The sequence below is a fragment of the Miniopterus natalensis genome, chromosome 7 (assembly GCF_054644295.1).
Source record: "Miniopterus natalensis isolate mMinNat1 chromosome 7, mMinNat1.hap1, whole genome shotgun sequence".
Taxonomy (NCBI): Eukaryota; Metazoa; Chordata; class Mammalia; order Chiroptera; family Miniopteridae; genus Miniopterus; species Miniopterus natalensis.
Window position 1 is genome coordinate 52,222,706 of NC_142087.1, and position 144,179 is coordinate 52,366,884.

Consider the following 144,179-nt stretch of genomic DNA (forward strand, 5'->3'; position numbering starts at 1 on the left):
GTAGCATGGTGTGGATGAGAGAGAGCTGATACAGGAATTAGTCAGACTCAGAACCTAGCTGCGTGATGTTGGACAAACTGCTCCACTATTCTGAGCCTCAGTTCTTTTATTTGTAATAAGATGGCTTTGAGGATTAAATTAGATAAAATATGTAAAATGACTTGTGCAGGGATGTTCAATAAATGATCTCATTCTTCTCCAAACAGATCCATTGCAGCTGTTGGAAAATTAGCAACGGGTTGTTGTCAGAGAGCAGAAAAAGGCCAATTGTGTACAGCTAGTCCTGAATTTTCTAAGGGCTAATTATCTGGTTATAGATAAACTGTAGACCATATGCTCGTGCTTCCCAGCTTGGTGGCCAGTGCTTTAACTGGTACCCAGCAGCTATGGTACTAGGCAAAGAGGGCAAATGAAAATTTTATTCTGATTCAGTTAATATTTCTGGAAGATTGGAAAGCTTAGGAAAAGAAATTGGCATAGATGGGAACAGATTTTCTTTAAACCTGATTTTTTAGTTTAATTGACTTTCATTAAAGTATGAAAAAAATGTGAAATACTCATAAAATTAAATTCTGCTATAAATATAACACACAAATTCTACCTGTTCTATCTGAAGGAGAAAAATGTCAGGTTGCCAGAGTGTAGTTCTTAAAACCATTCATGTTAAAATTTTTTTAAAAAATATATCTTTATTGATTTCAGAGAGAGGAAAGAGGGAGAGAGAGAGAGAGAAACATCCATGATGGGAGAGTCATTGATCGAGTCCGCAACCCGGGCATGTGCCCTGACCGGGAATTGGACCCCGATCGCCTGGATCCCAGGTCAGCGTTCAGCCGCTGAGCCACGCCCGGCCGGGCATCATGTTAAATTTTTAAAGTAGCCAAATTTTACAAATTCCTTTTGAGCTCCCTTATCGACTAATGTAACACTGAAAATTCAGCTGTTGCCCTAGCCAGTTTAGCTCAGTGGTTAGAGCCTCGGACTGAAGGGTCCTGGGTTCGATTGCAGCCAACGGCGCGTACCTTGGTTGCTGCAGGCTTGATCCATGGCCCCAGTCAGGGCACGTGCAGGAGGCAACCGGTTGGTGTGTGTCTCTCACATTGGTGTTTCTCTCTCTCCCTTAAACTCTCTCTGAAAAGCAATGGGGAAAATATCCTCAGGTGAGGATTTTAAAAAAAAGAAAGAAAATGTAGCTATCACCTTTACTTTTACTCTCTCAGCACTTAGCACTTTATTTGCATTCTTTTACCATCTCCTCTTTCCCCATCAGAAAAGCATAAAATGCCTCCCTCCTCCGGTTCTTAAAATCCTTCTCCGAGCGACATCTCCAGAACTATGTCTGGAATTGATCACACTGTGTTGGATCTGGCACAACATTTATTGTTATACAGTTGATTTTAAACTAAGCACCCCTTTCTAAGGCCTTTCTGAAATGGCCAGATGTGAAAAGCACAGAAGAGCAATGGGCAAGGGAAGGGCTTGGTGGAAGGTGGAGCGGGCTCTTATCTAACTTGTTTCTTGGGGTGGTAGGAGGGCCACCAAGGATCATACATGTATGCATCTTAGGTCTTTTTTAGCAGCCTCTGCCTGAGTCCCCCCAGTTTTCACCCACCCCAACCCTAATACTGGACCCTCAACTTGGGCACACTTCTCAGCCTCTAGAATTGGATCTGCCCTTCATCAGTTTATTGTCTTATCCTTTAGCCACAGCATGTTGTAAAGAGAAATAGTTAATTCACACAAAGTAAATTATTACCTATGGGTGTATATATTTTGAAGTTTGATCCTGGCATTGTTTCTAATGCTTATCCTGTTTAAATTAAACACAAATCTTTTGACTAAAAGACTAAGCCTGTGTTGATAGTAGATATAAAACCTGCAAATTACCTAAGTTTGAGAAAGTCGATATTTTAATTGATGTTGACATGTGATACCCCATGGGAGGGACTGCTTCCTGGGGTTATCTGCTAACACATGATTCTCATCACATCAGACAGTGTGTGTGGGGGGGGGGGGGGCGTGTAAAAATTCTCTTCATAGACCTGATATTATACTAAATATTCACAAACTATAATAAATCGACCTAAGGATAGATCCAATAGCATAGGTTGAGAGCCCTGTTGTTTGGTTTAATCTCTCTTATGGTAAAATCAACTGAATTTGGATATTTTGTGTATGTGTTTTCTTTAATTTCCTTTTGTATTGTTGGCCACACCCAGTGAACTAAATTATAACTCTTTGCTCCTATGTCTTCATCATATTAAAAGCTTGTTCCTAATTTTTTTTTTTTTTTTCATTTTTACTATCCCAGCATCCCATCTCCCAGAGGAACAGTTCATCTCGACAGCCAGGGAGAGAGCCTGGATGCTCAAGGTAAGGTTTAAATATAAATTATGTTGTGTGACTTACAGATTAAATTGTTTACAGATTACACTGGCGTATTATTAATGCCTTTGTAACATATTTATTCTCAAAATTGCATTATGCAACTAAAGCAAATATTTGAGTAAACACGCTTTGTTAAAACATTATTTCTCAAACTATATTCCGTTTCCCACAGGTACTGAGGGCTAATTAACTGCTATCAGCAATTCCTCTAAAAATGGTCGAGCCAATTAAAGTTTACTCTTAGAGATCTAATTGATGATAAGTGGAGGAAAAGACTATCAAGATATAGTCAAATGACCTCATGACATTTCTAATCGTAAGGAATTATTTGATCTTGTTAAAAACAAGGCAACTGCTCTGTTGACTTTACAGTAGAGAGAGATGGGTACCTTGAAAAGGAGATGAAGACCTGCGATGCCTCATTTTTTCAGTTTGGGATTTGTGTTTAAGGCACAATCATTTGACCTTCAGTTATTTCCCACTGGCGCTGAGTCTCAAGGTTCATCTCAGGAGCTCCCTAGAACAAAGGAACAATTAACTAAAATTCCACCAGATGGCAATATTTGGAAAGCCATCCACAGAGGTTTCAAAGCTATGAGCCATTATTGTTCAGAGAATAGTCTCACGAAGTATAATGCCCCAGATTTCATCAAAGGTGTTCCAAACATCTTCTGTTTTACTTCTTTTTTTCCCCAGAGCAGCAAAACATTTTACTGGGCATAAAAATGGAGGGTGGGGTGTATGTGTTTTCTTTTAGTTTTCATTCTGGAATGATAAAGTTAAAACTCCACTCTGAGATAATTCTTCAAGATTTCCTTCTCTTTTAAGGCTGAATAATACTTCATTACATATATAAAATGAAGTATTGGTGAGTAGTAAAAGCTCAGATCAATGGATGACATACCATATTTGTTGGGGTTTTCTTATGATAAACACTATGGTTGATGGTCATTTTTAAATACATTATTTTAGAAGAGAAATCTAAAATTCTCCTAAAGAAGAGTAGAATGTTAAGGAGTTGCCTAGATATTAAACCAGGTGAAATAGGCAGGTACAAAATTATTTGTATTAAATTGAAATAATTTATTTAAATAGGACAAGTAAATTTTTCCCTTTCCGTTCTAATGAAAGTGGAAACACCGTCGCCCGACAGGTGTCCAAACAGCTGGACTCTTCAAGGACCTGAGCCGGCCCCAGGGCGGAGCTGGGACAGAGGGAAGTGGAGAGACGTGAGGGCAGTGAAGTAGGAGGAACCAAGAAGAGGAGTCTCCTAAGCTTTCTTTCACATAAAAACAGATGTTGAGTGCCCTTTGAAGCCTGCTCCGTGCCACCGGCCCTTCTAGTGGGGTCCCCTATGTCTGGTGTGTGGGACAGTCCTGGTTTTCTTCTGTTGTGCTGGAGTATGGTCTGTTTAGCACCCCCTCCACCCTCAAAAGTATCTTAGTTTGAAGGATACATTATATGACCGCCCTATCTTCCAGGTTGGCATGTTTGAAGAGAAAGTAGTAGGAAAAGGTGGCCCAATACTTAAATTGGATATGTGTTTATCAACATCTTTATGTATCTGGGGCTACAGGACAAATACTTTTTCTGTACAGAGCCACAGTAAATATTTTCTGCTCTGTGAGCCATGCAGTCTCTGGCACTACTGCTCAACTCCTTGTAGTGTGGAAACAGCCACAGACAATACGTAAGTCAGTGGGCTCGGCTGTGTTCCAATAAAACTTTATTTGCTAAAACAGGCCACAGTTTACAGACCCTTGTGAGATAACAGATGAAAGGGGAGAGGAAATGGTAGACAACCAAGATAGCCATTCTTAATTCCTCTCCTCTGCATTTCCCTTCTGGGTTGCCGCCTCTTTATTTAACCCTCTCAGGAATAAGTGTTAATGGTTCGAGCGAGTCATCTCACCCTCAGTTGTCTGGGGTCCTGAGGTTCCTTCGCTGGGCCTAGCTGCTTCCCATTCAAACCTGTGTCTGCACCGTGTACAACATGCCTCTGCTCTATGCTCATGGCACAGAACAGCATCCCCATTCAGGTACCCCCTGAATCCGAGAGTTAAGTACTGGAGTAAAAACTGTTTAGTAGATACCTTAATTTTATGCTTTGGTCCACACTAGATAACTGTCTGTAGGAAACAGAGCCACATTAAAGAAAGGTTAATGTTGACTGTACCAAAGTTTTTATATAAAAACAATACATTTAAAGGAAACTTTGGAAAAAAGATCACCTGTAACACCATCCCAAAGAACTGTTTTTCTATTTTTGCATGTTTGCTTTTTCCATAAGTATTCCTATTTTTCTACACTGGATATCATAATGCATGTGAACTTTGTATTTTACTTAGCAATACTAACAAGCATCTCCTGCGTCCTTGGAACTATCACTAGAATAGTGGAATGGCATTATATCAATGTGCCTAATACATCCCAATTTTTCACTTAACAATGCTATACTAATTTTTCTGTAGACATTGTTGTTGATTTGATTCCATTGGTTTGGTTCCGTTTACCTTTGGGGTTTTGTTTTGATTTTTTAGGTTTTGGTTTTGTTCATCTATTTCCTTAGGACAAAATCCCAGATATGGGATTATTATTAAAGGATATAATCATTTTTATGATCTTTAATCTAGTCACCGTATTTTTTCCCCAAAAGGTTTGGAGTACTTTACAAACACTTGCAGTTTGAGGGTACTGGTCTCACCACTACTTTATCAGCAACAGTATTTATTTCAGTAATACTTATTGAATGTCTTTATGTAAAGAACTGTGCTAATTGCTTTGGTGTATATATAAATGAATAATATGCTCATTCCACAAACATTGAGCGAGAGCCTACTATGAACTAGGTATCGTAGGGTTTCAATGGTGGGGTTTCAGTGGTGAGCAAGAGATAGCTCCTTGTCTCAGAGAATTTGACCTTATTGGGGAATGAAGATATACACAGAAATATCTAGAAAATCAGATGCACCACAGGAGAAATACAGGTAAAATATTGTTGGAGCTGGGGATGGGAGAGGGAGGTAGAGATGGCATCTGAGCTGAGTTTTGAAAGTAAATTGGATTGAGATACTCAGAGGTAACGAAGTTTTCCATTTATTCCATAAACATTTGTTAATTGCCAAATACTAAAAGCTAGGGATAGGAAGGTGAAGACGGAGTTCTTAGAACTTATTCTCTAGTGGAGAGAGCCTTTTAAAAAATCATCATAGGTGTGATAAGTAGGTTGGCCCGTCTGGCAGAGGATACATGGGGGTAGGATGAAACGGGGTGTCCTTTGATGAGAGCTTTTTCGTCACTCCTCTTTTGGCACAGTCGTCATCAATTATTGTCAGAATCTGCAGGAAATCTGCTTCTGGAAGATTGAAGGTCCTTCTAGTTGGACTGACCTGACCAACATTTCCATTAAAATTTTACAGTTAGTCCCCACAGTAAGTCATTTACTGAGGACGCACAGCAGAGCCTAGAGCCAGAATCAGCAAGGCCTCTCTCCTGCCCCTTGCCCACTGAAGACGAAAGCAAAGCACTAAGAATTACAGGGTTGCCTTTGTGTTTTGGTTTGGAAACAGCTGAAAGGAACCTGAATAATAATCTAATCCAACTCACTCATTTTATGGATGAACATTCTTGGGTGACTAGGGTTGAGTGACTAGCCTGTCATCAGACATTTGGTGACAAAGCCATGGCACCAGAGCCTGGCATCTGACTCTCACAGGCTTGGTCTATACTTACTGCGTCATCTTTACTAGAGGGGCAATAACTAAAAAGAGAATTAGCATAAGCATTGCTTGTGAATATAAAAATGATAATATGTATTTACCAGTCTTAGGCCACAGCAAAAAACTTTTAAATTAAAATTTTTTAATTAAAATTTTAAATAGTAATGAGTAGGTGAGTGGAAAGAGAGGGAAACTTGGAACATACTCCTACATCTGTCACCTACCTCCTTGAGGATCTGGGTACATTAACTTGACCTCACCGAGTGTTTCCCTCTTGAGTTTGTTGTCAGAATAATTTAAGGTTCATCATGGGCACTCAGCAAATATTTATTTGTTTCTCCTTCCCTCCTTGAGCTACTGGTGCTTCCCAGATTTCCTTTTGTTTATTAATGAGGTTACCTTCTAAGACTCATGAGAATTAAATGATGGAATGAGAGTACCTTTTTAAAAATATTTTTTATTGATTTCAGAGAGAGGAAGGGAGAGGGAGAGAGAAATCGAAACATTGATGAGAGAGAAACATGGATTGGCTGCCTCCTGCACGCCCCCTACTGGGGACCAAGCCGCAACCCCGGCCTGTGCCCTGACTGGGAATCACACCGTGACCTGGTTCATGGGCCGATGCTCAATCAACTGAGCCACGCTGGCGGGGCGGAGAGTACCTTTTTAAAAGTATCTGGTACAGAGCTTCATGTCCTTGTATCTGAATTTCACTTAACTATGCTTAAGTAGAGATTTAGAGGTTTTTATTCATGGTTCTTATTTTCTTCAGTAGCTTATTGTATATGATTTGTGGGCATGTTGGTAAGACTTAAGAATTCATTTACTTTTTTCTGTGACTTACTTTAAAATGATTTGTCAAATATAGAGAGATGATGAAAATATGACTAAGTGTTAACAATTACCGAATATAGCTGGTGGAATGAGTGTACATTATACTATTATAAGTTTTTTCCTACTTTTCTGGGTGTTTGAAGTGCCCTAGGATAAACTTTTTTTTTGTTAAGAATTATGTATTAAATATAAAGCCTCTACCATGGCCCCATCACTGTGCAAGGTGCAAGAAAGTCAAGGTCTCAGCCCAAGGTCTCCTACAGGAGATTTCTGCCTTTTACATAGAGTCCTAGAATCAGGTTAAGTATTTTCATTTCAGCTAGCAAACATGTCACTGAGGTTCACATATCTTATCAAAGTTTTCTCTCCAAGTGGGCTATGGTATGTGAAAAGAATGCTATTGATGTCTCATAGGCTGGTGCCTGGAATGCTTGTGTGTATTGAGGCTCCCTAATCAAGAAATGTGTTTCTACTCCCCTTTACTCTCTGAGTTTAGTTTTCCGGTCTAAAGGTCATTAAAAATAAAAGAATTAATGAACAAAGATGATGGGCACTAACCCTATGACATTTCTTATTCCCACTGATAGCCCCAGAACTTGAGAGCAGACTCCTAAATGTTTTGGATTGATGAGAATGTTCTGTATCTATGCCATCATATTTGGTAGCCACTAGCCCCATGTGCACATTGAGTATTTGAATTGTCTATGTGATTGAGGAACATTTTTTATGCATTTTAAATTTTACTTAATTTTAATTTTAATTAATTCAGTGTCCAGTGGCTACTGTATTGAAGACAGATTAGACAGAAGTGAAACTTTAAGTACAACTTACAAATAGAGCCACCCCAGGAAACTCACTCTGGTCTTTGATGTGCACACAAGTCTGGCCTGGCCTCAGGTCCCTGTGAGGATAATTATGGGGGAGGGAACAAGATCTGAAAACAGCCTGCAGCCAAGGTGGATTTGAGTTCATTTCTATATAAACTGTCTCCAGTACTGAGCACCAGAGTCCTCTTTACAAAGGGGGGAAAATGTGAGACAGAGAACAAACTTTACTTAATGCCTACTGGGTACAAGTACTCGGCAACTTCATATACATTGTCTCAATCTTTCTATGTCCTATCTGAAACTTGCTCATGCTTTTTGTGAAACTTGCTTATGCTTTTTGTAGATAAGGAAACTGAGTTTCAGAGGGATTACTAATTTGTTCAAGGCACATAGCTAGTAAGTGGTAGAGGCAAGATTAGAACCCAAGCAGGTGTGAATCCAAAGTTATTTCCACAAGCAGCACTCACACCCAGATACGCACGTTTGGAACTACCCATGAAGCAGGAAAGCTTCGGGTAGGATTGTAGGTAGAGTGGAGGTTATGGAAGGCAAATGACTTAAGAGAGAGAGAGAGAGAGAGAGAGAGAGAGAGTTTAATCCTGGTTATCTCAGAAGTTGTACCTGTATCCCTCCGCTCCTCCTTTGCCTTCCTGTCCTCCCTAGCCTCAAAGCACTTCAGTCATGTTGATTATAGATTACCCCTTCATGGAATTACAACTATTAGTGTCATAGATGTACAATTGCTCATTTGGATTAAAATTACTCAAGAAACAAAGACATATTTCAGCATCCTAGTTACCATTGAGGTAAAAGTCTCAAGCCACTTGGTACTTACCTATACTTATGTTGTATAAGAAATATATTAGATTACTTACAATTATTTAAGTAAACATCTCCCGGAGCCCAGCTGCTGCCTGCGTTCCTTCTCAAATGTCTCTCACGTGTATATTTTCTTCTACTTCTGTAGTAGTTCCAAAATTTCCATCATTGAAAATGATAGTGGAAATCATAAAAAGCAAATCACCTATAATCCTGCCCTAACAAATGATTTGGTTTTGTTCCCTTCTAGTCCTTTCTCACAGTTTTACATAGTTGTAACCTACCTTGCCGTATTTCACTAGGCTGCTTTTTAACTTTGTCCAGCAGTTTTCCACACTGCCACACGGTTCATGATTGTAGTGTTAAAGTCTGTAGAATAGCCTATAGAGTTGACATATTATTATTGCCATTGCTTGATGTATGGAGTCGTTTTCAAAGCTAACTTGGGTAGCTTTAAACTAATAGGTCATAACTGGTTAAACAATACCCCTGACTGGCAGTCTCACACCTGGGTTCCCACATCCCCTGTGAATACAGCTGTTACACTATGAAATGCCAGATTGGATATTACCTTAGGTTTAATTTTTTTCACATATATAATTTTTAACTTCCAAAACATAATATTTGATGATGCATTTTAACTGTCACCCTCCCCCACACTTCAGACACTCAATATGTGCTTCTGTACACATTCTGTATAAGTCTATTAAACTTGCTTGGCGTCAGGGTGCTCAGTGACGCGTGCTGCGTGTGACACAGATTTTCAGCATCCCTCACCTCAGACATCATTGTGCTAAAATGCATGCACTGACGTGTTTGTCTCTGTTCTAAAGTTAGTCATGTTTCAGGCTTCAAGAAAGCAGTTCAAATGAATCACAGATTATCAGGTTAATAGCAAACTGCCTTATGAAACACGAACGGTAAAGGTCAAGGTAAACTTCAGAGCCCCTCCCTAGGCGACTAGGTTCTAAGCCTCGCGGGTTTTGTATTTTCCAGCACTTCAGACCCCTGCTTTGGAGTGTGGCATCAAGCCTTCACGGCACCGTGGCATTTCAAAATGCTGATATGTTATAATTTTTGAAGGCAATGACTGGGCTATATGATATCCGCTTGGTAGAGTTTCTCTCATGGGACTCCTGTCTCTAACTTTATTTTTGCTCTTGGGGAGTGATACGTTTCAGGCCCGTGTGAGGTGATGCCACTCACGCAACATTACCTTGGCTCATAAGCTGGCCTGAACCATTAGTATCCTTTTCTGGTATCTGGCTGAGAGAAAAACTGCACTTGGTTTGTCAAAATATATGAATTGAGTGCTTGGAACATTGTGTAATGACGATATTGTCTCCCACTAGGAATAACAATTATAGGTGTCTTGAAATAATATCCAACCACTCTTGCCTCCTGCTCAAGGAAACATTACATAGTAATTGCCTAACTCAGGCACACAACTTTATTTTTTTTAAAACAGCATCTCAGCAAAAACTTTGATATTTTTTATTGTGTAGTAAGATATCAAAACATGAAGCAGTGCTTTGAAGGTTTCATTCCACTGAGGTAAAAGTATTTTGGATTTCAGGGCGAAAATGGTAGAATATATGGGTCAGGAAATTTGACATTGCTGGAGCAAAGAACAGAATCGTTGACCTAGATGAAATGTGAGTGTTGTTAAATAACAGAATTTTGGCTACCCCAAGATGGTCATGAAGGCTTCAGGAGGGGTAGAGGTTGAGCTGAGCCTATCTTTGTAAAACATGACTAGGTGGAAAGGAGAAAAAAGGACCTCTAGCCACCAGTCAAAAGGTACAAGGAACAGAGCATAAACCATCTCAGGAGGGTGAGGGATGACTGATTCTTTCACGTGAATACTGGAAAGAGAAAGATTAGCTGGAGTCAAACTGTGCAGAGTGCCAGATGCCACACTAAGCTATTGAACATGATACAAATACTCTCTAGAAAAGTCAGTGTTTCGTTTTAAGATAATAGTCCAAACACACAGTTTTGCTTCCCTTCTCTCCAGATCTTCAATTGAAATAACAGAATTTAAAAAGAACAAATCTGGTAGTTCTGGAAGCATTAATGGGGATCAGAAATTGACAACCTTCTAGAAGAAGGAAAAGGGATAGGATTATTTTGCTAGCTAAATTTTTAAAAGCAAAAGAGAAAAAATATTTTAAAAGGACAGTTAATTCACAGAATTATAATACCAATGAAAATAATACAGAGAACAGAAGAAAGCACACAAAAATAATATCCTTAGCACAAAAAGTATTGCATCCATTAAACACCATCCCTTCTGCCACCCCCAAAAGTGGCTGCGGATAAGAAGCAGTTGAAAACGGTGCTTGCAAATTAAAATTTTAATTATCAAGTTAAAAATCAGGAAAAGGGATCACTGAATGCGGCTAAAGTGTATTTCAGAATATAAAGTAAAAGGGGAGGAGATGGGAAACGTGAGAAAAGTATTAGAGAGATGGCAGGTGATCTAAATGGCCTAACAGAAGTACCTTTAAGGGGGAAAATGGAAGGCATTGGAGACAAAGAAATAAAAGCATAAAGATTCAGATTAAGAGGCTACTGAATGTTGAGTAGGATAAATTATAAAACCCAAACCTATCTAGGTTTGGGATAAAAGAGGTCTTAGAGATCCTGGGGTGGAAAGTCAGAAGATTGCCCACGGAAGGGATCAGCTGAATGGTATAAGTTTTGGGAAACAATGCTGGAGGCTGGAAAACAGTGCAGCCACATTTTCCAAGTTCTGAGGGAAGTGATTTTGCAGCTATAGTTCTAGTCTCAGCCCAGCTATCAAAGTATGAGAGCAAATAGGCATTTTTTGACATGAAAAGGCTTTAAAAACTTACCCCTCTTGCCTCTCAAAAAGTAACTTAAAGAGGTGCTCCAGGAAAATGTAAAAGAGAGGGAAAACATAGCATCTAAAAAACTATGGACCTAATGGAAGAGCCCCATTATAGGAAATAGGATGCCAGGAGTAATATCGAAGATATCAGTCCAAATTAGGTAGTGGGTTCTATGAAAAATATCTTGAAAAATGTCATATTCTATGATATAAATTTAGATCTAGGATCTATGTATTTTTATAATACCATGGTATGTTTCTTCTGTCAAAAAACGTAGTTAAGCCCTAGCCAGTTTGGCGCAGTGGTTAGAGCGTGGGCCCGTGGACTGGAGGGTCCCGGCTTAGATGCTGGCCAAGGGCATGTGCCCTGGTTGCAGGCTCCATCCCAGCCCTAGTCCCGGCGCGTGCGGGAGGCAACCAACCTATGTGTCTGTCGCTCACACAGATGCTTCTCTCTCTCCCTTCCTCTCTCTGAAAAGCAATGGAAAAAATATCCTTGTGTGAGGATTAAAGAAAAGTAATTAAAAGCACTAGAAAAAACTATCAATACAGATGTCAACTATAGAGATATGTTAACATTCAAGTTTAATCTTAAAATTAAGCAGGCTTTTGAACTAATGGCATGTGAACAGAGAATCCATTTGGCCTTGACGCTTTCATTAGAACATTATTCTGATTGCAAGATTTAATGAGAGTATTTCCTTCTCTATGGAAGGTAATACCACTTGGTTTTGGATAGAAGAAATTACATAATCATAAATACTGTTTACTAAACTTCAGCTTTAGTAGCAATCTATAGTCAAAATAGGGAAGACTTAACTATATTCATAGAACATAATGTAAATATAAGGAATAAAAGAGACATAATAGTAAAACCACGCTATTAAAGGCAGAAAACGTTGAAGAAGCATATAATGGACAGTCAGTATTCCTTGGAATGAGTCAAGAAATAGAATTTTAAGAATGTTAAAGTTGTAAAGATAACCACTAGAATAATTTTAAAATATTACCAATAATTGAGAGGGGAGGTAAGAAGTGATAGAAGCATGTTGAATTTCTTAGTAGAAAATGATACTACTTTTATCTATATTTTTATATTGTGTTGACAAATCAATAGAATATACCTGAACCTTTAGAGATACAATTGTATCCCCAGAAGAACTAAAAATAAATAGTTTAAAAAACATTAATTTTTGAAAATGGCACTGTGGTGAAGGAAAGTAGTAAGAGAGATGTTTGCTCTTAATATTATACATTTTGTAGTCCTCAAATTCTTAACATGTGCATATTCTATAAATTACAAACAATAAATTCACATATAGAATAATTGGAAGGAAAGGAGAGCAGAAAAGACAGACTCTTAAAGCTATTGCATTTGTCTTAATTTCTGATTATATGAATTTGGAAAGAAAAAGAAAAATCAAGAGGCAACTGGAAAAGAATTGATAGGATTTTGTGGTTGGGTAGGTATTTGAACAGATGGATGTAAAAAGGGGAAATAAAGATGTACAATATTTTCAGACTCATTGATTAGGTAATCTGAACTGAAGCTACTAAAAAAATGATACCCAGGATAATACACTTATTTTTAAATTTACTGATGCCTTGATGTTTCTTACCCAGTAGTATCTCTCCAGGCTGGGTGAAAAGTGAAAACATAGCCATTTTATTAGGTGATATTTGTAATATGACCAAATATTTGTCATCATAAGAATGTGATAATCCAAATGTTTTTATCTAATCACAAAAGCTGAGTACATCACAGTAAAGAACCACCGTAGGCCACAGTAAAGAATAAGTTAAGTTTTTTAATCGAAACCTTTATATAAAAAAAAGCTTTATTCTTATATATATATTAAAAAAAGAGTTGATGCTTCAGGCTGACAGTATGTGCTGGCTCTATCAGATATCTTTCAATGATATGACTTCTGGCAGGGGGTGAGTGCCCGGGTTTTATTGCATTGGAAGCACTCAGAGTTCCAGGGCTGTGAATATTTGTTGAGTTTTCAGTGAACTGCTAATCCTGCTCTGCTACCAAGAGCTGGGATTTTAACAACTTTCCCATCTTGATCCTATTTACCAGAAGTTTTTAAACTTCTAACTTGAGGCTGGGAAGAACAGAGATCTTCTCAAGCCCCCTTGCAAGTTATGAATTCTTCGGGCCCCTCTTCCTTTCATTCGCGCTCTGACACCGCCCCTCACTCATGGAGCATCCTTTGCAATTATTTGCCGAAAGCCTCTAGACTATAAATGGTACATTTTTCAGACTGTAGTAGAACAAAGCATTTTATACAAAAAAAAAATACTTGAAATCTACCGATAACTATAAAACATGCTTTTCTTTAGCGAATGGAACCAAGAATGCCAAATTTAATGAAATTTATCAAGATCTGTGGAACACGATCCAAAAGTTCACTTAACCCCCACTTCCCATGTTGAAGGGAATTATAATTGTGCCTAAAATCATGCAGAAAACTTGGCTCTCACATTTACCTGATTGATATTCAAGGGGAATCAGAAAAAGAGCTTTTCAGTAAATTTCGTATCTTCCTTTCTACCACAGACAATCCTACGGACAGCAGTGTCTCTCCTCGCACTAGGGCATTGCCTTTTGCCAGGTAAAACTGTGCAAAAGTTCTGAGAGGTTGGACAGACTTTTTGTGTTGGTCCGTGGCTGGATTTTTTCCTCCATGCTATGGATGGCTAGAGTGATGGATTTAAAGGATGGAAGTAAATGATTCTTTTGCTTGGAGGAGGGAGAGTGGAGAAAATAAAATAGGGAAAGTAATACGGGTTAATTACACATTTTAGAATTGCATCATTAGGCAACATTAGGGGGTTATTCTTACGTTTCTTTAATGAAATTAAGCCTCACACCTTGATTAGCGCCAGCAAAGCTGTACTGTCTCCTTCTGATCTGAATGTGGCCTTTGTATAGGATTTGTAGAATGCATGTCATAAGCATGGATTTGCAGCTGTTTCATAACCGCTGAGAAGCTTATTGGCTCCGCTCCACAGCACTGTGTCCAAACTTCAGGAACTCTTCTCAAGTCTGGTGAATGTGGGAGGAGACCACTTATGGAATGATTTACTTTACCCAGAGCCGAGTGTTTTGCGTGCAGAATGTGAGGGCTGCTGTTCAGCAGGTTGTGTTCAATTGTAAGCGACCAGCCAGAGAAACTTTATGGGGTCTTGTCATCCGGCCTCACCACTTACCCTCCGCGGAACTTTGTTCTAACCAGACAAGGGAAACCACAGCGACGCTATGATTCTTTATTTCTTTCGAGCAATAATCACCTATGAATTTTTTTAAGCTGATAATTTAATTGGCTGAAACATAGTGATTCTGACTCTAATGATGTAATCTGATTAGTCAGAGCAGTTGTGAAGATGCGATGGCAGGGGCTGAATGTTCCTGGCTCACTCCCCTGGTCCTGCATGGACAGGGACTCTAAGGAGAGAACAACTCAGATACTGTTATATTTACATCATAATTCATCTGACTGAGTTGCCATCCTCTCCTTAGCTTCACAGGGAAACTAGCATTCCAAGTTAAGGGGTAACCAAGTTAAACCATATCCTTACTGTATGTGGTGGGAGTATTTATTCAAGGGAAGTCAGATTGCATAAGGCTTTAAGCACCAAAAGGGAAACTTGGAATTTTTATACTGAACTTCATAGAGAACCACTGAAGACTTTTGAAAAAGGGAGGAAAGATCGATTTCATGACAGTATGTCAGAAGCATCGAGAAGTAAGAGAGGCGGGAAGCAAGGAAACCTCTCCAGAGAGCCCCATAAGCTAGGCCCAGGTGGTATTCTGCAGGAGTGTTGGGGTGGGAGAGGAAAGGAAGGGGCCTGTGTGCCCTTTTGTGAACAGGTACAGTGACCAAATTAGACTCGGGGGAGGGAGGGCAACGATTCTGAAGACTCAAAACTGAGTGCTGGCTCCGGGTCCACTTCAAGCAGGAGATGTGGAAGTGAGGGAGCCACAGGGGAGAGTCTTCCTCATTAAATGCACTGCGCGTTGTCCCAACCAATGGCGCCAACCTAATTTCTGCTTCTGCCTCTAATCTGCCTTTATTTCCTGAGAGAATGCAGTGATGACTAAAGACACCACACCACATTTTTACAAGGTGCTTCTGGAAACAATGGAGATTTTATTTTTTTTTTAAGTTGCTCTCATGGCAACTCCACCTCAGAAAAAATCGACCTTGTCAGCAGAAGAGGCCTATTTTCTGCTGATGTTGCTGTCGCTACCACATAGGGTCAGGTGTGTCCCGCCAGCCTCCCAGAAATATACGGCTGCTCTGCAGAAAACTTGGTGTCACACTAAACCCTTCACCTGCATCGGGCCCCTCCTACTCCTGTGCCAGGAGTGGTGAGCCACAAAACTCCATGTGGCTTTGCTGATAGAAAATGAAGGACGGATTCCTTCTCCTGTCAATGGAATGAAGCTGGAATTAGGAGAAAAGGCAGGGTCCCTTCTGGGGGGCCTTCGCCAGCTCCTACTTCAACAGGCTCCAACTAGTCGTGCGGTCTTACGGCCCACACCATGAACTTTAGGTTCTGAGTCATTCAAGGATTGTAAACTGATACTTGAAAATCAGAATTTCAAGGCACATACACTCTCCTAGGTTATTCTCTCTGCCATGAGCTTAAAAGTGTATTTTTGAAACAACGCTTGAGCACTGATTTCTTCTCTCAAATTCCTGCTTTAATAACCCCATGATGAGTAAATGGGGAGTAAGAAGGTGAAGCCAGGTGTGGGGGGCAGGATGTATTTTCTAAAGGTAGTTATCACACTAGCGTCCCATACGGGTGATACTGACAGTCTTCCCATTTAGCGTATCAGTGGAGTATATCCCTTCCTCTTGAATCCAGATGGAATTTTGTGGTTGCTTTGACCAGCAAAGAATGACAGGAGTTTATGGTCTATGACTTCTAAGACTAGATTTTGAAACTGCCATGCTCTTCTGCCTGCCCTTTAGGGGTGAAAGTGCTGGGAACCCCGCCACATGAGCAGGTCTGTGTAGGTGTTCCACCAGAGCCCCAGCTGAGGTCCCAACCAAGGCAAAGGCAACCACCAGTCGTGAGACTGAGGAAACCATTAAGATGACTTCAGTAATCAGCCACCTTCTATTACAACTGCGTGAGAGATAAGTGATGACCACCTAGTTTAGCCCATTCACCTTCCAGAATGAGAGATAATAAAATAGTTACTATTGTTGTAACCCACTGGTTTTGGAGTGACTCATTATAGAGAACCAACAAGGTATTGCTGATATCCATTACTGCATAACAGACTACCCCACTCATTAATGGACACTCAATAACCTAAAAAACTGTGGGTTTATGGATCAAGAATTCAGGAAGGTCTTGGCTAGGCAATTTGTCTCTGGTCCACATAGTGGTCACCTTCAGCTATGGTGGCTTCTGCAGTCATGTTTGGAGCCTTGGAACTTGGTGGTCCCAGGGTGATTGATCTTCTTACAGGGCAGCTGGCTTCCAGGTGACCAATACAGAAGCTCTCAGTCATCATAAGGTCAAGGCTAGGAACTGGTTGGCATCATTTTTACCAAAACCTATTGCTCAAAGCTCTCACAGTGCCTGCCCAGATTCAAGGGGAGAAGAAATAGATGTAACTTTTGGAAGGGAAGAGTGTCAAAAGCTATGGCCCCAGTGGATAAAGGGGGAATCTAGTTTTATATCTCAAAATGATGCCTTGTAAATCTTATTATGCCCATTTTCTGGATAAAGAAACCGAGGCTAAGAGAAGTAATTACCTGAGGTTACTCAACTTGTAAGTACCAGCATCTGGCTTCAAATTCTAGTCTATATTAATCCAGACCATGACCACTTTCTACTTCTACTATTCTGTTCAAATTATAGTAAATATATAATTCATACTACATTTTCTTTTTTAATTGACATATAATTGACATAGCATTATATTAGTTTCAGGTGTGCAACATAAAGATTAAATATTTGTATATGCAACATGATCACCACAATGAGTTTAACTAACATCCATCACCACACAGTTACAACTTTTTTCTTGTGATGAGAATTTTCAAGATTGTTTATCAACTTTCAAATTTACAATGCAGTATTATTAACTGTAGGCACCATGTTGTATGTTATATCCCCATGACTTATTCATTTTATAATTGGAAGTTTGTACCTTTTGACCCCACCCCCTTCACCCATTTCACCCACCTCTCACCCTTACCTCTGGCAGCCACCAATCTGTTCTCTGTATCTATGAGTTTGTCTGTCTTTATAGTCAACATAAGTGAGATCATGTGACATTTTTCTTTCTCTTTCTGATTTATTTCTCTTAGCATAATGCCCTCAAGGTTCATCCATTTTGCTGCAAATGGCAAGATTTCTTTCTTCTTTATGGTTGAATAATATTCCATTGTATATGCACCACATTTTCTTTATCCGTTTGTCTTTCGATGGACACTTAGGTTGTTTCCATGTCTTGGCTATTATAAATAATGCTGCAATCAACAGAGGAGTTCATATAACTTTTTGTTCATATATATGTTAGTGTTTTTGTTTCCTTCAGATAAAGTCCCAGAAGTGGAACTGATGGATAATAGGTAGACCTATTTTTAATTTTTTGAGGACCCTCCATACTGTTTTTCATAATAGCTGCACCAATTTACATTCCCATTAACAATATACAAGACTTCCCTTTTCTCCACATCCTTGCCAACACTTACTTCTTGTCTTTTTGATAACAGCTATTCTAACAGGTGGTATCTCATTCTGGTTTTGATTTGCATTTTCCTGATGATTAGTGATGTTGAGCACCTTTTTGAGTACCCATTGGCCATCTGTGTCTTTTTTAAAAATGTCTATTCAGGTGTTCTGCCCATTCCTTAATCAAATTGTTTGTTTCTTTGAGTTGTATGAGTTTTTTATATACTTTGAATACTTAAATATCAGATATATGATTTGCAAATATTTTCCCCCATTTGTTTTGTTGATTGTTTTCCTTTGTTATTCAGAAGCTTTGTAGTTTAATGCAACCTCACTTGTTTATTTGTGCTTTTGCTGCCTTTGCTTTTGGTGCCAGACCCCAAAAATCATTGCTAAGACCAATGTCGATTAGCTTACCTCCTATGTTGTTTTCTAGGACTTTTATGGTTCAAGTCTTATGTTCAAGTCTTCAATCCATTTTGAGTTAATTTTTATGTATGGTGTAAAATAGTGGTCCAGTTTCATTCTTTTGCATGTTGCCCTTCGGTTTTCCCAACATCATTTATTGAAGGCACTGTCCTTTCCCCATTGTGTATTCTTGGCTCCTTTGTTATAAATTAATTGACCATAAATGTGTGGGTTTATTTCTGGGCATTCTATTCTGTTCCATTTATCTATGAGTTTGTTTTTAATGGCAATGTCATACTGTTTTGATTACTATAGCTTTGTAATATAGTTTAAAATTTGGAAGATGCCTCTATTTTCTTTCTCAAGATTGCTTTAGTTATTTGGGGTCTTTTGTGGTTTTCCTTATAAGTTTTAGGATTATTTTATTTCTGTGAAAAAAGCCATTGGAATTTGATAGGGATCGTTTTGGGTAGTATGGACATTTTAACAGTATTAATTTTTCCAATCCATGAGCATGGAATATTTTTCCATTTATTTGCATCTTCAGTATTTTTTATCAGTGCCTTATAGTTTTCAATGTACATGTCTTTGGTTTATTCCTAGGTATTTTATTATTTTTTGATGCAATTGTAGTAGGATTGTTTTCTTAATTTATTTCTGATAGTTCACTTAGTGTATAGAAGTGTGACAGAATTTTGTATATTGATTCTGTATCCTTCAACTGTACTGAATTTATTATTTCTAACAGTTTTTGGTGCAGTCTTTAGGTTGTTTTTTTTTTATAGGTACAATATCATGTCATCTGCAAATAGTGACAGTTTTATTTCTTCTTTTCTGGATTAGATGCTTTTTCATTTCTTTTTCCTACCTAGCAATTTGTACTATATTTTCTTCATTCTAACATGCGATCTTAAAGGAAATACTGTCTCCCCCCTCCACACACGCACACATGTTGCAGCTCTAATTTTTAAAAATTCTAGAGAAATATTCTAAGTGGCCTGGCTTGGGCACAGGCCTAGCTCTGAACCACCCCTTAGTGTGAGGAGGGTGGAGTATTGCAGTTGTTGAGCTCCACCTGAATCACAGGGTTTGAGTGAATAGCTCCCGGGAGGAGAGAAAGACAAAATAATAAAAATTCATGCACATTGCATTACATGTCATTACTTCTCATTTATAATGATCCCATTGCATCCTTGACTACTGATAGCATCCTCCCTGAAGAGGCTGGAATTGGAGTTAGGGGAGGGTATGAAGAGCAGGTTGGGTAGGGGAGTTAATCCCAAGTATTAATCTAGCTTTATTAGCTGGCAGTTAACTCATTGTGGATGCCTATGTGTTGTTAAAACAGATCCCTTCGGATTTCCTAGGGGCCCGATTCCTTCATATAGAGATTAAATAGAAGCCACCTAAAGGTGACCCTTTATGTGTTTATATGTTACACTCCGCAGTTGGAGCCCTCATGTTCATGTCCTGTGGATATTTGGTGAATGTGAATTGAGATCATGAAGATACTTGACATTATTGGGTTATGAGTAAACAAAATATAAACACTAATTAAAAAGTTCCTAATGGAAACTTAGTCTTCATAATTTCCATTTGCATTCTTTTTTTAATGAAGTAAGCTTCTTTAATTTCTTTTTTAAAATTTTATTTAAGTGAGGTCAGAAATTGGTGAATTTCTCTTGCATTACTCACACTGCTTCCCAGCTGCTGGCCGCATGTTCCCCCGACACGCGGTTGAGGAGCCATCCGTGAGCCACGGCCCTGCTGCCATGCACGGCAGACTCAACCGGGAACCCCCAGGCTCAGGAGGCCCCTCCTCCCGGTGTCCCAGCTCCTGAGCCTTCTGGAAGATTACTTGTTAATGGTACCTAGAGTCTTTTCATTACCCTTTTCACCCAACTGCACCCGCGATGCCCTCTACCCTACTTTAGTTGTTACCTAGTCAGTTCAACAGCATGTCTTATTTGGACATGGAAGTAAGATAGGGGAATGAAAGAAAGGAATTTCACGAACTTGGGTATGGACACATTTCAGTGAGAGCATTCAAATAGGCATGTCCGTAGCTGGATGGTATAGTGAAAATGAAAGCACATTTCAGCTTTGAAAACAAATACCAAAAAAATGGCCTGTGGTCTCTTCCCCCTCTGGAAGATATCAAAGAAATGGACATTAATAGTCGAGGCTTACTCAGAAAAAAAAATCACTATAAATAAGGGTAAGAAAATTATTTTTCTTTGTTAATAACATATATTGCTAATGCCAAATCCTGGAATCTCTTCTTCCCTCCTCCTTCCTTTTCCCTAAGGGTAATATACAACCCCTGTCCTTCCAACCTCTGCGATTACTGCTCTCCTGCAGCCTCCCATCCCCTCATTTCCTCTGCCTGCTGCCTTTTTCTGGCTTCACCTCGGTGCTCCCTAGACTGAGTCGCCTTCAGGGCAGCAATCCACATTCTCTTGCTTCTGTGGCCTTCTGGCGTCTGGTCCCTGCTCCTCCCCAGCGGTGCATTATGCATTCTGCACTCTGCACTCTGCACTCTGCACTCTGCATTCTGCATTCTTGCACCCAGGTGTTAGCAGACCCCAGTGGAAGGCAGGCTGTTAGGAAGAATGACAGCTTTGACACTGGCCGGTGTGTTTCGCGCTGAGTTTGCTACTTCCTGGCTAGTGATCAGGTGAAGTTATTTCACTAGTTACCTCCTCTGACAAATGGGATTTAAAACCTCCCCTTCCTCATAAGTTTCTGTGAGGATTAAAATACTTACTCAATTAAAGCATAGCATTTGGCCCACTAAAAAGTACTCAGTGAACATTAGGTATTGCTATTGCCATTATTATTGTCATTATTACTAGAATTTCACATCTGTGCCAACAGACACTGCTAACACTACTACAAATTAATGGTTTCTAACTGGTTTTAAGCCAGAGTCTTTATAGTGGCTTTCAAAGCCCTGAACATTCTGGTCCCTCTGTGATCTTTCTGACCTCATATCCTAAGGCTACCCCCCCCCTTCCACCTCGCAACACACACTCATACACTCAAGTGTAAGTTTCGTGAAGGCAGGACATTTTATATTTTGTTAATTTCTATATTTTCAGTGCCTAGAATTATTCCTAGCACATAGTAGGTGCTCAATAAATATTTGTTGCATGAATGATTGAGCCCTAATACAAATAAATATCACTGCCTTGGTGAAGCTTTTTCTATTTCTCCAGACATGGTTACTTTCTTTTCTATATTCCTGTGATACTTAATACATTCTTCAATTATAACATTTATCACTTTGTATTTTTATGGAAAACATATTTAAAGCTCTTAAATTTAACCAGATGGTATAATTCAAAAGCACATTTTTAATAGAGTGAGACCTCACATTGCACAGATTTGATTGAATGATCACAGAAATCATAATGCTCTGTGTTTTCAAATTGCATCCCCATTATGTTCTATGAGTTTTTCCACAAAGTTAAGCCCAAGCTTGAGAAAATCCAAGAAAAATCAAAGTAGAAAATAAATTCCAACACTGGGAAATCTTAGGCAGTGGCATGTTCTGTGTTTTAACATTAAGGAAACCTTGCCGTTTTACCAGCACATCGGGAGGAGGCTTGCAAGATGCTGCCGTGTGCAGATATCAGCATTGCTGATAAATAATATGCAGAGACAAGTAACTCAAAAGTCAATCCTGGAGGAGCACGCCTGTTCAGGTTGGCTTTGAAGAGCATTCCTTCATCAAGGAGAAAATATATTCACCTGTTTTTCTTAAATAAAATGCTGTTACCAAAAGCCAGGAGACATATACATAATCATACCATTCTCAGTGGATCTGAAGAAAGAACTAATAAAATCTTCTATGGGGTTAAGGTGGTGAGCAAGAACCACTCTCAAATACATTTCTGTGTCACCAGTATGATTTCAGGGCCAGTGTCCCTGGCTGACCAATCATATATTTATGCCCTGCTATCATTTTGAGTGTGAAGCATATATTAAATCATTGATTGATAAGCAGTTCCTGTCATTCCCTACTGGGAAATGTCCTAGGACATACACATGGGAAAAATTACTTTTCCCAGGACAGCAATAGGAACAGCTAAGTGGAATCTTCTGTCTGCATTCGGAGGTGATAACAGTCAAGGAAGCCCCCATCTAAGGTGGTGCGGCAGCCGTGAATGCCTTTGACTGTAGTGTTTATCAACTGCAGCGAACACATTTTAACTTGGAAAAGGCATTCGTGATGAGTAGGTGCTTCTGGGGTGGAATCAGGATTAACATCCATCCTGGCTAATGATTTCATATATTCTCTGCTATTCTTTTTGGATATTTTTCAAATCCAAGGCGACGCAAAATGCCTGTTCTAGATGAACCTCACAGGCTAGAGAAGTAGAGAGACTACGATTTCTGCCAATACACAATTATCAGTGCTTTCTGGCCAGAGTCTCAAGAGAAATGGGATTGTGCTACAACCTAAGAACTCTGAAAATTAAAATCTGGGTTGGTTCCCAGTTCTATCTTCCTTGATCAGATCTTTGTTGGGACTGCTGCTGGCTTCCTTTTATGCCTGTTATTCTCATGGCTCTGGCTGTGTGTCCTCTGGGTCCACCTTAGTAACCCTGCTCTCCAAGCAAGAGTTTTAAATATTTGTTTGACCTTTTTGGGGGGGCGGAAAGTCTTGACCCCACTAGGATGGGGGCTCAGAGATAGAATCAGTTTATTTGGTGCCTAACTGGTGCTCATTAATGAATATATTGAGCCCTTAGATATTGCTAGGAGCTTTTTAATGCAAATACTTGTTGATTCTAGTTAGTTGCTGATACTATATATATATATGATCCTGGATTTAATATTTCTTCCTTCCTTGAATATCTGTGCTAGATTAGAATACCAGTAATTTTGCAAAGAATTGCAGCTTTCCTTACTTGCTAAAGCTATCTTTATTTTCTTCGTGTGTGGAATCCAACTTCTTAAAAGTACCTTTGAGGGCACCTTATCAAATTAGTGAACACTTCTCTGCCTTATTTGATTCAAACTTCTGTGACTTTTGGTCCCAGAGACTTCGCCCTCCTCTCTGCTTCTCCCCTGGGCCCAGTGAAACCACTCCCTCTTGTGATTTGCCTCACCATGCAAAATCCTTCCCAGAATCTTTTTGCAGACTTTTTTTCACTCAGCTTTTAAAGAATTTCATCCTAGGACTTCTCTTTCTTCCTGAATGAGGTGTCAACACCCACAGCTTCAATTATCACCTAATTGAATTATTTCCTCCAAATCTCCAAGTCAAACATATCTCAGAAGCTCAAAGACCCACATATTTCCTTATTCAACACTTAATGAGCACCCACTATGCATGAATCCCAGTGACTACTCATTGTCACCACTGGGATGTCCTATGGGTACTTCTCTGTGTCCAAAACATATTATGAGAAACTTTCTTCCAGAAGGGCAATTGAATCTGTATTTCCTAGCTTGATAAGTGGTCCCATAATCCACTTGGTCACCCAAGCCATAAACCGAGGATTTATTTGAAATGTCTCTTTCTACTTTACTATGCACCCTTAACCCCCATTCAACATCTGTGCCCACATCCAGTTAGTCAGAAAATCCTGAAAGTTATACCCTCTGAAAATCTCAGATCTGTGCTTTCTTTTTTAGCCCCTTGGCCTCTGTCTTAGTTTAGGCCTTCATCACCCTGACTCATTTTAATCTCCAATATATTCTCCATACCTGCCAACATCAGATAATCTTGATGCAAATTTCACCATTAATTTCCTTCCCTGGAGCACTTCTCAGTTCCAAAGCACCTTCGGAATTAAGGTCAACTCCTTAGCTTGGCCATAGTATCTTTCTGCACCTGGTCCTTGCCCTCTCTCCTACCACTGTGTACTCCATTCTGAGTCCATACTAAATAACTTGCTGTCTCCCAGAGACATCACACCCTTTCCTACCTCTGTACCTAAGCGTATCTACTTGAGGAGTCCTTTATCTTCCCTCTGCACCAGCATTCCTCTCTTAAATGGCAGGGCTGCCTACTGGATAAGCATGTGAACTTAGGGGCTGAGAAAACCTGATGTCCAGTCCTGAACAAGTTGCTTTTCCTTTTACAGCCTCAATTTTGTCATTAGAGTTGTTTTGAGAATCAAATCAGGTATTTGTTGACTAAATGGTTGGATTACATATTCACTTAGTGCCTACTACCTGCCAGGCCCTGTTCTAGGAACTGCAGATCTAGCAGTGAACAAAACAGTTGAAGTCCCTGCTCTAAGGAATCTTACATTCTGTCTGGCACGTAGGAGGTGAACAAAAAAGTTATAATTATTATTCACGAGGCTTAGGTAATAGCTCTTTGGGGTAACTGCCAGACCTACTTGCCAGTTTCCATTCTGAATTAGGTGCTCATCTTCTATGGTCCCATATCACCCTCTGTGGTACAATTATTACAGTATTATATTGTATCATAATTAGCAATATTTTTGTCTTAATCGACAACGAGCTCCTCAAGGACAGAGCCTGGGACTTTTCTCCTTCTTTGCCAGCTTCCAGTACACAAGAAATCCAGTTATAGGTGTAAAGTGAATGAATGAGCATTTTAGGATATACCTAACATTGTTAAAAAATAATATATACCAGTGAAGAGCATTTGCTATATGCCAGACACTGTGTTAACTGTTTAAATATATTATGTAACTTAACCTTCACGGCAACACTATAAAACCAGTATTATTACACTGACTTCATAGATGAGGAATCCAAATCTTAAAAATGCAAAATAACTTGCTAGAGTCAAGCAGGAGGTGAAACCTAGCCGGGCACTCAGGTCTGCCTGACTCCAGAGCCCCAACTTTACTCTTGGTGCTTGATGAAAGGAGCCATTTCTCCATGGGGCAGTGGGAGATGTAGCACAAGGTCTGCATATACTTTATTATAGGTATAGCTATATACACAAGGCAAAACTTGAATCCACAGTGGATGTACACAGGCATTTTAGCTTAGTTATATATTTTTTCTATACCAATATGTGCAATTCTGCTTACCCTGTTGAGGGGTGGGGAAACAGAAATGGTTTTAAAGTCACCAGTTCACAGTTTTAGTACCTCTTCCAGTTTAGACTATCTTTTAATAGCTCCATCTCTTGGGTGAATATTTAGCCTTTTGATACCCTTCCCTCTCCCTAGTTCCTCTGCCTAACTATACCAGGCCAGTGGTTTTAGACTTGACTGTTCTGGGGCTGCACCTGTTTGAGGAGGGAGGTGTTAGGGAGATGCTCCCTAAGGAGGGTCTTTTCCTGGAGTCGCAAATGGGAAATGAGACAAGAGAAAGTCCCTTAGGCTGAGAACAAAGCCGCTACCTCTCTAAAGGCTCCCTTTGGGAACCTGAAGATGGGAGATCCTGCTTTTTCCTACTTTCATCCCCTTCTTTCCACACTCAGTTGGGGCTGGAAAGGATAGACTCCTCCCTTTCTCCTCCTGCCTGTTCTCTCTCCCTGCATCCCAGCACCCTCCTTCCCAAAGTGCAATTTGCCCTCCCCTTCTCCCTAGGGCTCAACTGGGGGAATGGCAGCCAGATCACCTGACTTTTGAGAAGAGGAATGAAAATACAGCTGTTTAATATTTTCAAATGATTGCTCCTGTTACCCCTGCATCTTAGAGGGTAATCACAGGTCTCGAGCTCTCGGGGTCCCTTTATAGTAATGTGGCTCGGAGCAGTCCTAGAGGAAGATTTACAAGGGTTCTCAGATACCTCCTTCGATTGACTTACTACCCTTCCCCTTTTAGTCCATCAACTCAAATTCTTGGCCATAGTCTCCTCCTTCACAGGCAGCCTAGAAACAATGGGAGTATTTGCTCCATAAAATTAGTTGATATAATCAATGAGCCATGCATTCAAATTCTGACAAACTTAGTCCTTATAACACCAGTGATGTCTAATCTATTAGTTAAATATAGGACTATGGAAAAGTCAGCTATAATAAAGAACGCAAAATGAGAAGGTGTGCTCTGAAAACATTAAATACTTGATTTGTAGACTGTGCCTTTCAGCTTCAGACTGTCACTAAAGAAAGGGGAAGCTTTTGTGAAAGGGAACAAATTAGTAAGGAAATTGACAACCATGGGTCCAGTTACAGAAATAGTAAGGGGAAACTGATCTTTGTAGCAATGACAACACTCTCAAGCCCCTTATAGCTTATTGTGCTAGGTGAGGCTTGGTGTGTCTTTTACTTAGATATATCTGTGTACCTTGTAAGTCTTGGGTCAGAATTGGATCTTTATTATAAAAGAAAAAATTCTCATATAAGCTAAGATATGAAAAAATCAACATGTATACTGTTAATTCACTGGAGTCAAGCCAGAGGTGGAACCTAGTCAGGGACCCAAGTCAGCCTGACTCCAGAGCATAAAATAAAATTATTAAAATGTAGGCCAAAAAGAGAATGTAAAATGGGGGTGGTGATGTTGTAAACCATATGATTCTAATTCTAGTAGCTTGATGCCAGAAATAACTTATTACCAGGGAGATATGCTGGAGAATTGTCAGGAATGACAAAGTTTTTACTTTTTAAAAAATCTGTATCACAAAATGATAAAGCTGATGAACCATATGGTGACGTGAACAGGTGAGGCAAGTGCTAGTACTTTCTGCTACATATATTTATGCTCGTTTTTACACCCCAGTTCTTCTTTCCTTCCCACCCTAGAAAAGGTCAGAGACCACTTTTGATAACCAGAGAATCCTTCAAACTCTCTTCTCCCTGGAGCAAAGCACTGGACACATCTGGGGTCTGTTCAGAGTTTATCATCTAATCCATAGACTTTGCACAGTAATAGCAAATCTATTCACAGCTATCTTTTCACAGTGGTCATGTTGAGAGTGTACATAAAGTACTTGATTCTTTCCTTGATCTACCATATTCACAAGCTCACATTAAATATAGATCACTGCTGTCTAGTCACATTGATAAAAGCGTGTCATTTTGAAGTTCCAGTTCACTGCTTTGTAGCTGCGTGACCTTGAACTGGTTACTTAATCTCATTAGTTTATTTTATGTTTAAAATAGAGGTAACAATAATAGTACCTTTCTCATAGCCAGTGTATTTGAAAACTGCATTACAATGATGTAGAACAGCCTGAGCTGTTGAGAGCTTCCAGATACTAAATTGGCTGTTCACTTGTTTGATTCAAATGGAAATAAAATAAATGACAAGGAGTTAATGATCTGCATCAGGAGGCAGTGTAAGGATGTGAATTAGGGGGTCTTGGATAACTATGATGTTCTAAAATGGTGGTTATCTTTTTTACAAAAACCCTCTTTGGGGATTCTTTTGTGCAAAAAAATGCCTTACTGTGCTATCTTTAACCTTCGCATTGTTAATGTAAAGGCTGCATTGCCGAGAAGGAGATACAGCTGCTTCTCAGGGTTTCAGGTCTGGGGCTTATTTGGGGGAGGAGGTTGCGTCTGTTTGGAGAATGGGGGAGGAAGGCGCAAATTCTAAGCTTTAGTCTGATACATCTTCTAGAAGCAGGTCACCAGGTCTTAGGTTTTTCTGAAACCGGACCGAGTTTCATTTCAAGGGCTTAAGAAGTTGGTGTTGAAGGAGTTAAAGGGCCCCCCACACCCTCTGCCTGAATCGCTCTTTTGTGTACACAGCTGCAGTGGAGCGCGGGTCGGAAAGGAAATGGTTAGAGGAAGAGCGGGTCTGAGGCGCGGCGAGTGTGGAGGGGGCAGGCGGTGGCCCGGCGTTTACGCGCCAGATGTAGGCCTGCCCGGTGCCTGCCTGCAGCCGCCGGCGCGGTCACGCCACGGCCCTGTGCGAATTGAGGCGAGGTGATGAGTTAGCGGGTTGCTATGGTGACGGGCCGGGCCACGTGACCCGGGTGCTGCTGCCGGCGCTTTGACGTCAGCAGCCGGGAGGGCGGGACGCAGGAGGGCGGGGCGGGAGCCTGAGCGGGGCGAAGGGAGCTCGCGAGCGGACGGCAGGCAAGGTCTGCGCGAGGAGCAGGCGAGCGGGAAGGCACGGCAGCCACCTTCCTCACCAGCCAGCCCACGAGCGGTTTGTGCCCTTCCCCGGGAGTGCGCCAATGCCTGGTCCGACCCAAACCCTGTCCCCAAATGGCGAGAACAACAACGACATCATCCAGGATAACGGGACCATCATTCCTTTCCGGAAGCACACGGTGCGCGGGGAGCGTTCCTACAGGTAATGGGGCTGCCCCGCGGCGGAGCGGGTGGGGACCTCGGCGGGCGCGGAAATCCGGCCCGTTATATAATGAAGCCGCCGCTGCCCGGGACCGGGCTGCAGACGTGCGTTCGTGAGGGCGGTTGTGCTCCTCAGCTCTCCGTCACCATGTGTCATGTTGGATATGCATGGAGGCTTCACGACTGCAGATGGAAAGCATTTTGTGAATAGGTTTGCCGCCTGCGAGAGGTCTCCCTCCATCTCTTTGCTTCCACATTGATAAAAATGCAAGCAGCTTTTCGCCCGCTCTCCAAAGGGAGACAGGCTGTAGCACTTCCTCTCCTCCTTCCCCTTTAGATTTTAAAGGAACCATTAGGTAGGCTGTGCCCAAAGGCAGAGGACAGGGGGATGGCGAGGAAAATGTTTGCGCTCGCCCTGGTGTGTGTGCAGGAAAGATGGAATCCTCCAGATGAAGCTGCAGTCTGTGATGTTAAACCGCCAGATTGATGGAGCTTTGTAAGAATTCTGCTCGCTGATTGGTGCAAGGATTGACAGCAGAGGTCATGGTGTCAGGCATTCACCAAAATTTTCTTCATAGAACCCAAGGTTTATTAGAAAGAGACTGGCCTGCAAGGGACCTGAAAAAAACTGGGTGCCGTTATGCATTTTCTTAGGAGTTGAGGGCCTCCGCATGGGTGGAGGAGCCCGCCCTTTTTATTTACAGTAGGAAGGTAATTCCTGGTATTTTGCTGAGGTCTGATTTGAGCATGGGGCTGATCTTGGTCATTGTATTGTAAGTCTTTTGATTAATGAGTCGGCCCGTGTGGTTGGCATCATTTGTACATTAGCATATCTGGCAATATGTTCTAGTAGATAAGCTCATTAAAATTGTTTGCATTGTTTGATAAGGATAACAATGTAATGGAGAATGCAGCTAGAGCCTAATGCAGCTCAAGGCCAGACGTGAAGGGAGACTGATATCTTCACTCATATTTCCTCTGAAGTTCTTTTGTACTGGGGTAGTTATTTTTAAATGTTACCTTGATAACCACTAACAATGCTTTTGCTTTGAAGCTGAGCACACATACCTCTAAAGTGCATCCTCTCAGCTAGTGAGCAACAGGAAATAACTCTTTTTTTTTTTTTTTAATGCCTTCATCTAAACATTCAGATAGTATTATGGGAAGAATCTTATGTGTGTGTAAATGTTTATAAAATTATAAAATAGGACCCAAAGTACCCCACTTCCTCTGTCTTTGACCAAAGAAACACTATTTGCTGACTTTTTGCCCTGTCATCTCTGGTAGTTATATAAATACTTGGAGTTAAATTTGGCCGTGCCCAAGACACCAAAATCTCATGCCTTATGGTTCCAACTAATATGTTGTTGACATGGCATCCTTACAGATTCCAAGTGCTTGTCATTTTCTTCATGAAAACCAAAATTGGTCCACAACTTCTGGGATTCTCCTTTTGGTGACCCAAGCTTATGATTGGAAAGTTGGGTCCCTCTGTCCCTTCTCCACCTTTTTCTGTGAACGTTCCAAGGCCTAAAATAGAATTAAAAACAAGAACCCTGAGTCGCTTTTAATCCTCAGTTATTTAAAGTGTCCTTATAGGTAATACTTGAAGCCCTCACTTATTGAATGATTTCATCTCTGCCATTTAGGTAGCAGTTGCTTTTAAGACAGAGTTCGAATTTTACCATGCGGGCCAAAGGATATGGCCTAGTTGGGTTTTATTAGTCATATGAACTTGCTTGAAATGTCAGTGGAAAATTACTTGGTGGAAAGGTTAAATGCGAATTTTGGTGATAAATTATTGCTTTAAAATAAAATTTTATTTACCTTTTTAATCCCATCCAAGTTATTTCCATCTCCTGAATTATTCCCAGTTTGCTTTCTGAGTCTCTATAATGGTATCTGAAATTACGTGAAAAAACTGAATTGGAATGAAGATCTGCCTGAACAAATTCTTAAGTCACTATGGGCATCATTGCATTTTTATTTTACGTAATAGGATTATTGGGCACTATAGTGAGAGATGTCATAGGTTTAATGAAGAAGCCTCCCAAATTGCGTATGTACTGTATTATATAAAGGGTGCACACAGGGATAGACATGCTTGATGCTATCCTCGATCTGCTTTTCTTCCAAAGTGGATGACCAGTGTCTCATAACTACCACTTATTTTTCTGTAGGGATGTAGGGGAAGGAAAAATGCAACACATTTTTCTATCCAGGATCTGCTTTATAATTATTTTGGCATCCTGAGGCTGGAATAATATTGCCATTTAATTGCTGAGAAAACTTGAAAAGCAGTTTGAAAGCCAGAGTAGCGGTGTAACCAAAGAAGTTTTGCTTTGGCTATAGGTTCATTATAGCCCTCACCAATGGGAAATGCTGGAGAGTTCTGTTTGAGCCCCATGGAAGGCCCAGAGCCCTGGGATGTCAGAGAAAATTCCTTGTCCTTTTACTGACTTCTAGGTAGGGCCCCCAGCGGGTCCTTTATATTTTTGGAGATACCTATTTGTTCATTACCTATATCTCACTGCATTCTGGTTAAGTTTTTGTGAGGTTAACTACAAAACGTTTAAAACAAAGACTTTCTTAAAAGAAAAGAGCTATGTAAATATAAGAAGAATGTTGTGATTGCTGAAAGAACTCTTAGGAGCTCTAGGCCAAACAGCCCTTACCTGGCAGGTAGCACAGCTGAGAGGAGGAAACAGCTAGATAGACAGTGCTGAGGAAGCAGTCACTCTTCCCAGCAGGAGACGTGATTGCCATAACATTTGCACCAGATTGTTTATAAATAAGGGTCAAATATGGTTCATGACCCAGATATCTTAACCCAGGTATCTCTTAGTGTAAACAGAGCCCATTTTTCCAGCCTGGACTAGAGTGGGTAGTAAATCATTATTGAAACCTGTGTGCACTTTGGTTAGAAGAACAAGTTTCCTTTAGAAAATTACCCCTCCATTAATCATTTCAGTTGAAAAGAGCAAGTGCAAAAATGGCTCAGCAGAGCCATGTGGACATGATTCCACAGCTCATGTCCACTACCATGTGATGGCCTCCTCAGTCTCAGCTTCCTCATTGCATTTATGAGCACTAGAAATCCATATGTGTTAAGAGCCGCTTAAAATATAAATGCAGCGTGGGCCATTTGAGGTGACACTGTTTAATTCACAGAGTGAGTGAGTCCTGCTCTGGCTGTCCCTGGGGAGGCTACTCCCTATAGCTGTTTCATGCAGATGCTAGTAGGAAATGAGATTTATTAACTGGATCTCTGCCCACCGCATCTTTGTTTGCATACTCCAGGCTTTTAAGAATGAACGTATAAGTCCAGAGGACTATTTCCACATGGGTGTTTGAACATGCAACTACAGTAGTGTATGTTTCTGAATACTTTAAAAAAAAATTAGTTGGCTCCAGGAAGTGGACTGTAAAAAAAAAAAGAAAAGCAAAATAAAAACTTAAGCCTAAAACATTGGCTCTGACATCCAACTTTGCCAACTTTGAAAATGAACTCTTGTTAAGAAAAACAAAAAGAAAAATTATGCATGTGTGCATATGTATGTAAAAAAATAGTCATGAAAGCATGTTCCATTTAATAGAAGCTATTATAACATGGCTCACTTTAATCAGAATGTAGATTTCAGATCATACTCCCCAAAACAGCAGCTGCAGACATTAAAAATCTAGCCTCATGTGTTTCTGTTATGTATGCATCATCTGGGTTTACTACTGTCCTAGGACAGTAATAAAAAAATAGTGATTTTTGTCCTTAATATTTTTCTTAGTTTCTGTAAAATCAAAGGATTGCTTGATGCTTCGATTCTTAGGTGCCCAATATTTCAACTTCTTTTCAGGGTCCTTTTCAGAGCTTCCTTAAGGGTCCCCTTAGTGAGAGGCTCACCCCTCCTCACCAGCGCCTGTCACCAGTTGTATCTGTTTACAGTACATTATCTTAGTGGAACTGTGGTTTGAAATGGTCTTCTGAATTTAGATGGTTGTTTTCCATATGTGGTATTTTTTCTATATTTACAGGGACCTCTTGAAGCTACAATGAATAATCCCTTAGATTAATGGAGGGGGAAATATTGGGACTAATCTCAGTATTCTGTTTGGTTTGGAGAATTAATTTGACAAATATTTGAGAGTCTGCTCTGGGCAAGCTCTCTGCTGGATGCCCCTTCAAGGACCTTGAGTTCTAGCAAAGTCAGATGTGTGAGCAGCTCATTTTGTAACAGATATACCTTGTGAATATTTGACTTGGTCTGAAAGCAAAAGTGGTTTGCACTTCCTGAGCCCACAGTGACTCAAAGTAGAAAAAGATACTCTCAAGGCCAGTATACTATAAGAAGCTAAACAACACTGTGGGAGACCAAACATTTTGGTGAAAAGAGTGTAGGCTTTATAATCAGAATTTTGATTGGCCTGGCAAGGTGCACGTTGGGCAGTAGTGGAAAATAAGACAGGAGCATTGTAAGGCAGGCAGGGTGGTCAGAACTTGAAAATGGAAAGCCGTCGAAAGCTTACTAATCAAAAAACAGCATAATGTAAACAGAAGTGTGCAGGCCGAAATTGATGTCCTGTTTTGAAGTGAGAGTTAAAAGGAAACTAACAGTGTCCCACCCTGCAGGCTCCAGAAGTACTAGAGAATCCTTAATTCACCAGGAGAGAGCTCTCTGGAACCCACGTAGGGATCAGGACAAGGTAGATGTTCCCTGGCTCCAGGCATCTTTCCTGGAGTAGAAGCAATCACAGCTTCATCCCGTAACAGAACTGATACTTGGGTCAGACAGTGGCTTCAGAATTTGTAGAAGCCCATTTCATAGTTAGCAGCCTAACTTCAAGGGTAGCTAGTCTATACGCTCACACTATTCTAATCATCCCAAACTCAAAAGCAAGGTTTCTGGTACTTCATTGTGAAGGATCCTCCTGAGTCATTTAATACCATAAAATGTACAGACATGACTGATGAAACTGCTCAGGGCACTCCATGTGGCTCCAGTGCCAATTCCTCTGACAGCTGGAAGGTGATCACCTTGATGGCAGGCCCTGGAGTAGACTAAGAATTTAACTTGGATTGTATGGGTTTGTTTACTTTTGAATTTTGTCAGTTTCACTTTAAAGGAAAAATTGGTCTATTCCTCTCCTGTGAAAAGCATCTTTTCCCACAATGAAATATGTTAGAATATGCATATATATTAGAATAGTTTCCTTTTCCTGATGTTAGGTTATCTTTCAGCTACCAGCCACTGTAATACTAAATTGAATATGTCATGTTTATCTAGTATCTTAAGCCCTGTTCCAGCAGCCCTTTTTCTTATAACACTCCACACACATCCCATCGGTATCATATGAACCTTGTTTTTTGTTCTTTTAAAATTATGATTGTTTATCTTAGTGTTTTGGCCCTTGGAATTTATATTATGTTGAGAGAGTTCTTTCAAAATGGAAACCTACAGTTAACATAGGCAAAAACTAAAATTATACAACTTTCACCTTATAACATGAATCGAAAAAATTCCTCCCAAATATGTTTTTGTTATATGCATTCCCCAAATGCTCATTTATTTTAATGAAAATAGTCATTAGTGAGGTACGATTAAGCAGTTTTATAGGCCACCAAGAAATAATTTTTTAGTAGGTTACTAAAAAAAAAAAACTTGTGTATTTTCAGGGTCAGCTCTCCCCAGGCTAATTAGGATTTTACTCACTTAAACCAGGACGGACTTTTTTACTTAAAGCATTATTTTGTTTTTTCTAAATGTGGAAATATATACATAGGACGGTAAAGTTGATGGCTGCTTTTAGTGATGATGTCCTTTTGTGTCATTTGTCTGGAATTCAGTCTTCCTGTTATTTCTAGACCTCGTTTGGTTTGGGCAGGGTAAAAATGTGCCAAAAGAACCAGATCTGGGCCATGACTTGGAACAGAAGAGGAACAGGGCAAGGGATTTGAGAGAGAAGAACACATGTTATAAATAATACAGTGTGCTTGGTGGACGTCTATAAAACTTGTGATCCCACACAGAGAATTGGTCCTGAAGTTTATGTCCAGTGTTTGTCGTTGCATAATCCTAAAAGGACAGTGCTCTCCATGTGAGACACACCTTAGATTTCTGTGATCCTGTTTTACTTTCTCAGGAAGTAGTATTTGTTTTTGTTTTCTTTTAAAGACATTTATTTTTTGTTCTTTAGAGTCAGCCTACCTTGGCAAAACCCTGAGCAGTAGTTTGTCAAAAATGCCAGAGACCTTGACTTGACATCTCAGGGAGGCATTCTTATGTTCAGTTTTACTTTTGTTATAAACAGTAGTATCCTTTCGTTTAAGAGCGTGATTCCCTGCAAGGTTTGCATTTGGTGCTCGGCATATCAGGAGAAAGTGAAGCTACTAAAATGAGCTCCTCTTCCCCACCCCAACCTACTTCCTTTTTATCATTTTAGAAGACCAAAACATGTTTTCAGATTGCTAACAATAAAAAATTTTAATTCCGGTTCCCCTCCTTTCATCTTCCCTACATCGCTCCCCACCACCTGACCCCCTATGTAGAAAAAAAAATTTTAATTCCTATTCTTTAAATAATTACACAATTATTGTTATATTAAAATTTAAACCAAAATTCCGGCAGACTCTGTTCTTTTAGCAAAATTGAGTTTCTTCTCTATGCTAAACTCCATGCTGGGCACTTAGAACACAAAGATAAATAATGCACAGCCCCTCCTTGAAAAGCCTCTAGTATGTAGGACAACAGGCAAAGAGGGAGGAATCTGAGATGGGGAGATATTCACCTCTGAGCCCAATAAAGTAATTTTGTGATTATTGTCTGATACCTGGCGGAGGCAAAATTACCACTCCTGTAATTTTCAAAAGCTTTCAGAAATGGAGCATGAAAGTAAAAACTGCGTTTGAGTGTGGGAGTCCCCTACCATGAGCTCTGTGTATGAGTTTTAGTACAGCCCTAAGGCACAATTTTGAGCATTGTAGAGTGGCCTATGTGGTGGAAAGGTTACTTCTCCTTTGCAGAGAGTCACTTGAAGGCAAGTAAAAATGCTTATCTCTTTTGGTTCCCCCAATTTTTATGGTATTTGTATTGACCATCACTAGGTTAAAAATGATTACACTGTACTAATTTTTATGTAAAAAATGAGGAAAATGAGAGTATGTGCTCATCATATTTACTTGATATGCCTGGAAAAACTGCAGGGATATAAATTAATAATGGTGGGAACTGGACAGATGGGTCCCTGTGTATCTTTTTATAGAGTCTTATTTTAACAATGGGTTTTACCTGATGAAATATATTGGGAATTATCTCAAAATATTCATGGGCTTACTAAAGTCACATGGATGATATTAAACATTTGCTTAATGCAGTTACCACTCTTAATTAAAACAATATCACAAGTCACAGATGAAATGGGCTCCTATAGCATCTGCCCTTTGAGGTTTCATACATCTTAATCCATAGTCCATATTTTGTTTCACTTTCTCCAGCGTACATTTGGATCTGCCTCCTGTGGTTTTTTGTGATGTGTCCAGCCTGCTTAGTATGCTCCATGAATCTTGTACAAACTGCAAAATAATCCTCCGTGAGGGTTCTTTTTCCATATCCTCTTTGAGTTTTTGTTTTCTTCTCATTTTTTGAGCACCTGCTGTGTGTCAGGTACTGTGTGGGGATGTAAAACAGTGAGACTTCCGGTTACCGCCATATTTTAGCCACTCTGCTGCAGTCCTCTGCCCTCCCCCAACTCTTAGCCTAACCCCCACATTATGAACAATACTGAGTAGTACCTGGCCTTCATGTGACCCCTGCGATAGTGCTAGTGTGACAGTGGCAAGGAAACAAGCCATCTGCATTCGCCATACCCCTGCTCCCAGCCTGAGTGAATCCCCGTGGAGACTGACCAATTAAGAGTCCCCAAAAGAAGAGCTTTGAATGCCTTACCCCAGCGATAGAGACCTCACCATCAATAGCCCTGACATAGCCGGCTTGTGGGGCTCTGCTAACAAGGGAGGAAACGGAAGAGGGTGACTGGTGGGTGCAGCCTGGAGGGAAGTGGGCCCAGCACATGGTGAGGGCTTCTTGGGGTGGATGTGCCAGCCCCTCGCTCCTCCTCCTCCTTGCTCCCTCTTTCTGTTTCTGGGAGTAGAGTAAATCTGTCCCTGCAACACTCGCTCTCCAGAGGGAAGGAGAGAGATGAGTCATTAGCCACCTAGGCGGGGGACTAACCACAGGAGGGAATGGAGACCTGTAAGTCTTTCCAAAATCCCTTAGTGAGGCTAGCAACACACAATAAATTGAAAAGCAGATTTGGTGTTTGGGAAGCCAATTTTTCTCTCCCTAGAACTTCTGACAGGCATATAGCATTGTCATACCACTGGCTTTAAGGTGACGGTGTGAATAACAGCGAACATGTTTCCAGCCTGTGGGATGTGTGTCACTGCTACCTCAACTCCAGTTCAAAACTTGATCTTGACTGGAAAGTTGGCCTGGACTATCCAGCACCCCTCCTTCCTACCCCACGTTAAGACCAACTGGGGTCTCAAAGTCACAGATTGCTACTTGGAGAGGCAGTGTGATATAGTGGCAAAGCTTGGGCTTTCGCTTGAGACTTTTCCAGCTGCATCCCTTTCTAACTACGTGATCTAGGGCAAAAGTTTTAGCCTTTCCAAGCCTCATTTTCTTAGTGTGCAAATGGAAATAATAGCATAACATCATAGAGTTCTTAATGAGGATTTAAATCAGATATGGAATATAAAGTATACCAAGCAGTGACTGGTAGAGCTAAATGCTTTTAAAAATATTAGCTAGTATTGTTGCTTGTAGTTTTAATCTACCCTTTTACCCTGTCTTTATATTAATCTATGACCTTTGTGTCCTCAGTACCTGGTACAATACCTGGCACGTAGTAGATGTTCACTAAAGGTCCAAGTTGAATATGGAAAAAATTCAAACAAATTATACTATAGTCTTTTCCACTCTTATCAACTTTATTTAAGAATTAATTTACATAATTGCACCCATTTAGAGTATATGATTCAGTGAGTGTTGGCAGAATATATACCCTTGAAGCCATCACTCCCAAGATTCCTGATACCCTTTGGAGTTCATAGCTCCTCTGCCCCAGGCAACCACTGCTCTGCTTTCTGTCACCATAGTCTAAATTACATTTTATATAAATGGAATCCTACAGATTGTCCTCTGTAGTGTCTGACTTCTTTTACTCAGCAGAAGGATTTTGAGATTCGTCCAGATTGGGTTGAGTACTCTGTATTGCTGAGTAGTATTTCATTGTATGGCTATACAATATTTTGTTTATCGCTCACCAGTTGAGCATTTGGGTTGTTTCCAGTTCTTAGCAATTATAAATAAAGTCTATGAATTTTCATGTACATGTCTTTGTGGGAACATATGTTTTCATTTCTCTGGGGTAAATACCTAGTAGTAGAATGATTGTATCATATTAAGTGGTATTTAACATATAATATCGTACACCAGCTATTCTTAAATAAATAAATATTTTTAAAAATTAAAAAAGGAACTTAAGATACTGCAAATAATTGCCCAAAATGGTTGTACCATTTTACATTCCTACTGGCAGAATGTGAGAGTCCAGTTGTTTCACATCCTTGGCAACACTTGATATTGTCAGTCTTAAGTTTTGGCCATCCTTACAGATGTATAGTGATATCTCATTAAGATTTTAATTTATATTTTCCTGATGGTTAATATTTGCTATCTTTTCATGTGCTTATTGACCTTTTGGGTATCTTCTGTAGTGAAATGTCTGTCCAAATCTTTTGCCCATTTTTAAAAATTAGGTGGTTTATCTTATTGTTATAAAATATATTCTGAATACTATAATATAGTCTTGACTTAGATTTTAGTGGGTATGGGTCTGTTGTTCTTGACTGGAATATAAACCCCTCAAGAGAAAGAATAGTTGTTTCTCCCTGGTCTTTGTCCACAGTGCCTTTTCTAGCAATTTCGTCCAGCTCTCAGCAAGTATATATAAAATGGTTATATTAAAATAGACTGCAAACTAATAACAGGATCATTATTTTAGCTCAGAAATAAAACCCCACTAAGCCCACTTTAAACATTTGATATGAAAGAGTTAAATTTAGGAACTAGGTTTTCTATGGGTTCTTGTTAGATAAGAGAAGCTTTTTTAATTCTGTGGAGAAGAGCCCTGTAATTATGTAGATATTCTTTTCTTTGTATTGAGTGTCCCTGTAACACTAGATCATATTTTCCATTATTAAATTTTGAGGAAAATGAGTGTAGAAATTCTTTCTTTTTTAAAGCAGCAGGGACCCATTTTCATGCTTTCTAAATCTTGCTCTTGATAATTAAAGCATTAGATGCTCTCCTTTTTTTTTAAATTCTGAGGTAAACATCCCTCGATTCTTCTTGCTCCATTCTCATTCTGTGTGATTTCACAGTTTTGTTGTTGCCAGTTTGACTCCTGACTTCTCTAAACCCCTAAGGAGAAATTGCCTTAAGTAAAATTTGGAAACTGGGAAGCTAAAGCCCAGTAAGGTCTTGCACTTACCTGAAAGGATCTACTAAGAGACCATGTGATTTTGAGAGGGTGAGAACGCTTGGCTTCCAGAATCTTTCCAGCTAAAAGCCAAATTTCTTCGCTACATATGTTTCAAAATCCAAAGAGATTAAAAAATATACGATTTCACAAATGCCCTAGGCCTAAAAATACATTTTGTGAGTGTAACTTATTTCATCTGTCATTTATTTTATTGCAAATCTTCAGACCAAATTTCAGATGAGTTCCTGCTTCCAGGATGGCAGTAATCTCTTGCTATCCCGGTTATAGAGGATTATTTTCTGTGTCCTGGTTGGGACTGAGCAGGTCACAGGCACTCAAGTGTCAGTTGAGAGTGTTGTTTTTGCTTTAATTGAGGTTGTTCCACGAAAGGAAGCCAAATACTATTGGACAGGACATCCTGTGATTCCCTTAGTTTACGATGGCCAAGGACGTGACTTTTTTTTTTTAAGATGATTACTTGCTTCCTTTCCTGTTAACAAGGACCGATGATGTCCATTGGCTTTAAGTACTCTAACTAGAACACAACTAAACCTCCCCCCAAAATCACCTGAGAATTATAGGACATGGGAAAATATCCATGTCTTTTTATGTGAGCCAACAATGATTTGGCCATTGTTAGCATTGGTTAGCAAGTGACCACTGATTCTGTTGTTTTGAAATAATAATTAACTGAAAAAGAGGAGAAATTATCAAACTAGTAGTTCTTGGAAGCAAACATGTTAACATAAAATTCTGGAATCAGGTATATTGTGGTACACCTACACAATGAAATGTAGTACAAATATTACACATGAAGAAGATATAAAAGATATTCACAATATGTTAAGAGAAACAAGCTTAGTACAAAAGTGTATATGTACTGTATTGGTTTCCTAGGGCTGCCATAACAAATGACCACAAACTAGGTGACTTGAAATTTATTCTCAGGTGTGGAGGCTAGAAGTCTGAAATGAAGGTGTTGGCAGGGCCGTGCTCCCTCCAAGGGCTATTGGGGGGCCGGATGTCATTCTTGACTTCTTCCTACTTCTGTCGGCCCTATCCGTTCCTTGGCTTGTGGCTAGCCATACCACTCCAACCTCTGCATCTGTTATCTCATGGCCTTCTTCCTGTCTCCGTGTTTCTCTGTCTCTACTGTCCTTTTTATAAGGACACAAGTCACTGGGTTTGGGGGAAGGGGGAGAGAGAGAAAGAGAGATCCCTGACCAGGGCTGAGAATCGAACCTGCAAGGCAGGTATGTGCCCTTGGCCATGAATTGAACCAGTGACCCTTCGGTATGCAGGCTGACGCTCTAACCATTGAGACACATTGGCCAGGGCTATAAACCCACTTTTATATATAAGCATGTGTGTATAAAATTCATATACCTATACCCTCCCCCACACACACACATAAAAAAAGGTTTTTAATTTTATTTTTATCTTCTGCTTTTTGTATAATGGAAATGTACTGTTTTTATATAAAAATATTTTGAGAAATAAAAAGCAGTACTTAAACATTTTCCTTTTAAAAAAGTCTTTTTTTACTAACATCCTACCGTGAGTTTATTTTCTTTGCTCATTAAACAGTTCTGAGATATTTTATCCTTAATTTAAAATAAGAATACTTAGTAGCATAGAAATACACACATCAAAATAAATATGAGTTGCTTTTTATGGTTTTGTTTATTATGCTTATTAAATTAATTATAACAATAGCTAAATTTTAAATGAAGTAAAATAGGTCTTGAGACATCGGGTCAACCAGTAATAATATCAAGTCTTTGGTTTACGTCTGGGGAGCCAAAAAAAAAGTTACAATTGTACTCAGTTCGTCAAAAAAATCCAGTTTTAAAGTCTGTAAGTCAAATTAACTCTAGGAACTTAGAAACTAGGACAGGATGGTGCTGGGACAGGACGGTGAGGCACTTTACCAAATTTTATCAAATTGGTTCAAATACTTAGTCATTTTTAACACCCAAATTAGCTCTAGAGCTAACTTCATCCACTCACCCTTTGGAAGACTTTTCTGTCTATAGTAACAGCTCTAGTTATTTAGTCAAATAGTTTATAAGGTCTTCTCATAAGTAATTTCCTTTCCCTTAATTACCCTGTGAGTGCTCATTGGTCAGCTGTTATTTTTCTGTTTTTAAGTATCCCAAGTTTAACAAAACATTCTAAATTCAGTAGAGACCACAACCCCCCCCAACAGTTGTTAAACTACAGGAGTATATTACATTGTACTTTGCTCCTGCAAGTGCTCGTACCTAGCAACTGCAGAATCAAAGGAGGAGGCTTCACTTCAAGAAACTTCTGTGCTTCTTACTCTTCCCAAACCCAAGGGTCTTACCATGTATCTGCCCTTCTGTTATCTGGGTACCTGATTCAGTTTGCACATGGCTCAATTCTTACCCACTTTTTACTCAAATGCTCAGTTTTTGCACTTCCCTTTGAGAAGCACAGTGTTATTATACTGGTGCTAGGAATGTTTTAACTTTTGACCTATAACAAGGCAGTAGATAAGATAACAGAGAGGTACTGTGAGTGTGTGTGTGTGTGTGTGTGTGTGTGTGTGTGTGTGTGTGTGTGTGTGTGTAAATTGATTTTTGTCAGGGGCTGATGAGTCTTCCTGGTGCAAAAACCTATCAGTCCCTTTATTTTTCATTATAGTAAATAATGGTAGGTGAGCCTGTTGGTTTAAAAAACATACCAAAAAAAACCCTATTCTTCTAGTCCAGCGATTTTCAACTGGTGTGCCTCAAGAATTTTTAAAATATCCAATTCCTGACTGTTTAGCTAGGGGCACTGACCTCTTTTCTCTTAGATTGTCAAAAAATGACAACAGCCAACACAGCAATAGCTGTCCAGTGTGAATGAATCAAAATTATGTCTTTTTGTTGTCAGATGGCAAACATTTTTTTGGCATGTGGCAGAATTTCAGTAATTAGTTTATGTGTGCTATGAGATGAAAAAGGTTGAAAATCACTGTTCTAACCCAAAATACAAGGAAGGCAGGACTGGTATCTGGTTGCCCAAACAAGAGTAGCGGGAAACTAGGGAAGGGGAAAGAAGGATGAACTCCATTTGGGGTGAAATTATAGGAAAATAGGGAGAAACACCCATTCTGTAGCTGAAATGAATCATTTCAGCTGGGAAAGGAAGTTTTGGGGACAGTGGCTTGGGGAACTAGTGATGAAATAGTGCTCCTAGTTTGGATAGCATTTCCCCACTGCTACACCAATTTGGCTGAACATTACTAATCTGAGCTCAGTTTTAGCTACAACCAAAATTTCCATTTCCTGTTCTCATGTTATGTAGCCATCTTGTATGTAATTTGCAGGATGCTCTCTAGGGTTGGAGTGTGGGGTGTCTTTTGATGTAGAAGCTGATCAGTACCTTGTCAACTACAGCTGATATTTAAGAAGCTGAATTTTAAATTGTTACAATTTGAAATTGGCCATTTTGTTTTTGTGTCAGAGTCTGCTGTGGAAAGAATTGAGAGTAGATGGCACCAACAGGGCTGGGGCGTATGGATGTACATTGCCCATTTTGGAGTCCAATTCACTGGAATAAATTTTAACACTAGTCTGTACTTTCCTCATCCTTTTAGCTTAATTTTATTGGTACTTTCCATTTCCATTTCAAAATGTTCTCATGAGTTTAAAAATGAATTTTACAATAATGTTAAATACAGAACTTTGGATAGGCACCAATCTCTAGGGGTGAGATACCAGGAGACTTTTTTAAAAAAGAAATAGATTTTTCTAAACACATAGTCAAGATACCAATCTGAAGTCTTTTATTAGTGTCGAAAAAAATGATAAGCAGTAATGAACATTGTATCTGTCCATTTTGACTAGAGTACCACAATAAGCAAATCGAGAGGCTTAAGTCCAAAATATGCAGCAACTGGAAATGTAAAATGTGGTGATTCCTAAAATATTAGCATGGCTTATGTGTTACAGCTGGCAGGTTTTTGAGCCAAAAATTATTCCCAGCAATAAACTGAGTAACTAGTCACCGAAATCTCTACATTTCAGGCTCTTCTTCAGGGAAACTTGTTTTAAAAAATCATCTTGGTTAAAGTAAAAATATAAAATGAGGCCTTGGTAGAAACAGAAAAGGAAAATGGTTTTTTTGAAGACCACAATTGTGTCCTCATTTGGAGTTCTTTTTTCTTCCCACTTACTTTCATGGTGTAATAACTGAGAGCAGAAAGGGGCTTGCTTGAAAGCAAGAATCCTAGAATCAACCCTAGGTTCAAATGCCAGCTCTTCCACTTAATAATTGTGACTGGGCAAGTGTCTCTGTGTCCCTTCCTCCATAATGGCATAAAAGCAGTAGGTATCACATAGCATTGTTGTAAAGACCAAATGAGAAAATGCATGTTAACTCGTTATACCCATGAAGAAAAGGAGACGCCCAAGTTTACCCAGCCAGGTTGGTGCTAGGTCTGGTACTAGAAGCCAGTGCCCCTGACTCCTAGATCAGCGCTCTCATGAAGCTGGTGAATTTTGAGTATCCATGTTGGAGACATAAAGAATGGAACATTTCTCTACTTTTTTCCCTTCTTTTAGACACAGAAGACAAAGTCTTTTAATCCACGCAATCCTGCCTTAATCTCCTCCTCACCTCACATAGCACTGGAGTCATACATTGGCAATTGCTTACATGGCATGATTTCAGGAACTCTGTATTTCCCTTCCCCACAAAACTCTTCCACACCTGCATTCATTTGCCATTTATTTATTGTGCCCACTAATGGGCCAGGCACTGCTCTATACACAGAAGCAGCAGCAGTGAACAAATATGTTCTATAAAATACCTACCGTCATAGAGCTTACATAACGTAAGGTAGTGGACAATAAACAAGATAATTACAGATTGTGTTAGTATCGCTCACAGTGTGATGTGGAAGTAACTGCAGGAGACCACTTCAGAGGGTGGGCAGGGAGCACTTGCTGAGGAGTTGACGTGTGAGCCTGACCTGAAGCATGATATGCAATCCATGGTGCCAAGTGCTGGGAACAAAGTCTTCCTTCGCATAAGGCCTTGAGCCCCAATTACCCCTAAGGATTAGCCTTGAAGCTGTCATCCTTTGTTTGGTTTTTTATAATGAGAAGGTTTAGAAAAGGTAGGTAACTGAAGATGCTAAGCACCTGAGGAGGAACCAGCACTACCAAGAGCACAGAATAGCCCAGAACCAGGAGGTGGGGAGCACTCTCAATAAAATTTGCCCACCACACAACTTCGCCCAGTGGTGGCATGTTCATTCATTGGCCACACTTCTGCTCTATTTTATGCACGCAGTTTTGGGCCTGGTGGGCTGACAACTGAGTGTGAGCGCTCTTCATGGTGGCATCAATACTCATGCCCTGAAAGGTTGACCCGGGATCATAGTGGAGGTGGGGGGAAGTTCTCAGCCTGACTGGAAATGACTTGGGGTCATGAGAGAGAGCTAAGGTCAGGGTGAGAGGGAACAGGGCCAAGCAGGGCTGGGAAAGTAAACAGAAGGCATATGGTCAAGGAGTAGATGTACTGGGAGCCAAGTTGTGGGGGGAGCACTGAACAAAGTTGGTGCCTGAGGAGACCAGCCAAGCCCTGTGGCATGGGAATGAGCTCTGGGTCATTTAAATTATTTTCAGAGCATGGATACCAAGCCACCCACTGTTTGAAACAGATGGACATTTAGGCAAATATAATCAGCTATAATCTGCTGCATTTCTGACCATATGAAGAAACGTATGCCCATTTTGTGTGTATTTGTGTGTTTACTGCCTTAGCCTTTTACTCTTTACACACAACTGAGTTTTGTTCATATCAATGAACATTATGAATGCCACAAAGAACTTTTTTAGAATTCCAAAATTTCTTCATTCCTTGGATAAGAGCCAAGTTTCCAAGTCATTTCAGGGTCATAGCTATTGATTTGTTGATTCTGAGTTTAAAAAAGCCAAAACCTATATATGCTGTTTTGAAGGTTGCATTTATGTTACTCTTACTTACAGTATTGTCAGTGGTAAAGTTACAGAGCCACTTACTGACTGAATAGTCTCTGATGGGTTAGGACAGGTAATGTTAAAGCTATTAAAATGGAGGTAGATTTTCAAGGCTAGTTATAGAATCTCCTTTTATGGGCAGTTAGAGAAATCTGTGTGTTTTAATCGTACTCCATTTTTAAAAAACAGTACTTGGAATACTTGATAATATGGCAAGGAAGAGCTTCTCCTCTCTGTTTTAAAGAGTAACAGTTTGTGGCAAAAGAGATGGGCATCCTGAAGAAGAGTATTATTTCCTGTTCATTCTCTCTGGAGGTGGCAGTTATTTGCTGGAGTTAGGACTTCGGATCGTCAGACTTAAGTGGCACCTTGTGCCCTATTAAAAGCATTAACATTAAGCAGTGAATATTAATGAAGAGTACACTAATAATTGCAATGGTAGGCCACCTAGTAAAGCCTGGAATAATGAGCAGGCAACTCTGCCCTTTGATAAAAACTCATGTTACTCATGTTTTATCCAGTGTTTCTCAAAGCAGCTTAGTATTAAAGTTCTTTACGTTGGTTTTCTTCACTAGTCTAAATTGTGAATAGCCTACTTTTGAGTAAAAGATAGTATTATTTGCACATCTGTTTTAATGAAATATATGTGCTTTATAACCGCGGGCATGTAGTGATGTTTCTCCGCTGTCCTTGTCTGAAGTGATCACTGCACTGCTCCCCTGGGAGGCCCTTCTGCTTGCTGTGCCAGCTCTCTAGCGAGGGTCGTGCCTGGAGGAGTTAGTCTTGCGTTGTCTGTCTAATCCTATAACGGAGTCACAGAGCCCTGTAAAAATAAACCAGATGCACATCTGCCCAGGGTGACTTAAGTGTGTTCTTACTACCTGAAGACAACAAATGATCTCTTAAATTCCCATCCCAGCCGTAGAACTCATGCATGCATCAGTTTTCCTACAAGTTCAACGGAAGCCTTAATATCCAATTTTAAGTGAAATTCAATACAGTTTCTGTAATATCTGTTCAGGGAGATTTCGTCTTGTCTAGGTTTGTCTTTCGAAGGTACCGTCTTTGACTCCCACTTCACTCCATCCTGATTTCCCTCCTCACCAAATACTGTCTCCCTGCCCCCACATTTCAGGTCATCAATAAAGAGAAAGTGATGAATTGAGAATTATCTGGAGATAGTCTTTCCTTGGTGAAATGTTTAAATCCTACCCCTGGCGGTATTGAATCTAGAGAATGAATTATGCACAGCTGAAAAGCAAGGAAGTTTCTGGTTCAGGGGACACATTGACACGTCGATCCCTACTGATGCCCAGTTCATTATTAGGGACAGCCACGGGAGATTTCACATCAGCCTTTTGTTAGGAGGGAGCCAGAAAGGAGGCACTAGGGCGGAATCTATTTGTGTTGTTACAGGCTTTTCAGAGGAAAATTCACACATTTCAGTGAATGTCTGTGTGGGACTGAATCTCTTTACCACCACTACCATCCCCAGGTTGATGGCATATATTCTAGTGCAGAACTGGTCTTTGAGAACAAATTTTGGGATTTCTTCCTTTGGCTCAGTGTTTTATCTGTGGATATAAATGTAAAATTTTTCTTTAAAATATTTGCAGGTTACTTTAGAAAGATGTCACTTGTAAGAGAGGAAATATTATATCAATGATTGGCTAAATCTTTTTTTAAATTCCTCATCATAATATTTGTGAATACTTAAAAGTGTTTGCAGAATGGCTGTTTTTTGTTAGAATCACAAAATTCTGCCTAAACAGCTGTGTTTATGAGTGTGTTTTAAATAATGCATCTCCCTGGCATACAGGAACAGGCCAACCTTGAGGATCCTAAAAACTTAAATCAGAGATCACCCTGTGAGATGGGAATTAAAGGTGAGATCTTAACCTGGACCAAGTGTAAATTCAGTGATTGGTAAAGAAAGGTGGCTTCTGAGACACTTTAAAAGGACCTCTGACACCTCATGTCAGCAGGACATGGCCTCCTATGAAGCACTGATATCTTTAAACATTACTTAAGAAACAATTTGGGTTATAGATTATTATAAGGGTTCCAGAAATCCTTATGTGCCCAACTCAAGAAATAATTTTTCAGTCTGTTCATGTTTTCATTTATGTGAAACTGGGTGAAAGGTGGATTACTTCTCCTAGTGATAGTGGAACATTTTGGAAATAGAAATTGTTACAAGAGAGAAGAAAGACAGTCATCCCTATAGGCATAGTTTTGTCAGTTGTCAGTGTAAGATGTGTTAACGGAGTATGTTGGCATGGAATAGGTGGAATTTTCAGAATATTTTATATTGAAGGTGAAATTTCCAGTTACATATAGATTCCTTTAGGGAGTAACATAAGGAAGGTAACTCATGTCAGGAAGGGCTTTTAAAGGTTCAGCTTCAAAATGGGTTTGGGGTAAATCTAAGCCAAATGGAGCTTCCTTACAGGCAGTAGTCAACCACTTACGGAGGGCTGTTCTTCTGCAGATGGCCGTGTCTAAACTTGGGAAGCCTGGCAAACTCAGATGTTAGTTGTGAGAAAAAAAATCAAAATCAAAATAAGTTCCACATGCCTCATTCCCAAAATTAATTTCTCTAACCCATCTTCTTACATCCACACACGCAAAAGAAGCGCAGAGCCAGGATGCCGGGACACCTGGCCTATCGTGAGCCTTGCCGAAAAATCAGTTTTCCTCCAAAAGGAGTGATCAAAATGTGAAGGGAGGAAATGAGGAAAATTGGCCTCCTCCCCCACCTCAAACACACACACACACACACACACACACACACAGAAAGTATGGCTGATCTATTTGGAAGGGTTAGGGTGAGGCAGAGACAAAATTAATTACCTAAATTCATTTAATGTCGCACATAATGCTAGCTATGACATTTTATATATTTGTCAAATTTTGAAGAGACCCTCTTCCAGAATAGTTCATAAACATTGCCAAATCTGTTCTTGGAAAAATTGTAGAATATTTTGTCATTGGTTTGAGGCCCATGAATGGTAAGGTGGTAGAATTCATATTTTTTTTTCCACAGTTCAGGGCTTATCTGGTAGCCTTTACCCAAGCTTTGCTCGGTACGTTAACTCTGGTCTCACCGAGTCCCATAAAACTCCTTCTGTTCCAGTAGGCTGACGTGCCGTTTCTAACCGGCATGGCCAGGTAACTGCTGCGCAGCTTAAACTTGCCGTACCTCTCTCCTCACCACCACCACCAACTGCTGGATGCAGGGCAGAATCAACGGGCCCTCAGGCTGAGGTGGTTCTTTTTCTGAAGTCACGTGGGTCAGTGGTCACTATCCACAGACAAGCCTGAACAGTCACTTTGCCTGCGGGAGGTATGAAGGGGTTTTTGTTTTCCTGTGTTTTTTTTCTCCTGTTTGCAAAAGATATATATATACACGTGTGTGTGTGTGTGTGTGTGTGTGTATATTGCCTATTTTTCAGAAAGGCATTTAAACAGTCACAAAACCAGTGTATAAATGTATTGTGATTATTGGTTTATTTTCAAGTAAGAACAATGGGTGCAAATTCATTTTAAAATGAAATTTAAATGCCGTATCAAATATAGTGACCCTTAGCGGACGTTGGTGGTGTAGTGGTGAGCATAGCTGCCTTCCAAATATAGTGACCCACAGACCATAATGCTAGGAAATAATCCCTCATCTACTGTCAGTGCTACGGTACTGACCAGGTTTTAAACACATAAGTGACCTGGTTAAGAATCTGACTAAATGCCACAAATTGTAGGACAGTGCTTCGACTTCCTTCTTTTTTTTTGCAAGGATGGCACAGAGAGAAATGATTATGTCCCAGGGACCAGATGGCAGGTTCATCTAAGAATAAGTTGTTTCCATGTAAAAGACGTGCTGAAGATCCACAGGGGAGGATGAGCCCTGCATGGTGCATTGGCTCTTTATTCTGTAACATTTGATATTACTTGCCCATTCTTAACCATTTATTTTTCTTGACTGAATTTTTGGAAATTACTCAATAAATTTTAAAAAATTAATATTTTGAATCATTTTAATTCTTACCTTCAATAGCACTGGGAAAACATGTTTGTCAAGAAATAATATAATTCCTGACCTGCTTCCTGCACAGGATTCTTTCAAGGATCAAAATGGGAGCATGGAATCACTTTAATTCTGAAATGATAGAGAAAGTACTTGTTGTTATCCACACATTTCTGAAGAATAAGCAGAGGCAGGTACTTTTACCTTTATACTATAAGATGGATTGACACCCATGAAATTATAATGAAATCTTGGGATTTTAGAGGGTGTCCACAGAAAAGCTAAGACTGTTAAGTCCTCTTTCCTCAGCCCCGAGTTCAATATTTGGACAAATATAAATCTTTTTATGTGAACTGTTTAGACACCTGGATAACTTAGGTTTGAGTATCTGGGAGAAGCACCTGCAGAAAAAGTGGGAGCTGAAGGAAATGAAAACAGATTGGATGACAGAACAGTAAGAAAATTCTTTTTCCACTTTGGCTGCCTCCTGACTTAGTGGAGGTGAGGAAGAGCCTTCCCCTTCTGTGGAGAGAGAATCTGGACCCAGAGCTCTCACCCCAAATTAGAAGGCATTGCGCATTTGGATGGGGAGCTGATTAACAAAGGGTGCGAGAGACCACCATAAAGTGAAGTGAATTTAGAAGTATTTTGGTGAAATTTGGAGGAAGAAGATGATAGATCATGAGAATATTCTGATCAGCCTGGATGGTAATGAGATATTAACTATATTGATTCATTGCTATTAATTGGAAGTAGGTGTGGAAATCTACTTAATGTGGTGTTTTATTTTAGAAAATATTCCTATTCACCCTTACTCATGGTCTGTCCTCTATCCTAGTTTTCCCACTGGTCCCGTAGCACATGGTTGCTCTGACTACCCGGTTTCTGGGGACTGCAGCTCATTAGAGAGGGGATATGGTAGAAGTTAGAGTGGTGAGCCTAGTAACTATTATCCGGTGAAAACTGGAGTTTTTCTAAAACAAAAATCAGCTGCTGTTTCATTGTTTATCTGGTCATAGTAATGAGCTCCTCGAAGGCAGATAGTGCTTTACTGGTCTTTGTGAGCTGCGCCTATTTAGATATGGAATGATTGTTGTCCTTAGGTGAACATTATCAGACAAGACCTGGAGGAGAGTGATTCATTGACAGAACCTGCAGCAAATGACCTGCTTCCTTGTTCTCATGGGTCTCTTTTTAAAAGCTAGCCTGACTCTTCTACCTGTCCCTTTTTTTTCTGGTCCGTTTCTTTCTGTTAGGTAACCACAGAACATTTTTACTCACTTGTAGACGGCCTAACTTTCTTTTTTTTTTTGGTTTAAAATATTACAGATGTCCCTTTTTCTCCCCAATGACCCATTCCACCCCACCCCCGCCCCCTCCCCAGTCCCTCTCCCCACCATTGTCCATGCCCTTGGGTTGTGCATATATGCATATAAATTCTTTAGTTACTCTCTCCCCCTCCACCCACCTGCCCTCCTCCATCCCTCTGACATTCGTCAGTCTCATCTATGCTTCCATGTCATTGAATCTATTCTGTTCATCAGTTTATTAAGTTCTTTAGATTCCACGTATAGGCGAGATCATGTGATATTTGTCTTTCGCTGCCTGGCTTATTTCACTTAGCATAATATTCTTAAGGTTAGATGGCCTAACTTTTAAAACAAGAGATCGATTGTCTCTCTTCAGCATTGTGTTTAGTTTTGTTTTTAAATCATCTGGAGCAAAAATTTCATCCCAGTTTGGTTTGTTGCCACCTAGCACAATTCTGGGCCTCGGTGCCTCATCCTCCAACGATACATTGCCTGGTAATACAAAAGCTTTTCAGTGCTGCCTGAAGAGGAACCCATTAGGAAAGTATGTCAACTGCCCAAAGTTATGCCAGTATATGAAAATTACATCAAATGTCCAAAATATTTTAAATGTTGAATTATTTATTTTAAGGATTTGTATAAATTTACATAGTTGGTTAAAAATTTGAATGGATATTAAAAGTCAATGGTTTTGTATAGTAAGTGATAGACTAAAGAAAAAAGTGGAAGGTATTAACTAAAAAATAAATAGCCTTTGATAATGTTGTAGAAAAGCAGTAATTATGGTCACATTATCTGGGATGCCAGTGCCGTGAGTTTTTCCACATCTTCAGGGAAAGAGAATTTAGAGATGAGGGTGCTTTTAAGGATGGATGGATATTTATTTTTACATTTATTTATAAGTAAATCTGCATTTAGCACTTTAAGTAAAAAGCAGATTTTTATTGCTTTCCTTAGAGTTAATAAGAACTCCAAACATACTGTTTCATAAATCTGTAGATTTTCATGTAAAAACCTATAAAACAATATATATTTTTCTGTCATATATAGTGATGCTTAAAAACATTACTTATCTCTGAATACCATGTGTGACTAAAAGGAATAAGGAGCCTTTAGAGAAATGACTGGTTTTAGGTTAGAGGCAGGAAATGTACAATTTGAGCCTAGAACACTTTGTCATACCAGAAAGCAAAGGAAGTTATCGAAGACCTACCTCCAGGACCTTGTCAAAACAACTCAGAAGCCATCTTGAGTAAGCCCTCTGCAAGCTTATATCAATAGAATATAAACTGCAGTGGATTGAAGCATATCAAATATGTTTTGATCCATGAGTTCATAATTACACTTTAAAAATAAAACGCCATTTGTCATGCTTGAAAAATATTATGGGACTTCCTCTTTGTTTTGAAAACTGGTAAGTAAAGGGAAAGTATCAGGCAGGCATCTTTTTCTGCCTTTCTTGCATGATTGGTACCATAGAGGGACATTTCTCTTTATAGAATGATTCCAGTTACTAGTCTATTATTTATTCTTGATTTATCACTTTGAAGTCTCTAAAAAATTGTTAGGTGTAGGCAAGTGCCACCAATGGCTAACAAATCACAGAAGGAGTCAATCAGACAGAATGTGCCTCCTGCTAGAAGTTCAAACACTGCATGAAGTAGTCTTGCTTTCCCACCCCTGACTTAGAACTTAAATCAGATCAAGCCTTTAGACCAAATTACCAGTGTATAAAATACAAGGGGCATGATCACATTGTAAGGTATAAAAATGTTGAATCACTGTATTGTACACCTGAAACTAATATAACTAATGTAATATTGTATACCAACTATAAATTTTTTTAAAGAGTTTTTAAAAAAAAAGAATACAAGGGACAGAGGAATATGTTAAATCACGCCAATGGGGTGCAGTGAGCAAAACCCGCTTTGTGGAAACTCTAAGACCACCAACTCAGTTCCTCCAACAACAGTAAGAAAAAAATGCAAAGGCAGTATTAGAAATGGAGAAGAAACCTATAAAGAAAGAAACCTAAAGTACATACCAAAGAATCACAATATATGAACCTTATTTGAATCCAGAATCAAACCAACTGAAATAAAATTAGAAGATATTATAACACATGTTTGTTGATATTAAGAAACCTTGTATTTTTAGGTGTGATAATACTATTATGGTTTGGGGTTTTTTAATGTTTTTATCTTTTAGAGATGTACTGAAGTATTAATAGGTAAAATTACGTGATGCTTGGCATTTACTTCAAAATAATCTGGCTTGGAGGATTGGGGTCAGGGAATGTTGATGGAAGTATAGATGGAACGAGATTGGCCAAGTATTGATAAGTGTCAAAGCCAAGAAGTAAACACAACTTATTTGTTGTTCTGTTCTCTCTCCTTTTGCATGTTCCAAAAATTTTCCAAAATAAAATCACGTGCACATACACACGGTGATGTTTATATTATTTACATGATATATGGTATGATATATATACCATAGAGTGGTGTTGGGGGGAGTAGGAGGGTAGGAGAAGATATCAGGAACAGAATATATAAACCCTTATAAAGCATGTTGGGAACTTTGGATTTCTACTCTGAGATGAGCAGCTGTTGGAGGGTTTTGAACTAACGAGAGAGCTGACCTATGCCAATAAGAACACTGTGCCTGTTGTGATGAGACTAGGCAGTGGAGGTGAGGGGACGAGCTAGGAGAGCATGAGACTGTTGCAAAACGCCAGGTGAGAATTGACGGAAGTTTGGATCAGGGCGGCAGCCTCTGAAAATACTTTGAAGGTGGAGCCAGTAGGATTTGTTGGGGGACTGGATGTAGTGTGAGGGGAAGGGAGGAGGCAAGAATGATAGTGTTTTTAGATGAGCAGATGGCTGTTGGCAAGTAGTGAAAGTACTATGCAATAATGTATGAAGCTAGTTAGTCTGGTGTGCACTGTTACAGACCTGATAACTTTTTAATACCACACATAGACGTATATTGAGACTCTAATAAGGATAAATTAGGAATCTAAGAAACTGAAGAACATTTGAGTCCAGTTGAGGGAGATGTGAAATGATAATTATGACAATCTATGAAATTTATTATCACAGCAAATGTGTAGAATAGAAAAAGAAAAGAAAGGGCTTAGCCAAAGTAGGACTTTTACATCCCTTAGAGTTCTGTCTGGGACGTCCACCTTCAGTAAGTGTCTCTGTGTCTGAGTTAATTTTTCCCTCATAGGCAAATAAACTTGTTTGTTTTTTTCCTAGTTGGGGAATGGCGGTCAATGTGTATTCTACCTCGATAACCCAAGAGACTATGAGCAGACATGACATCATTGCATGGGTTAATGACATAGTATCTTTAAACTACACAAAAGTGGAACAGCTTTGTTCAGGTAAGAGATTATCTTAAGTATTTACCTAAATGTTTACTGTCTGCCATGTGGAATGTGATTTTATGAACCACAGATGATATATTTGGGGTAGGAAAATTATATATTAGTATCGATATATAACTAACGGGGGAAACTCAGGTATAACTAAAGAATGTATGGGGGAAATCTTCACGAGTATCTAACATAGAGCCCTCTTGATGAATGATTTGAACAGTCTGGCGTGAGCTCTGTAATGACTTCTAACTGGTCTTCCAGCTCTTTCTCTAGCATTCCTTCAGCCACCACACTGCTCTTGCTAAAATATAGATTGGGTCTTGCAACTCTCTCATCCTTAAAAGCCTTCAGGGCTCCACGTTGTCTTCCCATAGGATAAAATTCAAACTCTTTTACGTGGCTAATAAGGTCCTTTCTGTTCCCCTCAATGTCATTGTCTACATCTCTCTTCCCTGTGCCTCAGCTCTGCAAAATACTCTTTGTTTGCTAAAGACTCCTTCCCTTTTTCATCCCATAGTTTTTCCACGCTCCCTTTGCTGAGGTATTTCTCCTTCCTTTCATTTATGGTAAAATCCCTTTCACACTTTAAAGTCTGAGTCAGTCATCGCTCCCTCTGTGAAGGGTCCCCTGAAACACTGCCTACTCTTCCAGAATAATGCCAGGAACAACCCCTGCTGCATCTCACTCAACTTCAGTTCGTCACTCGATCAAATTTTCACTGTGCTGTTCTTGCTGTGCATTCTGGAGCTTTCATATTTTATATTTAATTTGCTCAAAAACACACACATTAGAACAAGTTTCTCTGTTATTAGCAATCTTCTTGTAAATAGCACATACCACTTTGTATTGTAATTAATGTGTATCTTACCCACTTACCCACAAAGTGAGTGTATGTACATGTGGATAAGGGGAATGGGGTTGGTTATCAAGAAAAAAACACAGGAAGGAAGAGGGTAAGGAAAAGAGTCATAGAGAAAATTCCCAGTCATGGTTCTTAAATGTTGAAAGAATCCATGAGGAGTTTCGTATGTAGTACACTTGGAGAGTTTTTGCTAGCACATGAGAGCCAATCAGAGGTGTGTGTTTTTTATAAATAAAATTTTATGAGTAATATATATAATTTCTTTGCAGACGTTTCAAATTTCTCAAGCCAAATTCACCAAAATTTTAAGCAGCACTTGTGAAGAATTCTTAAACAATATTTGTGCAGTTGTCTTAAAGTAAGCCTCGGCCTGCATTTTGCAACCATTCGACATTGCTATCAGGCAGGTGTGGCTTGATGAAACCTGCAGAAACAATTTTTATCACTACTAAACAGATAATTTCCATTGGGCTAACTCACTGGCTACCAAAGATTACAAGATAGATGGTTCATAAGAATAAAGTTTAGATTTAAAGGTTCCTTTATGCTTTGAAACGTGTTTTTGCTGGAAAAAAAAGTTTGTTTATTTTAGGCAATAGTTTCTTCAAAGTATAACCTTCAAAGTTTAAAAGTTATGCATTTATAACCTCCTGGGAGCTGCTTGAAAATGCAGGTTCTTAAGCTCCTTGACCTTCTAAATCGATATCTCCTGGTGTGAAGCCCACAATCTGCATCATAACAAACCCCCCAAGCACTTTGTGCTGCCGCCAAGAGCTTGCAGTGCATTTTTGAGAAAACCAAAAGCACTAAAACTGTAGTTAAATTACTCAAAACCCTATCTGACAGTTTCCTTATTCATAATTTAGTCTTTGACTTTTCTCTTGCCTTCAGCGGTGGCATTTAGCAAGAGAATGCTATCTCTCTACTTATTTATTTATGAATTTATTTATTTATACCTCTCATTGTTCTAGAAGATATTTAAGGCAGCTAGGACAGTGCTGTTAGAATGAGAAAAAAAAAAACATTGTTAAGTGATTTATACCCTTGTTATACTTCTGAATAGTCAAAGTCCTTGGATAATACATTTTCTTCAACTTTTATTTTAATTTCTTTAAATTGAAATGTGTGCACTTTTATTTTAGTAGTACACTGTGGGAAAGCATACACGAAATACCTTCACATATTTAAACTGATTTTTTTTCTTGTTCCATGCAATTATTTCTTACTCTCTTACCTAAAGACATAGGCTCTAATTCTGGCAGCCCCCCTTTGGTGTTTTTCTTTTTTCCTATTTGCATTATTTTCTATTTCATTCCTTATTTCCAGCTAAGAGGTCTCTGTCTAGCTAATATTAAACTAATATTAAACTAATTCAGTTTTTCTTTAGCTTATAAGCTGAAATACTGTTTCACGTTTGTGTTCTATTTTCTTCAAAATGTTCTGCCTTTATAATAAATAATATCTCGTGTTTTTAATGTGAGCATTTTAAAACTCTGAAGGAAAAATGGTGTGAGAAGGTATGACAGAAATACATTGCAGTAAATTGTAAAACAATGACTCACTCTTATCTCCTGTTATTTTATCCCAAGGACATTAAATCCGGGTCATATAATCATATATGTATTTGGTTTGCATTCAGTTTCATTTCTTAGGAAGAGCAAGTTCAAGAAAAAAAAAAAAAAAGGACTGTATGAACGTAGAGCAGAATATTAGTGGATGTGTTTGAAAATGAGTAATATTTGTAGGTTTCCCATGGTGGAAGGGGGTTCAAGTCACATGAAATATTTTTGAGCAAAACCAATCTGATATTTTATGTTTTAGTTTAATTGTTTATAAGATTTATAGGGCTTTTGGCAGAGTGAGATGTTTTGTTTTTACTTTAGTACCAGCTCCAACCAGTTTGCTAGATATTTTATAAGGTATTCAAGAGGGAGACTGGGCAGCTAGGTGCTAAAAATCCCCTAAAAGCAGCTCTTGCAAGTTGAGATGCCCTTTTTTTTTTTTTTTTTTTTGGAGGTGACAGAAAAGAGTGGTTTATAGGGAGAGGAAGAACAAAAATGGGGACAGAGAGTGTGAGGGGAGTAGAAGAAACATACCATTTCCTTTTCCATCTCACCCCTCATCTCTGCCCTAGCAAGCTTTTTTCCAATGGCAATTCTCTGCATCCTAGTCCTGTCCCCTAGGCTGGGCTTCTAAGCAGCAGAGCCACTGGGCCCACTGCTAGGTCAGTGTCGCACGTGGCCAGCTGAGCCCCTGCCTGGTGATGCACCACACCTCGGAAGGCTGGCGGGGACCTCCCTTGCCCTCTGCGGCCTCTCCTCCCTCCTCCCCGCACACCGCAGCCTTGCAGGCAGCTGACTCCCTACACGGGATACAACGCACATGCAGGCGGGCACTGCCTGGATGGTCACTACGCTGGTTTACAGCTCAGTTATTTTCCTAGCATTTCAATAAAATGTAATTTGAATTAAACCATTTTTTAGATAGAAAGTTAGGTATTTTCTTGACTATTGTAAAAAAAAAAAAAAAAAAAAGACAGGAAAAGGATCAGGATTTGATTCAATTTCAACTTATGCCTCTCCTAATTGTTTCAAGCTTTGTCTTGGATCGAATTTCCGGGATTTTCTTCTCCCAGAAAAACTTCTGAATCCCTCTGATCATATTGTAGTCATCGTAGTTTCATTTACAGTTCTGGTCCTTGATGGCTTCCCGGAGGGTCTAGGCTTTACAGTAATGCTGGAAGATTCACAAAGGTGTGGCCGTCAGCCATGCCCAGGACTTGTAGGGCAGGTGCTCTGGGCCCAGCTCAGCATTCTCTGTGGCCATTTTTGATTGCAGTCCAAGCTTGTTAAATAGGTTGATCCCACCTTCAGGTGGTGTCCCCTATGCTTTTTTCTTCTGTCTGCAGAGACCTCTGTCAGGAGGACAGGTTAGTGATGAAATCAGCACAGAGTCTAAATTTAGTAGACCTTCTCTCCTTGGCTCTCTTGAACTGAAACCAAGTAAGGATATTTCATCAGCATCTGTAAGCTCAAGAGCTTACCTACTCAGCTTTATAAAATCATACACTGTTATTTGCTACAAGAAAGTTAAGTCACCTTGGATTGTGTTGCTATTGTTAGAGATGTAATTGTATTGTAATGGAATGTTATTTGTTTGGCAATGTATTATGTAGAGAGGTGTGTTTTTAGTTTTTGGCTGATAGCTTTTCTCGAATTTTAAAATAAGTTTACTTGGTCTCAGCATACCAACTAATTGCAGAGCAAGGGGGCAAAAAGCGAGTTGGACAGTGGGGGCAGGGAGAGGTCCAGAGTCAGGTTCAATTATTGTAGTTGCCAGTGGCTCAACTGATGTGCTGGTTAAAAGGGAGTTTATTTTTTTAGCAGAATGTAGAATATAGTAACTTTTCCTCCTAAACTGTTACATATATCTTGATACTTTGTTGCTAAAAATAAACAAATTGGTGTTTTTGTTGGGGTTTTTTGTTTGTTTGTTCTGCGTTTTGTAGTGCTAAGTACCATTGGAGAAAATCGTGTATGCATTCAACCTCATTTATCAAACTGTCATTGTAAGTTTTTTACATATATATGGATGATATATCTTTGAAAGCAGTCAGTCACATCTTCATCTTTCTCATTTCTGTATTCAGTTGTGATAATTTAGTTTTATTTAACACACATATTTTGACACCTTTGAGGTAGGCATTGGGGACTCAAATAAGACTGGCCATTATCCTCTAAGAGCTTAACACAGCAGTATACTGCCCTACAAAAGATTAGAGACCACCCTGTGGTAAGTGCTATTTTGCAAGAACTTTGAGCCTACAAAGGAGGAAAGGGGGTGGGGACATAGGGAACCTGTGGAAAAGACCTTCATTCAGATTTTTGGGAAGTGCCTGGGTCCTGCCTGCATGGCTTAGAATGGCCATAGTTAGAGAAACACCTCAGAAATCCTCCCTCTTGAGTCAGATGGGATGATAGTACTTAGGATAGCATGTGCTTTATTAGGTACAGCCCTTAAATGCCTGAAGCCTGTTGTCTTCTCTAAGAGAAATGTAAGGAGTTTTTCCTGATGATCTCATCGTATGAGTATGTGAAAATCGTTTTTACTCTATTTGAAGCAACTATGCATACATGTGGGATATTCTCAGGAAACTATAGAATTTCTCATTTCTTTGGGGGAAACGCAGCAAATGAGAACTTGTTATTAGAAGCTTAAAACTAGTAATTGTCTTTGAGAATTCTCAATAAGATCACAAAAATTTAATAATTGTAGGAATTTCTACAAAGCAATACTAGACTTTCATCGCTTATTATTTTCCCTTAACTGGGAAAATTCTCAGTCTTCAGGGTTCTTGGTAAGTATCTTGCTAATTTACAAACTCTCTATCATGCAGTTCCTTGGGTTCAGGGTTTTTTTTTCTTCTAATCCATTATAATAAGACTCTGCTGAGTTTTACCTGCTCAAAAACCATGAATGGTTTGTGGTTTCAAGTCTAGAAATGAGAACTGTTTTGTCCCATGGGCAGGTCATCAATACAAGTATAGGGTGGGTCTAGGTAATGAGGGTAATACTGATGAGAATGTAGGGCTTAGAACAGTGAATGAACCTCTGAAACCCTAGCATCAACTCCATCAGCGTTTCTCCCTGAACCCTGACTCCATGGCCCCAGGGAGCTCTGTGAAGGGTGTGGGAAACAGGGCTGGAGCCCACGGACATGGTGTAGTTAAGACTCACTTGTAATTCATAATTCTAATTTCAGAAACCTTTAGAGTCCCTTCTCTTCTGATTTTGTCTTTGTTTTATAAGGTGCTTACTTTTAAAGCATATGATGATGTTTATTTTGAAGTCATTCACCAAGTCTATAAAAACCAGTATCATAACAAGAAAAAAAATGTTTCAACATACTGAAAGTTATTTTTATTTTTCTAAAGATGTCAGTTACATGATGGATATGTTCCCAGTAAAACATTATTTTACATTTGTATTGCTATTTTTCTTTCCCTTTTTTCCTTTTCAGTTTTAATCTAAAGACTTTAACAGGAGTATAAGAGTAGGGAGAAACAGTCATTTCCTTTCATAAATGAATTTGTGATTACTTAAGCACCTCATATGTTTATCTGGGGAAAGAGTTAAGAACTGGAGAAACCCTCAAATGTTTTTCAGTAGATAAACCGGAGGATCTTTGGAATGTGTTCATACCCTTTCTTTATTAGTGGGAGGCCAAGGATCTCGTTTTGTCCTTTGGTTCTTTGCCCTCTGAATCTAAAACATGAAATTTGGAAATTCACATTTCATATCTGAAACAATTCTATTCAATACTATTTTTTTAAAATATTTTTTTATTGCTCTCTAGAGAGGGCGGAGGGAAGAGGGAGAGAAAGAGAAACATCGGTAGGCTGTCTCCTGCGCACTGCCCACTGAGGACTGAGCCTACAACCCAGGCATTTGCCCTGGCTGGGCATCGAACCAGCAACCGCTCAGTGCACAGGGCGATGCCCAAGCAACTGAGCCACACCGGCCAGGGCCAATCCTGTTCGTTTTTAAAGCTCTGCTTATTTTAACCAGGCACAAAGTACAGTTTTATACTTTAGGGGTGTAATAATGTCATAATGTCACAACTTTTACATATCTCTACCATTTTCAGTGTGCTTTTACATGTAGTATTCATTTTAATTCTTATAACAACCCTGTGCAAAAGGAGTATTTTTTCCTATTTCATGTAAGAGGATTAAAGCTCAGAAGCCAAGTGGCACAGCTGACACTAGAACGGGACTCCTTGGATCACATCCTTGTGCTAGCCTTGCCATGTGCATGGTAGCTGTGGGTGTGGCAGAAGGCACACTGTGTCTGTACGTGTGTGTGTTTCTGATTTTTTCCATGTCCATTTGTCAAGAACCCTTTGGACATCTCTAGAAACATAGGAGTTAGAAAAGAAGTCCGTATCACCGCCCTTTTAATTACATTCTAACTGAAGAAATGGGACATACCTGGTCATTCTACTAAGGGTGTTACCCAATAGTACCATCAACACCAAGAACTTTTTTTTTACCAATTGTAGTGAGACACTAATAGAAAAACACAGACATTTCTTATAAAATCCTTCCTTGTTCTTCCTAGCGATAGTGGGGCAGGGAAAGAGCCTTACCTCTCTGTCTATTCTGCTTGCCCCCTTCTCTTTCCCTCCAAGCAAGACAAGGTAGCTCTGAGATTTCACCGCCTGCTGTGGAATAGCTATGTTCAACTCTCAGAATAATTTCTGGTGAGTGAAATAGGATAATGCTTCCTTATAATGGTGCACATACACACGTGTGCATGATCCGCTATTTGAATGCCAAGCATGTGGCCCTTTCCTCATGATGAACCCAGGCTTGCTTTAAAACACTTGTACCTGGGAGGACTTCACAACCTCATTTTCTCCTTTTCTCCTTTTCTCCTTTCTGTGCTATTGAGAAAAATAGAACATCTTCTAGAATAGTTTTGTAACAGGCTTGGTTCCCCCATAGGATTTATGCCTCAAGGTATCACTATTTTCCATGTATTTAGTTTAGTAAACCTGTATTGCTGTAGCTATGCTAAGAGCTTCCATCAGTATTTCTCCAACTGTTTCTTTAATGTGAAAAGTTGATGGTTCCTTAGTCTTATATAAAGGGACTTGCTAATGTAATATTTGAGAATAGTCACCCATTTCCCACCCAGTTCCGTCCCCTTATTCCCATGTTTTCCAACTCCAGCCAGGTGGCAGTCCCTAAACCCTTTCCATATAGAATTTCTAGAGCTGCCAGTGGTTTATAGTCACAGTAGACACTGTGCTAGCACAGTAGAAAGATGAATTGGACACTGTCCCTGTCTTAAAAAGTTACTCACCAATCAACTAAGAGAGAGAGCTAATCAAAATGCAAGTCATGCTGCTGTTGGGTTTTCATGGCCATTATAGTGAAACAGTTAATTCTGTGCTGGGAACAGAAAAACTTCATAGAGGAGGTGATGTTTAGGCTAAACTTTAAACAGTAAGAAATCTCTATTCAAGTGTAAAAGGTGGCAATGGGAAATTTTAGGCAGAAAATGTTTGAGCAAGACAGAGAGGTGTTTTTGGCATGTACATGCATACATAAAACTCTGAAACATATTGGGATAGGAGACAGCAGAAGAGGGACAGTAGTGTTTCAGGTAATAAATGCTGTAGTATCCAAAGAAAGGAAAGATTATTCCCATCTAGAAAAGCTTGTCTTAGCCTTTTTGGGGTCTCTGGCCAAATAGCCATGCAAATTTAGTGGATGGTCAGTAAATACTTATGAAATGGAATTTAATTGAAATGCTATTCAAATGAAGATAGGATTCGGGCCAAGAAAGGAAGATGGAAATCTTGAGTAAAGGTATCGGTTAGATATTGATTTGATGTTCCAGCATATTGTTTTATATATTCCTGAAGTCAGCAGTTGTTTGAGTACCTCCAGTGTGTCAGATGATGGGCTAGGAACTGGGGATACAGCTATACCAAAAAATAATACAGCCCGGCCAGGCGTGGCTCAGCAGTTGAGCATCGACCTGGGATCCAGGCGATCGGGGTTCGATTCCCGGTCCGGGCACATGCCCGGGTTGTGGGCTCGATCAATGACTCTCTCATCATTGATGTTCCTGTCTCTCTCTCTCCCTCTCCTTTCCTCTCTCTGAAATCAATAAAGATATATTTTTTAAAAAAACAAAAAAAAATAATACAGGTCATACCCAGAACTTTTCCTACCAAAGTTCTCCTTGACACATTTGTATCTGGGACATTAAAGGGGTGTTTTTTCTCAGTTTACCCAAATACAAAGCAAAGGTGGAACAGGGTCATTGGATAAAAGTAGACACCTAGCCTGTCTCACCATCAGACAGCATGTAACACTAATGGGCGTCTATGCATGGGAATATCTGAAACATTAGTAGGCCTTCCAGTTTCTACACAGCTAAGGTGACTGAGCCAAGTATCTCCAAGTTCTGCTGTTCTTCAGAGGAAACATTTTTTTCTAACCCGTTTTTTTTCTGAATTGTGTTTTTAAATTTACAGTTTATCAGCCATGTAGACACTATTTTAAAAAAGGAAGTGTCAGAAGTCACTGTCAAATGCTTGGGCATGTTAGAATTGCATTCCTGGAAACAGAGTAATTGAATTGCTTGGCAACTCTTAAAATAACCATCACTCTGCAGATTGGGTTTTTCTACCCTGTCACCATTACGTAATCCTGGCAGAGTGCAAGTTACCTCTCTTTCTGTTCTCTCTGTTCCAAGGGTTTGTTCTTACCCAAGTATTAACACTCATAAGCTTTTATGACCAAATTATTTGACAGTAAGAAGCATGTAAGTGTGAGGCTCATGCCAACACCATTTCCTGCAGTTTCTCAACATTCTCCTGAAGGAGGATCATTTTCCACTTTCATTTCTTCTATATTACATTTGTGTGACAATTCATGGCAGAACTTTAGAACACTTGAAAAGCCAAATTTTAATGAAAACATATATGTCAGTTTTAAAATTAGACATAATTGTGTTTAAATCCACTGTTTAAAAATACCTCCTGTCCTGCTTTCTTTTCTTTTTAACTAAAATTAAATTCCATTCTGCTTTTATTTCTCCTGCGGTCATAGGATTGAATCTCTGAGGTAAATCCTTGTGCATTCCTCATACTAATTTGAGTTCTTCCTAATACTAGAATTGTGCTTAGAAAAGCAGTGTGTTCTGGGATTAATCTGTGAACTATAAAGAAAGTAATTCATTATAGAAAAATATTCTCTTGCATATCACAGTCTTCATGAATGTTATATGGTAGTTCCTCTGTAATTGCTGGGAGCTTCCATTGGTACTACCCCTGGGCTTTCTCTGGCCACTAGACCACTTATCGGGTAGCTGTGGGGACAGAGTGCTCAGCTCTGGAAAGTAGAGGATGTTATTGGTATTGGTCAGAGCTGGTGGACTAGATTTGGGTAGAGAGTGGTGATAAGTAAGTAGCCCTCACCTGCAAGCCTTGGAGAGCAGGTAAAGTGGCTTAGATTTGGGAAGAACCCTGGAGCTCCCAGTCCTAGTCCCAGGGACAGTGACCTCTGCCATAAAAAGCAACCTGAGAGAGTGGTCCATTGTGTGGAAATGGACACAGGTTTGTACTGATCAATTCATATCATTACATCTTACACTATACTAAAAGTCTCTTCATCAGATACAATACCTGGAGTTCACATAGTGGCCTGGCAGATAGAACTGTTGATAGAATGATACGGGTAATGATTCAGTAGAAATTCCAAGAAATTGGAAGTGTGTAAGCTTTAGGTTTCTTACCCTTAATCTCATTTGCCCTTAAAGTAGATATGTTCTTAAAATTATAGCTTAAAAGTGTTACAGTTTAGGCACTCTCTCTATAGACACCTGTGCCCAGAAATAAGCATTGGTTCCCTACTTCCTACCAAATTAAATTAAACTTTTTTTCCTGGTTTTTAAAATCATGAGTACTCTGACTGCCACCCATCTTTCCAGTATCTGCCACCATTACTCCCCTACCTATAGCTTACGTTTTCCCAAACTCATCTTTCACCACATGTTCTAATTTTCTGTCTTTGCTTGGAATGCCTCCCCTGAAGGCCAACTCCAGTGCCACCTTCACCCTGTTCTTCCCAGTCATCCTTCAATGAGATACAAGGTCTCCCTCTTTCAGTGCTTGACTACAAACGGGCATTTACTACAAACCTCAACATTAGAGGTAAAGCTCCTTGAAGACTGGAAATGACTCTGCCAGTTTTGACTTGACATTATCTGTTCAATAATACTGATTACTCTTTCTTGGGTTTTTATTGGGCAGAATTTTCGAACTCCTTTAGTATTTGTGTGTCTTTGCCATATAGTTTAGCACTTACAGTTGTTTCGTACTTTTGTTGGTTTTTCCATATGTGTTTCTCTGGTCTCTGAAAGCTAAATTCCTGGGTTCTTTAAGATTGAAATCATATCCTTCAGTATTTGTTGGTGTATTGGTTTTTCATTGATTAATAAAGTGACATCTTTCTAAATCACCTACAGATGGATACTTCTTCAGCAGTGACTTATACCCACAAAAATTAGATAAGAAATCTGTCCTTTCAGATTCTTGCCTCGTAATCAAGCTTTTCTGAATTTAAATCTTCCCTTTTTACATAGTCATATGACTTAACACTTCCAAAAAAAATCTTTGTCTATTAAAGTAGAAGAGGTAATACAAACAACTTTATGAAAATAAGTGAGTGCACACAGAAAAACTTTATCTCCTGATATTACAGCTTTCTAGAACTTTCTATTTTGATGACCCTAATGAGAAAACTGACCCTTTCAGAATGGCTTTCATGTGTACCTTTCTAACTTGCTTTTTACTTGTAATAAAGGCTTTTTGTGCCTCCTTTTCATCTCTCTCTAGAATGCCAAATTCTAACTTTAGCCCTGTTCTCGGACTTCAGCCTCCGGGACATCTTGCTGCCAATTTCAGTATCAGACTCCCTGGAAGCCAGTGACATTTTGTCCTGCACGTCATCTCCTGCTTCCTTCATTCTTGATTCCCATGTAGAAGCCGAATTTGATGAGCACATTACCCTGAAGGAAATCACTGGTGTTAGAAACTAGAAGTGAAACGGAGCACCCAGCACTTGGTCAACAATTAGTAGGTGAAAAGAAATCTTCCAAACCAACAAGATAATTCCTCACTTGCCATTTCTGTATTCTTTCAATTGGCTGGATCTTTTTTGTATCAGCAGGCAGATTTGAAGTTTTGTACTTTTTACCTAAAGCATTAAAATGCAAGATGACAATTTACAGGGTGACTATGATTTATTTGGATAGAACAATTGTAAATTGTCCATTTGTACTTCAGAGTTCTTTACACTATAGTTTTTCAACTCAGAAAGTTATCATTAATTACTACAAAAATTATCTTCACAAATGCCACTCTTAATATATCAGCTCTTTTCTGAGTACTTTGCATTTTTATTTATTGTACTCTAGCTCTTTCTCTAAAATTTACCTTTTAATAAAATATTGATACCTAAATCTTAAGGTCTATTTGTATGCGGATCTTTACTATGTTGAAATTTCCTTTTGAAAGATAAAGGAAAACATTCTTCATTCTTCCATAATTTGTTGATGAAGCACTTTTAAATTAGCACGTAGATCTTAATATCTGATCAGTTTTCTCCACAGCAGGCCTCACTTTTAACATTGTTCTGCAAGCTTCTTAATAAAAATCTGATTGAAAGGCAACATTACTTTCTAAAAAGTATTCTTGGTTCTTGCAGTCAGGTTGTAAAGAGAGAATGTTTGTACCTTTAACTGTAGTTTGCTTCAGCCTCATAAGATTCTTAAAAAGGTTTTTATATCATATAAATTAGTAAGAACCTGAGGGCACATATCAGATGAACACCCAACCATGTGGTGTGACAAGACCTTTTCATATATCCGCTGATACTCTTAAAAATCCATCTGCCTGAGAAATGATTGCTGGCTTATTTCTTTTTCTGTAAAAGAAGGAAGATGGAAATGGCCTTTGACAGCTTACTCTGTGTGTGGAGAAGGGGCGCTTTCAGCACTCTGCACAATTCACATAAGCCTTCTCTGTCCACGTCTGCGGGAGTTGCAATCTTCCTGCTGGTTATTACTCCTTTTCCTCTTCATGGAATCAGTTTGAAATCTACTTGTCTTTGGAACTTATTTAAAATATGAATAAAAAGTTTCTGACATAACTCCAAGCAGTGTGGAAAAAGCAGGAAGCTCAGTTGAGGACCGTCAGTTGAAACCAGATTTCTGAACTCTAGATCTTTCTGCTTTTGTGACTTGGGGCAGGTGAAGTAGACAGTCTCCTAAGTTCACTTGAACAGAGTTAAATAATACTGTGGTAACTGAAGCTATCAAGCTGCTATTCATACCAGGAATGTGAAAGATGCCTATGAAAACAACAGAGAGCTACTACTAATTTCATCATATTTTTGTTGGATTAGAAAAATGCCGTTGAACTTTGGTATTTTAAATTCCTTTAAAATATTAACGTTTCAGAGTGTTATTTCACAATTGCCATTAAACTCTTCAAGCCTTGTGTTTGTATAGGTACAGAGATTTCTGCTGATGTATTGGAAATAGGTAGCCCTCTGTTTTGCAGTCTCGCTTTCCTTTGTAGGAGGCCCTGATTCCCCATAGGGGAATACTGCCTTGAATGTGAGGTCTCTGACCTTGGTAACAGATGAATTTCGGTAGTAAGATCAATTCAAGGGAAGACAGGGCTGAAAACGAAAATAGACCTGAAATGATTTTGTGATTAATATGAAAGCTATTTAATATTCAATTAAATTCTAATATGAAAGATATTTCTGAAATGAAAGTTACCTAATATTCAACCACTGAAGATGACAGAAAATATGGTTATGTTGCCGAGTATGTACACATCAAGAGCTCAAAGTGGAATACATGGAAGATAGGATCACCAGATCTGTAATATGGAAAGGGCATGAGTAGGTGGGTGTCCCTGGGAGTCTCTCACCACATGCAGCTGTGTACTCATGCCTCTTAAGCGACTGTGACAAAAGATGGTCATGGCTAAGAGCAAGAGCACTGGCAAAAGTCTCAGTCATATGAGGATGAAGCATTATCTCCAAATTAGCAGAAATATCAAGTATCCCTTAAAAGGGAAGTTGAGAATCAGAGAATAATCTAATTTTAGAGCTCAGAGATCTATCCAAACCTGACGTTTTGCAGATAGGAATACTGTTGGCTTAGAAGGGTATGATGACATGTCACAGTTCATTCAAGATGATTAAGCTTAGCTCCAAGGAACAACAGTTCAGCTCTTTATCCTTCCCAACCTCCTCCCTGGTTCTCACTGATATTAGATTGAGATAATAGCTTTTTTACAAGTCATTTACCTATAATGATTCCTGTAATGAAAGATACAATTGCATAGATGTGTCCAGTACATTAAGGTTGCCATTTCTTTTCTTCTGACCCTTCATCAATACCAAATAAGATTGTGGAAAGTTGTAACTAAACCCCTCAATGATACAGGCATTTCTGTATAATAGTTCCTTGGCCTGTGAAAAATTCAGATGGGCAATTTGAGTAGTTGTGGCAGAATTTGATGTAACTTGATGCCTTCTTCAAAGACTGTGTCATATTTCTGGGAAAGTGCTATGAGATTTTGATAGCAATTATATTTATAAGTATATGTTTGCACATATATGTATATGTTTATGTATAAATATATATGGGGAGAGGGAAGTAGGGAGGGAAGAGATGAAATGCTTATTATATTTTGCATATATACATTATACACATATAAAATGAAATTCTTAAAAGTATATATACTAAAATATAAAATCACGACTTTGGAGCAAGTGAGCAGTCTTTCTATCCAGCCCAAGATTCTGCTGTGAATAGAAAGATAAAGCTGACGCCCTTGACATCACTTTGAAAGGTTCTTATTATTTTGCAATTTCCTTTGTAACTCCTTATATAGAAAATTTTCTAAACTTTCTTTGGACCTTGACTTTTCAAGCTTATTATTTCCTGGAAGCAGCATAGAGAAAAGAAAAAAAAAAATTTAATCAAAGTTCAGATTAGAGTTTAAATCCCACTTCTGTTATGTATTTAGCTGAGCCCTGTTCCCAAATCTGTAAAATAGGGTGATGATGATAATACCTCTGTAGGGTTCAGAATGTTAAAAACAGATATGAAAGCTTTCACAGGTTTTATACAAATATGGGTGTTTTCATTTCTTATAACTCTTGGCAAAATATATTCCATAATTTTATTACTATTTCCTTTTTGTTACATGAAAAGTTTCTTTTTAAAGTGTCCATTTATCCTGATGTTATTCTGTTGATGTCCTGCAATCTGGTAAAAATGAGGTTGTCTTCTGCTTTCTATGATTTCATAGACTTACGGCATAACCTTCCTAATCGTTTGAGTGTGGATATTACTTTTAGAGTTCTGCCTCATACAGTGCCCCTGCCTGTTCATTTCAGATTCCCTTTCCCAAACTTTTCAGCTCCATTATGTCATTTTCCACATGGCACTCTATGAAGACGTAATATTTTCCTTTTTTATATTTATTTCCTGATCATTTCCAGAATTTTGTTGACCTTCATAACTACAGTAGCAGTCTGTGGGCTGATGCTCAACCCACTGAGCCAAACCAGCGAGCGCTGTACAATTTGGATTGCTTTTACCTAAGTGTGTTATATTTAGCCTTTTGAAGTTTATCTTTCACTTTTCTGTAGGCTTGGTTTCCAGAGTGGTTCTTGTTTTGGTTTGGTTGTTTTTAAACATTTATTTATACCCCATCAATTCTTTAAAGAATATATAGCAACTCTTCAATTAATATTTCTTATTTGGGACTTTGGTAACATTAGAATTTTATTATTTACCAGGCTTTGCAGTTCAGCTGTTATACCCTGTAGGCCTTCATTCATTAACCAGATATTTGTTGAAGCCACACTTAGCCAGGTACTATATTAAAGGCTTGGATACAGAGGGAACCAAGACAGATGCAAGTTCTCTTGAAACCTACATTCTAGTGAGGGAAGCTAACCCACAAATCAACATGTAAATTAACATTAAAATACCAGACATAAAACAGGATGAGGTGATAAAAAGTGACTGGATGCACTTCAGATGTCTGAGGTGACATCTAAGCCTTCATCTGAATGGCAAGGAGAATGTGAAATTCCAGAGGAAACAGCCTAAGGCAGGAACAGACCTGATGTGTTCCAAGGAAGCTGGTGTGAAAGGAGCTTCTTAAAGGGAAATTAGGCAAGGGAGAGGCAGACAGAGGAGAGGACTGTAGGCCAGGGAAGGAGTTTAGATATCATAGAGGTTTTATAGGAAACTACTGTAGTATCCTTAGCAAGGGGTGGTACATGATCTGAATAATGGTAGCCTTGGCATAATTTGATGAAAGTGGGATCAGTGCAAAATGTAGGTCACATTTTGGCAAGGTTAATGAAATGACCTTGCAAGCTCTGTACACCTTTCAATGAGGAACATCCTGATTTATGGCTGGCTAGACTTCCAGGACAATGGCAATGATTTTTGAACTTTCCAGTCTGTTGGTGCCCAATTTATCTGATGAAGGAAGAAAATATAGAACTTCAAGGAGGGAGTGGGTAACAAGGGCCAAATACTATTCATAGGTTGAGTTGGATGAAGAAAGGTTAGATTTGGTAACAGAGAAGTTATTGAGGGCCTTGACCAGAACATGGTAAGACTGGAAGACAATTAAATTGGTTTGAATGGTAGATGAAACAATGGAAATAGGGACAATTTTGTCAAGTTTCACTGCATATAGGAAGAAATAAATGGTACAGTAGCTACAGGATGATGTAGAATGAAGGATTTTTTATTTTGTTTTGACAATGTCAAATGATACTAGAGCATGTTTGCATGGTTTAAAAATAATCCATACAGAGAAAAAACGACATTGCAAGAGAGAGTGAGAATAGTTACAGGACTGACATCAATGAGAAGGTGAGAAGAGATGTGATCCAAAGTTCAAATAGAGGGCTGACCTTTGATAGGAATCAGAATACAACAGCTTTGTTCAGGTGATGCCTTAATATGGTTTTCTACCCCAACAAGAACCCTTGATGATGTTTTTAGTGGCAAAAATTAATTTCAAGGTATCCTTTTCACGATGTCTCTTAAGCACTAGCAATCTGAGGAACCAGGAGTTGAAAATGAAACCAGACACAATGTGTCCAGGCTGCCTGTCACTACTTGAGCCAATTAAGCAGAGAGGGTTGAGTTGTATATAAACATTTATTTCAATAATGCCGGAAAAATGAGAGAGCAGAGGGATTTGTCCACATAAAATCTGTTCTTTCCTTGTACTAGCTGGTTGATTATATAAGGGTAGGGAAGAAAGGCTGCATGCAAGGGAGATAGGAGGATGGGAGGATGGCTGCAGGGTCTGTGGTCCATGTCCCTCCTTCCAGGATCTGAAGTCCGATAACAAGGTAGTTAATTTTCAATAGTGTTAAAACCCAGCTTCACCGGTTCCTGGGACCTGAGAATGGTCAGCATTCCTGAGGCAAACTCCCTGAGCGGGGTCAGGCTCCAAGCACCTCAACGAAATCAAAGTGCATCCTCCCCTTGTCTATTCTCAAAATGCATTTTCTTTTCTGAGCAATGGACGCATCCAGCCCTAACGGTGTCTCTTATCTTTTTACACCTCTGTTTTTCTTCTTGCAGTACATCCTCTAGTTTCCACGGGTCTGTAAGAAAACTTATCTATAGTTATTAAGGTGAATAATCATTAAACAACTATGGTCCTATTCCTGTTAGGTGCCCTCCCCCATTTCATAATCATGGTCAACAGATCATGATCAACATTTCTGCCCCCTGACAAAACTGCTCAAATGGACCCAGGGGCAAGAGCAATAAATCTTCAGCATAGTTCCAAAAATCAATGAGATATTTCTTAAAAATTCTCAGGGGCTCCTTTGACTGTAGAAAATAAGACATATGATATTATACCTAAAAGATCGTGTTATATACCATTTACTGGAAATAATATGATCTACCCTTTCTACATTGCTTATTGAAAAAAGTATCCCTCTTATTTGATGCTCATTTGATTCTGAAATACATAGGAAAGGTGCGAAAAACCCAGAGCTTACAGGTAGTAAATTGTGCAGTTAGGATTCTAACCAAATTTTTTTTTTTTTTTTTTTACTTTAGTGCTCAAGCTTTTAGACCCTTAAAAAATATGGAAAGTTTCCCAATTTATTTTTTAAATTTAAAAGAACCATGATAAGAAAATAAAACAAAAGCACACAAATCTCACAAGTATAGGTGCAAAACTCATAAAGTATTTGTGAAACTAAACCAGCACCATAGTGAAAACTTAGTAAACATCACCAGGGGGACTTATTCCAGGAATACAGAGATGATGCAACATTAGGAAATCAACAAATATGATTGATTGTAATTAATAGTTCAAAGGAAGGAAACACTTTTATTATCTCCATGGTGGTTGAAAAGGTAGTTGATAAAACTTCATATGCCTTCCTGATAAAAACTCTTGGTAAAACTTAAAAGAGTATTTTCTTAGTATCATAAATCAGTGGCCAGAAACAGAAGACAAACATGAGATATTCTCATTAAAGAAAAAACAGTATATATATAAATATATATACAGATATATAGTACAACAAATGTGTCATTTTATGCATTATGATTTCTCCCTAGGAAACCAAAAATAAACAACTAAAAATTTATCATAACTCATGAGTTATGAAATACATGTTTAAAAATCAGTTTTCAATAACCTGAATGTAATGGATAGCTGCCTAGAAAGACATAAAATACTGAAACTTAAGAAAAAGTAGAAATTCTAAAGAGATCTATATTACAAGAGATTAAATTAATTTTTCCCCCTCAAATTCCACAAAGAAAAGCCCAGGCCCAGATGACTTTAATGGTAAATTCTACCAAATGTTTAAAGAAAAATTAACACCAATCCTTCAAAAACTTTCTCAAAAAATAAGAGGAGGGAACACTTTCCAACTCATTCTATCGGGCTAGTATTACCCTGATACCAAAACCAAACAAAGATATATGAAAACTACAGACTGATATCTCTTATGAATATAGACACAAACGTCCTCAACAAAATACTAGTACAGTCTAGAAACATATAAAAAGGATTATACACCATGATCAAATGGAATTAAATGCAAGGCTGGCTTAACATATGAAAAGCAACCAATATTGTATACCATATTAATAGAACAAAGGGCAAGAGTCACACAATAATCTCAGTAGATGCAGAAAAAGCACTTGACAAAATTCAAAACTCGATTTCATGATAACACTAAACAAACTAGGAATAGAAGGGAACTTCCTCAATCTAATAATGCTATCTGTGAAAAATCCACAGCTAACGTCATACTGGACAGTGAAAAACTAGATAATTTCCCCGCTAAGACCAGGAATAAGACAAGAGTATCCGCTCTTAGCACTTCTATTCAACATTGTACTAGAGGTCCGAGCCAGGACTACTGGACAAGAGAAAGAAATAAACTGAATAGTCAAATGCGAAATAATAAAGTTGGACCCAAACCTTATACTAGATACAAGAATTAGTTCAAAATGGATCATGGCCTAAATGTAAGAACTTAAACTATACAACTTTTAGAAGAAAATGTAGGTGTAGATCATCATGACTTTGGATTAGGCAGTGATTTCTTAGATGTGACCCAAAAAAGTGGTAAATCGTACTTCATCAAAATTAAAAACTTGTGTGCTTCATAGGATACCATAAATACGTGAAAAGGCAATCCACAGAGCAGGAGAAAATATTTGCCATTCAGATACCTGGTAAGAGACATATCTAGAATGTAGAAAAAACTCTTACAACTCTCCATTTTAAAAAAAAAGCCCAATTTTAAAATGCATGAAGGATTTGCATAAACATTTCTTCAAAGAAGTTTCTACAAATGACTAGAAAGCATATGAAAAAGTTATTCAATATCATTAGTCATTAGGGAACTCAAAACCACAATGAAATACCACTTTATCCCCACTAGGATGACTAGAAGAAGAAAAAAAAAAAGTGTTGATGAAGATGTGGAGAAATTGGAAACCTCATATATTGCTGGTGAGCATATAAAAAAGTACACCTGTTTTTGCAAAAACAGTTTGGCAGTTCTGAAAATGTTAAATATAGAGAAACCATATTCCACCCCTCAATATGTCCCAAGAGAATTGAAAACATGTCCATGTAAAACCTTATACACAAATGTTTATAGCATCATTGTTTACAGTGGTCCAGAAATGAAAACCCAAATGTTCATCACCATGAATAGATAATGAAATGTGCTGTATTCATACAATGGAATATTATTCAACCATAAGGAATATGAAGTTCTGATACACATCACGACATGAATGAACCTTGAAAGATTTCACTAAGTGAAAGAAACCAGACACAAAGGTCACATATTTCATGATTTCATTTATATTAAATGTAAAAATTAGGCAAATTTATAGACAGAAAATAGATTAGTGATTATGAGTGCCTTGGGGGAGGAGAGAATAGAGAATAGCTACTAATGGGTATGACATTTCTTTTGGGGTAATTAAAGTCTTCTGGAATTAGATAGTGGTGATGGATGCACAATTCTGTGACTGTATTAAAAACCACTAAATATACTTTAAAAGGTTGAACTTTATGATATGTGCATTATATCTTAATAAAGCTCTATTAAGTAGTAAATGACTAACTTTTTAAAATTTTGATTTTCTATATGCCATGAATGAAATGAAAAAATATAATGGAAAGGATATATGCATGATAAAATTTAAGAAAATTTTAAAAGGAAAGGGGAAATCATTCTACAGATACTAATACATATTTTAGTGTTTTAAGTAATGAAGAATATGTAACACAGAGACAGACCAAATAATTTTAAGTCTAGAAAGAGACCTAAGTGCATGTATTAGGAAAGTGATATATAGTAGATACTTTTTCTCCTCAGTAGTAAAAGTATAGATCATTTGTGAAATAATGGTGTTCAACACTTAGCCAACTTCATCCGTTGGCATTTTGGGTTGAAAATGGCAGAAAATAATCCTTGCAAGCTTGAGCAGAAGATGAATTTAAAGGAAAGAGATTGCATAACTCAGCATCAATGGGAAACCAAGCTCAGAAAATGACAGCAACCAAAAGATGCTAAGGAGTTGGGAACAGCCAGCCTTGTGCCTCTGGGCTAGAATGGTTAGGATGCCACGGTGCTGCATCACTATTTCCATTCTCCAGACCCCACCACTGCCACCATGACTACATTCTCATGGTCCCTGCGTGATTTTGTCACTCCCTCAGGACCCTGAAATGCAGATGAGCATCCAAATGTAGCGCCTGAGTCATGGGCCTGCATCTTCACTGCTGGGGAATGGGAGAAAGGGATGTCTGCCCACCTTTGCTACTGTGGTGGGAGGCAGGGCACTGTAGCATCAACTCAGGAAGGTTTTCAAATGCTGGAGAGCCCAAAGTGACAGATTTCCACTACCATTTGGGATAACTAAAATTAGAACCATCCTGTATATATCACAGACCAAAATAAATTCCACATGGATTCAGAATGTAAATGTAAAACTGAAGACCATAAAAGTATTTGAAGAAAATACACGTGAATATTTATGTAATCTTGGTTTGGGAAAGTTGCTAAGCATGATATAAAAATCAGAAAGCCATTAAAAATGTCAGTAAAGAGTATTATATGACTCAGAAAGGGAATCATGGTCTGTTAAATTTTCTTTTTTAAAGTACATACCAGAACATAAACAGTGGTTTTCTCTGGATGATGACTAGACCGAGCCTGCCTTTCTTCTCTCCTTCCCTCATTCCCTCCCTCCCTCCTTCTATTGAAGTTTTTTTCAAGAGCTATTTTTAAATTTTTTAAGTGATTTGGTTGATTCTTCATAAGAATACAAAGACTTCTGGCTTGCCATAGATAAACTTTACGAAACACTCTACAAAAGTGAAAATAACTCTTGAAAGAGCAGGTAATGAGAGTGTTGTATTTAGACACCCCCATTTCTACAGAAATGTTAAAGTGGCCATTGGAATTCACTCCATCTGGTGGCACTTCAAAAGGAAGAACCGAATAGTTGGATGATGACTGTAAGAACACACCCAAGATCATGATGTTTCTCTTACCTCCTCTGATGTTTTTTGTTTTGGTTTATTTTATTTTGTCTTGTTTTTAAGAGAGCCCATCTGCTTGACTAGAGATGGACTAGTTAGTGTTTCGGGTACTGGCATCTAAGGGGAAGCATCACAGATGTAAAGATTCTGCAGGACATACTCATTGTGGCCGAGATTTCATCACTTTATGCTCATCTATAAACGAGCTGCCCCACCATTCCCTGGCCTAGCAGCCCTTAGACTAAGCCCTGATATTCTTGTTCCCTCATGTCTTGGATTCCTATCCCAATAAAGGATGCTCGACATCTATTTGACATAAGAGACCCGGTGGGTTCTTCCTTTGTAAAGGTGAATTGCCCAAATGGAACGAAAGGCTCCTCTCAGAAACCGTGATACCAGGGGATGAAAAGAGCCTTTCATGTTCAGAACTGGTGCATTACAGAAGCAGGCGAGATCTGGAGAAGCCGAGGAGGAAAGCGAGAACACAGAAAGAGCCGCCCGCAGTGGCTTTTTCTCCTTGTAAAAGAAAAATAATCATCTGGCTTTGAATTTCTTTTTCTTTATAGACTATAAAGAATGTATGAATGAGCAAACATAATCTGACAAGGATTTTCTAGTTGAAATTGTCATGATCTAAGAAGTTCTTCATAAAAAAAAAAAAAAAATCAAAGACTTCCTAATAAACCTCCTTTTCTCTGACCATTTCCTCAGGGGCCTCACTGAGCATTTCTGTTACTTTTATTTCTCAGTCAGCAACAGTGCGACTCTGAACTTCTGTAGGCTTCAGAGTCTCCATCCTTCATGTTCATGTGGGAACCCCACTGCTCTGGACTGGAGTTAAATTGGTATACAACTGGTTTTGGTATTAGATGGCTTAGTTACAGTTTCCCCTAAGCCGTTTTGTAAAACGGAGGTAACCAGCTTGGGCATGTGTGTATGTTTTGAGCTGCTCGTTTCATGAGAACTTTAGGAGTTTCCTCGTGTTTAAATTTCTAGTATTTTGATCTTACATTTACATATTTTGATGTCTTGGAGCTAGATGAGAGAAAAAATAGGTTCCTTTTTTTCTGGTAGAAGCTAAGAAGAGTTATTTTACCCCCATTTCCTTGACATTAAGGTATGAGGTTGTGTTCACTGTTCGTGACATCTGGCGATGCTGTGGTGGACGCTGCGTCCACACCCGGCGCTGAGGAATGGGGAGGTGCAGGAGCTACACTGAGGCGCTGTCCCTTCCCTCAGACACCAGGCCTGGGGGACCAGGAGGGGGGCACACAGGGCAGGGAGGGCTCTGTGTGATGAGAGCTCCTTCCTGCCTAGCAGTCCTCGGCAGCACCTGGGGACAATAAGACATGCCAGTACTTTTCTTGTCTCTTCCAGGGGCGGCCTATTGCCAGTTCATGGACATGCTCTTTCCAGGCTGCATCAGTTTGAAGAAAGTAAAATTTCAAGCCAAGTTGGAACATGAGTATATTCACAATTTTAAACTTCTGCAAGCATCATTTAAGCGAATGAATGTTGATAAGGTAGGAGACTAACGTGTACCTTCATTAAATGCATTTTCTTTCCTTAAAATTGTTTTTGTGCAGAAATGTAAAAAATAAAAATATATATCAGTGGGATATATCTTGCTATCTCAGCAATAGGATGAGGTCTGTACAAAGCATAGGGCATCAACCCTAACTTCCCTTATTTGTATGAGTTTTTTATTTAATGATATTTCTAAACTGGTAGCCATTAGACTAAAAATCCTAACAGGAATTACAAATGTCACAATGTTGTTATTCTGCCTTAGCTTTGCAAATAACAAAGTTTTACGTTTGCCGATGCCGCTGAGATTCTTTGTATATTTTGTTCCTTTAGAGAAACAGCAGGTTACAGTGGAAGCAACATGGGTTTGAATCCCAGCTCCATTAGTTGAGCAAGTTATTTAAATTCTTTGAGTCTTAGTTTACCCATCTATAAAATAGGACTAAAACCCCCTTCCCTGTGGTTATATGAAGTTAAAGTGAGGGAATATGGGTGAAAATGTTCAGCACAGTATATACACTCAGATTCTCAGAAAGTGTCCATAAATTATCCTTTTTTTTCCCTTCTGAATTTTATAATTTTGTCCTGGAATGATACAAATGGAGTTAGACTGGAACCCTACCCTCCCCAAATAAAGGACTATTTCTAAAGTCCACGCAATCAGCACGTTTCCTGCTATTCATATACATATGCAGCTCATATTGTTTCTTTAGGATATATCTCTTAGAGGGGATAGGCTTGGAAAGAAACTAATTTTGAATAAAGGAAATAAACCAGCAGGGGAGAAATGGAAAAGATAATAGCAATAGATAGGCTATGGAAATAAAAAATAAAGTCCTTGGGTCACTAAGAAATAGAGGTTAAATAAAGAAAAAGAGAAAAGTTTGGCAAACTGTATATATTTTCAATTTAATGCAATTAATACCTTTCTAAATCAAAATGTTCTTATCAAACTATTAATCTTGGTTTCTCATTTTCTCAGAATTTTTATTTCAAAACATATTCTCTTTAACATCTTAACCTTTGGAATTCTTTTCAGCTTTATTTTTATGTTCTTTGCTGTGGTTAATTTCCAGTTAGCTCCTTCAAAACCAGAGCTGTACAGGTTCTCCTTACTTATTAGCAACATCATTAATGTCTTTTTCATTCATTTTTCAACACATGCTTTTCTAGTCTGAGAAAAGGAATGCCCTTTTATAGGTTTATTGATGGAATGTGCTATATAACAAATTAGGAGCTCCATCTCTCTAGAAATATACACATACAGAGTAGATGAGCCATTGTTAAGAATATTGGAGATAAAATTCTTGTAGTAGAGGACAATTGGCCTTGGTGGCCTTCACTGGCCTCTCTAGCTTAATGTGCTGTGATTCTACCCAAAGGTCCTTGGAGAGAGACAGTGGTCCCTGTGCATGTTTGTCAGAGCCTGACAGCATGCAGAGGCTTCTGTGCAAAGATTTACTTGCCACCTGAGATTGTGTACTTATTCCTGGAACTTTCATTTTGATAGGGAATGCAAAATTAAATCATTGGAAGTAAATGCCTACTTTGAATGGCTAGTTTGGCGCCATCATCTAAATCTGTTTACAAATTTTCATGTTTGGCAGAAAGCAAAATATATAGCATGTTAATTAAAGGGCCTTATGCCCAAAGAAGGCACTTTCTTAATATCAGCATAAACAAAACCTCTAAATCAGAAGACATGAAAATATCTAAATACAGTGGTACCTCAGTTTTTTAATGTAATCCGTTCTGGAAGACTGTTCGGGAACCGAGGGATCAACAGCCTACAGCTAGGTCTCAGGATCTTGCCCTCAGCGGAAGCCATGTGGTGTGTTTGACTTCCGAGGCATGTTCGAAAACCGAAGCATTTACTTCTGGGCTTACAGCGTTCATAAACCAAAATGTTCGTCAACGGAAATGTTCGAAAACCGAGGTACCACTGTAGTACAATAAAAAGTCAAGTAAGTGCACGTGTGGAATGAGTTCTTCCGTTAGGCAGACTTCCCTGAAGTTTAGGAGGAATGAAAGGAGAAAAGATATCAGCATGTGAGTCTCCAGTCTTCATGAAAATTGTGGTCTCCTCTAAAAGTTTGCTTCTCTTTATTTTGTTATGCACTTGACTTAGTTTCAATTTTAGCTGCATAAAAATCCTTTTTGAAAATTTTTATTGCTAATAATTTAGTTTAATGGATGGCAATGGTATATATCTCCCAACGTGGCAAAGTCATGCTGAAAATTTATACAGTTCCCATCCATGTCATTACACAGTGGCGCTGTGTTCTTTGAGCACTGGGTTTCTGTCTGAATCTTACACTCACGCACAGGTGCATACACACAATCTAACTTACTCCCTAACTTTGTAAGTCCTATGGCTCACATTCAACTAGTTTTCCAACCCAAAGAAGAGGGAGTAAGAATCTGGTAATGGGGCAGTTGGGATAGCTAGGCACCTTCCCATTTTCCTTCAAAAATAGCTGCCCACTGAATTAAAGCTAAGCAGTCACACCACATATTTTCCTGACATAAAATGAAGGTTCCTGTAGGACCTCTGAAGGAATACTGATTAGTTGTTTAGGTTGCCAATAGGAAAGAAAAAGCTGAGATTCGTCTTAGAAGTTGAGGTGAATGCTGTGCACCTCCTCCCTCAGAGTCCCTCCAGTGACTCCCCTAATCAGCCTCCAGTTCTTTTCCTCTGCACTCCCACGGCATGCCAGCTGTGCTCTTGTACCCCAAGAATTACTGGGCCCTGCATTAGGTGGTTGTCTTGGTGCTTCTCTCTCTACATTGTTAATAAGCTCTGTGAAAGCTCGTTTTAAACCATAAGATGGATATATATTTGCATTGATTTTATTCTCATATATTCACATTCTCTAGTAGCTGTAATCCTTTTAAGAGTTTATTCCAACACAACTGGACCAAGTGCTACAAAGAAATAAGGAAAACCCATTAGTCTTGAAATAGCACAATATCCCAGGCCTGTGTTTTGGGGGGAGATGCTTTGGCAATAAACATACTGTAATGAGGATCAGCCCCTCTTGACAGCTAAGGGTATTCCTTGTTTTGTCAGGTTGTTCAGAAGTATTAAATGTTCGTAGGAAACCAACTACATACAGCATTTTAGTTTATTTTTTTCAATGTGATGAAAAATGATAAGAATTCTAGAATACGGCTGGCTAAGAAGCTAGGGGAGAGACCAGTAGTTGTGAATTGCAGACACGTGGGAAATAGTTATATTTAGGTGCCACTTCAGTTGTATTAAATACAAACAAACCCTAGGCTAGTGACTCACACGGTGATTTTATATTGCAGGTAATTCCAGTGGAGAAGCTAGTGAAAGGACGTTTCCAGGACAACCTGGATTTTATTCAGTGGTTTAAGAAATTCTACGACGCTAACTACGATGGAAAGGAGTATGACCCTGTAGAAGCACGACAAGGGCAAGATGCAATTCCTCCCCCTGACCCTGGTGAACAGATCTTCAACCTGCCAAAAAAGTCTCACCATGCGAACTCCCCCACAGCAGGTATCGTCACTTTCATTTTCGAAAATGGCTCAGGCCCCCCTGTGCTTTATGTGTTTCATTGATTCTTCCAAGCAGTCAGTATCCTAATGCCTCTGGACGGTTTTATTGTTGTCTGACCACATTTCTCTTCCTCCCACTGAACTCTCTGTTGTGAGTCTAACGATCATGATTTAACTATTACAAAGGCAGAGCTGTTCACTTTAAGTCGCCGAAGCTGTATGTTAAATACTTCAGAGATAGATTGCGTTTTCCTTGTATTTTTTTCCTGAGAAATTTCAAGTAGTCTGTTTAGATTTTGACTGAAATATTTTTACTGCTTACTTGCTGGCACTGCATACCAGAATATGAACTGATTTGTGCTTTTAAGTATAAATCATCTATAATCCTTCAAAGGAAATTCATGAAATCTACCTCCTATCTCCTATAAGGGGCCATTTTTATGTGATGATATTCAGCAAGACTCATTTACGCAGCTTTGTCCAAAAGTGAAGTCATTTAGGATAAATACCTGGAACTTCAAAGTTTTTAAAACTTTTGTGGATAAAAATCTTTCTAAAATATATTATAAACATCCTTGCTCTAAGAAGCAGACTTTACCAAGCAGAGTGTTCTTTTAAAATTAGAGTCATTATTATAAACATGAGTTCTGGTACTGGACAGTTAAACAACGAAATCCTCGAAACCATTTGTATTCCAAAAAACTGTTCACACTTGTTAAGTCAGTAACCTTAATTTTGTAAATAATACAGATTCCTTATTTATGCTGAACCTCCAGTCAGGATGGATTAGAAATGGTTATGACAGTACTAATATTAGACAATGCATGCACTTGTCTGGAACTCAAGGAAGTGTAGGCTAGAGGTAAACATTTGTGGGTGAAGCTGGAAGTGAGTACCGAGTGAAAAGGGGTGAGTGCCATGAGAAACTCTAAATTAACATTTGGGCAGAAAAGGAAGGGCTTGCGTAGGAGCAGGGAAGATGCCAGAAGATGGAAGGAAATGGGGGAATGACATGTCAGGGAAGCAGAAGGAAGGGAGCAGAATGGTCAGCAGCACCTAAATCTACTGCAGAGTCAAGTAAAATGAAGACTGGGGAAGTCCACTGGGTTTCTCAACTTGGGCATCAGTCAGTGGAATGATGGGACCAGGAGAGGGTTGAAGAATTAGAGGAAGGAAATGGAGATGGCATAAAAAGCCAACTTTGAGGCCATAGGGAGAATGAACTTATATAAAATAAACTAAGCACAGATCTTCGGGAATACATACATTTTAGAGACGAGAAAAACGAGGAAGCTGAGAAAGAGATGAACATCGGGGGAAACACCAGGCAAGCTCAGCAGCAGAGAGCAAACAGTAGGGAATTTCTAGAAGGAGCGATCACCAACACTGCCTAATATTAATTGTAGAGAGACCAAATAGGATGAGGCCTGAAAATAGGCCAAAGAAATCTGACTCCTAGTAGGTGATTAGTAATCCTTTAGAAAATCGGTCTGTTACAGGAAGTCCGATTGGAAGGAGAACAGTAATGTCCTGGGTCTGGTTTCGTTTGCTTTTAGGACAAGGCACAACGAGCAGGTTTGTAAGATGGGAGAAAGGTCCATGGAGATGGAATAATTGAAAATAGGAAAAAGGAGGGGAAATTGGTGGAGTGTGACCCTGAAGTTGGAGGGAGAAAATGAGGTCCAGGGCATCCGTAGAGGTTTAACGAGGAAAGGGAATATTTATTTTTTTGAAACAAGTACTGGGGAGAGGTTGGGTACAAATTAAGCCACAAGGAGTTTGGGAAACAAAAATTTATGGGGGTTCAAATTGGCCTTCAACTTTTGTCAGAAACTTTCGTCAGTCCAGGAGCTAGGAAAGAGGGGGGGGGGGGTGTTTTCTCCAGTTAGGGATTCAGCAGGCAGGTGGAGTGGGAGGACCAGGTGAGAAAACAAAGGTGGCTGGTATTTCTCATCAGAAGGTCTTCTGTCGCTGTTAATGATACACAGATTCACCTTGAAACTTAGCTGCCACTTTTTCACGTTTTAAGTAGTGAAATTGGACAGGCCCCAGAATATTTGTCTTCCACAATCATAATGTGTCCTTAAATTGGCACCAGCCCTTCTACTCCTTCAAACAGAGCTGTCATTAGGCTGCCTCCGCTTCGTTTTCTAGGAATTCCCTCGTCTGTCTTTCACAGAAGCCACAGAGAAACTTGTGCCATTTTGATAGAAAGAATATCCATGAACCTGAAAGAGACATATATTTTTTCCAGAGCTTAAAGCTCAGGAAACTCATTAACGTCAACAGATTATAAATCTGGCTTTTAATGTTCCAGAAGGCAGTATTCCTGAGACATGGGTTCCTGATACCTTGGCCATGGTTACTTCATTGGTCTTAATTAGGGAGAAAGGATATTTTCAGAAGCCAGATCAGTCAGACCCTTTTTGATAAAATATGTTGTGACTCTTGGACATTGTGGGGCAGTAAAACTATGGAAAAAATTACAGGAAGGTATACATCACATGCAGAACATTTTTTTAAAAGCCATACTAGAAGGGTCATGTAAGTACAGTAAGGCTCTCATTTTTCTAAAGGTCATATATCCAGCTCTCAGGGATAGTCAAAAAAATGTAAGCCAAGAGTCAGAATAGGTGTAAAATCTGGTATGAATTCATGCACTTTCCTCTTTACACACAAGAGAGTTCCTAGGATATTTATCCAGAGTCTGTTTGCTCTTAATTTACACATAATTATAACAAACATGGGGATATGGTTTCTCAGCACATAACTCACTGGGGCAAGGAGTACACTGATATCAATAAAGAGTACAAGCATTAGTAAAAAAAAAAAAAAAAAAAAAAAAAAAAAAACCAAAAATACTTACCAAACCCTACTCAACAGCCCCAAAGCCTGAGATCTTTATTACAGAAGCTGATAGCTCCGTACATCTCAGTAGCCCTCAGGGTCTGTGTGACACCAGCATACGTTCATTCACACCCTCAGAGTCCCTTCCAAGTCCTAAGATTCTCTTTAATTTTCTATTTATAATCATCTCCCCCATGAACTACTTTAGTCCCTAAACTGGTCTCCCTTCCTCTGGTCTGAAACCATTCAAGGACCTCTTCTTCATACAGAACTCAGATTTTGTCCATCCCAAGTTTAAGACAAATGAAAGTGATTGATGAGGGTGAGGGTCAGCTGTGTGGGAAATTCAGCTCTGTACCACAGTATCTCACAGTGATGCCGGGTCAGTAGCATTCAGCAGTAATTTCTGTTCCCACCTCTAAGCTTGGTCATTTCTTAATTATCTGCATTAGTGGAAACAAGCAATGGTTGGTATAATCAAACACAGGGGATGAGATAGTCTTTAATTATCATTTTCATTTTGGTTTTAGAATGTTTGATTAATTTTGCAGTGGGTTTATCTCTCCCCGAATATATCCTTAGATTAATATTAAAATTAACTTTCATGTCCTGACAATCATACCTTAAGAACAGTAAGTGGAAGCTCCGGAGCGTCTTGTGGCAAAGGGACTGACTGTATTAGAATGGGAAAGTGATCGTGGAATGGATTATCCGCATGCTGATGATTAAGAAAGGACTGCCTGCATTGGCAAGGAAATATTTTTCACGTCATACAGACTACTTATATAGCCATGTACCATAGGTTGTTTGCTTGTGTATAAAATGGTTGCACTCCACATGGTTGGTGCATTCTGTTTTTGTGAGAATGTGCTAGATTTTTCTGCCATTTCAGTACAGACACAAGATGTTCTGTGGATTCAGAGAAACCATAGAGCCCATTAGTGTCTGCACGTAGTTGGGTGACTTACCTGGACTGGACAAGCTTTGGCATAAGTAGAGGCTGTCATGTAAGAGTGGATAGCTGCCTGGCAAGTCTTGTTCTAGCTCCATTTGGAGGAATTGCATCTTGAATTGTTTTTGATCTACCAACAAAATGCATGTATAAAAATATACATTTTCATAATGTTAGCTGTCTTTTAAGTGCATATATATATCATCATGAGTCATGGTGGTCGTAAGTTTATTGCTATGAGCCATATCTGCAACTTAAGATAGCTGTTGGGGGATCAGATTTTATGTGCGAGCACTTACTAAACTTAAAAGGCAGTTTGAAGGTGCAGTTCCTATAGCAACCACAGCTTTGACACGTTGCAAATTCACATATATTAATGTATTTAAATCATACTCCCATATACAAATATAGTATGATGGATTTAGAGTTGCCATAGAAATTGAGTCTAAGCTTTCAATTTTCCTTAGGGACTACAGTGTTCTTGACTTAAAACCAGATTAATAGGAATACTAGAAAATAGTTTCAAAGAGGAAGCAACCTAAGAAGTGTAATAGAATAAAGTACTTGAACAATCATAATTAAAGTCATAAATATAGATTAAAATAAATCCATTTTTCAAAAACCGTATTGAATATTTGAATACTTTCATTCTCAATTATCATTACTTTGAGGTTCCCTGAGGCTGTTCATACAACCTGAACAAGGTGACCAAGTTTATTCATTTCTTTGTTCAGCAGTATTTGGGCATTCGTTGAGCACCTGTAATCAAAGTGAGCATCGCCTGTCACCCTCTATGGAAAGAAGAGTTGCTTTTACTTTCCCAAAAAGGTTTTGTGTTGTTTTTTAGAAGAGGCTGTGAAATATAGCAGTTTATAGTGGTTTTTCTCCTTGTTTTGATCTTGATTTTTTTATGGCCCAGAATATCTTTCTTAGTCAACATACATGTTCTTAAAAATATGTATTCTGCTGTTGTTGGTTGCGTAGTATTTTAGAAATATCAATTAGATCACGGTAGTGGATAGTGTTACTCAGATCCTCTGTGTTTTCACTAATCTTTTTGTTGTCTGGTTCTGACAGTTGTTGCAAAGAGGGTGTTAGCATTGATTGTGGAATTGTCTGTTTCTCCCTTAATGCTCTCAATTTGCTTCCTGTATTTAAGGCTCTGTTTTTAGGTGCGTACATATTTATGATTATTAAGTCATTCTGTTGAATTGACCTTCGCATTTTATGGTGTCTGTCTTTATCTTTGGTAATGCTCTTTGCCTTGAAGTTTAGTTTACTGGTTTAATAGAACCACCCCAGCTTTCTTATGCTTACTGTCCTCATTAATATTTAAAGTATGTCTCTTGTAAACAGCATACAATTGAGTCTGATGTTTTTATTCATTCTGATCATCTTTGGACATTGGAGTATCCAGTCCATTACAATTTAATGTAATTACTGATTTGGTTGGATTTAGATCTGCCATATTATCATTTGTTTTCTGCTTGTCCTTTATGTTTTTCTATGTTTCTCCTTTCCTGTTGTCTTCTGGATTTTAAAAATATTCTTAGGATTCCATCTTAATTTATCTTGTTTTTTTAACTATACCCCTGCATTAATTTTTTAATGGTTCTTCATTTCTGAACATCTCACTTCCTTGCTGATTTCATTTCTCTTCAGACTGAATAATTTTCTTTAGCAATTCTTACAGAGCAGGTCCAGTGGCAACAGACTTTTTTAGTTTTCTTCTTTCTGTAAATATCTTTAGTTCACCTTCATTCTTGAAGAATATTTCAACAAAGAATTCAGGCTGGTGGTCCTTTCTTTCTCTCTCTCTCTCTCTCTCTCTCTCTCTCTCTCTCCTTTTCTTTCTTTTTCTCTATAAGCATTTTAAAGCTGTTGTTCACTATCTGTGGCCTCCAGAGATAAGTGTGCGCTCATTCTAATCATTCTTCCTCTTTATATAACATGTTGTTTTTCTCTAAAGTCAAGCTTCTCTCTTTATCTTTGGTTTTCAGTAGTGTGGCTATGATGTGCGGAATTGTGGTTTTCTTTGAATTTATCTGGTTTTGGAGTTTATTAAACATCTTAAATCTGTAAGTTTATGTCTCTTACCATATTTGGGAGGTCTTCAGCCATTATTTTTTCAAATATTTTTTTCAGCTCCACACTATCTTATCCTTTTATCTGTATGTTAGAGCTTTTGAAATTATCCCACATGTCCCTGAGGTGCTTGTCCAGGATTCTCTTTTTTATTTTATTATTTTATTTTATTTTATTTTTTACTATATCTTTATTGATTTCAGAGAGAGGAAAGGAGAGAGAGAGAGAGAGATAGAAACATCAGTGATGAGAGAGTCATTGATCGGCTGCCTCTTACATGCCCCTCACTGGGGATCGAGCCCACAACCCGGGCATGTGCCCTGATTGGGAATTGAACCCCGATTGCCTGGATCCTAGGTCGACACTCAGCCACTGAGCCATGCCCGGCTGGGCTTTATTTTATTTTTCAATGACAGTTTACATTCAGTATTATTTTGTATAAGTTTCAAGTGTACAGCGTAGGGGTTAGACAGCGGTATACTTTACAAAGTTTTCCCCCTGATATTTTTCAGTACTCACCTGGCACCATACATAGTTATTACAATATTATTGACTATATTTCCTTGTTGTACTTTACATACAACATAAAGTACTCATACAACTCACCACCAAAAAAACCCACATTTAATTAAAAAGTGGGCGGAGTACCTGAATAGACACTTCTCCAAAGACAGCATACAGATGGCATATAGACATATGAAAAGATGATCAGCATCACTAATCATCAGAGAAATGCAAATTAAAGCCACAATGAGATATCACCTCATACCTGTTAAAATGGTTGTATCATCAAAAACTCAACAAACAAGTGCTGGCGAGGATGTGGAGGAAAGGGAACCCTTGTACACTGTTGGTGGGAGTGCAGATTGGTGCAGTCACTATGGAAAACAGTATGGAGGTTCCTCAAAAAATTTAAAATGGAGCTGCCTTATGACCCAGCAATTCCACTTTTGGGTATATAGCTGAAAAAGTCCAAAACACTAACTCGAAAAAATGTTTGCACCCTTATGTTCATTGCAGCATTATTTACAATAGCCAAGATATGAAAGCAACCCACGTGTCCATCTATAGATGAGTGGATAAAACTGTAGTACATATATACAAGAGAATATTACTCAGCCATAAAAAATAAAAATAAAAAAATGAATTCTTACCATTTGCCACAGCATGGATAGACTTAGAGGTTTTTATGCTAAGTGAAATATCAGAGAGAGAAAGACAAATACCATATGATTTTACTTATATGTAAAATCTGAAAAAACAAAATAGAAACAGACTCATAGATACAGAGAACAAACTGATGGTTACCAGAAGGGAGGAGGGTTGGAGGACTGCATAAAAAAGGTGAAGGAATTAAGTACAAATTGGTAGTTCTCTCTCTTCTTTAGATTAGGTGGTTTCTATTACATCTTCAAGTTTACCTCTTCCTTCATCTCCATTTTACTATTGAACTTTTTTAAAAATTCGAACTATTGTATTTTTTTCAGTTGTAAATTTTCCTTTTCCCTCTGTTGAGATTGCCTATTTAAAGCTGCTTTAAAGTTCCTGTGTGCTGATTCCACCATTCTGACCATCTCACAGTTGTCATCTGTTGACTATCTTTTCCTTTGAGAATATGTGACATTTCCCTGGCTATTTATATGTTGAGTAATTTTGGATTGCATCCTAGACATTGTGATGTCATGTAGAAATTCTGGGTTTTGTTATATTGCAACAAAGAGTGTTGATGTTTTTGATTTAACAGGCTACTCAACTCAATTAGAGTCTAAGTAAAAAGTATGCAAGAAGTTAAATTCCACTCAAGTCTGTGCCTTTATGCAGGACTTCCTTTTCCTTACAATCAAGATACAGGCAAGCTTTCATTTGCTTTTTGAGAATGCCCACCCCTTAAACACAAACATTGTTCTCACCCCCAAAGCCATCATTTTCTCCAAGAAATGTATATCCCCATGTCTTCTCTTTAGACTAGTACAGTCCATGATGGCATTTGACTTCCCAGAGCCCTGTAGGGTAGGCACAGGCACCTTCTTGTCCCTTCATGGTCTTCCTATCAAGATGAGTCATGCCTATTTATTCTTACAGTTTCCCAATATGTACCTGCTTGATGCTCCTATCTCAGTCCCCAGCCACCTAAACACATCCTGTACTACCCACATCAGTTCTTACTTCTTCAAGAACCAAATGTTAATTTTAAGAGATGAAGTAGTATCAACTCAAAACAAGGAAGTGCGTTTTTCTTAGCAATCCCATAATTAGCAAGACATCTTTTCAAATAGAGGTTAGCACTTCTCCTTAATATGTGAACAGTGTTTCTATCTTTCACTCAATCCCTGCCCTGTTGTTAGCATTGCACCCCCTTGGCTTGTTCATATTAAGAAACCATCCCATTGCTAAGCTGCATACAAGTTGATGGCTGCTCTCTTAACTACATTTAGACCTGGAGAAAATGGAAAGAAACACTTACAATGACCTAATTAAATTCTTAGGGGACATCCCCTACTCCCTGGAAGGAGAGGGGTATTGGTGGTTTTGTTCCTCCAGTTACACATCTACCATGTGAAAGATAGATTAGATACATTGCTAGGTGTTGGGATACTTTTCTCCTTAAAGAATAATTGAAACTGCGTTTCTCCACCTATAACAGTGATAAAACCTCAGCACAAAATGTGAGCAGTGCTCTGCCCTGCCAGGAAACTAAATACCTATGAGTTTGGAATATTGGGCACAGAGAAGAGCAAAGAGTCATGAATACAGGAGCTTCAGATAGGAATCTTCTGGCACTGTCTGTGGAAGAGCCCTGCATTTTTCATTTCCCACTTCATTTGCTTTCCCAGACAGCATCCTTGACAGATGATTGACTCATTCAACCTAAGATTTGAAGCTTGACTGTGTGATTTGGTCTTGGTTTATGTTTTTATCTCCTCCCCACACTATACTAAAGCACAGTAAATTTTCACAAACCAAATTCAAATTGCATAGTGTATGGAGGACACAAAAGGCTTTGCAGCGTTGGAAGGGCTTAAAGCAGAATACATGCTGTTCTCTGTGAATGGTATTTATTTTTAAAAATAGCAGTAAGTTTTAAAAGTTCAAAAACATTCGCATTCATCCTTGCAACTGGCACTTGGGTGAGAGTTACTATATTTTATTAACACTTATAAATGTGGGAACAATAAAGCCACTTGTACCAGGCTTCTTAACAGCTCTGAAGCAGAAATGTGTATAAAGCCCAGAATACTGAGCCCAGAGATTAGTAGTCTCTGATTTCTTAATCCTTCAGTTCACATAATTCTCAAATTAGATGGTCTGGGTGATTTCAAAGTGAAGAGTAAGTTCCTCAGACAACCTGGCATTTATTGAAGCATTCATACTCTGTCCCTGCACATGGGACTTTGCAGAAGAGACTGATGGCCCTCATTGTTGTCCCACCTGCACCTGGGAAGCAAGCCCTTCATTCCCTTTTTATCCAGCATTAGGTCCTTTTATAACCAGCACTGGGTCTTTCATACAGCTGCTCCCTTTATATGTTGAGATATTAATTGGCTCTGCAACTAAACCTCAGGTATTACCCTGATGGGTCATCCCCTCTCTCCATAGGTATAATAACTTGATGTCTGGCCCCTCGGCCTCACAATGAAACTTGTCAGGCCTCAAAAGGCAGTACTTAGCATTTATCGTTTCCATGAACAGAATATCAGATCACCAGTGAACCTATTTTTCTTTATTATTGGTGCCTTTCTTTGTCACTTATGGTATATTGGGTGGGAATAGAAAACAGTTTTGACTTGAATTTTCTAGACTCCCTTTGTATTGGGTGAATTAAACTATCACCCAATTCTGTCTTGTTCAATCATTGCTTCCCAATTGCCTGACATATTGCCTGAGTATTTTGTTGAATTGATTTAAATTGAATCACTGCAGTGTCCATTTGGATCAGGAAGATGCAGTACTTAAGCCAACACATGAATACTTTTGAATTTCTCTCCAAGCATCTCCACCACCTGAGAAGCCCCTTGCACTGTAGCTTAGAAAATAGCATGATGTACTACACAGTGGTTCAGAAAATATTTCTTAAACAACAGTTCCTATTTATTCTATTCCTTGCTCTTTTTGTGAAAACTTTACTTGAATTCTCATTCATTTGGTCTTTCAACAAATGGTTGTTAAAGCACAGTAAGAGTTTTGGAGAAATAGTAATTCAAGGAGGTTGCAGCCAAGTGAGGAAACCTGACCATAAACAAACAATAACAGTAAAGTGAGGTAAGTGCTATCAGGCTGTGTAGGAAGACCACCTGAGCAGGTCTTGTGTTTTTGTTTTGGAAAAAATGAGGTTTGACCAAGACTGGGTATGGAAAAGACCGCTGCAAGCAGAAGGAACAGAATGTTGAATTTGAGAGAGAATGTGCTGTATTCGGTGAATGCATTTTGTTCTGTATGAATGTTGAGATATGAGGTTACAGAGGTGAGCAGGGCCCTTGTATAATGGATTAAGAGGTTATATTCATATTCTGTTGCTACAAAAACAGTTACTACAAATTTAACAACTTAAAACAACACACACGTGTTGTCTACAGCTTCTAAAGTCCTGACACAGCTTAGTTATGTTCTCTGCTTTAGGATCTCACCAAGCTGCAATCCAGGCATCTGCTGGGGCTGTGATCTAATCAGAGGCTCAATGGGGGAAAGCTCCTTTAATTCATTGGCAGTTTTCTTAAGGCTGAAGGATTGGGGCTTCTGTTTATTACTGGCAGCTGGTCTCAGTTCTGCACGCCACCTACAGTTCCTTGCCATGTGGGTTTTTCCAACATGGGTACTTGCTACATGGCAGCTTACTTCTTCAAGGACAGCAGGAGAGTCTCTCCAGTGTATGCTGGCAAAACAGTCATATGTATAGTACCGTAACCATAGGTGTGATGTCCCATCACCTTTGCCATATTCTGTTGGTTAAAAGCAAGTCTATAGGAGAGGGGACCACAAAAAGATGGGAGCAACAGGAAGTAGAGATCATTATGGGGGGATGACCATAGGATTTGTCACAGAGGTTTACACTTTATAATGGGAACTGTGAGGAGTCTTTGGAAGGTTTTAAGCCCACATTTGCTCTGTGGTATAGAGAACACTTAGCTAATCCAGAAGACTAGCTAAGAAGCTATTGCAGCAAACCATGTAGGAGAGGAGGGTGGCCTAAGTAGAGGTGTGGTCATGTGGTATAGAGACATTAAAGAGTTAACTGTCAACAAAGCTGATGATGACTAGATGTGAGAGTAAAGGAGAGGGGGAGCCAAGGAGAAATGATACGCAAGTTTACGGCTTGGTGGTTGGTTAGTGGAAGCAGAAAACTCTGGAGCAGGAGCCAACTGGAGTAGAGGAGAGTATATGATTTCAGTGGGATTTTGCTCGAGTTCTCACTTGCCTGAGCTCCAAACTGCTCTGTGGCCTCAGACCACATCTTTCTTTGCAAGGGAGTCTGGGTAAGATAGTGTTAATGGGGGACAACAGGCTCACAACCATCAGAAAAACAACCTAAAGCACTGGTCTTGACAGTGGTAAGTCAGTAGGGACTCTGAACATTGTAAGTAATTAAGGACTTGTTTCCCCAAAAAATGGCCATCTTAGTTTGTAAGCTTTTTGCCTAAATGGCTGCTGTATGCCAGGAGTACTGTGATGCCTGTGATGTTATTGTAATGCATACGCCTGAGTGTCTGTATTCTCAGTGGGCTGGCTCAGTTTGTTGGGCTCTTTCTACCACCAGCTTTCCTCAGTGCTGCAGTAAACAGGCAAGGGAGGTGCTCCCCGAAATTATAAGGATTCTGCAGTGTATTGGGGGTGAGGGATCCTCATCATTCCTAGAAAGAAATTGTTCTGAGAACAATTTAAAAACAAGAATTTTGAACTAAGGTGGTGGTCGGTTGACACCTAATGTACTTTAAACCACACTTAATTTTCTACCAAGACAGAGGTGTGAAAAGTCAGAAGTTTACTGAAAGAAATATACACCATATTCAAATAACTGTTTAAAAGTTAGAATTTTTAATACTTGAGCCATTTCAAGATGAGGAGTTCTTTCCTGCATTTTCCCTGCTATGAAAAATACTCTGAAACCAGAGTGACTCAAGCAGAGCCTGGAAAATACTGGAGAATCACATGATGGCTAAAAATAAGCCCATCATCTCCGGCAGGGACAGGAACCAGGGCAGAAGTAACTCGGTCCGTGATGCTCACATTGGCTGGACATGCTCAGTGGAGTCAGGCCCTCTTCCCATCACAGGGGCCGGCTTTGTGACCTCCGGTCAGGAAGGGGCGCCCTCCGCACCGCTAGCTCCTGGTGCAGCGGCAGCCACCCCCTCACTAGGCCCGACTTCCAGTGTGGCTGGCTGGCTAGGGCAGAGCTAGCTATCAGACTGTGCAGTGACCCTTGAGCAATGGATTGGGAGGGCTACCGGCTGACTCACAGTTCTTGTCACTGCCAACTTTTCCTTCAGTCCTCTCCTTGGAATCATTAGCTATTGCTGTTGATCATAGAAGATCTTTGTCACTCTTGACGTTACAAAATGTAGGTTGTGTAAAATGGCTGGACATTTGGTGCCTGTGCAGTAGAGTGTGTATTAGGGTTTTCTAAACTGTGCTTTACCAAAACCAAAACTATCTTGAGCACTCAATACCCATACCCAGGGGAATGACTGCAATGCCTCCTGACTGGCCGATCTATGTCTGTCCTCACCTGGCCCTATAGTCTGTTCCCCACATAACAAGCAGAGTGAGCCTTTTAAAGCTGAAGTCAGATCATGTCATCCCTCTGCTCAAGACCCTGCAGCAGCTTCCCTCTTCCCTCAGAACGAGAGCCTACCTCCTAACGGTATCCCGTGCAGTATCCTGAGAGCAGCCTATGTGACCTCTTCTTCCAGCACCTCTCAGACCTCTGTCCTGCAGTGCCCAGTGCATGCTCTGGCATCGGCCTGGCTTCTGACCAGGCGAGGCAGGGCATTAGCACTGGGGATCGGCCTCTCCTATCTCTGCAACACTTTGCTTCTGGCTGCCCAGGAGGCCAACTTCTCACCTCCCTCATGTCTTTGCTCAAACCTAACTTTCTCAGTGAGGCCTTGAAGAAGTGAGGGTTACTCCTGCACCTGGCATATCCCTGTGGGGATCCTGTAAGTTGTAACTATGGAGTTGTTGTCACAAGAGATGTTGGCTTCTATGAGGAATGAGCCTTTGAGCCAGGGTGACCCCACACATGCCTGGTGTGGATCTTGCCTCCTTGGTCTGGTCTGGGCCCCCACCTAGAGGATGTGGTGCTCCTGACCCGTCCCTCTGAGTGGGCTTGGGCTGAGTGTGGCCCATGGAAGTCCTGTGGTCTCAGTGAAGAGCTGAGACTAGAGACGACCCATGATGGAAGCTCAGGCCTTCCCTGAAGTTCCTATTTAAAACTGCCACCTCCCCCCGCACTCAGCACTCCTTACCCCTGCCCTCCTCCTCTCTCTTCCACAGCATTTACCTTCTAGTTTACTAGGTTACTTACTAATTTATCACATTATTGCTTGTTATTCAACCCCCCCTTCCCCCGCATTAGAGTGGAAATTCCATGGGACAGGCATCTTCTGTGTTTCATTCGCTGTTTTATCCAAGTGCCTGTAGCTTGCCAGGTACGCGGTAGGGGTTCAGTAGATATTTGCTGCATGGATGAATGAATCGGGGTAGTTTAAGAAGAAGCTCAGAGACTTGAGCTACAGCTCCGATTTTCAAGATAGAATGTGGAATAAGGGAACCTTATGCTGTAGAGCCCACTGATAGGTTACTAGTTAGTGAATTTTTGTAGATTTTCAGTTTCATTTCCTTATTCCAGCAGTTTAGTTTTTATTTTGCTATTGTCTGGAATGGGAAATCTGTGTACTTTTTCATCATTAGTTGAGTCAGTTCTCACTCGCTAAGTAATAGTAATGTAAGCTGACATTTATTGGGTGCTTCCTACGTGCCAAGCTCTTATGTAACAGCTTTCCATCTATTAACTCACATACTCTTCCCAGCTCTGGGAAGTGGGCACTGCTCTTCCTTTTAAACATAAATCCAGGTGGCAGCAAAAGTCACACCACCCAACAAGTAGCAGAGCCAGGATTCCTGTAAAGGCCACTAACTGCAGGGCCCCTCCTCTTAACCGCTGCCTCCTGAGGGGGCAAGATGAAGGATGCCCAGCTCCTTACCAGGCGTTCATTCCCACAGGGTAATATGGTTCATGCTTGGCTGTATGAAGTGCCCCAAGCTGCTCAAAAGAGAGTCCTGCCCACTTTTATGAGCTGATGCTGAAGTAGCAGAAAGGAAGATCCAAACTTTGCCACTGGTCACACTAGTGGGACAGAAGCCCTTAGGGCTATGAACTCATTTTCGAATAAAGAACCAGCCTCTTAATGACTCATGAATCAGGGCATCCTGGAATCCTGTTAAAGTTCCATTTGAACTGGCCACCAAGGTGCTTTTCTTTCTGCCTTCAAAGCAGATTACAGAATGTGCAAAGGGAAGGAATGGAGCCACTTCTGATGGGAAAGATTAGATCTTGAATTTACAGTGACCAGAACTGTGTGGGACCTGTCAGATCGCAGTGTGACAGTTCTGGTGTCAGTCACTTAGGAGACTCTATGGGAATTCCCTCTTATCTCTGCAGCCCCATCCTCTCTCCCCCAGCACTGGCTTTATATACTTAGTTATTTAACAAAGCTTGTTCTCTCAGTTAAAAAAATAAAGCCTAGCCCTGGCAGGGTAGCTCAGTTGGTTAGAGCATCATCCCAATACGCCAACGTCACAGGTTCGATCTCTTATTGGGGCACATACAAGAAGCAACCAATGAATGCATGAATAGCTGGAATAACAAATCGATGTTTCCTCTCTCTCTCTCTCTCTCTCTCTCTCTCTCTCTCTCTCTCTCTATATATATATATATATATATATATATATATATCCTCCTGCCTCTTAAAAATTAAATCTATTTGCCAAGGTAAAGAGGAAGTAATGTCAGATCTATCCACAAACAATCAAGAGTAAATTCGATGTATTTCCTGCCATGCTTCAGTTGTTGTGGGGTTTGGTTTTGGTTTTATTGGGATATAATTGACACCATATTTCAGGTGTACTACTCAAGGATTTGGTATTTGTATATATTGATCTGATCATCACAAGAAGTCTAGTTAACACCCATCACCACACATAGTTACAAGTGTTTTCTTGTGATGAGAACTTTTAAGATCTACTCTCCTAGCAGCTTTCAAATATACAAAATAGTATTATTAACTCTAGTCACAATACTGTACAATACACCCCAGGACTTGTTTATTTCATAACCAGAAGTCTTTGCCTTGGACCACCTTCCCCCATTTCACCCACACCCCACCTCTCAGGGGTTCTGAACTGAGTGAGGGGTGAGGGAATATCCGCTCGGAGCAGGGGCTGATTAGAACATGTGCCCGAGCACACACACTCAGGAAGCAAGCCCTGCTCTAATGTCTCTGTGCTTCTTGTCAACAGCATTAATGCCATATTTTTTTGCTCTTCTGTTTGATTTTGGCAGACAGAATACGGCAGATTCTGTGAAAAGAATTCCTAAATTCCATCAGAGCACTGGCCATGAAGGATAAGCCAAGTACAGTGCCTTTATTTGCCTCATCATTCTGAATTCATTGGGCCTCATATGTCCAAAATGTAGCATTTTCCATAGACATTACACAAGCTACTAATTACTGACATTAGACACAGCGATGCTCTGGCTTCACTAAGGCAGTGAATCATTCCACTCTGTTTTTTATTCCAGTTAAAATATCTTAGAATCATTTATACTCCAAATCTTAAAGGCATTAATTAAGACACAGCACTCAAAGACCAGCATTATAAATCATGTTCATGTCCAGTGGGTAAAGTCAGAGAATTACAAGGACTTGTACAGAATTTATGTCCGTTTTCCTGCTTCTCAAACTCCTTATTTTGAAAGAGAAAATTTGGGGGAGAGAGAAAAGCTTCAGGGAAAAATGATTCTTATAAAATAAGGCTACCACTAATTATGTTTTCAGGACATCATCAAATGCAGCTTGAAAAAAAATTGAAATGTTTGATAACTGCAAGAAAAAAGAAATCTATACCTGTATTATAGCCAAAGTAGCTACACTGTCTTTGAAAGGCATTATGTAAATATTTTTCCCATAAGCGTCCTTGAGCCAAGAGGCATGGCTAGGCACAGAGTGAGATCACCAATGGACTTCGGGGGCATTCTAGGAAGCAAGAAGGCAGCTTTTGAGGACCCCAGTATCTAACACCAAGATTGGATGCTATTAAGGACATTATTGAGTCACTTGACAAAATCAGAATAAAAATGGTAGCTTACATAAAAGTATCGTATCAATGTTAAATATACTGACATTGATAACTACAATTTTCTGATAATATCCTTATAGTGACCCAAGTACGTGGGAAAAGAATATTTGGCACCCCTCCAAAAGCTGGGTACACTTTAGAGAATGGGTGTTTGAAAGAAGACAGTAAGATTTCTAAAGCCAATAAACAAAAACATAGTTCTTAACCGTCCGATGAGGGTAAATATTGCAAGATACTTTCTACTATTATGTTCTAAAAACCAAACCATGAAATCATTAAACATAATGAAGAAATGATTTCATCTTTATTTTTATAAGTTTAGTATTTAGTATTTCTTAATGCAGGTTGATCATGTGATAGCCGTGAGGGATAAATTACTTCCATATCAAATTACAGTTTGTGATGATGTGAGGAGCTCACTTTACATTCTTTTGAAAATGAGCTTTTTAGTTTAACCCTTAATTGCGTGTTTTATAAAACTCTAAACTTCTGAAGATACTAAGATTTACCCCATGTCTTTTCTGTTAATTTCTTTGCATTTATTCATTAGAAGGCATAAATGTGCAGTTAACTAGTGCTAATCTCTCATGTCCTCAGTCCTCAGATGTTTACTCCCCCCCCCCACACACATTATCCGGTTCTTTCCAAACAGCTTCATCAGAATTTCAAAACCTTTCTCATTTTAAATTTGAAATACTAATTACTTATGAATATATTATTAAATTTTCCAGATTTGTTTTCCATTCCTTTCTTCAGCCTGCTCTGCACCCCCACTTAGGGACTGTCCAGGGTGGAGCAGAAGATAATCTGATTCCTCCACCAGCCCTGTCCCGCCCACAGCAGGGGCTGCCAAGTCTTTTGCTCATTGCCTTCACCTTCCCCATCTCAGGGTGACCCACAGCTGCCTCATGTGTGCTCTGAGCCCCAACTTTCACAGCCTGCATGAAACACAGGTGCCATTTGAAGCTGAGATTGACCAGTTTTGTAAAACAGACCCCCACATGCATCTTTAAATTGGGCTTGTCGGTAGCAAGGCATGTTGTTCCTTCAAGAAAAAAACGGGTGTTCTGTGAGGCTGCGTGTGTTTGGAACTGGGACAGCGGTCACTGCAGTAAGTGCAGCAGCTGTGGCCTCTGCCTCAAGGCACAGCGAGTGTGTCACCTGTGGCCCTGTGTTTCTCTCCCAGCCAGCTTCCTCTGCTTATTTATCGTTTCCCTTCCCTGATAACTTGGCTTTGCACAGGGTTTTGGCTTGCCATGACCTCTTCTTTTACTTCACATCAAACATTTCAGCTTTTTTCCAAGCTGCGTTTGATGATGTCCTGAAAATATAATTAGCGGTAGCCCTGTTTTACAAGTAGCCAGCTTCTATTCCTTCCATGTTTTTCTTACAGGTTACATGAGGCTGAATAAGGCAGAAAATATATGAGAGTTCTGAGGAACCAGCCACATCATCGTTGCTGGCCTGCTTAGGGAGGACTGCCCCAGGTTGGGGTCGGGGCTGGGTCACGTGCTCCCAAGGGAAGTCCCCCTCTGCAGGGCTGCGTCCTTCAGAAGAGGCCAGTGAACCTGGCAGAGACTTGGCCAGCCTGGCTCAAACCACCTTGCTCCTCCCTGCTCAGAGTTAACCATTTGCTGACTGAATTGACCTGATTCCACAGATAAAGGGCCAAAGTAAGAGCGGAAGGTGACCTTGAAAGGGAACCAAGTAAGAGATCTCTTTCTGAGAAGCTGGTGATTTTTGTTTGGTTTCCTTTGTGTAGTGCTGGCTCTTCCTGGCTGTTACTTTGGTGTTGGCATCAGCGTCTCGAGCTCTCCCTGGTAGCTTAACCGTGGATAGATGCCTCTCTTAGGAGTTGTTGAATGAATTATAAAAACTTTTGAGTGTCTCCTCTGGGTCAGGCACTGTGATTTGCATGGGAACATAAAGTGGTAAACAAAGCAGATGCAGCTTCTGCCTCGTAGAGTTTGTCTAACAGGAGAGGTAGGCATTAACTAACTACAGTAGTCCCTTTTATCTGGGGGATACATTCCAAGAACCCCAGTGGATGCCTGAAACCACAGATAGTGCTGCACCCTAGATGTACTGTTTTTCCTATATGTACATACCTACAATAAAGTTTAATTTCTAAATTACAGTAAATATAAAATAGAACAATTAGAACAATATACTGTAATAAAAGCTATGTGACTGTGGCATTGTTAAGTAAAATAAGGGTTACTTGAACATAGATCAACTGTCGTGCTATTTGATAACCAAGGTGCCTACTAAGTGACTAATGGGTGGATAGTGTATACAGCCTGGAGACACTGGACAAAGGGATGACACAGAGTGGAATGGTACAAGATTTCATCATGCTATTCAGTTGGCATGCAATTTAAAACATGAATTATTTCTGGAATTTTCCATTTAATATTTCAGATGGCAATTGACCATGGGTAACTGAAACTGCAGCAAGCAAAAGCATGGCTAAGGGGGCAGCACTGTGTACCGTTAGAGCTGACAGGTGCTATGTGGAAGGTGTTCGAGATGCTATGCCTTCCAGAGCAGTGACATCCAAGCTGAGACCTGAAAGATGGTAGAGTTAGTCATTCAAAGGATGGGAGGCAGGTGGTTCAGGTGGACAGAATATAGCCTGAATCGCACTCTGTGGTCATGTAGTCCATCTAGAACACTGCCTTGTTCCTGAGAACATTGAACGTGACCCTGACTTTCACTCCTATGAGCCTATGAGCTCCTGGAGGACAGGTATCCCTACTATACAGCTCATGGTAGGCACGTCATTAATATGTCTTTAGTAAGTAAGACATATTGATCGTAGACAGTCTTTGATCTGCTTTCTGTTAGGCGTTCTTTATATTAAAATAGGACATATTGCTTATTAAAAGGTCTGAAGTAACTTGATTTTTCAAAAGCTGCTTCCCCAGCTCAGCTGGCTGGTGGCTTCCCTCAGAGAATGCTCTTTGCCAGATCAGCGTGTTCTCACCCTGCCTCTCCTGCTGCTCTCCACTCTGTCGTCTTTCTCTGTTGGCTTGACCTTTGCTTAGAGAACCTGGCCGATGGGCCATGGACATAGTGTTCCGGGAGTGCTCTGTATGGCTTTGACAGAGATGAAGGATCCTTGCCACTGTATGTGAGTCACAAATAAAGCAGAATGCCAGCTCCCTCGAATCCCTGGGATGTTCTCTCGCATGGTGAGAGAGTTCCAGGTCACTGAAGAGTTAGTTACCCTTTGAATACTCAAAACTGTCTTAAGTCATTCCCAATTTAATTGCTCTCACTTTAAAATCTATTAGGCATTTGTCACTTTGAAACCTATGAGGGTCTGATGCTGTCAACGCTTCTTGAGAGTGCATCTATAACTAATGACTCCCGGCCCCATGAAGACTTGCAAATCTAAATTTTATAGTCTTCCTGTTTCCTTTGTAATTAAGAGAGTTTGAAATTTTTTAACTACTGTCAGCACACTTAGCCTTTCTAACCCTTCCTCCTTTCTAATCTGTTGGTACTGATAAACTATAAATCTGTAAACCATCTAACCAGGTTTTATTTACTTGTTCATGTATTTAATTAAACATTTGTTCCTTCAACAAATATATGTTCAGCCAAGCATTGTGTTCAGCACCAGTGTTGCAGAGCTGACTATGACATGCCCCTTGCCCCTCCCACAGCCTCTAGAGAAAGCAGAGTATGGGGCCTGCGGTGGAGAATTAGGCCGATGGGAGCACACAGGAGGAGCACCTCTACAGAACTGTGTTCAGAGTAAAAGGGGATGGGTGGGCCCCCAGTAAGGACCCTGAATTTATTAATTCATGAAATGTATAAATTTCATTCCATTACCTTGTACCTTCTGTTTTGGCTGCTAAGGTAATTTCCTGTGTCTGTGCCATGTTCTATCAGGGGTGGGGAACCTTTTTTCTGCTAAGGGCCATTTGGATATTTATAACATCATTCACAGGCCATACAAAATTGTCAACTTAGATATGAAAAGAGCTCTTAGATTTATTGAATTTCAAGTCCCGCCTGCAGCTGCCTTAGCAGGGCCAGACCAAATGATTTCACGGGGTGTATACAGCCCTTGGACCGGACATTCCTCACCCATTCTAGATAGTGAGAGCTTAACAAGAGCCAAGCTCCAGGTAGGTGAGGTCTTACCTGAAATCAGTGGCCTTTTTTCTTTTCTTTCAATTTATAGCTTTATTAACAATGCTGTTGAATCACTTGGTTAGAGTCCTGATCCCTAGCTCTCTCCATTGTAAAGACATATTTTTCCCAGTATAGTAATTTATCAGGTAATACCTTGACACATGTGAATTTATTCCCCAAAAACATTTCACTTATAGTTTGAGTCCATCGGTGAGCCTTTCCTGAATCAGTGTTGCAAAATTGTGATTTTTATAGTTCTAACGTTCCTTCTGTCAGTGTTCTATAAGATCTTTATATCTGTTCCTTCCTCTCCTCCCACCCCAATAATATGGAATAGACTTTTATTTAATCAATACATTACAGCCATTTTTCTTTTTGGTATGCAACTGTCCCAAGTGTGGCTAGTTGGGAGCCCCTTCAACCTGGCCCCTGCACCCTGTGACACTAATCCTTGCTTTTGACACAAGATGTCCCAGGCTCACCTGCCCCACCCCTGGAATCAGCCATTTCTTAAGTAGCCCTTTTATTGCAGAAAAAATTTGGGCACCAGGAGTGCTCGCTGTTACAGAGATATCCTTGTTCCCAGAGTCTTTCAGTGACTAAAGCCAGGAAATACATTAAAAAAGAAAAACATACATTTGTATTAATATTTCTTCTAAAGTATTAATCTATTATAAGATCTTTTTTCTTGGTTGTTAGAAACTCAACTATGCTGCTACTTTAAGCTGATCTAAAATAAAAACCTTTCCTTAAAATCCCTTTTGTATCTGTCACTCTTATCTCTCTAGAGGGAGAAAGGACAACTGCATTAATCTCATGTTACTTGAGAGAGAGAAAAGCAGTGCTCAGAAAGGTTAAACTGCCTGGGATGACACTAGCCTTTTATCATGCGCGCTCTTTCTCCATGTATTTGTGCTACTTCTTTTACGGGACGGGATTGTTGGCCGTACCTCTTACACATTTTAACAAACTCCCTCTGTATCATCCACTTGCTATATGTCTAAAGCATTTTAAATGTTGCCATTATTCATTCTGGTTACTTTCAGGTGCAGCTAAATCAAGTCCAGCATCTAAACCAGGATCCACACCTTCTCGTCCCTCATCAGCCAAAAGGGCTTCATCCAGCAGCTCAGCATCCAAATCTGATAAAGATTTGGAAACACAGGTCCTACAGCTTAATGAACAGGTAACTCATCGCTGGCCCTGGGTCTGGGAGCAGTGACAGGTATAGGGGAGAGGGGGCAGACCCCCTGTAGGCCCGGGATAATTATGGGAGGGAAGGTGAGCCAGAATCTGTGGTTGCAAGCAAGAATCAAAGGAATTATTCCAGCAGATAACAATTGGTGGCCCATTACCAATTAAAGATGTCAGTCACAAATCTCAAAGCTATGTTACAACAGAAGGACAAATGAGTCAGCCCCCCCCACACGAGTGCCTGTCATGAGCTCCAGTCTAGGCCGTGGCTGTCAGCCCACTTATGGTCAGTCTAGATGGTGTTGAAGGCTTTAGGGTTAGTCTCCCTTTTTCTTCAGCAGCTAGTTGTTAGACTTGTTCTATGTGACAGACACTGTGCTTGATGCTAATCCTATAACGGAGGCAAGATAGAGACCTTCCCTTCCACCATAGAACTTACAGACAGCAGTTGTGCAGGGCAGGGGCTTACAAAGTCAAAAGCAAAAAACCTGACACTTCCCACAATGGTCAAAATTTGTTACACCAGCAGCACTGAACCCAATATTGGGGTGATCAGAAAGCTCACAGTGTCTTTTAAGTAGAACTTTCTATTATTCCTCACGATTACTCTAAATCTAGCTCCACTGCCTTTGAATTTCCTGTATAAAAGCTTAGGTATGCTTTCTTGCTAACAAAGTCACACACAAAAACTACTAGAGGTAGTTTTTTTTTTAGGTAGGGGTTAGAACTTTATTTCAAACAAAATATTTGGCCCATATTAAGCAGCATTTAGATGGTCACTTCCCTAGGGCTGAGATGAGATCAGGAAATTGGGAGTTCTCAAGTTTAAGTGTTTATAGTTTTTAAAGTATAAAATAATTGGTAGGGAGAGGCCCACTGCAAAAGCCATCTACCCTGACCTGAGTTAGGAGGAGGATCTTTTTTCCTGGCAGTTCCCACCACTAGGAGAAGAGTCTTTACTCAGGTCCTGAGGCTGTTCCCAGCCACTCACTGGGCCATACCCAGTGATTAATCTGATTCTTGCTGAGCCAGCAAGAGTCTGGAAATGGTTTTTAAGATAATTGCATATTTGCAATTAAGAACCTAGTTTAAAAGCAGGCAGTTGCTAACTAGGGTGTTTCTTTACAATTCTGATCACTTTAATGGAAAAGGTGAAACCTTCAGTCATTGGTGGGTAGGACTTTGATTTAGAAACTGGAATGCTCTCATTACCTGCTGTCTCAGCTGGAGCCCATGTAGAGTTCCCAGTACTGCGCCTTCTCAGGTGAGAGGCCATAATGAGCCTCGGGCCAAATGGGGTAGATGGAAAGAGCATCAGGGGTGGGTCTGTGACACTTTAGATCCATAACTTGTAACCTTAGGAACTCCCATTCTTCTGATATCTTTATTACCTCATGTTTCTTCATGATTTCTCTCCTCCCTAGTACCCTCTACCACACCTAGGTTCCCAACCCTCCAACCCAAAGTGTGACCACATGGAAACCTCCAGGTCGTTCCTGCCACCTCTCCCTTACAGCCATAGCCAGCCAGCCCCACTTCCTCTCCAGTTACACAAAGAACCCCACATCCCCAGGGGACCCAGACCTTGTCCTGCCATCCACAGTGCCACCCTAGAGAAGACAGAACAGAGTGGAGGACTCTTCCTCCTCCTCATTGCAATTCCTTCCCTGCTTCCAAAGGCTTCACTCCCGCCTCCCCCCAGCCCGTCCCTCAGAGGGAAGGTCACACACACCCTAAACTGTGAGCCTTCATTCAACTACTGCTTCGTGAGCTCTTACTCTGGCTCCATCTCCATGGTCAGCTCTTATTGCTCCATGTTCTGTCCTTGAAGCCTGCAAGGTGCCCCCTGGAAACTGGTGGGGAGCCACACAGGCACCTCTGGGTTAGAACCAAGGGCACTAGGACAGGAATGGCTGAGTGGAAACGCCGAGGCTGAAGCGTGAATTACAGTAGTAATAGAGAAAATGACAAGTCCCATAAACTAAGAATTCGCATTTCTTTGGCCTCATGCCTTGATTCAGGCAGTCTCCCATGACATACTGTAAAGTACCCTGCACTAGACAATTCCAATGCTAGAAATGAACCAAAAGACACGGGGGAGAAAAAGACATCGCTGAAGTAATTAGGGACAGTTTCTGGAGAGTGAGCTAGCAAACAGGCAGTGGGGTGGAGGCCCTGCTGTGTTCAGGGGATGCTGCTTCGTGCAGGCGGTGGGGAGAAGTGGAGAAGACGTCTCCTCAGCCCTTCGACTTTTCTCGAGGCTCCATCCCCAGCGTCCCCTCCACTACATAGGCTTCTGCTGTGACGTGAGGAAGCAGGGAGGCATTGGTCTTTATGAGTGGGACTGTGAGCATGGAATTCGGTTGCCATTGGTCTTTCATCATGTAATTTAGCTCCTGTTGGTTTTTACTAGGGACTGTTTATAGCTGCACATCTATTACCTAATGGTCTGGAATACCACCAAAGACCAGCTTGGGCTGGGTATCTCTACAAAAGCCTCTGCTCTTTGCTTGAGAGACAGACAGACCTAGTTTTTTTGTTCAAATGTGTCCAGAGACCCTTCTTGCCTGTGCAGGGGGAGCTGGCAGACACCTAAGCTGCCGCAGATCCGTCTGCCGGCACCAGTTCAGGCTTCAGATGGCTTCTGTGGCCAAGCCTGGAGAGGGGGCTGGTTTGTGTTAAAGCAAGTAAGGATTTCGAGAACAAAGGGAGTTTTCTTTTTCCTGGAAGTCAGGCTGCTAGTTGCCTTCAGTTTTTACCAATATCCAAGCAATGGTACAATGAGAAATCAGAGTTAACTGTTAACGAACTGGTGCTCTGCTGCTTGGCAAGCAGTTCCAGGAGGGTGTCAGTGAGGTGAATCTGAGGGACTGTGTCCCTGGGTCTCACAGGATGGATAGGAGTTTGCCAGATGTGCAAGAAGGGGTGGGCACTGCATATGCTTGGTATATGTTTGAGTCGGTAATTTCACAGGTAAACAGCATGTACAAAGGCCCAGATTATTAGAAAAGGGAGAAAAATTTTCATCCCAAAAGTAATTCTTGGAAATTCTGTTAAGGGAGGTTTTTCATGTACTAAAAGAGGTTTCACCTGCAGAGGACCATGAAGGACTTAACTTGCCATCTAAAGAATATTCTCTGCATAGATATAAAATGCATAAAGGGTAAAAAAATGAGGGATTCTCAGCGAGCAGGAACGGGTGATTTTCTGGGCCCAAGTGTAGCTGCCTGGGAGCTGAGCCCAGATCTGTTTACTCCCCTTCACTCTTCCCGCAGCTGGGTGACAGCTCTGCCTCCCTCCCTTCACTACACTACCTCTGTAACCACTGCGAGAGGCTGCAGAACCCTGGAAGGTCCTTGAACCAACATCAAGGGCCAGGAAGGGCCATTTTGCTGAGGAAATGGAACTCCCATCTTTCCCACCTCGCCCGTGAAAATCCTCCACAGTGCCACACCAGGTTTTCCTGTGCAGGCAGGATCCAGTTTCGAGGTAGAACACATCTGTCCCGTGTGGCTCAGGAACGTTTATGAAGGGTCCAAACTAAGGGTGACTCAGTGCAGGTGACATGGAGCGACAGCGTCCTCAGAATACATCTGAAGTAACCACAGTGCCAGCCTCACCTTTCCGTCGTCCCTCCTCTCCCAGCAGAGGACAGACAGGCCCAGAGGAAGGTGTGTCTGGCCAGTATGAGCAGGAGCAGAAAGCTTACTCAGCCTGCTGGAACTGCATCCAGCAGAATGGTCCCTCTGACCCTGGTGCATAAACCCTCAGTTGCCTGGGGGGAATGACTAGTGGCTGGTGAGGTTGGACAATTTGGCCCAGGCTCAAGCTGCAAACAGCAGCCCCTTGTTCCTCCCTCAGTCGTGCACGTTGGTTACTTTTCGAACATCTGTCTGTTCATGTTTTGGGTCTTTCTGCACAGGCATAGTTGGTTACTTGTTTCTTATACTGTATTTGGCGGTTTTGCTTCTCCCCCCTCACCCCCTTACAGGTACATTCGTTAAAACTTGCCCTTGAAGGCGTGGAAAAGGAAAGAGATTTCTACTTCGGAAAGTTGAGAGAGATTGAGCTACTCTGCCAAGAACAGGGGCAGGAAAACGACAACCTTGTGCAGCGATTAATGGAAGTCCTCTATGCCTCCGACGAGCACGTAAGTGTGAGGAGCCTTGACTCTTGTGTTCTGAGCGTCACTTGTGGTCCAAGTACTGTGGTCAGCAGGCCTTAGGATACACCACCCCGGGACATCAGAACTACAGCTCAGCCAGGGCATTTGAGGTTCCCAGAGGGACAAACAGCATTGTCCTCACAATCCATTGGCCGCATGCCTATGGGACATGCAACCGTAAATCAATCTGGGAAGAGATGGGTGGATACGGGGTAGGGGAATATAGGAGGATTTGGATTGAGAAAGATAGGCTTATGCAGCCAAATCTCAAGTGATTTTCAGTAGTCTGAGCAAATGAACAATAAGAATGTGCGTAAGGATTCTTTCTTCATGAAAGATCAGATTGTGGTTAAAGAAGAAATTGACCCAGGTGCTTTCTTCATCTTCAGAAGCCCCACAGCTGTCTGACTTTATTTCATGGCTGGTTGTCTTGGTGACTCACTGCCAGTACAGACCAGCAGTGCGAGGCAACCCTTTGTTGAAAAGTACTTGTAGAAGGCCCCCTCTATGGGAAGGACCTGCCCCCCGGGATTACTCATGAGGAGTGTGCCAACGGAGACTCTGGGCGGGGGGGGGGGGGCGTATGAATGGCAGAGACCAAGGCAGGTCCCCCAAGTCAGCCAGTGCAGGGAGGGAGAGGCCGCAGGAGCCTGATGGGGCCACACTGTAGAAGGCAGAGAGGATGGGCTGGGGTTTGGAGCTTCTCCTGGTGCCAGGTTGAAGCGGGGAGGAACGTCTGCGTCTGTTTGTCCCAGAGGTCTGCAGATGCTGCGACGGCTCTGTGGTTGAATCGCATGTGTGCTAGTGTTTCCACTGAGTGGAACAAGCCACTGGCAAGTTTACTTTATGTCTGATTCCTGCTGACCCCAGGTAGATGTTGATTCCATGCAAAATTAAAATCCCAGCTATGACAGTTTCCTAAACTCTGAGAAACTGTCTGGGGTTTGGGGACTCTCTACCCATTTTTTCATTCTCCCAGATACTCTTTTGAAATTTCTTTCTTGGTTCCCATTATCTCAGACTATGGGTCTTGAAGCCCTGAAACTCGGCCTGGTGAGGTCCCAGAGACAATGATCGCCTCACAAAACATGGTTTTCAGAGCGTTCAGATCTGGTGGAAGAAACCAGAGGTTACCTTGTAGTGGGTCTACAGCACCCCAAGTGGAGTGGGCATCATGTTCTGTATAGATACTGCTGTGTAGTCTGTCAGGCCCTAGCTGAATTCTAGTCATTCCCTTCACACACTTGTTTGAGGCTAAATCCAACGTTGGGCCTGGCACTGTGCGTTTGAGCAAAGGTGCTACTGTCAGTCCAGCGGTGCCCAGTAAACAGAGTAAGGTGGCAGGATTGAAGCTTCCTGGGCTGCACTCCTGACGGGAGGAAACACCCGATTCTATCTCTGAGCCAGATCTTGTCCCAGCAGGGTGTCCTTGTGTAGGAGCACCCTCAGGTGAACTCCAAATTAAGAGCTGACGTAGGCCACCGAATTCCTAGCTAATGGCAGGCAGGATCGGCCTGAGACTAGAGCTCTTGCCTTGGGGGTTGATTTCAAGGGGATCTGCCTAGATGACTATATTCAGCTTCTATTCTACTGGTCACATCGCCACCCCCCCCCCCATACACACACACACACACACACGAGCGTGCTACAGTCGGATTCAGAGAGCTACTCTCTCAGTGAACAGGCAATGATTGCAGACACCCAAGCAGAAGCAGTGCTTTAAAGCATCATCACAACTGAAGAATGGGTTCAGCAGGTCCTTTCCTGCAACACCTGGTATCCTCTCCTTATCACTAACGGGTTGCTTCTCTGGCATCTAAGTCTGTAACAGAAGAGTAACACATTTTCACAAGGGGTCTCCCTCAAGCAGATGGCAGGAGGGCAGGAAGCAGATCAAAAGCTCCACGTCCTGGGCAGTTACGTGTCAGGGGCCTGGTCTCTGTGCTGTCTCAGGAGATTCCCTTGTGGTTCTCATGATGCTCCGCAGCCATTACATTTGGTTTACTCTTTTACAAAGAACAGGAAAATACGTAATAGGTTCTGTGAGGATTTCTTTCCAAAACAGAAGGAAAAGTTTGGTGCGTAAAGCCTGATGCCCAGGATGCTCCCCCCTCGGAGGGAGCAGGGAAGCAAAGGCATCCCCTGGGCGCATGGCTCCTGAGAGCAGGGAGGCACCGCAGTGCACATTGTTCCTAAGCCTGCGTTCTCTCCAGCCTGGAGACGCTGTGCTGCGCGGGGACGGTGGGGCTGCCGCACTGTTTCAGCTAAAGCTTCTCCCTGCCCCGCAGGAGGGCCACCCAGAAGAGCCCGAAGCAGAGGAGCAAGTCCACGAACAGCAGCCCCAGCAGCAGGAAGAGTACTGACCCGTCGTGGCAGCTCTTGACACTTCCATCTTGCGTGGGAACTTTTCTCCTGGAGAATCGGAACATGTGTGGCCTCAAGCTCAACAGAAACCAGTTGTTCCCAGTCCGCCAGTAACATCGACGCACTGTCGCATACATACTCCAGCCACTGCACTCGGTCCTGTTTCCTTTGCCAAGACACACAGCAGCTGGCCGTTTGGCAGCCTACCTAAGATCGTGGGGTCACATACCTTCAACTTCACCACTTGGCTGCGTGAGATTGGTTCTGCTCTTTCTTTCTTTCCAGAACAACTCTCCCCACCCCACTACCACCACCAACACCCCCTTTTATCCTGGTGTGAAACAATGGTAACTTGATATATGGTATTTATATTGGCATTTCCAACCCCGTGTCACTAGATGTCACACACATTTGTGGTGCTTTGATGTTTGCGAGTCTAACCTCTGAACGTAAATTTGGTAAAATAATAAATTGGAACAAAGGGAAAGAGATACTTGATATGAAAGCCATAATGACAGTGACTTGTTTCGTAGGGGAAAACGGAGTCCGTTTCTCCCTCTGCTCTCAACACTAAAGGGAAAAAAGGAATCAAAACTAGGACTTCAGGGCCCCGCGGTGCTCATAGGGGAGCATGACAGCCAGCCTCGCAGGATGTCAGTGTTTTCCTTGAGCGAACGTCTTTAAAAACTATCTCAACTTGGCCCTCTCACCACTTCCCCCCTCCTCCCCCATCCAGGTTCTCATGCTATTTTCTTTCTCAGGGTCCTCTTTGGTGGGCAGCCACTCTCCCCAAGAAGCTGTCATCAGTTATCTGCAGTCCAGAGGGGTCTGCACAGGCGCAGGTCTCAGAGCCAGTCCTGTCATCCACGCTAGGGGCCTCCTCCTAGGAACGGCCACAGGGTGTGCAGCCCTGAGGGTCAGCACTCTGCCTTGTGCTGCACATTTGCTGGACGTGAAGACTTAGTAACAGGATAATTCCAGGGGAGCAGCGTGGTTCTGATGTTGAGTGTTGACACTGGAGTGACAGCACAGGATAGTCTTTGACTCCCCCTGCCTTCTGGCATAAGGAATGTCCCCTCTGTGATACTGTGGCCCTCCTTCTCATTGACCTTTGCTAAACTGTGGCAGTTCATCAACCGAGGAAACATTGATGAATTAAAAGCATTCCTTATTTTTTTTAACTAAGATTTGCACATTTTCTTAGTATCTTTCCAAATCTTTGCCCCTTTATTTTTTTCCCTTCAACAGATGATCTCCCTTCCTGGATCATTCATTGCACTCGGTTTCTAATTTCAGATTTACCTTCTCTTGTTATTTGACTTAAGCAGGTGCAGCAAAAACGACGAGTTTGCCCACCCCACTCCTAACTGAAAAGCTTAAAATAAATTTCTGAAATATGTATCATAAAGCTTTGACATTTATTGATTGATGAAATACTAATGCTAAACTCTTGCATTGAAGCTCCCCACCGAAAGAAGTCGTCTCAAAATAAACCTTTTGCAGCAAAGTGGTATTTGAGTTCTGTTTGAAAAAGGTGGCTTGTATTTTTGAGGTAATTACAGCACTGTGCAGGATTGGACAGATGTTCCATGGTGTTTGGTTTCCCTTCTCTCTCCTGCTTGCTCTGCTAGTGGCAGCTCCCTTCTCTCAGGCTGGAAAGCCTGGCTCTCGGCAGTGACATCCTCCCACACCTGGTTACAGGTATTGGTTGTGCTATTCACAGCATCATGCTTAACAGTGTGCCCTCCCCTCCAAGCCTGTTGCACTCAGAGCTTCCTTGTTTTAAAATAGCTTTTATAAAGAGGCGCCATAAGTAAGTCACGCACATTATGTGTCAGTGGTTCCTACGCAGCTTTCTGCCAGCCCTGGGTAGCTCAGTAAAACCCGGGGCTGGGCGCACGATTGCTGTGTAACTTGCATGAGCCTCACCACCGACACCCGCTCCATTTCTCCCTCAATCCCAACTTTCTCAGCTGTAAACACACAGGCCAGGTAGTTTGCAAACACAGCATTCTCCTTCCCAGAGTCTTGGAGCACACTCTTCATTTACTTAGAAAAGAGCTATACAGTCCTCCTGTTGTCCTCATCTGAAGCCTCTTTCATTGCAGCTGCACACAGGAGGCAGCACTGAAACCTGGGGACCTTTTACAGCTGTTTCTCAGCCCTCTGCTGCCCCCAGCTTCTGTGCAGGCCACCCCTCATCGGCCTGCTCCTCTGCTCAGCTGTACCCACCATTCCCTCATCTCAGCAGCCAGGGCACACTCCAGGGCCCCGTCATGCTGGGCCCAGAAGTTGCCCTTGGGGTGCGCCCTGCTCCTCCCCCTCACACCCGCTGTGCCTGTCATAGCACTTCCACTGCACGTGCCAGCTAGGAAGTGATCGAAGCGGGGGGCAAAGAGAGCCTGTCTTCTAAGCAGAAAAGCAGAAAAAGACAAACACCCTGTTGACCTGAGAGAAGTAAACTCCAGAAGGGAACCAAGAAATCCCTTCCCTGGTGAGTATCTCCATTATTCCGTTAAGGTTTAATATGCATTCAAATTACTTTTACTAAATAGTACACCATAAAGCTTTTGTTATATATTAAATGTAAACTGAAAGGAATGTAAACATGTATTGTTAATTATAAATATAGATAAGTAATGACATAATAGATGAAAAGGTCTTATTCAGATGTATCACATTCGTTTTCCATTACCCACCATTGTCGCATGGTAGAATAGCTTTTTGTCTCTGAATATGTGAATAACTTGACTTGCGGTTATCTTTTTACATATTTAATAAAAAAAAGTATATGTAAAAATTGTCTTGATCTATAGATTCTTAACGTTTTTATGCTAAAGGTGTACTTTTGAGTGAGGCCAGGCTACCTGTGTGGATTCACATTTTACTATTATTACACAGGGAGAGGGGTCTTTGCTTTTATTGATGGAAAATGTTTTTACTGGAATTACAGTACAGATCAGTGTTCGATATCAAATGTAGCAGCTCTAATACCTTTTTTAAAAATTGCCAAAAATAAAGATAAACTGTTCCCTCAGAAATTCCACCGCCAAGCTCCTGTGGGTCCAGCCTGTTCCATCTAGACCGACAGGGCTGGACAAATAGGAAACTGTGGGAGAAGCAGGCAGGTATTTCAAAGTAAAGCTTGGTGGCAAAATGGCCTATGATTGGCAAAAGCTCTTTGATTACGTGTATTTCCCTCCACTGGTTTGATTAAAATTTAAAATTCTGAATACATTTGTGGGAACTTTAATCCAAATTCAGTTTATTCCTAGGACACACTCTTCCAATCTGATATATTATACAGAGAAAATGTAACCTCCTACCAATGGAATTTTTTATTTTACCAGCTTGAAAGTTTTTTCAAGGCAGAAGAACACGTGAAAAAAGTGAAATGTATTACAACTGGCCCAGTGAGCCACCTGTAGAGACTGTAGAACAGGTGGGGACAGTCTGTGGAAGACCTGGCCCAGGGGCCTGCAGGTTGCTGAGGTTCAGCCAATACCCACTTCACCCTAAAGGATGCCAGCCTTCCCTAAACTGCTCTCAAGCACCACCTAGAGGCCAGTTTTGTTTCTGTAGTATCTTTAGGCACCTATTTCCCATTCACTTGTCTTTAGTCCCTCTAAGAGCAAAGTGGGAAAAGAACAAGACAGAGATACCGCCACTCCTGTCCATCTGCACCCATTTCTCCACAGGATATGCTGGTGCCGGAGCCCGTGAGCCATGACCTAGGCTGTGACATCTCATGCTCAAAGCACACGCGTCCATTTCATTCACCAACCCGGGGACTGAACACTGGATCTTCCATGCAGACATTTGTGCACAGTCAGGAATGCATGCGATTGATTCATCTCACTTAAAAGGCACCCTGGTGGTTCAAAAGTAAAATACCATGTTTGCTTCATTCTATTAAAATCTGAGGTCATCTCTTAAAACCATGTGTTCCTGCTAGTATCATGGGTGGGCCGTGACCAGGGGAGGGGATAATGTAACGCCACTGAATCTGGGTTATAAAATGCCAGTTCTCTAGAATTAAACAACTTCATTTCTGACCTTACTCTTCCTCCCTACTGCTAGACCACAGCTAACATGATCGTTACGGCTGCTATCACTTGTCAGCATCCACTGACAAAATTCACCAACCCAGCTTCTCAGCACCAACAACATTGCCAAACAGCACAAGTGTGAGGGCAGAGCGTGTCCCTGGATGTCTGACAACTGCTCTGCTGAACTGAGAACCCAGACATCCCAGTGAACGCACTGGAAGAGTCTGGCTTTTTTGCCTAATGGAAGGCAAAGCTTAAAATCCATTGAGCTCTGAAGAACCCTCAGATGGCCCCGGAATGTCAGATCACAAGGCTCCCCATGGCAGACCCCCTTTCCCAAGCTTCAAGCAGCCCGCACGCCTGGTCCAGGTGAGGTTTACCCAAAAGGTGCACTTGCTAAGTAAGGCCTTGCCTTCTGGGTTAGGGTTAGGATTGACTAACAAAAAGGAATGCCCAGCTAGAGCGAATTTGTTGAATGCCTTTTTCTCTTTCCACTGAAAGAAAACGCTGAACCTTTTAAGAAATTATAAGTTTTTTGTTGTTTTGATCCTTACCTGAGAATATGCTTTCATTGATTTCTAGAGAGAGAGGAAGGGAGAAAGAAAATATCAGATCGGTTGCCTCCCGTACGTGCCCCAACCAGGGATCGAACCTGAAACCTAGGTATGTGCCCTGACTGGGAATCGAGCCCACCACCTTCTGGTGAGTGTGACAATGCTCCAACCAACTGAGCCACTCAGCCAGGGCAACGAGTTTTAATTTTTTAATCAGTTTTTTGTGATATTTTGTCAAGACTAGGTGTAGACTAAATATTTTTAAAGGGTAAGAACATATTAATGTACCTTTGAATTTATACTACTCAGTAGGAGCTAGCCTAGTACCTAAATGTTTTTTCAGAGAATAAAGTACACATTTCCTCTGTATAGCAAACGCCCTTCATATTTTTACACTGTGGTATTTCTTTAGGTCTTGAAGGTTATCTGTATAATAGAACTTTTTTTAAAATGATTTTATTTTAAGGTATGTTTATTTTATTCACTAAAATGTTCTGGTCAAATCTGGCTGTTCTCATGCCTTAATTTCTAACCTTTAAAAATTAGAGAAGTAATGAAAAGTTCCCGTCAATGTATTCAGAGTTTTAATCTAACCCCAAGTCGTCACTTTCTGCTAGGATACTCTTCCAATCTGATTTATTGATTATACAGATGAAATGTGGGCTCCTACCAATGAACAATTTCTTTTACCAGCTTAAGTTTTTTCAGAGGAAGGCCACAGAAAATCACTTAAAATGTTAGTCTCTCATAAGCTAAGCTGTCTCAAAGATAGGTTCAGGGACCTTTCTGTCCTGTAGACACAGACACCTGAGCTTAAAAGGGAGGAGGGGAACAGAAGGAAAATTAATTTTACCCCAGAACATTTTTAACAGTTCTTGAGAACAGCTTTGAGATTAATAGCACAAGATGCTGACTAGTCAGCTAAGACATCACTACAACATCCGAGGTTTCTAGTCTCCCTTTTTTAAATGTTGATACCATTTACATAGGAATGAAAAACATACTCCTTTTAAAGTTTAAGAAGAGTGAACCATCATATTTGTCATGCCTATAGTATACCTTGAAGGGCTTAAATGTCATTTTTTCTCTTCTGAGAACATAATGTTGGGAATGAACAGACATGTGTTTGTATCTCCAACCATTTTTCTCAGCAAAGGCTTATTTACAATGTAGGTAGATCTCTAATTAGAATACACAGTTGTGTTAGCCACTAAGTATTTAAAAGAGGCCCCACCTGGCCAGGCGTGGCTCAGCGGTTGAGTGTCGACCTAGGATCCAGGCGATCTGGGTTCGATTCCTGATCAGGGCACATGCCCGGGTTGCGGGTTCCATCCCCAGTCGGGGGCGTGCAGGAGGCAGCTGATCAATGACTCTCTTGTCATGTTTCTCTCTCTCTCTCCCTCTCCTTTCTTCTCTCTGAAATCAATAAAGATATATTTTTAAAAATAAAAAATAAAAGAGGCCCCAAGCATATTTAACGTGATAACATTCATAATCACCAAAATGGTACCATGGACCACACTGCTATACATTCAACACATAACATTACAAAATAACTTCATATAACTCCTTATTTAGCATCCTAGCTGACGTGAATGACCGTCCTAATCTAGCATGCTTCCCTGTGATGCTGTTACCCAGACTGGGTTCCACGTGCCTCTCCCATTTTCTTACATAACTGCTGAATTCCATTCAGAAAATAAAGTGAATTTGTGTAGAAGGGCCCCCAAACCTGATAAGGGTGTGCTTTTGGACTATGCTTATTGTAGGCTTTTGAAAGCCTAGAAGGAGGGTTCCTCAGTAGTTTTACCTGTCCAGGCTGAGCCTAAAGGGGCTTCCAGCTCCCCCGTTGCTCCCCTACCCTCTTGTCAGCAGGAACCCCAGTGCGTATTTTCCTACTGAGGGAAGGAGAGGGGAAGACTAGGAGAGGGGACAGTGGTGTGAGGTGGTGTGATCCCTCTTGCCTTCTGAGATATCTTAAGAATAATCCCGTATCCTTCAAGTCACTTGTTCCTGTTTTGAAAATAGCATGATAGGGGACTTGATCACATCAGCCCAGAAGTGGCCCAAGGAGCACCGTGTGGCTTGAGCTGCGGGCGCCTCTGGGCAGGCGAGGGGAGAGCCAGGCCCGGCGGAGGGGAGGGAGGCGGCCGAGGCAGCGCCAGGCCAGGGAGCGTGAGGAGTTCACGGAGGCGGCAGCTTCGGCAAGAAGCCCCAAGGATGGCCCGGGAAGCTGCTCGGTCGCCTGGCCCATGAACGTTGCTCCTTGGGAGAAACCAGGCCTGGAAACCAGAGAGGAACCGGCTGCTGCTTCCTGTCACATTTCATGGCTGGAAAGGTGTGTTTGTCCAGGTGTTGACTCTCCCCAAGAAGCAGCAGAGGGAAGAATTACCAACTGTAGCTGGTCTTTTCATGCAAAGCATGCAAGCAAGAAAGCTGCTAAAACCAACTCAGACTTAAAAGACAATTTTAACACCCCCCCTCCCCCAAAAGGCGGGGGGGAGGGGAAAGTGTTTTTATTTTCCAAAGCTGAGCACTGACCAGGGGCAAAACAACAGTCAATAGTGACTTGTTTCTCCTAAAATATCATGTCACTATCCCTGTTACTCTAAGGGAACTCTAAAGATATCAAGAGGCCTTCTGAATCCATACCTGTCCCAGCTGAAAAAAGTAAACTGACGCAGTTTACATAGTTTTTAAAGCAGTACATTACATGTAAGTAAGGATATCAGAGTGAAGGGAAATAAGGACGGAAGGAAAATGAAGCCAGAAGCAGTCAGGAGCCTCCTACAGTCAGCAGCCTCGCACACGCCCTGAGGTCTCTAGGCTTTCCCAGGACCAAGGGGAAAGGTTGCCTCCATGTGTCCCAGTTGCCAGCACAGAGAGGGAGGTAATCATTACTCCATTTAGTGTCCATATGCTGAAAACAAACCAGTTGCTTAGGAGCACAGATACTCGGGCCTCAGGGAAATTTCTCCATGGCTCCTCCTAGGAAGGACTTAAATGATGTAGGGAACCTGAGCTTCACAGCATCACAGCAAGTACAGAAACAGACTAACAGGCCTGTCCCTGTTAGTCATAGGACTATCCCTGGTGACATGATGCCGACAGGTCAGTAAAAACCAATCTACCAGAGAGACAAAAACTGTCTGCACATGAAAATACAACACGGAGTATCTAGAGGAATGGGGGGCGGGGGAGGCACTACAGGTCCTACTCATCACAGCATAGCTTTAGGTAAACACTGAAGGGTGAAGTGACCTTCCACTCGCTGACTGGCACTAGAGGCAGATACTAAATGCTGCCGATGGAGACCCAGCTCCTTTCCTAGCAGTTGGCTGACCTGGGTGCGGGCTGTTCTCGCACTGAAGGCTGGAGACCCCGGGCAGGACTCGGGCCAGAGCAGGCGGCCACCCCACCCTTCCTTGTGCAGATGGGAGGAGACCTGCGGTCAGGGTCACGGTTTCCCAGAAGCACTGTAAGAGTCTGATTTGTTTTTATTTTTTCAATTATTCTTGGCAATTTACTGATAAGGCCATTTGCAGTGTAGATTACAAATACTATGAAACTATTGGCAGCTACACGCAAAATTATCCTGGAGATAGGAAATATACCATTTGCCAGTAGTCCAAACATAAGTCTGTAGGAGAAAAGGGGTAATATTTTAATAAAAATCTTACTGCACCTATAAAACCCTTTACAGGTCGCAAAATGGTTTCAGCAATAACCATGTAGAGGAAAAAGAGAGTAAGCTTTGAAAATGCTCTGCCCTGGAGTCAGATCCCAGCCGCCCACTTCTGTTGTGTGATTGTAAACAAACCTGTGTCCCACCACGGAATCCTGTCCCCTCCCCGTTACGCTGAGTCCAGAGTGGACATCTAACCCAGGGGCCGCCGATGTAGGGCGGCCAGTGACCACACGGCCTGACTGAGCCAGACCACTGAGGCCTCCCTCTCTCCTCCCCTCCCCTCCCCTTTGTACGGAGGATCCAGCACCTCAGCAGTGGGAGCTCAAGTTTGAATGGAGGCAGAGTAAAGGGAGTCACGAGGCAGGATGGTGGTGAGATGATGTCACACAGAAGCAGTGACTCTGAAGTAGAAGAAGCAAAGGGAGTGGCAGGCAGCCGCTCGGGAAAGAGCCAGGGAAGATTTCATCCAAGATCCACAAGCACCTGCTGCTTCCTTGAATCCAGAACCACCGACCAGTTTTTTTCTGGAATCTGGGTGATCTGTTTTATTGGCATCACATGTAATCTTAAAATAAGTCAGAGATAACATAAACTAATTTCCTCCTCGGAACCTAAGACATTCTCATGAGGTGAGGCTCTTGAAAGGGAATAACTTGTACAAGTTTTTAGACCAGAAGGGACCTTCAAGACCGTCTAGTCCCCAGCCCATCAGCTCCCAGCTGACAACCAGCATCACCTGGGAGCTATGTGAAGAAGCCGCCCTGGACGCCGGTCCCCTTGAGCCTCAGGTGCCCCTGAGCACCCACGCAGCTGACAGCGACCACGGGGGAGCCCAAGCGAGAGCCGCCCAGCAGGCCCGTGGAACCAGAGAAATAAGACTGGTTCAAATCACTCAGCGTCGGGTGGCCTGTTGCAGATTACTGGAGCAAAGTAGGTCGTAGAGGACAAATTTCATTCTGTTACCTGTGCAGGCATCATGCAAAGAGAATGTGACTTGTCGCATTTCTGCTAAAACAACTATGAAATAATTTGGCACATCACTTTGTTCAGCTTCATAAAATGAAAATGTAAAATGAGAGAATTAGACTGTATGATCTTTGAGATCCCTTCTGGTTCTTAACTCTGATCCCCAACAAATCACACAATCAAAAATAAACATGGCCCCAAAGGGATAGTTCCCTGCGCTAGGCATAGATTTCCTACGTGAGAAAGTGCAACTGGAAATAGGAAGTGAAAAAGAAAACAGTGAGATTCAAAGGTTTTTCAGCCTAAGCAACGGACGGAAGAGCAGTGGCCCCGGCAGCCGAGGAGAAGAGCCGGGCTGGCCTGGGGGAGCAGGGGCTGAACCCGGGGTTAGAGGGCAGGCCCTGCCCCGCCTCCACCTGTTTGGAGACAGAACTGCAGCGGGGGTGAGTGGTCAGACGGGGTGCGGATCTGAGGGGGAGCCCTCTCTGGGAACAGGCAGCCCAAGAGCAAACACGCCCACCGAGGACGTGAGTGTGCAACATGGAGCCACTCAAGGCAGAGCGAGCAAGGGGCGACTTTTTGGAGGAATTAGAGGGGAGCCGAGGAGATGTTGGGAAAGGCCCTCTCAGAGCCCAGAAAAATGCAGGTCCCTGCATGGATGGCATCTTGGCATGACAAAGCCAACGGATGAGAGGGAAGGCGGAAGGTAGGACAAACAAAATGAAAGAAAAAAGCAGGATGGCTTCAAGGAAGATGGACTGGTCACCAATATCAAAGCCACAGAGAAGACACAGATGGTAAGTTCTGAGAAGTTAGTGGAGTGACAAGAGCTGGGCGACTGTCAGCTTCAAACAAAAAGTTTCAATAGAGTAGTGGGCTCAACACAACACATGAAGACTGCATGGGAAAAAAATCTAAAAGCAGAAGGAAGGAAATAAAAGGCATGAGAAAGAGAAAAAGAAACAAAACCCAGCAAGGGCTTTGGGTATTTAAGCCAGAACCGCTTCTGTACAAGCCCTGACGGGAATACCCAATGGGCAGCAAGCCACTGACGGTGCTAAAAGCAAAGAAAAGGGGGTGGGTTCCAGGACTCACAGACATCCATCATCTTCGAACGACTGTGCTCAGGGGACCATTTCCTGATCTGTCAAAATAGAGCCCTAAGAAACCCTGCAACTCAGAGGTCAAAAAGATCAGGGTAATGAGCTGAATGCTAAAAGACTACTCTGGTCAGATATTATTTTAAAGGATCTAATGAGATTTGAACAGATCTTGACTTGCTGTGAGGTACAAATAATAAAAATATCCGTTTCATAGATAAAAAAGAATTGCTATGACAACCACAACTCAGCCTCCACAGAAAATATAAATAGGAACCGGAATGAGAAAATTACAGAGAAATGTGACTTTTTCTGATTTGGAAACTATTTCAACTACTATTCTTTAACGTTTTGCTCATTTGGTTCTGATGGGAGAACTTGAAAATATTCCTCCATTTCAATAGCTTCTTTGTATTACAAATTAAAATGAACAGAGCATCACTTAATGAAAGGACAGTGGAAGCCAAGGCCACCTAATGACTTGCTCCACTAAGATGCTCCTGTCCCCTTCTAGTATTTAAAGGACCTCACCAAAAGTACAGAATATACGTGCAGTCAACGCATTACACCGCAGACCGAGTAGTAAAAGCAGATAACAGGGAACGTGGAATCAATACATCTTTAGCTGCCAGACTGTAAAGCTTCAAACCAACGTTAAAGGACCAACGTCTCCTACCACTTCTCCAGCATTTTCCTTTACCCGTGACCATTCCTGAGGCCTTCCGCGAGGTTGGCTACGTATTTGACTGGTGAGGGAAGGTAGAGTAGGGCAGGGCAGACATCCCCAGCTTCTCTGGGATAACCTGTCACTTTCGAGAACTCTCTCGAAACCAAAACCACCAGATAGGCCAGCCCTGGGACCCTAGGGTTCAGGGTTAGGGTGTGCAGCGATCGCTCTCTTGCACAATGCGTTTGCCTTAAGACATTTTTACTGCGACGTAAGTAAGCCAGTTACATACAGCGCCCCGTGAGCTAGGCTGCCTGGCCCTGCCCAGGGACCCGTCGTGTCCTGCCTGCCCTGCGCCCTCGCTTCCCCAGCCCAGTGTCCTCAGATGCCTTCCCCTAGCCTCGTGCCCGGCCCTCCTCTCCGCTCTGGCTTGCTCCTCCATCTAGCCTGGCACCCGCTCACGCCTGGCCTGGATGCTGTCATTCAATCTCTGTGCTCTGCAGCCCGGGGCCAGGCCAGCCTGCCCTTGCCCTGAACCCCTCCCCAGCCCCAGAAACCCCAATCTGTGGCAACTCGGAGCCACTTGCCTGTCGAGTGGAGTGGTTTGGACACGGATGAGTTCTAACCACAGGTGTCCTCCAAAAGCACTGAAATTCCTCCCACGTCACCCAAGTTCAACACCTTCCCAAGGAGAGGGAAAGCTATCCAATGATTCAATGTGCTGACAAAAACAGTCACATACACGGGAATCCTTCAGATGTTGCCATTGAACAGCTTATCGCCCCCGTATTAACGAGGCTAATTAAAATGTCAGTCATACCATGGTAAGTTAATCATAAATTAGAGCAGCAATGTCACCAGATTCAGAGTATATTTTACTAGATTGTTCATAAGTAAACTTACATAACAACTTGTAATCATTAGCAGGTATAAATGTCAAAACAAGTCACCCGATTTAAATTCAAGTTCTCTGCACCCAGAATCTTCTGTATACAAACCCATATAAACTCCAAGTCTTTATATAGGATCATCACATATGGGAAGTGCATCCTGAAATAACTTGAGCCATCCCCAGAACCTGAAGGCCTGACACTCCTTTAAAAAGACAGACGGTCACTAAATGTGCAGCATCTATACCGTCTGGATTTTTGAGCAAGCCTGCTTCAAGGACTCACCTGTGCTTGGAAGAGCCTTTGCCAGGGAAACAGCACTAGTGAGGCGTTGAGATCCTCCCAGGCACACCCGATTTTAATAGAAACAGCCGGGGTTGCCTGGTCAACATGTCACTGGAATAAGGCTGCCCAGAGAGCAAGGAGGGAAAACAAGGCAAGAGACACCAAGGGGAGCAACGCTTCATAAAAACTATCTTTCTCTAGGATTTTCTTCAGATATTTCCCATAAAGAACAACATACAAGTACCTATTAGGAAAGTTCTAGTCATCACAGTAACTCTCGGAAGTCTAACACACTTTCATCTCGGCCGCAAGGGAGTATTTGGACATCAAGAACATGAAGATCCTCACTGTGGAGCTTACCTGGTTTCCCTCCCTGGCTGCACCTTCCCTTCCACCCGGAGTCTCCTACCAACCCCTGAGCAAGGTACAAGCCAGCAACAGGCAAGAAAAGGCCGTGAGAAGCTGCTACGTTGCCTCTCATCTTCCACCCGGCTCCCTGTTCCTGCTAATGCCCCAGGCCCGGCTGCCAACAATAGTGCCTCTTCCCTCTCTCTGGACACAGGACCGACCTCAAACAGAATTTCATGAATCCCAGGGTCCTTTTCCAAAGAATCTAAGAAGTTGGAAACTATGCACCACAGTGAGTTTCAAACCCAGGCCAATCTGGACCAATAGCTCCTAACTCTTTCCTCCAGTGCCTTTTAGTTTACCTTTTTAGGTTTGAATTTACATGTATAACTGTTATGCAAAGTCTGGAAAAACAAGAAAAATACAGCAGGATGGGAGGTGGAAACAGACATTTATAAAAGAAAAATTGTTATAATTCCACCTTGTTATGATAAGGTGCACCACAGTGATGACAATAGAAATGCTTTACTGTCTTACTAGAGAATGATGTAGTTCTTGACCAAATACAGTAAATTGCCACCTGCCACAGTAGTAGTATCACTAAGCTAATAAATGGTGTTATTATAGTCTTACATATTATTTTAGAAGTGCCAGCTAACACAGGTTGTTTGGGGTTTTTTAAACCAGATGCCCAGCATTCCTAATTAACATGATAGAAAATATAAATTTCAATGAAAAGGGCAATGCCCAAACAATAAACGATGTTAAATGTTCCTCCCACAGAATGCTGAGTCTCCATAGCATGGCCAAGGAAGAGTACACATTATTAGCAGGTCCACTGGCACACAATGGACCAGGCGTGAACATGACTCCGAGCTGCTCATTTAATAGCCAAGCTCTCCAGACACTGTCAGCCCTGACAGCATTGAATTGAACACACAGATCAAAGCCTCTAGGAGAAGGGGCCGTGGAAGTCATCATACCAACTGCTCAGTGTGTGAGGCTCTGCAAGATCCCTGCCATGTAGTCACCTGGCTGCATGCCAGAACCTGCCTGCCACCCTGGCTACGCTGACTGAGGGCTCACTACCTCCCAGGAGAGGCCACCGGTCCATCTTTGGGTGGCTCTGTTTCATAATGAGTTGTAACTATCAGGGTAAACAGATCACTGATTCATCTGAGGACATGGACACATGTTTATTTTCCTCTGTAACACAAGTCAAAAAAAGTCTGAAATTGAGTTCATAGTAAGAGGATACAAACATAATTGTGACGCATGGTTAGACTAGTTACAGCAGATCAAGTCACCAGGCTAGTAAAGAAAATGGTACCCAAACCATATAAATAAGCTGGCATCACATGTCCACATTATGCATGTTTTTTAACTCGAATAAATTTGCCATCCACCTGAAAAAATTGTCAGATTGTTGGCTCAGTACTGACAGGTAAATGCAGCATGTTGGCCAAAGGACCCGGGTCCCATTGTTTGCATCAGAGTCACTGGACAGGCTGACCCAGAGAGGGTCTCTGCAGCGCAGAGCTCGCACAGGATCTCAAAGCTGTCGAAATATTCAGATGGTTGGTGCGGTTCTCTGTAATGGCACAATTCAGAACTGGGTTTCTAGAGAGGAAATGTAAACATTGTCAATGTAGAATGCTGAGTGTTAAAAAATGGCATCTCCCCATGTTTCAGACGGCCCAGGTAATGAACGACACTCATTCTAGTTGAAAAAGAGCATTGCAGAGGCCCACTTTCTCAGTTCTTAAACAATACTTTTTGAATCTTTAATATCTTTGTTTGTTTTATAGTGTCTTTCTCTGGAACAGAAGGTTTTCCCTCAAACAGTAAAACAGTTTAAGGTTTGGAATCTAAGTAAATAGCCTAAATATATCTTCTCTCCATGTACATTCTCAAGATTACAACTTGGATTCTCTGAGTTTAATGAGGATGAGAGTTAGACTGTTTCCCATTAAAGAGAGAAAAGAGTAAGGCAGAAATTCAATAAGTGTTCAAGTAAAATATAGCCATCCTAACATCTGTATTATATTAGAGGAGACACAAGACAAAACATTGACTCTTGAAGTGAAATCTAAATTTCCTGCTGCAGTTCTGAAAGAGTTTGAGAGTTTAGATCAAAAAAGCAACAAAGAAAATAGGACCAAAAATGTCTTAACACAACTTTCAAAGGCTATTAAATGCCTACACTTAGTTATTTCTTCAAAGCCCCAATATAATCAGCAATTACCCAATAGCCATAGACAAAAGTCAATGAAAATTCTGCACCATTTCAAGTCTTTTTCCAAGTTAGGGATGATACACCTGGGATCTGTGCATCATAGGAGGTGCCAAACCACTGCCTCTGATTCTTTACCTCTCTTGTGGGATGTTGTTGAATTTCCACATCTTCCTCTCTAGTATATTCTTACATCACACTTGAATTTACAAAGGTATTATTTCAGTCTCCTTTGGAACCTACTGCTCTTTAATTTCATACTGCAAAAAGAAAACCTAAATTCCCAAGTCAAAGGTCAACAAAGCAAGACAAATTATCTCAGCAAAAAACAAAGTACATGAAGCCAGACCCAGGATTCTGAAAACTCCATCTGTAAATCTGCCTTCCAAGCCTGCAACCTCTTGTTTCTCAAGCTACTGAGGAAAACTATGGTTTAAGAAAGTAATGCTGACATGCCCGGCTGGTGTGGCTCAGTGGTTGAGTGTCGACCCATGAACCAAGAGGTCAAAGGTTTGATTCCCCATCAAGGTACATGCCTGGGTTGCAGGCTCGGTCCCCAGTAGGGGGCGTGCAGGAGGCAGCCGATCAATGATGTTTCTCATTGATGTTTCTATCTCTCTATCCCTCTCCCTTCTCTCTCTAAAATCAATAAAAACTTTTTTTTAAAAAAAAGAAGCAATGCTGGCCAACTAGTTGTGATTGCCCTGTGGAAGCTCCCCTAAATGCAAGAGATCAGAAGAACATATACACGTAGATGAAGAATTTGTTATTTTGATCTCACAATGAAACAGCCTCTTGTACCAAACCTAGGAGAGAATGAAGTGCATCTCTCTAAACCTTGCACATTGCAAAGTTTTTTCAACCACGAAGATTTTGATTGAATCGAGGAGCTCAAATTAGGAGAAATTTATCATGAAGTCATTTTAGACAAATCTTATATCATTTTGTGCCTCAGTGTCAGCATCTAAAAAATATAAGCTATATGCTTGATCTTTAAGACCCTCTACCAATTTATCCCTTGTCCTGTCTCAACAGATTATTAACCCTGTGCCACAGCCAAACTAATCCTATTGCTATTTTTCCTCCATCACTGGTTACACTCCTTCTCGGTCTCTTTTTCTTGTTTCTCCCCTTAATGTTGGAAAGTTCCAGAGCTCAGTCCTTGGTTTCTCTTTTCTATTATCAGTCACACCCTTGGAGAACTCATCCAATCTACATATTCCAGTGACTCTCAAATTTATATTTTTAGCTCAAACCCTTCTGAATTCCATCCTTATATACATGGCTGCCTATTTTATATTTCCATTTTGATGTCTAATAAACATTTCAAACTTTTCAAACTTATATGTCCCAAATTGAACCTTCGACTTTCCCCTAACCCATCCCACAAACATACTGCCCTTCCAAGGCTTCCTGTTTCTCAGCTAATGACAACTCCATCCTTCCGGTTGGACAGGTCTTAGTGTCACACTTGACTCTCACTCTCCACATTCAATCCGTCAGCTTATCCTACTGGCTACAAGCATGCCATTGAGAAAACTGCATAGAACCCAATCCATTCCCTCTTCACTTTCACAGCCACTACCCTGGTCCAGGCTCATTTATGCCTTACCTGGGTTACCCAACGGCCTCCTAAATGGTCAATCTGTTTCTAACCCTACCTCCTAGAGAGCCAAGGAGATCCTTTTTAAGCACCAGTCATATCATTACATTCCTCTGCTCCAGCTCTACAAAGACTACCCATTCCACTCATCAAAACAAAAGTCGTAACACTGGACTTCTTTCCCACTTCTCTTCCGTGCTCACCTGCTTCAACTAGAATGGCACCTGGCTGTTCCTTAAACATCTCAGGCACTTTCCCCCTGAGGTCCTTTGCACTGGTGCTCCTCTCTTTCTAGGATGCTCGTCCTTCGGCCACATGGTTTCCTCACATTCTTCAAGTCTTCACTCAACTGTTCCCTTGTTAGCAAAGCCTGCTCTGAATACCTGTTTAAATTGCAACCACCCTCCCTTTTGTGCTTCTAATTGTCTTTCCCCTACCATACATTTTTTTATTCTCTAAAGTACTGATTGCTTTATAATATTTATTTTCTGTTTCCTCTGACCACACACACACAAGAATGTAAACTCCGTGAGAGCAGTGATTTTTATGTTTTGTTCACTGAGATATTCCAAGTGCCTAGAATGTAGGCCCACAGTCCACCACCTACCAGTTGCCCATCCTACTCTCTGAAGTTTTGTCATGTTTCCCTTTTTAGACTGACTTTTCCCAACCTTTCTAGTAATATAAATACCATTTTCCCTCCCTTCAAACTCCAATTTTATAACTCCTCCTTTGCAATCTTTTAGCTCTGCTCTGTTGACCATGGATTTTTATGCACTTAGCCAACAACAAAAATTTGCATTAGCGTCTTTGTTTGCAGACTCTGTAAGTCTTAAATTGTGCATGCATTACAAGTAAACACCCAGTTCTTTATCTTACAATAAATGTTTTTTAACTAATGATTTGGTGCCTTTTAAGGCATGACAATATCATTTAAATAATGGATAGGTTCAGTTACTTCTCTCTACAGATTATAAAACAAAAAAAAAGTACAAAATGTCAAGGACATTGCCAGATTTAGAAGAACTATAGCCACTGGAAGTGTAAATGTTTCATGCCTTTAAGAGATGCATTGATAAAGAGAATGAGATTATCAGAGGTTTCCTTGATCATACACAGGGTAAGTACTGAGAGGTTCATAGGCCTTTTTTGGTGAGAAACCCACACCCACTGTGTCTCCTGAAAAAGATATGCTGAATTCCTAACCCCAAGAACCTAGTCCAGTGTAAATGGTGTCCCTGTAAAAGGGGGAAATTTTGACACAGAAACAGACATACACAAAGGAAAGATGTGAAAACACCCCAGGAAGCCCTGGCCAGTGTGGCTCAGTTGGTTGGAGCACCCAAGGGTCTCCAGTTTGATTCACAGTCAGGGTATGCACCCGGGCCGTGGGTTCGATCCCTGGTAGGGGGTATGCAGGAGACAGCCGATTGATGTTTCTCTTTCTCTGTCTCTCCTTTCCTCTCTAAAATCAATAAAAACATATTTTAAATTTAAAATATACACACAGGGAAAACACCGTATGAAGACAGAGAATTGGAATGATGGATTTGTAAGCCAAAGAGCGCCTGAGACCACCAGAAGCTAGGGGAGAGGCCTGGAACAACTCCTCCCTAGGGCCTTCAGAAAGAGCGTGATCCTGCCAACACTTTGATTTCAGACTCTGGCCTCCGGAACTGTGAGACAATAAATTTCTGTTGCTTGAGCCACCCAGTTTGTGGTACATTGTTATAGCCATTGTGTGGGTGCAGTAGACTGAGCTGAGACCTGGTTAGACATCCACGTTTTCAAATTATTCAGGTTGCAACATATACTGTGAAACTGAAGTTTTACAGCTGATTGTCTTGATTCCAGAGTGACTTTGTAATTATTACTTCACAGTCGTTCCACTGATGAAATACCAACAGAATCAAATCCACATCTGGGGTTGCAGCGGCCAAGTCTGCCTCGCTCGCCAGCGCACAGAGCAGCAAGCATTCTGTTTCCCAAATAATTACGCTCAATTTGATTTACAAAATGGAAATAAATTCCCATAAATGATAACCCCAGCAGGAGGAAGGAAGTACACATTGCCAGGAATGATAGGTATCCAATGAAAACGGGCAAAATAGGGAATTTTCTATGCGTTTTATTCATTTTACTTCATTTTTAAAGACTCATCCCTGCCTGTATTCCCCCCACTGCTTTCAGGGACAGTATTTCCCTGCCTCTGCCCAAACTGTTGGTTTGGCAGGAAATGAGGAGGAGGTTCCTTCTGAATTCAGACTATTTCCCTCTGGTTAACTCTTGAATCAGAACCATGTTTACAACAATATCATTTTTATGACATATTACAGTGTTACAAACTGCTTCCACTTACATGCTCTCATTTGATCTTCACATCAGCCCTAGGAGGTGGACAAAGTCTACATCATAATCCTCATTTTACTGACAATAAAACTAAAATCCGAATAAGTGACTTGTTCAAGATCATGCAACCAGCCCTGGCCGGTGTGGCTCGGCTGGGCATCGCCCGCGCACCGAGAGGCTGCTGGTTCCATTCCGGCTCAGGCCGCATGCCCCCAGTAGGGGGCGTGCAGGAGGCAGCCGGTCAATGTCTCCCTCTCACATCAGTGTTTCTCTCTCTCTCCCTCTCCCTTCCCCACTCTAAAAATCAATGAAAATTAAAAAATAAAAAAGGTCACGCAACCAGAAAAACCCAGGCTGGAAGCCAGGTATTCTGCTACCAAATTTCAAGTTCTTTACAGCATCATGTTCTAGATTACTTGAGAAATATCTGTTTTACTGTACAATGCTGAATATCTCTACAGCTGCTATTGCAGTTGCCACATCATAAGTTTATATTATTTTTTATAAAAAGACTTTAGTTTTAGAGCAATTTTAGGTTCATAGCAAAATTGAGCGGACAGTACAGAGAGTTCCCATATACCCTGTCCCCTCGCATGTACAGCCTCCCCCGCTATCAACATCCCCACCAGAGTCATACAATTGCTACAATTCCTCTGCATTTCTTAACTATAAGAAATCTTCAAATGATAACTCTGTTCGCATGTTCTTATTAAATAAGATATACAGAGGTAATGTATAATTCTTTTGGGCTTTATGCTATGCAATGGGGAATGGACCAGCTGTTTGTATATTTTGGGACACTTAACTCTCACAACTCCATGGGAATAATTGTTTTTATTTTTATATCTCATGAAACTGAGGCTCAGAGAGGCTAAATGACTTGCCCACACCTACATATGGGAAGCCAGGATTCAAAATTCTCCGAAGTCTATGATATTTCTGAAGCACTGGGCCTCAGGGGAAGGACTTTGTAAACCTTCTCACTCTCCAATTAAGGCAAGATTGCTCCTAGAACAATCCCAGGCCTACTGACCTTGTTAGGAACCTACCCCAACCTTTAACAACCCCCAAGTCAGTCATTATCTAAATACAGGAAGGAAGAGCACAAAACAAAGTACTGCTCAATAAATGAATGACCAAAATACAAGTGAAAATTAGTACATGTTAGCGTTAACATGAGGAGGCTGTTGAGTCTCACCTTCCCTCATGCAGGCGATAGTGCACTCTTCACACTCAGAGTCAAAAGCCATTCCTGACTTCCACTCACAAGGGAACCCCAAGCTCTAGCCCCAGGTTGAAGTAAGTTCCTTTTTCTCATGAGATGACAATCATAAGATGTAGCACCAAAAAGGATGAGAAGTGGGGAGGGGGGAAGTGGGGGAGGAGAAGAGAAAAGGCCATCCCCAGTATTTGGGGAACCACCTGCTGCCTGGGGCTCCACCACCACATACACTTATCAGCCTCCCCATCGTATCCCTCCAGTGAACATAGGGAAGACCTCAAAGGGTGGGCCTCCCAGGCTCTTTATTTCTATCGAAACTCTCCCAAAACATTACCCATAGTTTCAACAGGGCCTGAGTGATCAGGGAAATAGAGGAACATTTATAATAGGCTTTTAACTTTTTTTTAAAATATATCTTTATTGATTTCAGAGAGAGGAAGGGAGAAGGAGAGGGAGAGAGAAAGAGAGAGAGAGAGAGAGAGAGAAATACCAATGATGGAGAGTCATTGGTCAGCTGCCTCCTGCACGCCCCCTGCTAGGGATCGAGCCCGCAACCCGGGCATGTGCCCTGACCTGGAATCGAACCTCGATCTCCTGGATCCTAGGTCGATGCTCAACCGCTGAGCCACGCCCGGCCGGGCATAATAGGCCTTTAACTTTTAGAGTCTTGCAATAATTACTACTACTAAACCACTCCGACATTATACTAACAGTGCTGATGAAATGGGTAACAATGCTAATAATAATTTATTGAGTTCCTATTATCTTTCAAGTGTTTACATATTTAATTCTCTCCAAAACCTTATGATAAACAGTCCACAAATCTAAAATACAAAAGTTCTGAAACCCCAAATATTTTTTCCAAAGCATACAAGAAACCCTTTTGGTAGCAAAACCTAACCTAAACAACAGTAGGGTTTTTTAATAGTCTTTATTTATCCCCTTAATGCAAACAGTCATACATTTTGGTGCAAAATAGGTTAATGTATTGGATTCTGGGGTACTGCCCAGGCTCTACTGGGACGTAACATACTACACAATACAGAATATAATCGCCTTTTCTTTCTAAAATCCAAAAACATCTAAATTCCAAAACACACCCAGCCATAAGGATTTCAGATATTTCCACTAATGAAATCAGATTCATGATTTTATTATGTATTTTCTCTAGGTCATCAGATACCTTCAACTGATTTAATAGTCAATACTTAATTTTTTTTTAATTTGGAAAAGTATAGCTATTATGTGCATATATAATCTAATAGTCCTATTTAAGTGGGTAATTTCAATGTACACCCCCATCCAAACTATTTTAAGTGCTACTGGCTTGTGGCTGATCAGAGAGGACTGAGCTTGCATTTACCATCTTTTGTTACCCTGTCCAGTCTCCAATGAGGAAAATTCAGTAACATCTCTAAGAACAATGACTTACTGTGTACCCAGTACTGCTCTAAGCACTTTACATAACATCCCATTTAAACCTCACAACAGCCCGTTGAGATGGGCACATGATGAATGATGAACCTGAGGTAGAGAGGGTAAGTCTAGCCAGTAAAAGTACAACTCTCGGATCTGCACCTCAGCAGAAATCAGACAGACAAATATCCTTTCTTCACAGCGCTGCCTGTGGGGAAGAGGAGGGACAGAAGGTAAATAAATAACCAAATTATGTAGCATCAGAAGGTTGATAAGTCCTATGAAGAGGAATAAATCTGAGCTTTTAACTACTACTCTAGTGAAAGGATGCCAGGTCTGGTGCCTGAAGGATGAAAGAGAAGAGAAATGTTAGGATGATTAAACTCAACAGTGAAGTCCAGAACCAAAGCGATGCCTACAAATGAATTTTTTAACAATACATAAGAACTCCTAGTTCCAAGCATCATAGAGTAACAAGAATTCTATTTACCCTTACGCCTGAAAGTTCCAAAAACAAAAGCAAAAAAAAACACAGACAAAATATATGAAACAATGGTTTTTCAAGAGACTGGATATCAGACAATGGATAACAGTGATTCCTGAAAAACAGGAAATAAACAAGGCGAGCCCTATGATTTTCCTAACTTACTGACTTGAGAGAAAGGCCAGGCCACGGCGCAGGGAGGGGGGACCGAAGCAGAAGCCCTTTGCAGACGCCCCTACAGCAATACTTACAGGGAAATACACGCTCTAACTGCCTCTAACAGAAAAGATTCCAATTGAGTGACTTTAGCCTCTGCCTTAAGAAACTAAAAAACAGAGCAATTAACCCCAAAGTAGGCTGAATAAGGGAAATAATAAAGATCAGAGCTGAAATTAATGAAATAGAACAATAATAAAGAAAAATCAAAGACACCAAAAACTACTTCTTTAAGAAGACCAATAAAATTGATAGCTCTCTAGCCAGGCTGATCAGAAAAAAAAAGAGAGGAATCAAATTACCAATATCAGGAAAGAGAGGGGACATGATTATAGAGTCTACATATATTTCTAGAATAATAAAGGAATATTTTGAACAACTATACGCCAATAAATTCGACAACTTAGATGAAATAAACATACTGCTTGAAAAACACAAACTATCAAAACTCACTTAAAAAAAAAAAAAGATAACCTGAATAGCCCTATAACTACTAAAGAAATTGAATTTGTAGTTTAAAAACAATGGAAAACAACAACTATGACAAACCTCCAAGCCCTGATGGCATCACTGATGGATTCTATCAGACATTTAAGGAAGAAAGGAATGTGCAGTTCTATGCAAACTCCTGCAAAAAATTGAAGAGGAAAGAATACTTTCCAACTCATTATATGGAACCACCATTATCCTGATTCAAAAACCAGATGGAAACAAGAAAAGAAAAATACAGAATGAATATCCCTCATGAAGAGATAGAAAAATTCTTTTTAAAAATTTTAGCAAATTAAATCCACAATATATTAAATGGATAAACACATCATGACTAAATGCGGACTATCCCAGACTGCTAGTTTGGTTTAATTTTTTTTTTTAAATCAATGTAATCAATGCACCATATTCGCAAAACAAAAATAAAAACCGTATGATCATCTCAATAGACATAGAAAAGGCATTTGACAAAATCTAACGTTGATTCCTGATAAAAACTCTCAGTAAACTAAGCACAGAAGGGAACTTTCTCATCCCAATACAGGACATCCTTAACCCTACAGCTAACCTTATCCTTAAAGGTAAGACTTTAACTTAAAACATATAAAGATGGCATGCCTATGTCTACCTTTGTATTTCCTTTATCTCTATTACATAAATTTCACCATAATGCACCTTGTACTATTCCCAATTCCAATTTCGTTAAACTAAAGCAAGAATTTAGAGGCACTCAAGAAACATCAGTCTGTTGTATTTACCCTAAAGTTTTGTGACTGTTTTCCCTACCTTGACTGTTGTCTCATGTACATCTAATTCCACAGTGTTTTAAGAAATTCATTTTATTGAGTTTTATTGTGAAAAGTTTTATACTTTTACTTAACTAATGTATGTAATATTTAATAAAATTACAGAGGTATAATGACCAAAAAAAAAAAAAAAAAAAAAAGACAACGCTTTCCCTTGAAAATCAAGAACAAGACAAGGATTTCCACTCTCACCATTTCTATTCAACATCATGCAAGTGATTCTGGCCAGTTCAATAAGGCAAGAAAAGGAATAAAAGGCATCTGGATTTAAAAGCAACAAGTAAACTGTCTTCATTTGCATAGGGCATAAATGTCTATGTAGAGAGTCCTATGGAATCGTTTTTTTATTTTATTTTATTTTTATAATCCTCACCCGAGGATATTTTTTCCATTGCTTTTCAGAGTGAGTGGGAGAGAAAGAGAGAGAGAAACATCGATGTGAGAGACACACATTGATTGGTTGCCTCCGCACATGCCCCGACCAGGACCGGGGGTTGAGCCTACAACCGAGTTCGTGCCCTTGGCCAGAACTGAACCCCGGACCCTTCAGTATGCAGGCTGACGCTCTAACCACTGAGCCAAATTGGCCAAGGCATGGAATAGTTGTAAAAGTTACTAGAACCGATAAGTGAATTTAACAGGGTTTGAGGATACAAGTAATACACAAAAATCAATTGTATTTCTATACACCTATGCACTAGTGATGAATAATTGGAAATTGAAATAAAATACCATTTACAATAGCATCAAAAAATATGTTAAATCTGACAAAAGATGTACAAGAATGTACAATGAAACTAAAAAACATTGCTGAAAAATTTAAAGACCACTTAAATAATTGGAGATCATTGTTTATAGTCAAAAGACTCAGTACTGTTAAGATTGCTGTTCTCCCCAAATTGATCTATAGATTCAGCATAATTCCTATCAGAATCCCAGCTATCTTTCTTTGCCTTCCTTATGCAAAATCAAGGTTTTAAATATCCTACTTTTGACACGATTAGTAATTTTGTTTATTGCATGTTCTGGTTATCTATTGCTACATCAAAAATGACAAAAGTTAGTGTCTTAAATGCAGTCTGGGCAGAACTCAGCAGGAACAGCTCATCTCTGCTTATCCGGCCATCTCAGATGGAGCCAAGGCTGAGAGCGACAAGCATGTGAAGGCTCATTGACCCACAAGTCTGGTGGTTGACGTCAGCTGTCGGCTGGGACCTTAGCTGGGCTAGAGCCACAGCACGAAGCCTCTCCATGTGGCTGCATCCGAGACAGGGCCAGCCAGAAGCTGCCATTGCTAACCTAGCCTTTCAAGTCACGCACTGCCATTCTGCCACATTCTGTTCTCTAAAATAACAAGGGGAAGTTCATATTCAAAGAGGGGGGATTAGAGTTCAACTTTTGATGGGAGAAATGTCCAAGATATTTGCAGATGTATTTTAAAACCAACGTATTAGGCTTATCGAAAATTCTTCACCATTTCTTTCAAATACATGGCCAGAAGCTTTCATGGAAGGAGCACTGCATCGTGACTCTGGGGCACTGGATTCAGATTCTGATACAGATTTGAGACCATTGTATGGGTGCTAATTTTCCATGTTGAGACTTGAAACAGGTGAGGTCCAAGTGGGACAGGAGAGGACAGACAGGGAAGGGAGGCAGGGGCTGAACTGTTCAGGTATTTAGCAGAGAAAGGCAGGGGAGACACCAGGCAAAACACAGTTTGTGGACTCCAAGAAGAATGCTGAAAAGCACTGATGGATCAACCCTGTAAAACAAAGTGGAGAATAGTGGTGGGCAGGCCAGCAGCTACCAACAGGGAAATCTTGCAGCAGGTAGCAGGTGGCTTTAAGGCCAGGCTTGGGTTTTGGTACTCCCGTTCCTGGGCAAAACTGTACTTTCTCTGGACAGCAAGCATTCTGCTATCATTGCATTAAATCATACAGACCCAGCATTGCATGCTTATGTGACCATCTCTCCTACTAAATAACATGCTCCATAAGGGCAGGGGATGTGTTTAATTCATTTTTTTAATCTCAGCACCTTGCACGGTGCCTTTGGTGCTCATGAATAAATGGAACGGAACTCTTGAGGTCAAAGCAAGGAACCGGTATTAAGGGAGTAAGAGTCCAGGGCAGACCATCAGGATAGGATTTAGAACCGAGAAAAACAAAGGCCCAGTTTATTAGCTTGTGTGTTGGACTAGGTCCTAGGAAGATGATTGGTGCTGAGGTTCTGAGTATGACTGGCCACAAGGCTGACCTTCCCAAGCTCTTAAACAAGGGTTCCTTAGTTTCCCCAAAAGATTAAGCATAAAGACTGGGGTATAAGCTCACAGGAAGGGAATGGTGGCAGGGACAGAAAGATGTGTGGCTGCCCCATGTGAAAGAGAGCACCAGGCAGCCTGTGAGACCCCTTTCTGCTTCTAAGTCACTCTGCTCGCAGGAGGGAGCTGCCTATGATCACGATGCATTTTGGACAACGTGCCCAGGAATGTCCCATTGTACCACACGGCCTCTCCAGGTGAGACCTCGCTGTGAGCTCCTCTGTCCCATGCCCAGGTTCCCACAGCATCAAACAGAGTTCATCACCATGCCCAACCCATCGTGTTCCTCCGCATTTCTCACTCCACGCAGCAGCACCACCGCACAGCTGGCCACGCAGGATCCACATGGCGTCCTAGACGCCTCGCCTCAGTCATCCCTGACTTGCTGTCATGTCCTGTCAATTCCAACTATCATCACTCAACACTCTCTCCTCTTCCAAGAAACCCCTCCCTGACCCTGAAGAGCTGAAATGGCCCTCTCCCATCTTCCCATGGCACCCCTCCATCAGACCCTGATAGGTTCATGCTGCCCCACGACACTTTAAGTAACTTCAGGTCCTGGACTATGTCTTACTACGCTGCTCAGATGACGTGGTTGTTCAACAAATGTTTGTGGAATAAATGAATGAACAAATTAAATACACCCACAGTCACTGTAAGCCGTGCCCAGCTCCCAGCACTTCCTAACCCCTCCCCCGTTTTTCTTAATCCATAGCACTTAATACCTCTAACATGCTATAAACATTTTATTTCTCTCTTTGTCCTCAACAACCCCGCCACCACCACCAAATGTAAGCTCCAAGACAAAAGTGAGGTTTTAACTGTTGCTTTACCCTGAATCTCAAGTGGGTGGAGTAGCACCTAACATTCACTAGGCACTTAATACAAACAAATGACCTCTGCAGCTTAGCTGGGTCCGGATGGCCATGGCATTGTCTAGGCACTGACCCTCCTAGGCTCCCTGGCAATCACGCCTCCCTGAGGTGCCACCCTCTCCCCACCTAGGACACCTTTCCTCATTTGCTTTCACAGCAGCTTATTTGAGGGCAGCTACTGCTGCAGCAGAACCAGCTACCAAAGGAAACATTTCCCATGCCAACATCTGGAAAAGACACTTAGAAAGGTTCCAGCCCTCATGTGCCAAGAAAAGTAGCCTTTTACAAAGTAGCTGTGATTATGAAATGTTATTTTCCAATGCATTTAACAAGGAACTAGTTGGCGCTTAAAAATTCAAATGCTTGTGAAATTTCAACATTTAAAAAACTTAGTTTTAGGAAATACTAAATCGGTTATTTTTCTAAGTCTGTGGTAGAGAAAATTATCTTTATTTTCATAATAACAAAATGAAGGTTGGAAGAAATTATGTTGTTACCTTTATAATAACAAAATCAACGTTAGTCAGAAAAATCATGTTACCTTTTTTAAAAAATTTAGATGGAGTTTTTGAAAGGTGACTAAAGAGATTTATTCATGATTGTCTACATAAAAATGGTAATGTTTTTAAGCACTTACCATATGGCAGACACTTTAGATATATCATGCTGTTTAATTCTTGTGACTCTAGGATACAGATATGATTAGGTCCATTTCAGAGTAGAAGAAACTCCAAATTCAGAGAAATTAAGAAATGTTACTGCAAACGCTTAACAAAAAGATCTGAAATTAATGACAAAATGATTAGATTTGACGTAGTTAAATGGTGGGTGAATAGCTACTGTATATACTTCTTTGTGAACTCAAGATACTTTATAATTTAAAAAAATAAATCAAATGATGGCAATAATTTGACTACATTACAGTGCTAATTAAGGGCAGAACCCAGATTTAAATTCACATCTGTTTGAAACAAAAGTCCATGTTTTTTCCCCACAATACTGTGCTGCCTCTCCAAAGCAAAAACTATTACATTTGCTTGAACTGGTATATAAGCAAGTTGGAAGACCTCCAAGGTAGGTGTAACTCGTCAGTAAATAGTTATTATGAGCAGGAATAATAATACAATATACTGCCATTTTTTCAAATGCCTTTGAGATGGTTCAGTAACCCTAGACCAGGAGATTGTGAAAATTACCCCTATTCCCAAATAGCATCTTAGGGTGTAACCCACAAGCTCAGAACCAGCCTCTCTTTCTTACAGGCTAAGACGTAATTAAAAATAAGGAGCGTTAAACTCAAGAAATATTATCGACAAAGAAAAATGAGTAAACTAAAGAGAGCAGGGGGTCCTGGCTAGTGGCTTAGTTGGTTGAAGGGTCACCCCCTACACCAAGAAGGTTGCAGGTTCGATTCCCAGCTGGGCACATACGTAGGTTATGGGTTCAATCCCCGGTCAGGGCATGTGCAGGAGGTAACAGAAGGTAATGTTTCTCTCTCTCAAATCAATGAAAACATATTCTCTGGTAAGGATTAAAAAAGAGAGAGAGTAGGTGGGGAGGTGGTAACTGTGAGGAGTTCTAGAAGAGAAATGGGAGAGGATTCTGAAGCTCCGAGGACAGGAAGAGTGGGAGAGAAATGATTGTGTGAAACACAAGGCCTAAAGGAGGCAGGTGAGGGGAAAGCTGGAGATGGAGACAGGCAAGAGCTAGAGAAAATAAAAGGAGTACGGAACAAGAAAAAAAGTTAGAAATTAGACGAGAGAGAGGGACAAAGACCTTGTCAGATGAATGGAATAAGGGAGAAGGCAGGCGCAGCCTTCCAGGGATCTCACAAACCGGTTCCACGTCCTGCCCTGGGGCCCCCCCTCCCCTTCCTGACATTAACCGGATCAGCAACTTTGAGTGATACATTTTGCAATCGCAGGGCAATAAATTGAAAGCATCAGTGATAAACAGACCCCTCGCAGTGAAAATTAAGCACTGAGGAATGCAAATTAAATGCCGACATGACCTAATACCTAGAAATACGGCGCGTGCACAGAAACACGATGTTGTCCTGGCCCGTCTTCAACTCCGCAGCGAGCTCCAGCCCGCAGGCTGCTGTTAGGTTTTATTTCTCCCCGCGCAGCCCCCGAGCTGCGGATTGGAACCCACGTCCACCGCAACTACTGAGCAAGCGGGAGGGCCCTCGGTGAGCACATCCCGCCCTGGCCGCCGAGCAAGCGGGAGGGCCCTCGGTGAGCACATCTCCACCCCACGCCCGTGGGCCGCCTCTCACCAGAGCCAGGGCGGCGGTCAGGGGCACACGCAGCGAAAAGGTGAGCTCTTCAGAACAGTTTTCCTTTCTCCCTTCCAGGGAATTCATAATGTGCGAACAATGTCAGAGCCTTTTTTTTTTTTTTTTTTAATTCTTACACGAGGATATGTTTTATATTGATTTAAAGAGAGAGGTAGGGAGAGAGAGAAAAACATCAATGTGAGGAACATCAGTCAGCTGCCTCCCCTACGTCCCCCAACCTGGGATCGAACCCGAAACCCAGGAATGTGCCCTGACCAGGAATCGAACCCGAAACCTTTTGAGGTATAGGGGACAACACTCCAACCAACTGAGCACCCAGCCAGCGCTGTCAGGGCCTTTTGAAACCTGCAGCTGTAAGGGATTTTTCTTCCAGGTTCAGTAGGATCCTTTGTGAAGGAAAACATTTCTTTCTAAAAAGATAGAGGTCACAATTCATAAAGCTCTAAAGGGAGATTTAGTAAAACTATTAGCTTATATTGCCCAATTAAGCACTTGTCTTCTTCAGATGGAGATTAGGTGTTTTAAAAAGGTATTTTGTAGCCAATTCATCTGTTTATAGGGAAGTTTTAGGTTAATTCCAGATAGATTAATTCAATATGGACTTGGTTAAATCCTTAACAAATAAACGCCCACCTATATCAAGGCACTATGGCCTAAACCACACATTATAATTACTACGTCAACCATAGGCTAGATGATCTATTCAAGTAAGAGTCACCTTTACATTTAGGCAGCTCCCAAGGAAAAGTGACCTGAACATACCAAAAGCAAGCCCAGCTCACCCACTCTGCCACTGAGGACCACCAACCGCCAAACTCCCACGGTTGTACCATCGCCAGGGCCCTTGATCTCCCAACCATCCCTTCCTCAACTCGGCTGCCCCATCAGCACCGCAGTGTCCCCCGGCAGGTCCCACCCATCTCCAGGACTGACCCGGCATCCTGCCTGCACAGCCTCTGCTCTGGTCCCTGCATGGGACGCCTGGTGTGCAAGCCCTGAGGGCTACATTACTGCTCCCGCGGCAAGAGGGGAGCGGACACTGGTCTCAGACTCAGAAGAGCTGGGCTTGAGTCCCAGGTCCTCCCCTTACTAACTGTGTGACTATGGACAATTTATTTAACCTCTTGGAGCTTCCATGTCTTTACCCTTAAAATGGGGAGAGGATCTGCTCTACCATCTTCATAGGATTGCTGTGAAGCTTCCATGAGCCTCCTCAGTGGGAAAGCATTTGCTAAGTTCTCTAGTGATGCACACTTGTCTGTTCACAAGTAACCTTTTCAGAGATACAAGGTGGTAAACAGTGGTCCAATTTAATAAATTATAGGAGATGTGGAGCCAGTCCTGGCACTGCCGGATTACCCTAAACGAGTCACTTAACTTCTCCGATCCTTTGTATGATTCACTTGCTTTTACTGACCTGAAAGATTTCTGAAGACCCTCAGGTACGAATAATCTGAGAGTGTGGAGCAGCACTGTTCAACTGCACATGTGTTAAATAAGCTTTTAGGGGCCGGCATGGGAACGGAACTAACACTGTAACATTGCTTACATGCAAAAATAAGTTCTGAGAGATGACAACTGGCTTACAACTGGAATAAAATCAATTCACAAATTGGAGACTGTTTGAATCACTACTATAGATTTCCATTACAAAAACATCTTTGGTGAAGTTAGTAAGTATCTCCCCTGCTCTTCTAGAATTGATTTTCCACAACATTTGTGCTTTGACACTAGATGAGATCTAGGGTGTACTCAGGTTCTTAGTTAACCAAACAATCACCATCTCTAAGGCTGATTTCGCCTTTGGCACATGGGCGTGTGCATGTGCGTGGGGGGGGGGGGGTAAGGGAACGGGGTTAACTTGGATTTTACTTAAAATCTGATGTTATATGAAATTATTATACTCTATGAAAAAGAGTACCTGGAAAAGAAATCTGCAATATTGATATTTTCCTTTTTAAATTTTTTTCTTCCTCACATCATTCTGACATTAACTATTTAAGGTGAAAAGGGAAAAGGCAGTGTATCCCTTAAACAGTTCTAATAAAGGCAGCTGGATAACTGGTACCTTCCAAATTAAAAAATAGGATACAATGAGAAGACTTTCCCCTTCGTTGGCCTCCCCAAAGCAGAGAGGTCGTGGACATGTAACCTTTTGGTGACATAAGGGAGCATGAAGAGACCCCGGGATACTCTTGCTGTGGGAGTTTGGGGCTAACCTCAGATGGAGGCAGAACCAACAGGCCTTGACATTCCAACCCGACATAGTATGTTCACTGGCTCATTTCACCTGTTGCAAGACTGAGGTTTCAGTATATGGTTATTATGAAAATAACACAGTCCAAGAAATCATAGTTATAAAGACATGTGACTCTAAGAGACCCCCTCGTACACTTTCCTTCTGTGATGAATTGAGCTGTACACACTGTCAGGAAGGTAGTGTTTTCCCATTCAATGAAATTTCATGTTCTGCTCACTTTGTTTTTTTTATGAGAGTCACAGATGAGTTTTCCAAAGATATTTTTAAAACATCAGTTTTAAACAAAAATAAAAGGAATCATCCACAGTGAGGTTCCAGAAAGGTCCACACACAGATTTTCAGAAACTATTCCAAGGACCCTGGCAGTTAATGTGTTAAAGTAATTGTCCTTTTTCCCACAGTGATAGCATTTTGTGTCTCGTGAACTCTCCAGTTATTACCAGACATTAGCCATTCACATTATCACACTCTGGCAACAAAATGTATTCATGAGAAAAAAGGGGGGGATGAAGGGAGGTCAAAGGGAACAAATTTCCAGTTGTAAAGTAAATAAGTCATGGGGATGTAATGTGCAGCATAGTGACTATAGTTAATAATATTGTGTCACATATTTGAAATTTGCTAAGAAAGTAGATCATAAAAGTTCTCATCACAGGGAAAAAAAGTGTAACAAAAATATTAGGTCATTTCTACAATAAATCTGTTGCCCTGGTTTCAGAGGAAATAAAAATCTTTTTTACAAATGGATTCTCCCCTAGAGCCTGTTGGGAAAGCAAGGCCCTGCTGACTCCTTGGTTTCCGTCTAGTGAAACTCATTTCAGACCCCTACTCTCTCTGTAACTGTAAGAGAATAAATGTGTGTTTGTGGTAATTTGTTACATCGGCCTTTGGAAACTAATACATAGCCCTTCTTGCATGTGCTTCCAATAGAGCTGGCATTTGTTTTGTTAATGATGGCATTTGCCAAGCACAGGGATAAATGCATTACAGGGGTTCTTCATTTAAACTTCTGTACAACCTGTGAAGTAGTGCTATTATTTCCTTCATTGTAAAGAGTTGGAAATGAAGGTTCATGGGCTTGAGCAAGGATACCTGAGCCAGGGTATAGAGCTAATCAGTAGCAGACCCAGGATTTGTGTACACTGCATACAGTCGTACACATCACTGTCTCTGTGAGTGACACCCCTGGGAGCATGCAGTGCACAAACACAACCAACCAGAGCAACCCTGCCAAGGTTTGAACTCACAAATCTATCCAGTGCCTGTGCTTACAGCACCTCTGCTCATGCTATGGTCTGAATGTTTGTGACACACACACACGTTCATATTGAAATCCTCACCCCCACAGGTGATGGTGTTAGTAGGTGGGGCCTTTGGGAGGTGATTACGTCAGGAAAGTAGTGTCCTCATGAATGAGATTAGTGCTCTTATAAAAGTCACACACACACACACACACACACCTACCCACCCACCCCCGAGCTCCCTAGGGCCTTCCAACATGCGAGTACAAAAAGACAAGTCCGCCACCCAGAACGCAGCCCTCCCCTGACCATGCTGGGACCCTGATCTCAGACTTCCAGCCTCCACAACCGTGAGAAATAAATTCCTGTTTATACGCCAAAAAACAAAAACACACCAAACTTACTTTTCCGTACGGGTTTTATAAGCCATGATCCTTAGAAAGCCCAGTTCTCTTTCTAATCACTAATTTTTTAAAGGTGAGAGGTATTCTGTGATAGGATCATTATGATTATCAGACTTCTGATGGAAATCAGGTGGCGGGGTCCTAGGTCTGGATGAATGGAACGATGCTGGGCCAAGTGACAGCATTAGATGATGCCTGTCCTCATCAGGGGGTCAAAACCACCCGAGAGCGCCTTGTCGTCGTCAGTAGAGCCTTGTAAAGACCAGGCCCAGGGTGGGCAGGGGCAGTCTGCTCAGGGCTGCACCGCGGGGCCAGCCTCAGTGCTCTGAACTCAGCCATCGGGAAAGGGGAGGAAGACCTTCCCGGTCTTGCTGACGCTGTAGGCCCTGTCGCCTAGAGCCCCAAACAGCTAGCAGCACCCTCAGACTTTTCAGGCTCTCTAATGACAATGATGTCTGCCAATATGTTGTGAGGAAACCCTTACAGAAAGAAGGTAAGAAACCTGGGACCACAGCGCCCCAGACTCAGCGGCGCCCCACATTGCTACAGTGCTGAGGAAACAGCACCCCAAGGAAAGTGAGGGCGCCACCGACCCCCCTGAACTTTTGGCTCAGAGAATGAAGGAAGCCAAAGAGGAACCGGTTGCCGAGAGGCGTAGGCTGTCCTCTGAGAGCTTCCACCTCGGGCCGAGTCCAGTCGAAAATGAAATGCTCTAAGAGTAACAAACAAGGACAGACATGAAAAAATACTTGTCTCTGGAGGGGAAAGAGGAGGGTGACGCGGCGATGGCCGTGAAACAGGTCACATTCACTGTCCGTTCCTCCAAGCGGCGCACCCACCAAGGGCTTTCTCCAAATGGGCCCATTCGATCCTTGCGACTCTCTGGAATGGTATTATCAAGCCCATTTTCCATTCGGGCAAGTATGCTCATGATGACTGAATTACTTGCCCAAAGTTACGTGGCTAAGAAGTGGCAAGGCTGTGGCTCAAGTTCAGGTGGGTCTGTGTGCCGGGCACCCACCCACTTGCCCTCCCCTCTCCTTCCTCATCTCTACACAAATTTTATGAACTGGGCCAGTTTTATAACCAAGGGCTTGACCCCTACGGACGGCTTCAACAGGTTTCCACGCCGTCTGGACTGCAGGCGTTTCCACCCAGGGAAGCCGAGGCAGGGGGTCCGAGGGCGGAAGGAGGGTGAGGCTGGGGTGCTCACTCCCACGGGCCCCTCAAGCCTCTGTTCCCCTCCAAGGAAGATCACTGGCCATCTCAAAGTGGCGCTCTCTGCACAACTCTCTCCCTCAGGGTTCTAGGACGCCGCCACCCCCAGCCCTCAGCCCTTCGTGCCAGAGGCGCAGCAGCTGCATTGTTCTAGCTCTGAGGTGCGCACTGTCCGATGCGATCTCTCTAGCCTCGTAAATTGTCCCTCTATTAAATCCCCATAAGTTAACCGAATTTGAATGTATCTTTTGATTCCTATTGAGACTTTATTATAGTCTGACCCCAAAAGGCATGCTCTCAACCACCATGTTAAACTACCTACTAACTTATTTAGTCTCAGATACTCTAGGATAAATGTAACTGGATTCCAGTATTATCTTTGAATAGTTCTGAAATCTGTGAGGGCTCTTGGAGTCCAAGTCTCTGTTAAATAGTTTTCTTACACTTTCCCTTTGCTACTTTATTCCTTTCTATATCACATTATATTATAGTATGGAATTGTCAGTTTAAATATTAATAAATATGTATGAAATTAATCATTTTCGCCTGGCCGGGAGTGGCTCAGTGGTTGAGCGTTGACCTAGGATCCAGGCAATCGGGGTTCGATTCCTGGTCAGGGCACATGCCCGGGTTGTGGGCTCAATCCCCAGTCAGGGCCTGCAGGAGGCAGCCGATCAATGACTCATCATTGATGTTTCTATCTCTCTCTCTCTCTCTCTCCTTTCCTCTCTCTGAAATAAAGATATTAAAAAAAAAAAAAAGATTTCAATAATTTTTACTGACATGAAAAGATGTTAAATCTTATGAGACCCAACAGCCAATTTTTGACAAGGAATAGTAGTGTGTAGCTCATTATATTCCGCTGGGCGAAGCCAGCGTGCGTGCGTGTGTGCGCGTGCGTGCGTGTGTGTGTGTGTGTGTGTGTGTATGCGTGTGTTTACAAACACAAGCAGTCCTGAAAGAGGCCCTGGTCCCTGTGTCTCTGCAAGTACTACTGTCACTATATTCAAGGGACTGTAACGTGACTACAACACTGCAGCTTGGGATGCAATTTCTCTCGAAAATAATCTCACGGAACCACAATGTTACAGTGAGGAAAGGCCTTAGAGACAACATGAACATGACCAGCCCCTTCCTTTTTCAGATGAGTCAAAGCCTCGGGACAAGACCTCCGAGTCCTGGGGGGCTTTCTGTTGGTCCTCCAGGTAGTGCCTCCTCTGTCCTTACCAACTATTCCGTTTAGTCCTCAAAACCACCCAGGGACTGACAGACTACGCAAGGGCTCAAAGTACAGTCACGTGCCACATGACAATGTTTCAGTCAACAACAGACCACATGCACATATACAGTCCCGTAAGATAATAACGGAGCTAAAAATCCCCATCGCCTAGAGATGTCACAGCTGCTGTAACATCGTAGCACAAAGCATTACTTGTGTGTTTGTGATGGTGTAAACAAACCTACCGCACTGCCAGTTGTAAAAGTATAGCACATGCGGTG

General features: G+C 41.0%; 1 protein-coding gene across 2 annotated transcripts; it reads left to right on the forward strand.

Annotated features, from left to right (window-relative positions):
- Nucleotides 1-2,311: 2,311 nt before the first annotated feature.
- On the forward strand, nt 2,312-110,204 carry MAPRE2 (microtubule associated protein RP/EB family member 2). 2 transcript variants are annotated; one of them, XM_016195951.2, is made up of 7 exons: nt 2,312-2,373; nt 53,870-53,997; nt 76,914-77,059; nt 80,376-80,589; nt 102,018-102,157; nt 106,157-106,315; nt 108,619-110,204. In XM_016195951.2, exons 2-7 carry the CDS (start codon nt 53,877-53,879, stop codon nt 108,691-108,693), a joined length of 855 nt encoding a protein of 284 aa, XP_016051437.1. In that variant the 5' UTR covers nt 2,312-2,373; nt 53,870-53,876; the 3' UTR covers nt 108,694-110,204. The 2 variants fall into 2 exon arrangements, with proteins under 2 accessions (XP_016051437.1, XP_016051436.1); XM_016195950.2 differs by lacking the exon at nt 2,312-2,373 and adding an exon at nt 28,517-28,744.
- Nucleotides 110,205-144,179: the final 33,975 nt, after the last annotated feature.

Bases quoted from the DNA above. Each gene is read 5' to 3' on its own strand.
- MAPRE2 (XM_016195950.2), top strand. From the start codon at position 28,626: ATGCCTGGTCCGACCCAAACCCTGTCCCCAAATGGCGAGAACAACAAC. The intron at 53,998-76,913 runs GTAAGAGATTAT...TGTCTCTTCCAG, and splicing joins AGTGGAACAGCTTTGTTCAG to GGGCGGCCTATTGCCAGTTC. The intron at 80,590-102,017 runs GTATCGTCACTT...GGTTACTTTCAG, and splicing joins TGCGAACTCCCCCACAGCAG to GTGCAGCTAAATCAAGTCCA.